Source organism: Podarcis erhardii, assembly GCF_964252035.2.
Source record: "Podarcis erhardii genome assembly, chromosome: 10".
Lineage (NCBI taxonomy): Eukaryota > Metazoa > Chordata > Lepidosauria > Squamata > Lacertidae > Podarcis > Podarcis erhardii.
In genome coordinates, this window is record NC_138500.1 from 58,577,410 (window position 1) to 58,686,355 (window position 108,946).

The 108,946-nt window shown below is 42.7% G+C and overlaps 4 protein-coding genes across 7 annotated transcripts; 2 read left to right on the plus strand and 2 right to left on the minus strand.

Annotated features, from left to right (window-relative positions):
- Positions 1–3,335: 3,335 nt before the first annotated feature.
- On the minus strand, positions 3,336–37,598 carry IQUB (IQ motif and ubiquitin domain containing). Its single transcript, XM_081877870.1, has 13 exons — positions 37,375–37,598; positions 35,578–36,386; positions 33,469–33,603; positions 32,882–33,049; positions 32,606–32,781; positions 32,231–32,386; positions 30,268–30,478; positions 23,021–23,196; positions 14,516–14,686; positions 12,248–12,424; positions 10,149–10,397; positions 4,956–5,141; positions 3,336–3,681 (listed from the first exon to the last, which is right to left on the minus strand). The coding sequence occupies exons 1-13, from the start codon at positions 37,581–37,583 to the stop codon at positions 3,514–3,516; spliced, it is 2,991 nt and encodes a 996-aa protein (XP_081733996.1). The 5' UTR covers positions 37,584–37,598; the 3' UTR covers positions 3,336–3,513.
- Positions 37,599–40,961: 3,363 nt separating this feature from the next.
- NDUFA5 (NADH:ubiquinone oxidoreductase subunit A5) lies at positions 40,962–45,349 on the minus strand. The gene is made up of 5 exons (XM_081878156.1): positions 45,233–45,349; positions 43,972–44,016; positions 43,429–43,545; positions 42,199–42,264; positions 40,962–41,138 (listed from the first exon to the last, which is right to left on the minus strand). Exons 1-5 carry the CDS (start codon positions 45,251–45,253, stop codon positions 41,037–41,039), a joined length of 351 nt encoding a protein of 116 aa, XP_081734282.1. The 5' UTR covers positions 45,254–45,349; the 3' UTR covers positions 40,962–41,036.
- A 5,529-nt stretch (positions 45,350–50,878) lies between these two features.
- On the plus strand, positions 50,879–76,056 carry ASB15 (ankyrin repeat and SOCS box containing 15). 4 transcript variants are annotated; one of them, XR_014160510.1, is made up of 11 exons: positions 51,223–51,363; positions 55,914–56,057; positions 56,608–56,660; positions 57,287–57,418; positions 58,581–58,739; positions 60,085–60,330; positions 63,102–63,273; positions 63,973–64,543; positions 66,260–66,413; positions 68,197–68,487; positions 74,860–76,056. XR_014160510.1 is itself a non-coding variant. In XM_081877977.1 (10 exons), the coding sequence occupies exons 2-10, from the start codon at positions 55,936–55,938 to the stop codon at positions 68,367–68,369; spliced, it is 1,782 nt and encodes a 593-aa protein (XP_081734103.1). In that variant the 5' UTR covers positions 50,879–51,232; positions 55,914–55,935; the 3' UTR covers positions 68,370–68,800. The 4 variants fall into 4 exon arrangements, 3 of the variants coding, with proteins under 3 accessions (XP_081734103.1, XP_081734102.1, XP_081734104.1); XM_081877977.1 differs by lacking the exon at positions 74,860–76,056 and having other exon boundaries at positions 50,879–51,232; positions 68,197–68,800; XM_081877976.1 differs by lacking the exon at positions 74,860–76,056 and having other exon boundaries at positions 68,197–68,800.
- A 3,185-nt stretch (positions 76,057–79,241) lies between these two features.
- LMOD2 (leiomodin 2) lies at positions 79,242–92,829 on the plus strand. Its single transcript, XM_081877987.1, has 3 exons — positions 79,242–79,738; positions 87,853–89,298; positions 92,397–92,829. Exons 1-3 carry the CDS (start codon positions 79,466–79,468, stop codon positions 92,421–92,423), a joined length of 1,746 nt encoding a protein of 581 aa, XP_081734113.1. The 5' UTR covers positions 79,242–79,465; the 3' UTR covers positions 92,424–92,829.
- The last annotated feature ends 16,117 nt before the right edge of the window (positions 92,830–108,946 follow it).

The following is a 108,946-nucleotide window of genomic DNA, read 5'->3' on the forward strand; positions in this document are numbered from 1 at the left end:
GATTAATCTCACTGGCTAAGATATATCCTAAACTGTATTTTATGATAAAAGGCTATTGTAAAACCATGTAACTAGAACTGTGGCCCATTCAGTGCTCCTCTTAGGGCCAAATGCTCAGTTCTATGTTGAACATTTGATCATCAAAGTGCAGCCACATTCTGTCCTATATATTTACTTCATAGCTGGTTTTATTTCCTTACTCAGCCTAAGATTTGATGAGACTGGAAGCTGGGAGTATTTCAGTCCGACTCCCAACTCCTTCAGTAAAGTGAAGCACCTCCATAGACCTTTGCTGTGAGCAATTGCTACGCCTTAGCAGGTGCTCATAGGAATTGTACATCCCCATTTACATCAAAAGACACATTCAGGCATTTCAAAAGGGCTCAAACATGCACACAAATCCACGCTAACGGTGCGCACACAAATCTTGCTTGCGGAAAATTGATGAAAGTGTGAAATCGTGTCCTTGTTCACTTTGCTGTTGAAAACAACTCTTTCGGCATTGCAAATACGCAGTACTTCCTTCCACGATAACTGGATATTACCCCTTTTCCTCTCTGAACAAGACTTAAGATTTGATTATGACAAATGATTGACTGGAAGTGGGTGACATTGCTGTACACCATGGGTAGGCAAACTAAGGACCGGGGGCCGGATCTGGCCCATTCGCCTTCTCAATCTGGCCTGTGGACAGTCCGGGAATCAGCGTGTTTTTACATAAGTAGAATGTGTGCTTTTATTTAAAATGCATCTCTGGGTTATTTGTGGGGCACAGGAATTCGTTCATTTCCCCCGAAAAAGTATAGTCTGGCCCCCCACAAGGTCTGTGGGACAGTGGACCGGCCCCCTGCTGAAAAAGTCTGCTGACCCCTGCTGTACGCCAAAGCAGGGGAACTGGTCTGGAACAAAAATGGAAGAATCTCAAGCAGAAACCAACAACTCTTGCAAAGTGTGTTTTGACAACAACATTCGTGTTTATGTTATGTGCATGTTGTTGTGCCTCAAAACCGTAGCTTGCTGACAGTCAACATAGATACTTCTACAGCAACGCACCGTGGCCCACTGCAGAATCTTGCAATAGGCACGGCCTTACTTTTTAAAACATTTAATTTAGCCAAATTTAACTAATGTTAACTACTATTTTGCAAAAATTTCTAACTCAAGATCTTTCAGGGGAAAAGATAGGTTCAATTGCACTTTCTTATTGAATGAATTGAATGAATGAATGAATAGTGTGAATAAATTTTGTATGTATATAACAAATAGTGTGTATAAATTTTGTATAAATAGTGTGTATAAATTTAAAAATTAAAATAGTGTGTATAAATAGTGTGTATAAACAAATAGTGTGTATAAAATTTGTATTGAATGAATAGTGTGAATAAATTTTGTCCAATCAATGAGATAGGAAAAGATACTATGCATATAACTTCATTGTTTTCTGTAGCAGTTATCTAGTATTTGCTATAGTAAATGTGCTGAACTGGCACTAACTTCACTCTTTTCAGGGATTATTTCATTTCAGTGAGCCAAATTTTAAAAAGCAATATATAAGTCACATTGAAACTTTGGTTCTTTGTATTCTCCTGTGCCTTCATTGGGTCTGAATGCCAACAGAAGACTGACTTTGGTTTGATTTTGCATAAACAAACACAGCTTTCCACTTGTGCATTGCCAAGCCAGATGTTTCTCTGAATACATCAGGCAGGAATCACCCCAATTAGCAGTTCAGTATAAATAGTATACAAAAGCTGACAGCCAGCATTTCTGAAGTCCTTGTTCAGTGACTGACCAAAAGGTTCATGGTGACTCCCAAGTAGATGTCAAAAAACTTTTAAGCTCAACAGAACTACTCTGATGTTCAAAAGAATTTGTGCACTCATCTGGGGGAGTGTTATTGGGTTGTTGTTTTTATTCTGATTATATATGTTGTGATGTTTTCTGTGAACTGCCCTGAGACCTCTGGGTATAAGGCGGTATGTAAACTCAATAAATAATAATAATACTCCCAGAATAAACTTCAAGTGCTGGGGGCTATTAAGGAGCTGATGCCAATTGTATGAATAGAATTGAAGGTGATGCTATTGACTTCCTTAGTGTGGATGCGAACTTGAAAAGGGCATTCCTCTTGGGTTGTCCCCAAACGCAGCTCACATAATAAATATTGAGGTTTAATGAGATCACAAAGTACTGCTTGACAGCTCTGCAAAAGGCAGCAGATACTAGTGATCAGGTTTCCTCTTTGCAAGTGGATTAGTTCAGTTAGCTGTAAAGGTAAAGGTAAAGGGACACATGACCATTAGGTCCAGCCGTGGCCGACTCTGGGGTTGCGGCGCTCATCTCGCTTTATTGGCCAAAGGAGCTGGCATATAGCATGACTAAGCCGCTTCTGACGAGCCAGAGCAGCGCACCGAAACGCCGTTTACCTTCCCGCCAGAGTGGTACCTATTTATCTACTTGCACTGTGACGTGCTTTCGGACTGCTAGGTTGGCAGGAGGAGGGACCGAGCAACGGGAGCTCACCCTGTCACGGGGATTCGAACTGCCAACCTTCTGATCGGCAAGTCCTAGGCTCTGTGGTTTAACCCACAGCGCCACGTCCCTTCATCAGTTACCTGTAGTTTGCTCCTTAATACCCTGTTAGTACCTGCATGCTGGTCACTTTGATTCAGCAGCTCAAAGTATGCCAAATAACTAGCATGTAACTAAGTACTTGTACTTGGTTATGTGTAAAGGTGATGCAACAATAGTTAGCTACTGCAATAGCTATTGTGCTATTGCCACAATAGCAAAGACACCTCTTCCTAACTCCAAATAAACTCTTTAGCCAGAAACACCTTTGGGCTTGGTGTTTCCTGAACAGCAGTTCAATGCTCCCTTCTGAAAATGTGGAGAGCTTTTAAGACTGTTTGTAATATGGAGCCATTGAAAACCAGTCAAAATTCCACTAGGTGCAAGGAGGCCTATGTGTGCAATTAAAGTAGTTCATTCACTCTAACCAAATGCGTAGAAATAGTTCTTTATAGGGAGGTTTTTGAAAAGTATTTCCCCAAAAGTAACCTGTTTCGTATCAGTATTTAATGCTGGGGAAGTGGTTTGGACAGAATTTGTGCCCTTGCTAATAATATTGATCACTGCGCCTTGTGCTGAAGGGCAGATTTAACATCCACTGCGGCTATCTCAATTCTGTTTTGATTTTAAAAGTGATGCTTCCTTCAGCTGAAAGACTGGTAGTAAAGTAAAGCAAAAGGGTTTGCTTGCTTTTTGTAAAGACCAATGGGGCTACATATGAAGCAGAGTTAAATTTCAAAGAGATAAACGCAGAACAACATTAATTATTTGGAATCAGTTTGTCAACATAGTTGCATGCTTGCCAAGGCACAATTAAGAAAAAGACAGAAAAAGTGTTTCTGCTTCTTGAGATTGCACTGGTTCTTCAAACAACAAATGAGTGCTGTGAATACTTGTATGTATATCCTTCAAGCAGAACCAAGCTTGTAGATCCTTGGAGTGTTACTTGGATGGGCCAGCCGTTAAAGACCTTGTTACTAAAAGATCATCAGTGTTGGTCTGCTTGTCATCCCTATGCAAAGCTGCTGCCAGCTCTGGAAACTGGGAGAAATAGTTTCTTGCAAGGATATGCTTGTGCCTTATCTTATGGATAAACATCATCTCATAAGCCTGAAAGAAAGAAAAATACCCAAGGTTATTAAATGAGCTGAAATAAAATAAGAATGTTAATTAAATCTATTTTAATTAACCTTATTATTTTGATCACATGTCTGTATTGCAGGCCCCAAAGCCCAGAATTTAATAAGTCATAATTTTTTTAAAAAAAATAGAAAGCACAATAATAATCTTGTTTCGTTTGTTTCTGAACAAGTGCTCAACAACTGCAAATCAACTTGTGCAGAGTGTTTACAAAATACTGAGAAATGATTAATTTAAGCTGCAATTTCAAAACACCACACGAGAAAGTACATCCGACTCAACATAACGGAACTTGTTTTTGAGTAGGGATTCAAAGGATTGAACTGTCAGTGAATACCTGTTAAAAAAATAAAATTTCCTGTAGCAACATGGGAATCCCATGCTTATTGAGAGCTGCATGTGAGTGCTGGACATTGCTGTGGGACTCTGAACTAGGGGAACCGGCTTTTAAGTACAGTGGAACCTTGGTTCTCGAACAGCTTAGTTGACAAACAAATTGGCTCCCGAACACCGAAAACCTAGAAGTAAGTGTTCTGCTTTTTGAACACTTTTCGGAAGCTGAACATCCAACGAGGCTTCCGCTTGAGTGCAGGAAGCTCCTGCAGCCAATCGGAAGCCGCGCCTTGGTTTTCGAACAGTTTCGGGAAGCGAATGGATTCCCAGAATGGATTAAGTTTGAGAACCAGGGTTCCACTGTAAATAAAGTAAAAACCACAAAACCTTTCAAAAACCGACTTCCCAGAACAAGAATATAGTCAAGAACACCTGGTGAAGAATGCATCAGAAATGACTAGGGCAAGAATGGCAGGATTTAAACAGAGATGAGTAAGGCATGGCCAGATGTGAAAATCTTACAAATTAGATTTAGAGGTGAACATTCTCTTTTAAAACTCCCTAATGCGACATGAAATGATTCAGTGTTTGCAATTAAAAGCAGCCCCAAAGACTTTAGAACGGAGGGGACCTTTTTCAGCTTGGGTGAAAGCAATGAATACAAATTTTACCACAGGGTGTGAGGCTTGGGGCGTCTCAAAAGCCAGACAGTGAGGCCTGGATTTGGCCCCCAGGCCTGACGTTCTCCATCTCTACATCAGAAGAATGGAAAAGCCAGCCAAAAACTAAGGAATACTGAACCCTCATGATGTATATGAAACAGAGCTTTCCATTTCACTAGTCTGCAGAGGTGCAATGCAATTTAGTCACTATAACACAGAGCACATTTTGAATTTTAACATTAACTATACCTTTTCAAGATCCTTCAATCTGAGGTGAGCCTCTGCCTCGCTCTTTTTGATCAGGAGAGTGTTCCAGGGAGACCATTCTTGGTATTTATTCCACCTGACCATGACAAGATCATGCAGATCACCCCAGGCACTGATAGCTGACTGAGAACCCCAGAAATTTTCAACCATATAGCGCAGGTCTTGCAGCTGCAATGGAAAAGCAAGTAAGGAGGGGGAAAAGAAGAAATAAAGCTCACTACAAAACTGCCACATTCAAATAGCGTTCAGACTCTTATTTGAATAAATAAGGCACAGTTTCTATTATTCTAAGACATGCATGCCTAAAATGCAAGTTTCTAAAAGCTTATTTTTGGATCCCTCTGCAGATGGAAATTCTGTACCCTCTCTTGACAGCTTGTTTAACTATTAACTTGCTGTTAGAACTTTTTCTTGCAGCTTGCCCCACACCAAGTCCGTGCTTTTTAAAAAGAATAAACAATCCACATTATCAAGCCTTCAACTATATGCACATAATTAAATTCAAAGCCATAGCAATATGTTGGTGAATGAAATAAATCAAGGTACTCTGTGCTTCAAACATGTGAAAGCCTGGATGTTCAACTTGGATTTGTCAAAGGCTGCTGACTTAATAAGTGAAATTGCATATTTGTGCAACAAAATAATAAAGGTCGTTTATATAATGGATGATTCTGGAAAGGCAGATGCTCTGCCATAAATGTTTGGAAATCCACCATGATCAATCAGGAAATGTCCGCCAAAATCATTTGCACACTTGTTTAAAATTACAGAGGGCAATTCATCTAAACATCAGAAAAAACTTTCTGACAGTAAGAGGTGTTCAACAGTGGAATGGTCTCCCTAGCGAGGTTGTGGACTCTCCTTCCTTGGAGGTTTTTAAGCAGAGGTTCTATGGCCATCTGTCATGGCCTTCCAACTCTACAATTCTCTGAATCTATGATTCTATTATCTAATAAGTTCTGTGGCTTGGGTAATGGGGTTTCCCCTGTCTCCTCAGCTCATGCCCTTCTGAAATGGGCTCAGGGAATTGGGTCAGAAGAACCCTCAGAACACCAACACAGGGCAAGGAGGGGTGATCAAAACGCTTGCCCAGAATGAACGATCATGGTTAGTGTGACGCTGAATTATTTAAGCTAAAATGAGCTAAAATGATGAAAGCAAAAACCTGATGTAAATGGTTAGAGAGTGATGTTAGAAAGATTGCAAAAAGTCCACTGCAGTAAGGTGCTTATAGAACAAATGTGTCCAAATGACTCAAGAAAGTGGGCTAGGCAGAGAACAAAAACCTCCAGGTTCACTGGGCAATCTGGGGGTTTTGGGGGGGTGGTGGGGGGGTATTTTTCCCATGAGAACCTAAATATGAACATGAATAGTTCTATATCTGTATGACAAGCATCACAGCAGTTCTAGCAGTGAATTTAATAACTGTCGTGGAAGATGGGAGGAAACATCCATGACTAAATAAAAGAATATCGCTAGAAAATCTAATAATCATAATAATAAATATTTTTTGCCACCAGCATTGTAAGGCAGTATATAACAGTCCATAGAATAAAATCCCTTCCGTTATACACACAGCACAGATCAGAGACTGAAGAATTTTTATAAACTTAGGATAGCAGTCTATTTTTAAATCTGTGCCAATTAAAAGAAATCACTCCCGAGTTCTAAGCAAAATGACAACTAGGTAAGAGCAAGATGAAATCTAATCCAAGCAAATCAAGGGACATATCCTTCTCACTGAAACAAAATCTAGAATGTGAGCTGTTGCTAATATTTTCATCTCTATAACATTCTTCTTGAGTTGCCTGACCTCTGCGCATCATGGCTTATGAATAACCTCACTAGAACTTTGCTGAACGATAATGATAGCTTGTTTATTGGCTGTCAGCAATAAGTGGGGTGGTCAGAGTAATGGGGAAGAGCCAATGAATGAAGCCCAGTCTACCCATGTGGCAGAAAAAGGTGGCAGAAACCTGAGCTGGCAGAGTGGACTGAACCAATTCAACGCTCCAGGTAGGAGATCGTATTTTTGAATGTTTCCCTAGGTGAAACTTCCTGCACGGAGAAAACTAGCACAAAGAGAGCAACCTAGGTTGTAATGTAACTCTCTGACATACCAGATTTCTTACTGGAAGGTGTTTCCCCCCTCCCCCATACAGTAAGGTAAAGGTAAAGGGACCCCTGACCATTAGGTCCAGTCGTGACCAACTCTGGGGTTGCAGAGCTCATCTCGCTTTACTGGCCGAGGGAGCCGGCGTACAGCTTCCGGGTCATGTGGCCAGTATGACTAAGCCACTTCTGGCGAACCAGAGCAGCGCACGGAAACGCCGTTTACCTTCCCAGCAGAGCGGTACCTATTTATCTACTTGCACTTTGACGTGCTTTCGAACTGCTAGGTTGGCAGGAGCTGGGACCGAGCAACGGGAGCTCACCCCGTCGCGGGGATTCGAACCGCCGACCTTCTGATCAGCAAGTCCTAGGCTCTGTGGTTTAACCCACAGCGCCACCCACGTCCCGTACAGTACCCCCGCACAGTAGAAGCATTAAAAAAAAAAAGTGCCATTGACACTCAGTCTTATAATGTTCCGTAAAGTCTGCTGCATTGTGTAAAGCTGGCCTCAGTGGTTTTGGGATCCAGAATTGCCAAGTAAAACTGAGATAATAGGGGAACAAGAAAGGGGAATGCAGAAAGGAAGGAAAAGCCTCATATTGGCCTGGTAATATGGTACTAATGCAAAGAGCCTAGAGATGTGAAGGCAAAGGGGGGGGGGGATATCAGAATCCCTTCCTTTTCCCTCATTTTTCTCCTGAGGCCTGAAGTGGAGAAACTGAAAGCTTGGGAGTAAATTAAAAATTCATTTTAAGAAACATGCTCTCTTGCAGATTATGCTGAAATGCTTTTTAATTTTTTATTTCATTTATGAATCTGTTTCCCGTGAAACGTCTGCAAGCAATTTAACCATAAAAACATACATCAAAACAAAAATCAAGTCCAGTACAGATGAGGACTGGGATAAAAATCTTCACTGAAAAGGCTTGTTGTAAAAGGAAACCTAAAAGACGAGCCTGATATGTACTGGGAGGCTGCTCCAAAATGTAGGTGCCACCACAATAAAGGTTTGGGGTGACAGGAAATTTAACTAGTTCTGTCAGTGACTGTGCAAACAAGTTTCACTCTGAGACAGCAGCTGAGTGTGGCGTGGCAGAGGAACTGAGCAACTTGTCAGAGATGAGAGGCAGGTTTTGGCAGTGGCAGAGTAAGAAGTAACACAGGCAAAATGAAGCATGTCTCATCCACTTCTATAAACCCCCTTTCCTTGCTTACTGTTCACTTTTCTTCGGAGTGGGTGATGCAGACAGAATACAGTGGTACCTCAGAAGTAGAGTGGAATCCGTTCCGGAAGTCCGTTCAACTTCCAAAACGTTCGGAAACCAAGGCGCAGCTTCCGATTGGCTGCAGAAAGCTCCTGCAGCCAATCGGAAGCTGTGGAAGCCACTTGAGACATTCAGGTTCCAAAGAACTTCCGGGTTTGCAGCGTTGTGGAGCCAAAATGTTCGACTTGCAAGGCGTTCAGGAGCCAAGGTACGACTGTATCATATTGGATTAGGTAGAACATCATAATTAGGTAAGGCAGGATGCAGCTCAGATTCCAACAGTGGCACTAGATTGCATCCGATTGTGTCCCTCTGCTCATGGAAGGCTCTTTGGTCCAGCTGTTGCTTCTGTGAAGTGGGGGAGGAGTTATCCATCCCCCTGCTGCCCCCACCCATCCAAAATCTGCTCCAGAGGGTCGAGGGACCCTTTGGATCAAAATGGGACATGGCATGGGGAGCTGCAAGAGAAAGGAGGAATTTGTAAAAAATAAAAATTGACCTCTCCCTTCCATGCATGGAAGCCTCCACTGGAAAAAAAGAACATTCTGTAAGGTAAGGGATACAACTGAACACAACCCTATATTTGTAGCTATTGTTTTAATAAAACAACAGCAGTTATGCTGTTTTATTTCAGAACTGTTGTTGCTGGCATCCGTCTGTCTCAAGAGACAAGGGAGTGTGACCCCAGGGTGAAGTCAAACTGCTGTGTCGGCACCATCAAAGTGACCTCCCTGGGACACATGCCCAGGCAGCATATATGGAGGTTCTGGGCTGCCTAGACGACAAGACCCCCCACCCCCACCCCTCAGCCAAAGGAAAGCAGAGCAATATGCTTGGCACAAGCCTGGCTGTAGGAGTTGCCAGAAGGAAGTGTACAAGGTGCCATCCAATCATCTACGGGACTCTTCTCCAGATTTCTCCCGAAGATATCCCACAAGGCAGCGGAGGTTTAGGGTCAGCGTTTTCCTTTTCCTAGATGGGCTACCTTCCCAAGTAGACAAGTCCCATCTGCCCCCCACTTCCCTCTAAAGCATGTGCAGAAACCGTCTTCTTGACCGTTGGACCCACTCTTGGTCTTGTCCACTCAATCCACCGGAATCTGTCTTTGCATGTAGAGGAAGTCCCTAACTCACAGTTTGAGACCCACTGGCTACCCTCACCTGGTTCAGCAGGCCAGTCAAAGCTGTTTCCTGGGGTGTGGCTGATGTTTCTAGGAGCCGCAGGTGAGAGCTGATTGCAGGGTGAGGACCAAAGGTGGGCAAACTGCCCCAGAAGGAGCATGACATGTCCTCACCCAAAAAATCCCTGTTCTAGGACTACATAGAACAATACAATTTTATGTGCTGCTAAGTTGTCTTTCACGTTCTTAAAGTAGCAAAGTAAGATCATATTTGATGAGTATTTTTCTCGAAAATGCCTCTGGAAACAAAACACACACACACACCATACAAAATCTCCATGACTCAAGATTTCCACAAATGTTCATCTCTGTCTACTCTGATTGGGTTTAGACTTGGATTTGGTAGCACACCCACGTGTGGAAGCAAAGGCAAGTCTATATGTGAAGCAGAAATAGCACGACTGGTGTCACAAAAGGGTTGGGAACTGCAAACGGGCCACTGGCAGGAATTGATTTATCATCAAGGCAAGAAACAAAACGAAAAGGAAAGTTTCGTGTAATGTAAAAGCCTCTGTGCTCTGCCACTACTTAAAGCCAGCACAATATAAAACTCTGTTCCATTTTGTGCTGTCTGAAAATATTATCTTTAACATCACTATTCTCTGTCCTCTGCATACCTGTAATATGAAGGCAATCTTAGCACCGTCCTTATAATTCAATTCTGATTCTCGGAGATTTCGGAGCATACGTTTGTATTTCAAGAAGGCTTCCCTCTGGCGAGCCTCATTATCCAGCTTGCAGCACAGACGACAACGGCCAACAGTGTGGGAACTAGCAGATATGGCAAAATCCGTAGAGGGCAGGTACCTTTTGCAACCAAGGCAAAAGTGGATATTGTGGTAAAGCCTCATTGGATCAGGTGGAACCTGCAATGAAAACAGATCAGCTAATGAACGATAACAGTATTTTCCACATTCAGTCATTAGCCTGGCCCACAGATCTCGTCCCAAAGTACAGTAGTTGCTGACAACTGTATGCATAGAAACCTTTGAAATTGAAGAAATATATATCTGCAAAACAATTATGTTGCAGCACAGCATGCGGCCTGTCAAATGCAATCTGTTTCCCCATTATATACAGTAAACCGAGTGATTATGAACATATTTTTGAAGTTTGATATGTGAGGATGGGTTTAAAGGGCTAAATATTCTGCTAAATTATATAAAAACACTTTGAGAAGAATGAAATTGTCCATATGGACTACTATGGTTGTGTTTTTGAGATGATGCCGAGCAAGAGATGAAGGCGGAAACACTAAAGGCTTCAGAAACCATTGTTTAGCCATTTATTTTATTTTTATCTCTTTATTCCTTTATTGTCAATGCAACCTACTACAAAAATTATATAGAATGATCTCCTTTTACTGTAATTGCCATAACAATTTTGAAGAAGCAGTAAGTGCACATTTTAGTTATGGTCCTTCTCTATATTTGCCAATAACAACAAGTGTTTGTTTTGAGGAAATATTTTTCATTTTTCAGTTTTATATGTGTGCCCTTTCACTTTCAGTGCCCTCAACCTTTTACAAAACAGAGAATATCAGCTGCAAAGTTGATAAAACCCACCCTCCAGCTAGCATTCAGTTGCTTTGACAGAAACACTTTAAAATACTTTATTTAAAACAGTTTTTAACACACACAAATTATCAGATGGTTAGAACGCTATTCTCATGTGTGTTTTGTGCAATAAAGTTAAATAAAGAGAAGCACCCATTTCTTTTCATTGTGGTTTCATGCACTCAAACCTGTCTGGCATTTTCAGTGCCAAATGAGCAGCTCTTCCAGCATACTAAGTAAGTAATTAGTTTGGTTTGTCTGGTTGCCACTAATGTTCTTAAAAAAACTGCTTTAAATGTTATTTCTGAGCCTGGCATTCCTGCCAAGGTGTATTAAATCCAAACATAGCTATCCTATAGCCTTGGTCTTCAGATGGAATGACTCAGAAGCCCAAATTTTGGGGGAGAAATAAAGCTGTAGCCAATAACCCTGTTCGACATTTCTCCATTCTAGTTTCATGATGCTGGCTGGGAAAAAATGCCTCTGGCCTAAAACCAATCTGCGTGTATCAGCAGAAAGTTACTTGTTCTTCTGATAGATGTCATAATCACCAGAGAATGGTGACATCTCCATCAAAATGACATATAAAAATGAGTGCCATCCGAATGATTTCAGCAAGGCACCTTAAATTTTGTAAACATGTTCATCTTACCTTTTTATGGAACCTGAGATCTCAAGCGAATTATTTTCAAGGTCAGTAACAATGGCAACACTAACATTTATCGCTCAACATGCTTGAGCCATACAGCCTTGGCAGTATTATTATCCTCATATGATAAAAGGAAGGCAGAGACTGAGAAAATGACTTGAATAAGGCAATTTAATGACTATGTGTCTAAAGTACAACTTGAGCCTGACTTCCCAGCTCATACTCTTAGCCACTGTTATCAGTTTGTTTTACCGCTTTCCATGTTGATCTCCAAGTTAGCATCCTTTGTCCTGCTGTTTAGAAGCGATACCTGGGTTTCATTCATTTACACAGCACAGCCTTCTCAAAACGTCTTCAGTTGAATAATTGAATAAGGAAAAACAAACCATTCCTCTCTCCATTATGCAGAAATTCAACTGCCTCTGGGTAGACTATGGACTCTTTAGCGAGTAGTTTCACTTAGTTGCATTCCAAGGAACAATTGTAACAGAGAAGAAAAGGAAAAAAATACCTTGAGATGTCGAGCAACCTCTGGATTAAAAAGTGGTGTTTTGATATACTGAAGAAATAATGTACATATTCTTTGTCTGAGCCCGTCTAAGTTACATTCCTTCACTCCCCTCATCATGAGGTCTGCCTCTCTGTCAATCAATTCCACTATCTCATGTGTGAGTTTAGAGTCATGTTCCTGCAAAGGCAAGCAAGATGTTTAGCAAATCACATGCACATCATTTCTTAATTCCTTACACCGATTGCCTGTCAATTATGAGAGAGCAAATGTTCCAAGGCTTCTTAAAGCTTAGCTTTTTGGGAAATGGGAATCGTGTATCCACACACCTATCTCACTGTCTTTAAATAATTGTCTGTCCAGATCAATTTTATGCTATGTTTATATACAGAAAGTGTTCACTGACTGGAGTGAATAAGAGCTCTTTCCCCCAATGCAGTATCAAGCACAGTCCTGCCCAGACCAGACTGGTACTACAGTGTGTGTGTGTGTTTGTGAGAGTGCATGTGTGTGCTTGCTAGCTCTGGGATGGCTCAGTTGGTAGAGCAGGAGACTCTTAATTTCAGGGTTATGGGTTCGAGCCCCACGTTGGGCGAAAGATTCCTGCATTGCAGAGGGTTGGACTAGATGGCACTTGTGGTCCCTGCCAACTCTACAATTACCATGTTTTTTGCTCTATAAGACTCACTTTTTCCCTCCTAAAAAGTAAGGGGAAATGTGTGTGCATCTTATGGAGCGAATGCAGGCTGCGCAGCTGTCCCAGAAACCAAAACAGCAAGAGGGATTGCTGCTTTCACTGCACAGCGATCCCTCTTGCTGTTCTGGCTTCTGAGATTCAGAATATTTTTTTTCTTGTTTTCCTCCTCCAAAAACTAGGTGCGTCTTGTGGTCTGGTGCGTCTTATAGAGTGAAAAATACAGCATATGAGTTATTTAACACACCTGTGTTCTATGACTCTATGAGAGTATGCATGAATAAGAGGGTTAAAGGTCCTTATACCACACCAGGCTCTTAAAGTAAATTGGACAGACATGTGATATTTACTTGTAAATAACTGAACAGTGTGTGGTACAGTTTGGCTCCGATGCTTCCTGAAATCAAAGAGATTTTCCTTCCTGGCTGTTTGGAATTGAGCTCAGGCATATTATGTTTTTGTTTTTTTTTTTTTTATAATAATTTTTATTGATTTTACAACATAAACAAAAAACAAACAAACATAATGCGACTTCCCCAAACCTCCCCTTCACTGCATCCAAATTTCAAAATTTTTAGCAATTCTTCATCCCATTTTTATATTTAATTCTCTTTAAAAAGAGTTTCTGCTTTATAAATTTCGATTTATAGCTGTAATTCTTTGTGTCCAATCCCCTGACATCTTAACATTCCGAAATTTTACAACAATTTTTAAGATAGATTTTAAATTTTTTCCAGTCCTCCTCCACTGTCTCTTTCCTCTGGTCACGGATTCTGCCGGTCATCTCTGCCAGTCCCATAAATTCAGTCACCTTGGTCTGCCATTCTTCCAGAGTAGGTAATTCTTTAGTCTTCCAATACTTCGCCAAAAGGATTCTTGCTGCTGTTGTTGCATACATAAAAAAGGTCCTATCTTTCTTTGGTACCAATTGGCCGACCATGCCCAGGAGAAAAGCCTCCGGTTTCTTTACAAATGTCCACTTAAGGATTTTCTTAATTTCATTATAGATCATTTCCCAGTAGGCCTTAATCTTTGGGCAGGTCCACCAAAGGTGATAAAAGGTTCCTTCACATTCATTACACTTCCAGCAATTGTTATTGGGCAAATGATATATCTTTGCAAGCTTGACTGGGGTCATGTACCACCTATAGATCATTTTCATTAAGTTCTCTTTCAGGGCACTACATGCCGTAAATTTAATACCTGTGGTCCATAACTGCTCCCAGTCAGCAAACATAATATCATGGCCGATATCTTGTGCCCACTTAATCATGGCTGATTTAACCGTTTCAGGCATATTATGAACTGTAAACTGCCTTGGCAAAAAGGGGATACATTAATGCAGCAAATAAATCCTCCCATACAGGTTGATTCAGAAGTCCCGCTACGTTCAAGTGTGCTTAGGACTTCGGTTTTACACTTCTTAGCTAATGTAAAAGTATCAGTATATAGTGGGCACCCTGGTGTCGAAAGATGAAAGCAGGGGCCCCTTAAGCCCTTGCAAACCGTCCGTAATTGACAGTGTACTGTGTGTGATCTCAGTAGGGCTTCTTTAAAAGCTTGAGAGAGAGAGATACCTTCACCGTGTGCTTCAGCGTTAGCAGCACATCCAGCCGTTCATCCTGCGGAAGGTCTTTCATACTAATGCTGCGGTAGATTTCGAGCAGCTCCCTGGCCCGCAGCGTGAACTGCGTATCCATCTCGGTAACTTTGCCATCAAATGCTTTCCACTTTTTGGGGGCTGCACACTTGAGAAACATTTTGAATCGCCGAGTTAGAATGGAGAAAGGAATCGAGGACAATGCTTTACAATGTGACCAAAGGAAGCTTATAGAGTCTACAAATCTGATGCCCTGCTAATAAGAACTGCCGCTGTCCCAAGAAATGTGCAAGTATCTGAAATGAGACATTTTCCTGTCCATTTTAGTAGATTTGTTGCCAAACTGCGGTTTCTTAACGAACACAAAACCAGACAAACAATAATTAGAAGCGGGGTGGCAGGGGGGAGAGAGAGACTGTTCATTCCATACACTATAGCTTCCTTGGTAATTTACTGGTTGCTGTCAGAGTACAACTAAAAACCAGTATTACGCCATAATAAACTCTGCTAATGCATGGAGATGAACGAACATCAGGACTGCCACCAATATTCTCAAAATATGGAAACAATTCGTTCATCTTTGAACAATGCAACAACAATAACAACAGCAATTTTGTTATTTATTACAGCAACTTTATTATTTACAACAACAACAACAACTTTATTATTTATGCCCCGCTCACCTGGCTGGGTTTCTCAAGCCACACTGGGAGTCTGGGAATTCTATGAGTGTGATGATAACTTTATATGGTACCTGCTGAATCTCTGTTTGCCTTACCGCTGTTGAAGCCACAGCCCTTCTTTTAGTAGAAGGGGTTGTGATACTAGATGAAAGATCCTTCATAAGATAACGGAAGTCAACGGAGAGCAAATAACCATAAGAACACCAGAGCGTCCCTGCAGGTTCAGGCCAAAAGCACATCTAAGTCCAGCATCCTGTTCTCCCAGTGACCAACCACATGCCTGAAAGCAGAACCTGAGGACAATAATGCTCCTGAGTGTGATTCCCAGGGACTGGTATACAGAAGGATGCTGCCTTCAACTAATAGCCTTATTGTCCATAATTCCCTTTTAAAGCCATTCAAGTTGGTGGCCATCGCCACCTCTTGTGGGAGCCAACTCCACAGTTTAGCCATGTGCTGTGTGAAGAAAGAATTTTCTATCTGTCCCAAATATACAGCTTCATTGGATGCCCCCAAGTTTATTGGGTGTCCTAGTACTATGAGCAAGGGAGATAAACTTTCCCCCCATCACAGGGGAGTGAATTGCTCCACCCACCTGAATATATTGCCATTTTTCTAAACCTTTCTAAACCTTTTTCAGCTCTGCAATATCCTTTTTGAGGATAGATTCCTTTTCAGCCAGAAGTTGGGTCCTTTTTCTGTCGCTGTGCAAGCTTGATGATGTCATGCACGGGAAAGGTTCGTTCTTGAGCCCTGCTGGCTTTGGATAAAAAGCCCTTTTCTCGCCCCTTGGAGTGACAGTCAGCTCCCTCCAGATTTCAGAATCTGGCTGTCTAGAGTTTGACAAAAATGCCACAAATATTAGCCTCAGACCTGTGGCCCAATTTTCATGCTCCTTTTCTAGTCAATGAGATGCATAGGAGCCCACCCACACTTACCTCTTGCCATGAGCTTTTTAGCTACAGGTCCATGCTTTCAAGCTCTATGCCAGGGTGCGTTCCCCCTGGCCCCACTTTCCCCAAGAAAACCTGCTCTTTAACACTGAATCGGAACAAACAGCAATTCTGTGGATTGCTGTTTGCTCAAATTCAGTGGCAAAGAGCAGGTTTTTGTGAGGAAAGCACTATGGCAAAAGAAAAAGAAGTGCTTGGACACAGAGCTTAAAAAGAGATATATTAAAACATATATTCACAAGTCACAATACAGCTTTGTCCACTGCCCTGATATCACAGAATGATCACTCCAATCCTGAATCCCACATCACTGTCGTGTTGGCTCATCAAATATCCTCAATAGGAACCCAATTACTGATCTGGTTGGCTAGACATTTTCAATCAATATATCCCCTCCACAGACACCTCTGCGATGATGATGGCATTGAAATATCCTGTTGTTCTTCAATAAAAGAGCTTTAAAGCATGGACCTATGCCTAGAAATGAGCCCCTTGTCTGTGTGACTAAATCCTCAGCCCAGGGCTAGCCTTTACCTCCCAGCAAAGACCAAGGCTGGCATGAATAACTGAGCAAGGATGGGTGGGTAGGGGAGATTTCCAATCCTAGCTTGTGGCAATATTCTCTCTCTCTTTCCCCTGCCCACTCAAAAAGCTTCAACTGATCCAGATTAGCTCAAGAGCTTGCTCCTTGTTCTCACATTCATAGCAACACAAAGAACTGTCAGATGGTTGGGTCTATCTAGCTGAGTATTATCCACACTGACTTGCATTGGGTCTTCGGGGTTTGGGGGCAAGGGTCTTACCTGGCTCTACCTGTACATGCCAGGGACTGGGCCAAAGACTTTCTGCATGAAAATCAGGTGCTCTACCAACGAACTACATGTACTCAGAAACAATCTCTCACCTGCCCTCAGCAGTCCACCCCTTCTTCCCTGACCATTCAGGTCCTTAAAAAAGGACCTTTAAAAAACCACTCCAAAGCTGATTATGCTATGTGCTATTCCGAACCCAAGAAGTAATATTCTCAGTTAAGCTCTTCTCTGTACAAAACTCAAATGCTCAGCCAGTTTCCTCTTGGAAGCACAAATCTGTAGAGTGTTAGCATTCATCCATTTTTTCAAGTTATGTAAGCACAAAAAGAGGGAAATAAAAGAAAATAAGAGTTCATAAATGAGAATTTGACAGATTCTTAGCAGGCTTAGTTCTATAATTAAATGAGGGGCTGATAATTGGAACTGACGGGTTGCAGCCAAAACTGATTAAAAAATCCAACAGGAAACAGGCTTGTCTAAATTATGAAGTTCTAAATCTTTCAATTAGAGCTAGCAAACTCCAGCAAAATCGGAAACAGAGGATTGTTGCTCTAGCATAACTAAAGGTTTATTAATTTGTTTTCCCATGCATGCATGATAAAACAAATCCTTCATATAGGACCATAAAGCTTAAGTTCTAAGCCTGTATTTTAGTAAGTCGGGTTTTGGTTTTTTGAAAGCCAATGCTAACAGATGAGTTTTTTGTTTGAATACACAACTAGTTTTAGCTTATTCAGCTAAGCAAGTGTCCTCTTGCTCTCCTAGCTTAAGATTTATTTATTTTTAAACAAATCATAGGCTTGTATCCAACTACATTCTACTCAGAGTAAAAGGTAAAAAGGTAAAGGACCCCTGGACGGTTAAGTCCAGTCAAAGGCGACTATGGGGTTGCAGCGCTCATCTCGCTTCAGGCCAAGGGAGCTGGCGTTTGTCCACAGACAGCTTTCCAGGTCATGTGGCCAGCATGACTAAACCACTTCTGGCGCAACAGAACACCGTGACGGAAGCTAGAGCACACAGAAACGCCATTCACCTTTCTGCCACAGCGGTACCTATTTATCTACTTGCACTGGCATGCTTTTGAACTGCTAGGTTGGCAGGAGCTGGGACAGACCAACAGGAGCTCACCCCATTTCAGGGATTCGAACCGCCGCCCTTCCGATCGGCAAGCCCAAGAAGTTCGGTGGTTTAGACCACAGTACCACCTGCGTCAGAGTAGACTCGCTTAAATTAATGGACTCAAAAGAGATCCTAGGGTAAGCAGTAGGTGCTTCTTCTCAGCTAAGTAAAGGTAAAGGTAAAGGGACCCCTGACCATTAGGTCCAGTCGTGGCCGACTCTGGGGTTGCGGCGCTCATCTCGCTTTATTGGCCTGGGGAGCTGGCGTACAGCTTCCGGGTCATGTGGCCAGCATGACTAAGCCGCTTCTGGCGAACCAAAGCAGCGCACAGAAACACCGCTTACCTTCCCGCCGGAGCGGTACCTATTTATCTACTTGCACTTTGATGTGCTTTCGAACTGCTAGGTTGGCAGGAGCTGGGACCGAGCAACGGGAGCTCACCCTGTCGCAGGGATTCGAACCACCGACCTTCTGATCGGCAAGTCCTAGGCTCTGTGGTTTAACCCACAGCGCCACCTGCGTCCCTTAAGCTAAGTAGAGACCTCCAATTTCTACCAGCTCCTCTGAGGTGAGGAGCCATATGGACTGAACAGCAGTGTGTGAAAAGGTTTTCTTGACCTTCAGAGACAGATTTTCAACAGAAGACAACAGAATGGGGATGCATAGATGGAAAACCCCAACATGCAGCTGAACTCTGCCCAGAGTTCTTTGGAGACAAGCTACTATTCATTTTAGCTTCTGTTAAATTTAGATAAAAACTGGAGGTGTAGCCATTTTAATTTATATAGTAAACTAAATGTATAATGTATAACAAAGGGTCTCACTCCACATTTTCATAAGTTATGATAAGAACATATAATTTTCTAAATAAAATGTGTTCATTCTTTGCCAAAGAATGTGTCCCCTCAAGGCCTTTTATCCATACTCAAATTCTGTTTTGGGGCTTTTTTAGATATATGCTCAAAACTGGTGCAAGAAATTCTGAATCTCCAGTTTTCTCTTGCCAGCTGTCTTCTGCTTTTTTTAGTTGGCTGGCTGCAACATGGAAATTACAATAATCCTGTTATCTAAATTGCTTCAGAGAGCAGGTCTATTGTAAACTGCATTCCAGTTGCCACCACATGAAAGCTGCACAGAGTGTTGCCAGAGGGGTGGGGTGGGGAATACAACTTGCGCAGGGAGAGACAGGAGGCGATGCAATGAAGAATTGCAGAGAATAAAGACGAACAGGGAAGAAAACAGCAAAACTTTTATGAACCAATATTTTGAGTAAATATCTGGTGCTATTAGCAAAGCTGACCATTTGTTCAGGCTAGTGAGGATGAAATTTAGGACAGGATCTCAATTGAATAGCTAGTGTAAGAAGGAAGATCAGCATTTCATTTCCAGAGTACATACATTTACTAGAGCAGCTGTCAGGATTCTCTCAACTGTCATGGAGATTGAATAGCTTGTGGAGGTAGGGGATTTCTGTATATTAAATTGGCAGAAAGTGGATAACCTACTACCCCCTTTTTCCTCTATCCAATGACAGCCAAGAACTCATTTTAAATCCCTTCACATGTAGCTACATTCCTACTATTTGGAGGTAAGGTGGATATAAAATAAATAAAATAAATTGTAATTTGTGATGTTGGCCTTAATGTCTACATCATGCATGCAGCATATCTATTCAACACATTCACATTTGATCCAAATTGGTGACTTCAGTTGGTCTTAAAGACCACAATGGAACAATTTGTCAATGAAGTCTCTTTGGTGCCTAAAGCCAAAGTCATGGTTAGAGGGGACATTTGATTCAAGGAGGTGGGGAGGTCCGAATTCTTTTCAGCAAATTTTATTTCTGCATTGAAACTGAAAATGGTTATCTAAAAGCATCATTCCAAATCAAGTGGCTTTTTTCAAGAAGGAGAATATCCACAAAAATTCGAAACCAGTTTCAGGGAAGTAATTCCCATGCTTAAACCAAGAATACTATAGTACCAAGCAGAAAGAGTAGAGCCACTTACCGCTTATTTGTCTAGGGCTTGCACAATTAGGGTCATTTTGCTCTTTCCTCCAAACCAAGTAGCTGCCAATCCCTCCCCCTTCTTACTAGTCTTCATTTCCAAAAGCTACTTCCTCTGTCTGCTTCTCTTATCTCTACGAAATATCTCGCTGAATTCACTTCTATATTAAATGTGTACCAAGGTCCAGTTGCCAGCTTTGAAGCCTTGTTAAGTAGTTGGTTCATCCCTAATCTCCTAGAAGCAGGCTGGGCCATCAGCTAGGAACATGTGGAAATGCCAGAATCATGAATAACCGCTAAAGCATAGGGACTGTATATATGCCCACCATGATTTGTGCGACTGTACATGCAGCCCTTTTTTGAACAGCAGAAACTGTACAAATTTCAGTACATGAAGGCACTAGTTCATTCAGAGCCTCCCTGTTAATCCGTCCAGATTGAAAATCTGCTTTTCACCATATGCACTTCCAGTGAAGTTTGGAACAACAACAAGAAGAAGAACACAACAGCTGAATGGTGGCTGAATTGTTATTATTCTTTACTCTAGTGCTCCACTCCTTCACATTGCTCTTTAATATCCATTTTCCTTCAAAAGGCATTTCCTAAGCCATCATACCTTCACCTATACCTGACATTAAAGGCGAGAAATGAAGTGTTGCTGTACATACTGAAATTTCAAAACCTCCACATTTATTTCTACTATAGTGGCCACTAGTGACATCTGGTGGTGGGTAAATAAACTTAACATATTTATTGGGGGGGGGGACACCATTCTGACATACAATAAATTGGCTAACTTTGCTTATCCACTACACTATTCTCATGGTTATCTTATTTTATTCAAAAGGAGAGATGAATTAGATATCGCCTACCTTTGAAGTCCTATTCTTATTATGTCTAAAATGTATGGTGAAGTATGGTGAAACCACCCTTCTGGTTTGCAAAACCAGAATTATAAGAACAGAGTAGAAATTAAACCCTTCTATTTTCAGGCCATATTTTGAGTGATGCAGCTGTTCTTTGAAGGATACAACTGCTGGATGAGGCTTGCATCAGTAGAGCACTATGGAGGATAACAACGTAAAACTTGAAATCCAGCTATAAAGTCAGTAGTTTGATTGAAAGAGGTTTATGGCCATCTAATTTTTACAGAAACTGACCAGTCTACTAAGCCACTGCTCTAAGGTTAAGCCACTACAAGGACCACTTGCACAACACTTTGAAAGGGGCAGGATGGGGGTTGTTCGCTTCTGATGATCAGGGTACCCATAGCGAAGCAGCCCTCCAACTGCTGTTCCATGCACTTATATCCCAGCTTATCATATCACTGCTCAAGCCACTTTAGACAGTCTGCAGTCAGATGGCGATCTTGGACGCACATCCAAACAATCAGATGGATTCTGGTTGAAGCTTTTGCATACCAAATACAGCAGAACAGATCAAGGGGGAAGACGGGTTGCTATTCTTCTCTATCAGTGTGCAGATAGCAAGATCCACTCAAGGAACTGCAACATAGCTTTTCTATTCCATGCACTGCTAATATCACTCTGGGCATGCCAATACCACTGCCAAGCTGTTCATGGCAAGCTAAAACCTTCCAATGCCTCACCCTGAAGTATCCAAAGTATTCTCCCCGAGACTTAGGCTTGCAGGCTTCTCTCGTCACCAAGGCATGCGAGCACGGAGAAAAGAGTGGACTACGGGATGCTTAAAAGGTGAGGCCTAGGAAGGCTATGCCATCAATTGCCTGGCATGTTGCTGTGCCCAGCACAGCCATACACCCTGCACAGGAGCATCATCAGAAGAGGGATGGGACCGCCTCTCCCATTATGCCCCACGGAGAGCCTCAAGGTCCATAAATAGCAACAACCTAGTGGTCCCAGGCCCTAAGGAAGTTAGATTAGCTTCAACCAGAGCCAGGGACTTTTCAACACTGGCTCCAGCCTGGTGGAACGCTCTGCCTCATGAGACCAGAGCCCTGCAGGATCTGATTTCTTTCCACAGGGCCCGTAAGACAGAGTTGTTCTGCCTGGCCTTTGGCTTGGAGTCAATTTGATTCCCTCCCCCTCTTTCTTTTTTCTTTTTCCTTTCTCCTCCTGTGATAAGGCTGCATTTTAATATTTTAATGTTTTTCAATATTTTAATGTTGTATTTTAATCTTGTTTTTAAGTTGTATTCATTCAACTTGTTTTTATTAATAGCTTGTTAGCTGCCCTGAGCCCGGCCTTGGCTGGGGAGGGCGGGGTATAAATAAATTATTATTATTATTATTATTATTATTATTAGGTGCCACTCTACTCTTCCATCCATATAAGAGAGCAGGATTGTGACCATAGTTAATGAGGGAGGACCTGGCAACAGATTTCAAGTCTTTCAAAAACCCCAAAACAACCACTCTTAATAGCTACTCTTCACAAAATCTAGAATACCACATATCTCCCTGTGATGGCATCGAACTGCTGGATCCTCCAAGACTCTGAGAATGGCCCATCCATGCAAATCTTCTTAGAATGTACATTCAGGGAAGTATGAATGAGACTACCGTAATACATTGAGTTCCTTGTGCCTCTAATGTAGCATTAATTGAGGGTTGCACAGGGCACGATACTCATCATCTCCAATGAGACGGCACAATTAAGTAAATTAAGATGTAAGTGGTGGTTTTTCTGTGCTTAGGTGAAAAGAAGCACTCATCAAGTTTTATAGGCGTATATAAAAAGGCTTTTAATAACTGTACCTAATGAGCCAATTTTACTGCCAGACATGCATGAAGCCCACAAATCATATCTTCAACTGGTCAAGTTAATTACTGTGCTTTTCTTCAGCCTGCTGCTACTTTGTAAATGTTAATTCAGGTTTTTGAACTCTGGGTGCGTTCAGTGTTCAGACAGAAATTATCTCACTGACCTTTTCCAAGAAGGACAGGATTGCTTGGTGCGCGTTCTCTTCATATGCATTTATTTTGTGTCTCCCGATGGTAGCAATCAGCTGGGCCTCTTTTTCTAACAGTCCACAGAGAGCTGCCTTCCGTTCGGCTCCAGTGAGAGTGCTGTTGATATTCTCAAGCTCCTCTTGCCTCCATACTACATCAACAAAAAGACAATATCATTGATTTTTTTTTCAACTCTTGTTTTCTTGATTTAGCCTTCACATGCTATGAATAGGAAATGTGCTAGCCAGGTGCTTAAATCAGCGGTGAAAGGGGATTGTGCTTTGTTATTTTGGTACTCTGTTTTTAGGAGCATAGGTAGCATGCCTTAGTGTGCTGTTTTCCTGCAACTCTCCAATACCAGCTGGTGTTTTGTACCTATGCATTTTTGCCCACTTTGCTTCTGTCTTTAACATACAGTGCAGTGGTACCTTGGAAGCCGAATGCCTTGCCCCCTGAACAAATTGGCTCCCGAACAATTGAAACCCGGAAGTGAGTGTTCCAGTTTTCGAACGATTTTCGGAAGCCAAACAGCCAGCGCGGCTTCCACAGCCGCACTTTGGTTTTTGAATGGTTCCGGGAGTCGAACGGACTCCTGGAAGACATTCTGTTCGAAAACCAAGTTACCACTGTACTAGAGATCAGCAGGGATGGAGAAACTATGCAAAAAGGGCATCTGCACAAAGCTTGCTACAGGGCTTGTGTGTGCTTATGAAGCACACTAATTCCTGCAGTTCTTTCACCTGTGGGTCTCATGCCCCAGTATAGGATATGGCAGTGGAAATACACCACAAGTGAAGTCCAATGTCTCAGTCACTGCCAGTACAAGTTGTGTGATATACCCATGCTAAGATCTAGAGAGCAGTTGTCCTTTGCCATTTCAGAATTTCTTTTGGGAGAGAATTCTCCAATTGTCACTTTGGCACTGAAATGCAAGAAGAGAAGGTCTGATGTACGTACGCACATTTATTCAACAAAAACAGACAAAACCCCTGACGTTTTTCAAGGTTCCTACTCAACATAAGAATTAAGCAGATTACATCTTGTATCATTGCATACTGGCATATTGACTGCCACTCACTGAATATATTACACAAACAGCTATTTAAAATACATCAAGTGAGTAAGATGAAATTTATAAATACTGTATTGTTAAAATAATATGGGCATTCAGTAACTAAAAACCTGCATCTGTTGAACGCCATCCTATACAACATTCCAATGCCTGCTATTACTATATAATAGTATTTTCAAGCAAAACCATAAATTATCCAATTAGGCTTCTGTGCCAAGGTTAATAATCTCCTTAGGAACCGAAGATGTTATTATTCTACATAAGAAACTGCAGCAGTGGGAGACAGAAACACGGGATGTGCATATTTTTAATAGCTCCTAAAGTAGGAACAAGAATGTAATAGTCTCAGTTCTGCAGTGCTGTGATCTGTATGATAAACTCTAGCTAAATTCAAGCTACTCAGGTGAAACAGAATTTTTTTTTGGATCAGAAAACTAGGTTGTATTTTACTCCTGGCAGTACAGTTCTGCTCTAGCAACAAGAACTAATTTTGGTACCTATATAGACAGCTATATGCATAGCTATCCAAATTGAAATCAGTGAGCCTCCTGGTGCTACAAGTGCTTGAGAGATTTATTGGAGCCCTTTTTCCCCCTCCCCAATCAGCATAACAAGATAAAAAGAAGAAAATATGGAAATTCACATAGGTGAATAACAAATATATATATATATATGCATGCACCTAAAAGAATATGGAATAAAGTATGGTGATCCCAATGTTTCTCGAGTATTGCTCTTCTTCAGATCAGCTATAGCTATTTTATTATAATACAAAATGAAGGAAATGAACTTTCCTCTCTCCCTTCATTTTGTATTTTCACAGGCTAATAGTTATAGTTGATCCCCGAAGAAGGAATTCTAACAATAAGGCAGGGCAAGTGGGAAGATCATATTTCTTCCATCTTGAGGCAATAAAGAAAGCTCTCCATCAGTCTTATAGGCATGTGGGTTATCCAAAAGTTCAGTATTCATTACCCCCAACTTACTCTTTCAGGATGTGACCAGAAATGTAAAGCTACTGCCATCTGATAGGAATACTAAGCATGCATCTTTTATTTCTCTCTTTGGGGAAAAGTCTTTAAATGGGGTGCTGAAGTGTACTGGGTTTACAGCGTTCCTCTGATTTTCACTTTGAGCAGAAGGCTCTTGATTTACCATGGACCATTCAGAACCATTTACAACCAAGTAGCCTTGATGCTAATTACGTTAAAAGGTAAAGGTAAAGGTACCCCTGCCCGTACGGGCCAGTCGTGTCCGACTCTAGGGTTGCGTGCTCATCTCGCTCAAGAGGCCGTGAGCCGGCGCCGTCCGAAGACACTTCCGGGTCACGTGGCCAGTGTGACGAAGCTGCAGCTGGTGAGCCAGCACCAGCGCAGCACATGGAAACGCCGTTTATCTTCCCGCTATAAAGCGGTACCTATTTATCTACTTGCACTTAAGGGTGCTTTCGAACTGCTAGGTGGGCAGGAGCTGGGACCGAAAGACGGGAGCTCACCCCGCCGCGGGGATTCGAACCGCCGACCATACGATCAGCAAGTCCTAGGCACTGAGGTTTTACCCACAGCGCCACCCGCATCCCTAATTACGTTACAACACACATAATCCATATAATGTGGTTATTGGTGTATAAAACTCACAAGCCTTTCTTTTTTAAATTACAGGATCTTTTACTTTGTTCTGTAAATGCTTGAGAAGCCTTATGGATCTAGTTCAGTGACTTCTTTATATCATAGCATTACAGAATTTGAAGGGATCTCAAAGGTCATGTAATCCAACTTCCTGATGATTCAGGAAATCTACTACGCTCTGCATAAAAAACCCTAATGAAGGAGAGTCCACCACCTTCTAAGGCCATGGTCTGTTCCACTCATATTGTCAGTAACCTCTTCCTTACATTAAGCCCCTGTGCTTTTTCTTGTAATTTGAAGCAACAGAGCCCTTCCCCACGTAGCAGAAGAAAACAAATCTGCTCCATTTTCTATATAACAGCCCTTTTCATATTTGAAGCTGGCTAGATTGCCTAATAGCTGTCTCTTCTCCAGGCTAGACATGCCCAACACATTTAATCCTTCATCATAGGACTTGGTCTTCAGGCCCATCACCATTTCTGGTTTTCTGTTGCCCATCTCTGGACGTGTTCTAGTTTGTTGATATCCTCTGCAAACTCTTGTTCCCAGAACTGCACACAGTACTTTGTGTGATATCTGACCAAAGCAGAACAGAGTGGTACAATTATTTTTCTCATTCTTAGCATTATACTTCTGTTCACACAGCCTAGAAATCCAGTGGCTTCTTTAGCTGCTGCACTGAACTACTGACTCTTGTTTAGCTTGTGAGCTGCTAAGGCCCTAAGGTCCTTTTCACATGTACCAATGGATGTCAAGCCGGGTGCTTCTGATCCTTCCCACCTAAATGCAGAACTTTATACTTATCTCTGTTGAAATTTATTTTGTCAGTTTTCGCCTAGTGCTGTCAATTTGCAGACAAAGTCATCTGCAAATTGGATAAACATCTCCATCAAGTCATTTATATTTTTATCTAGGGATCCTTACGGCTTACCTATGTGGGTTACAACATCTGCCCAGTTATTCACAACCGTTGTTGTGATTAGAATGACTGATGCCTTATTTACTGGAAGGAATGGAAGTGATTTAGATGGGGTCATGGAGCACTTATTCTCCCAGGCAAATCCCCTGCCCAGCTGAAGCTGCTATTAGCATGGAGGGGGGGAAATCAAACAGGCATCTACAAGTGTTTTCTCCTTAGGGGACAGTAACTGCTTCAGGGGGGTGATTTACACTGGGGGATCATTCCCTTCCCCCATCTCCATTGGCTAGACAAAAATCACACATCTCACCTGCGCTTGCTTTTTGAAAAAGATTTGAAGAGCTCCAATTATGGAACTCCCATGCAAGGTCTACTTTGACCTTAAGTCACTGCTATCACCATTAGTTATCTTTCCAATGATATAGGTCATGGGTAGGCAAACTAAGGCCGGATCCGGCCCAATCGCCTTCTAAATCCAGCCCGCGGACAGTCCGGGAATCAGAGTGTTTTTACATGAGTGGAAAGTGTCCTTTTATTTAACATGCATCTCTGGGTTATTTGTGGGGCATAGGAATTCGTTCTTCTTCTTTTTTCCAAAATATAGTCCAGCCCCTGACAAGGTCTGAGGGTCAGTGGACCGGCCCCCTGCAGAAAAAGTTTGCTGACCCCTGATATAGGTAGATTCTTGCTGTTATATAGTGTATTAGTGGCTCTGTTGTAATGGCCACTTGCTCCCAGTGGGCAGCAGACTTGCCATGTTCTTCTGCTTCAATGCACTGAATCCAGCTTTTGACACACTGCACGGTGGTTGAGGGATACTCGAAGGCAGAAGTCAGTGCGTGGTGGCAAAGCCCTATTACAAGAAAACCTATGAAGAAGCCTTTAGTTAGGCATTTTTTTCTTTAGATATTGCTTTACAAGGTACATGGCACGTAACCTGTGCAAAGTTCCCGATAAATCCTTTTCTTATTTGTCTTCACTGAGCCCTGTGAAGTAGGTTATTACTCCCATTTAACAGATGAGGAACCAAGAGGAATAAGCAATTTTTCCAAGACCGCCCAAGTGAATCCATGACAAAGCCAAAATGTGAACAAATGTACCAGTTGAACGCAACGTCCTCTGGATCACAGCACCAGATCATCAAGTTTGTGCTCTCTACATATTTCTGAAAAGCTCAGGGAAAATACTAATTCAAAAACTGTTATAGAATATTCCCTCAAACATTTTCATTCTAATAAGTAACAACCATTAGTGTATCTCAACCGAATGTGAGGAAGAAAACATCCAGGATATTAAAAAACAGCACAGAGGCGAGGACTATCAAGATCATGTTTTTATCACTGAATATTTCAGCTTTATTCTTTTTTATTTGGTTAGCTGCCGCTGCTGTTCAAATCAATGCAGCAAAGTCTACACAGCTTTCAAGGACCCATGAGGGGGCAGCCAATGCAAAGAAAAGAAACTGTTCCCTGCTTCCGGAAAATGATTTTTCAAAACAGATTTCTTGGAGCTGGTTTAATTTGCAGCTCTATATGCAAACCAGTTTTCACTTGTTTTGAGAACTGGCGTAGCATAGTGGCTGTGTAAGCCATAAATCATTTGTCTGAATTTTACCTCTGCCATGAAATTAGGTACTTTTAAACCAACATAGGAAGCTGCCTTTTTCAGAGTCAAGCAATTGGCCCATTCAGCTCAGTATTATTCATGAGGATTTGGTGAGTTTCCTGGTCCTGGAAATGATGGGGATGGAACTTGCGACCTCCACTGAGCTAATGCCCTTCTGCAACTTTCTGTCCTCAACCTCTGGTCCACAAGACAGGAATAATAATCAGACTGACACACATTCTAGGTAGCTCTGGTAGCCACTCAACATTTGTGTCCACCATTGCCTCAGCATTGGTCCAGTATGGCTACAGTATTGGTCCCTGTGCTCCAGCTCTTAGCTTGGAAAGCTAAAGTGTGAGCTGAGTAAGATTTCCTCCAACCTTCTCTCAAGCATAGAGATGGGAAGGAAATCTTTCAAACACAGCACCAGCTTCAGAAAGGTTGAGGAAGCCGCAGGACATCTTGGGTTGTATCCAACACTAGTCCTACTCAAGAGAAGACCTATTCAAATTAATAAATATTACTAACTTAGGTGCATTAACTTTAACGGGTCTACTCTGAGTAGGACAACCCCTTGTTAACCATGTACAGTGGTACCTCGGGTTACATAGGCTTCAGGTTACATACGCTTCAGATTACAGACTCCGCTAACCCAGAAATAGTGCTTCAGGTTAAGAACTTTGCTTCAAGATGAGAACAGAAATTGTGCTCCGGGCGTGTGGCAGCAGCAGGAGGCCCCATTAGCTAAAGTGGTGCTTCAGGTTAAGAACAGTTTCAGGTTAAGAACGGACCTCCGGAACGAATTAAGTACTTAACCCGAGGTGCCACTGTAGTATTATTTAATGCCTTTCTTGTTTTTAATAGAACAACTCAATTTTGGTATGAAATCAAACCTTACATTTCGCAAGCTGCACAATGTCACCTAAGTAAAAAGCTCCCATCACTGTAATCAATAGGCATGCCCTTCGCAAACCTCTGAAGGACAGTAAACTCAGTGGATCGCTGTCTCAGCAATTCAGTGCAACAGTGGAAGAATGTGGAAGCAGTTCTACTAGCAAGTTAAACAACGCTTCCGAGAATCACTAAGCTCCCTTATGAAAATGAAAAGCAGCCACTGCAGAGAAGCAACCAGTCAACAACAAACAGAAATAGAAGCAAACAACAGGGCAGGACTACACTATTGGCAGACAAGGCAGCGATATGAGGCAACACAATCTGAAGCTGTTCCATCTAAAGCCAGAAGCAGCATATGAGTCAATCAAGGCTTACGCTCAACTTCTTCAGGCAAGGTGTTCTCCTAGAACAAAGTGAGCATGCATTCCAAGAGCTTCTGCAACATGACAGCCTAGCTCAGTTCACACGGGAATTAAAGACACACCCCATCTTCAGCAGCAAACAAACTCTGACTCCTGGAAACCAGCCCACAATTTACATGAAACCTGATGTCTATGCAGCCAATGAGTGTCTTGAGTTCATTTCATTAGTTAACATTGGACTCAGCTACATTGGCAAAGAAAAAACACTTTACAGTCAAACCTCGGTTGTCGAATGTAATCCGTTCCGGAAGCCCATTCGGTGTCTGAAATGTTTGAAAACCGAAGCATTTCCTTCTGGGTTTTTGGTATTTGGGAGCCGAAACATTCCAAAACGGAGTTGTTTGGGAGCTGAGGTTTGATTGTACAGTCGTACCGTGGATCCTGAACCCAGCAGTGAGTGTTCTGGTTTTCGAACATTCTTTTGGAAGCCGAACATCCGACAGGGATACATTTTAGTTTCCAAACATTTTGGAAGTTGAACAGACTTTTGGAATGGTTTTATTGAAAAACTGCATGAGCTATCCCATTTCAACAGTGATTTCATGACAGCCAGTGTGGTTTGCTGTAAAACCTCCCAGAAAAAATTCCAATGGTTATATCCTGTTTTCGACCAAGCAAATTTCAGAATTTCCATAAATATGCATCTCTTAAATGCAAAAACAAAAAACACACCATCTCTTACATTCTAAAGCATGATAGAGTAATTCAAAATCATCCTTTGTTCTAGGATTCAGCCTTCGATTATACTCCCTTAGCAGTTTTTCTTCCCTCTCTCTCTGCCTCCTTAGTTCTTCTTGTTCTTCCCATTCCAGTCTCAAACGCAATTCTTCTTTTAGTTTATTTACTAAAGTCTTAGCTAGCCATCGCCGGAAATATGTTTGTATCACAATTACCTGTAGACAGGAATAGGAGATAGCAGGAAAGAAAAAAGCAATATTCTGCTGCATCTGTTATATGTTTTGGCAATTACGAGAAAAATACGTTTCAAATTCGCTAGCTTTCTTAGTAAGTAATTTACAAACCAGAATGTCACATCTTTAAATGAAGCAATAGATGAATTGACCCTTATTATAAAGAGTTATTTAAAATGTGTAATGCATACATGGTTGTTTAAATTGTGACTATGGGCAGAAATTAAGCTTTGAAATGCAACGGCAGACATACCCTTAGAAGCTAATGCTAAACATGTTTAAACACAAGCTCCACTGTGTCTATCAGCAGAGATCCCTTTCAGAACAGCTGAGCAGCTCTTACAGTTTGTTGCATTATTCTGATTTGTTTGTTCCACAATTCAAGGTGGAAGCAATTCAAGTATAGAGGCCACTTAGAATGCTTCTAGATTTAGAATAGATGGTTTCTGCAATCTAATGCAGCTCTAGCAGAGCTGAGGAACCTGTGGCATTCTAGAAGTTGTTGGACTCCAATTCCCATCAGGCCCAGCAAAAGTGGCCTAGTGGTCTGGGATGATGGAAACTGTAGTTCAGCAACATCTGGAGTGTCACAGATTCCTCATCCCTGAGCTATACAGTGAACGCTAACTAAAATAATTAATGTGCAAAGTGAGAGGGAGGGATGGGGGACTTGCTGGGAAGTCCATATATGCATTGTTGATTTGGGTTTGTTCCTTGTTACTGAGGCTAATGACTGCAATGTAAGAAGAGGCCCTGAGCGATAGCGACTTGACAGACAAATATCTCAGTGACACAGATCATGGACAAATCCCACATATTCAAAAAATGATAAATATGAAAAGAAAAAGGTGGGTTTTCATTTCATATGCATCATTATTTGCCCAGGAAAAGTCATAGATTGTTTTATTCTGATTGCTGTGGTCTTCTGGAAGGTCTACTGGTGATTTACAGACCACAATTTAAGAATCACTGAAGTGGGGAGAAATGAGCAAGCTTTCTTCATTTTTAAACTTTTGACAATTTACAGAATTAACATTTGCCTTAAACAAGCCTTTACCATATACTTGCATAGCTGTCAACGTTTCCCTTTTTTTAAGGGAAATTCCCTTATTCCGAATAGGATTCCTCACCAGAAAAGGAGAAAGTTGAGAGCTACGGACTTGTCTTTATAAGAATTCATTTCTGAGACACACACTATTCTGCTGTTTGACTATCAAATCCAAAGCTAGTGAAGAATGGCTTCAGATACTATTTATACTGAATATGCATTTCAAAAAAGAAAGAAACAGTTATGTGCCTTCTCCATACCAGGATATTGTGAAGAAAGATTATAAATTGGATCCAGTGCTGCTTTTCTGTTCACGGAGCAGACTTCCACTTGCATAACCAATTTCCCCTTCCACTCCTGACTGGTGCAAGCTCCTTACGCACCCTGAAAATCTGCTCCACAGGCCAGGGGGACCCTCCAAAGAAGATTTGTGCAAGGAAGGAGATGAAGAGAAAGTCCTGTTGTGTGAGTGGAACTCCACTTGAAGCACTGTGTGTGACTCATAATGTATTAAGATGAATGTGAGTCCCCTTTAAATGTAAATTTCACTTATCACATTTGTGATTTGCAGTTTAATGTTATAGGTGTCTATCAATAGGACTTCTCTCCAGATAAGTGGGTATAGGATTACAGGGTCTTTTAATCTGCTGGGTTAAAGGTGATAATTCAATGGACTAAGTACTTACTGCCTGAAGTCTTCGTGCATGGTATTCATCAGCTGTCACATACCCTTTTGGTTCTATCAATCTGTCAGTGACATTTGACACATAGACACCAATTTTGGTCATCTGAGTGGAAGTTGAATTTCTCGTATTTTGCAGCTTTTTCCTCTCAACAACTGTCTAGAAAAAAAATTATTCCTTTTAATGATCACATAATAAAGAGAGGCTGTCCTAGAAACATTGGACAATTAAAATGATTACAAAGCACATTCACAAATGGATGAAGAAATAACTCATATAATTATAGGATTCTAATTTGTTAGAAGCTACTTAGCTTTCCAATTACTTTATACGATTATTTTCATATTAGTGCTTTATTTTGTACTCTGGCAAACATACCTGTGTTGACCTACAGAACTCTTCATAGCCTTTGTCTGGACGTTTTTTGGGGTCCGTCTGTGATCCTGCATTATGATATTCTGTGCCTGTTTCTTTATGTCTATATCCACCCAAAAACGGTTTCTGAAAATTTGGCCTTTTAATTGACACGTTTATTTCCTTAAATGTTTCTGCATCTGTTCAGATTAAACAGTATTATTAAATTATACAGAGAATGTTACAGAATAATATCTGACCAGAATGAGCTAGAGTGCATGTTTCAACATTGCTGCCTACCAGTTTGCACTTTAAAAGTTATAACATCAGGCATGTAGTATTCCTCTAGGAGTTTAGATGCTTTAAGGGGAAAGTTTTCTTCATCAAGGGAAAACATATCAAGTTGTATGGTCCCATAAGGTTTAGCATCAAGATTCCATAGTGTTTCACTATTGTCAGTTATTCGCCCTAAAAGTAAACAGTGATTATTAATATTTCACATCAAATAAAAAGATCAACATTTTCTTTTTTTAGAAAAAAAATATTAAGGATGGTTTTGGAAATCCAACCAAACTCAGGGACAGCCTCTGGCAATGCTGTCCCAACTGATATCCCAATCAAAGCTCTTTTCTCCACATCCATCTTCTATCTATTCTTCTTCGTCTATTATGAAGCAAGAGTTTAACAAAGGAACTACTTATCTTTATGAGAATGACTCAAATTAACATCAAGACAAATTGACATAGACCAAACAAAAATTGAAAACTAAATAAGACAACAGCAAAATACGAACTCTCTCTAGCAAATCACAACTTTTCTGTTGCTGTTGTTCATAAGCAAACCTTGATCAATACTCACTCTAATTCTCACTAGTGGTTTATACATACCTAGCAACATAATTTGTAAAATATCCGGTGGTATTTTTAAGCGTCCTGCAAAGTACTTCTTCATTTGTTCCACGGTTTGGTTAATGTTAAAAGACTTAGTGAAAACCTGGATAGCAGGATGTAGCATGAATCGAACTGAAAAAACAAAAACAAAACATTTGTTATTGTATTTCATCAACAGCAGATTCTAAAAACTGTACTGTTTAGTTAGATGAATTAAGTCAAGTTACTGCTGAATTTACCTTTCCTTCTCTTCTGGCCTTGGTAGATTTTTTTTTTTTTTAATGTAACAGATTATGTGACATGTTATAATCTACTTCTTTTTGTGGGATGTAAACACAGGAGCAGTCAATGACAACATTCCTAGAGTGTACATGTTAGAACATGGGGAGGGATGTCTGTCCAGCAAGCAGGTAAACTTCCTGGGGACGGACTTCCTCCGCATGTGACCAGAGGTGGGTGTGGCCTCACCTGTGCAGGTAATGATAAAAGCACAGGGCAGGCAGCCACTCTCTCTCTTGCCTCTTGCCTCTTGTCTCTCTGCCATCTTCCTTCGATGAGGAAACATCTAAGGATGCCCTCTTGGCTCTCAGCCAAGAGAGGACAGTACTATCTTCCTATAAGTGCATGTTTCTAAGTGCATGTAACCTTTTTAAGCCTGCCTACCTTCTGGGATCATATTGTGAACAGAACGTGAGTAAACTCTTTTATACTTTTATAAAGACTGTGTCGTGTCTTGTATTTTAAGAGGGAACAAAGGGGAAATTACCAGAGTAATTATTATAGAGGTTCTAGCGAATCTGTGCAAGCGTTACCGTTGCGAACTTAAAGGGGAATGTCTATAAACTCTGCTGATATTTTGGGAACTTGTTAGCACAAGTTGGATAAGGATATAATTAGTCAATATATCCTCTCCTGCACCCCAGAACATTCCCACACTTTTAAATGTAATTATTTCAAGATCTGCTACTATAGAATAATAACTATGACACCATTTAAAAGAAAAACATACAGAAAAGAGACAATGATGTATAATCCTTTAACTGTTATAATGATCAGAAGCAGCAACAATTTACTCTATGCACACACCAGCAATATATACCTTCTACCCAGAGTGGTGTCTCTAGATATGAACAAAACTTAATTCCACTTGCATGGGGTGTGGGGGACCCAGCCCACTGAAATCAGTTGGGTAGCTTTTGCTCATATGGACAGCTTTTGTACAAATGCTGGAGTACATGTATACAGAAAATAATTATTTCTCCCACATACAAATCTGCCAGTGCAATTCTAAGCATGCTTACTGAATATCAAAAGCCACATTTAGGAATGAGCCTAACTGGGTTGAGGTCACCTTGTAAGTATTTGCTGCCAAACCCATGGAGGCTTGGCAAGCTCCTGAAATTGACCCTTTTGAGTTAAGGGACCCAAATGGTAGCATTCATTCTCCTACTCTATAGCTTCAGCAAACTGCATTGCAGTGATTTTGCAAGACATGACTCTTCCATGCAGCTTTCGGCATTTTTTTTCTTGTCACTTTTCTGTAAATTGGTGGTTGCTATACAATGTTTAGTTTTTGTTTTTAGATTTATTTGCTGATTTATTTTACTATCCTCCTTGTACACTGCATTGGGCTCAATTTGTGGGAAAGAAGCATATAAACTGAGGTCCAGTGCCAAGGGCCTTCTGGCAGTTCCCTCACTGCGAGAAGTGAGGTTACAGGGAACCAGGCTGTGGCGCCTGCCCTGTGGAATGCTCTCCCACCAGATGTCAAGGAAATAAACAACTATCTGACTTTTAGAAGACATCTGAAGGCATCCCTGTTTAGGTAAGTTTTTAATGTTTGATGTTTTACGGTGTTTTTAATATCCTGTTGGAAGCCGCCCAGAGTGGCTGGGGAGGCGTGGCCAGATGGGTGGGGTATAAGTAATAAATTATTATTAATAAAAATAATTTTTATTATTACTAAGGAGCCACCAGCTGGAAGTGATTTTAGTGGACCTAAGAAAGTGACGCATTTCAGTCATCAACATTATTAACATCATCTAATCAGTAACAGTTCTTAGTCGTAAAGGCAGCAGCAATATATGGTATCTGACAACTGCCCACCTGTTACAGTAGCTTCTTCGGTACTTGCTTCAGACTCTTCTCTTTCAGATGCTAACGCTTCTGTTAACAAAGCACTTGCAGCATGCATATGTGCTGCAAAATCAGCCGCCCTTTCAGAAAAACTTTCAGCAGCACCAACAGAAGCAGCATCAGCAGCAACAACTGTGATATTAGATGCATCTGTGTCAACTATAGGTGGTTCGATTTTGACACCAAGATCTTGGACCTCTAGAATAGCTTCCTGAAACCCTGGGACCACATCCTGGGATTTTGGATAAGCTTCCTCTTCTTTTCCTATCACATCCAAACCCTGTCTCAGTCCGTCTGCAGTAGCTGGCTCCTGAACCCCTTCTGCAGCAGCGCCAGGTTCCTCAGTTGCAGGAAGATTCTGGTCCTGTTCCCCAGCAATGCTTGGCCCTTCCACTAATTCCTCCGCAGTGGCTAGTTCCTCAGTGGCAGCTGGTTCCTCAGCAGCGGCTAGTTCCTCAGTGGCAGCTGGTTCCTCAGCAGTGGCTACTTCCACCATGGCAGCCGGTTCCTCGGTAGCGGCTGGTTCCTCAGTAGCTGTCAGCTCCTGTAGTGGTTCCTCAGCATCACCCAATTCACGTGTTGCTAATTCTGGGCCTTGTTCCTGCTCCATAGGCAGGTTTGTTTCATTCTGCTGTGTTGCACCTGTCTGCTCTTGTGTAGTTCCTATAGTCTTGGCACTTTCTTCTGCTTGGTTTGTTTCAGAAGTGTCCTCTAAAACTTGCGTTTCAGCCTCTGCTTCAGCCAGGCCACCTTCCTTTTCTTCTGGATCAGCCATTTTCCTGAAAGAAGAAGTACACCTTTTTAACCTTCACATGAGCTGAAAGCATAATTTACAGGGAAATGTGAACAAAAAAGTACATTTAGTCCTTTGTCTTGAATAACTGGTTGCCCTTTGTACAACACAACTGCTGGGTGGATGGACCTCATCCTACTAAGCATACACAAACTATAAAATTTCGCGGTGTTGTGGGGCCGACTACTTTTACATTCCAGAATGCAACTTTAGAGACTAGTTAAGGGCATATCCCATGGACACTAAATGAACAGCATGCTTTTCTTCTTTGTCCACTTTCAATTCCTACTTTTCTATGTTAAAAGACTTAAAAGTAAGAAATCTACATTTTAAAACTTGTCATTGAAATTAGATTTCTTAACTAGTGAATCTACTCATTAAAATTAATCTCCCATCTATCAACATCGGTACATTCTGAGGGGTCACATGCAAACTATTTGGACTACACAGAAATGATTGCATTTGGAAAGTTAAGCCTGAATAAAGGAGGAAAATGTTGTTTAAGGAGCAGCAGCAATCAGCAAGCAGCACCTTTATTTTTTAATTATAATTTTTAATATTTTTATTTTATCATCATCAATTAAATCAAGTGGTATCACATGTACTACGTCTTTAGTGCCCGACGCGCACAGGAACTACAGCTCCCAGAATGCAACACGAGCTATCCATCATTATTTATGTGAGGCGGAGGGAGGGGACAAGGAAAACCCGCTGCTCAATTAACCCGCTCAAAACCAACCGACTACTTGTCCCGAGGTGCTTTGCGCCGCCGCCATGACGCCTTTTAAACGTAGCCCTCGCGCACAGCATGTCGGGAACTGTAGTACAGCGCTCAGCCAGCCCTTCACGTCATGGCGGCTCCGCCTCAGCTCCCGCTCCCTTCCAGCTTCTCTGCGTTATTCTCACGCCGGGTGGTTAATAATGATAATAATAATGATATGAATGACGCCATTAATAAAGGCGGAGGAGCTTACCGTAGCGCTAGGTCCTCGCGTACGTTCCCCGAAGCGGCCGCTGGATCAGCCCGACCCGCTCCGCCTCCAAGCGGGAACGGAGAGTCGCTGTATCCATAGCAACCGCGGCGCCGCCAACTCTCGCGAGAGGAAGGACAAAGCGTGCCAATCAATGTGTAGCTGAAAGGGACGCATGCGCGACACACTCTCGCATGCCAGGAGTTTTCCATACAGCGGGGCTGGCGAGGTGGAGGGTGTAGGCGCTTGACTGCTGTGCGGTGCAAGCGGGGCTGTCAGTACCAGCGCCAGGCTGTTATTTTGCGCGCTAGGCAAGGCTCACTATTTGCACACAACCCCAAAAAGAATCGCAGACTTTGATTTTCAAAAACAGATGCCTTGCAGAAAAAAAGCACAAAACCTGAAACTGTTCCATTTATTCTAACGTGCAAGAATAATACTGATGAATTGGAAAAATAAAAATGCAGCTCCCTTCAACGATTGAAGACTTACACAAACTCACAACATATGAACAAGTTGCATATAAACGCAGACTTGCCATGGGCAAATTCAATGGTTTTGGTAATCCATTCTTACAAATACTGTTATGTAGTTTTGTAGTAGTTTTATGTAGTTTTTATGTAGTTTTGTGGTAGTTTTATGTAGTTTTTCAATTTCATTGTCCTACATGGGACAATGACAATAAAGATATATCGTATCGTATCGTAATAGGTTAAGATCTGGTGAAGTACAATCACGATTTTGTAAAGTATACAGTTTTGGGGGTTTCCCCCCCCCCTCCCTTTACTTTCCCTTCTACAGGTGCTGTTTCTCTTTTATTCTCTCACAATGTTTAGTGCACATATGGTTATGTACTTTTTTAACTTTCAACAAAGATGTTGGGGGGGGGGGAATAAGTTATACCACAACCTTTGATTATCTTCCTCAAATAAAAAAGAAAATGTTTTAGCATAAAAACATCTTCTGAATTGTGATGTAAAAATTTAAGTCTCTTCAGAGTGTCAAGTTTCAGGCGCACAAAAATCTTGCTTTGCTTGCTGCTGAGCTTTCCCTGCCTTTCAGAGGTTTGGACTAGATGACCCTCATTTTGTGAAAAACTATTCTAATGTATGAATTGCTTTTAAAATGATAAAATACTTCAACATATAAAAGTAAAATATCAGAATTTTTAAAGATATAACAAAAACTAATGGGTATAAAGCGGCCCTCTGAGATCTGCATCCCAGACAGTTGCCTAGCTGATCTAATGATAGCACTAGCCCAATAAGAGAGTTGTTTTTGCAGCTGCGCCTCTTGAAAATCCCTCTCCACACTAAAGGCATCACTGTCCTCTTTGACACCTGTGTATTTTGTACCTTGGACTAGGTGCATAAAGCTGCATTCTAAACTTTAAAGCACACTAAATTGGAAGTAAAAGCTTTACAGGTTTGAATGATTGGCTGCCTTTATAAACGCTCATTTTGTTTTAAAAGGGGCACAGAAGTGCAGTGTCACACTATGGCAGAGTATGAGTTCACCACAATACAACTTCCGGGAAAGCTACATGGCATTTATTCCCTCTATGTCAGGGCTTGCCAAATTGTGGCCCGTGGACCACCAACTGTCCAATAGCATCACTCAGGTGGTACCACGCCACGGTGAGCCTGTGAATTTGTGATTGACATGTGATGGAACATTAACGATCCAGATTTAACTGTATTTTCATTGTTTCTTTCTTATATTGCCTTTCTTTTCTTTTATTAGTTGGAATTCTATGGAATTCAGTTTAGATTGCTATGGAGAACATGGTAACTGTATAATATTTGATAAGTGAAACAATGTTCAAACATACCAGAAATTAACACAAGAAGTTAGCCACCTTCACAAAAAGTGAGGAAAGGAGCTTGAAGCCAATAAGAAAATTCAAGTTTTAGTCACAAGGATACATGCTTTTCATCTTGGTAAAACGTGCAAGAGCATTTGTGTTGCACTGATTTTATGTTTCTTTTTACCATAGTCATCTTCATCCAGTTGTGACCCTTCCTTCTGTATTTAAAGTTTACCACACTGTTACACTTGATGCCCTCTAGTGGCTTTCCTTCTAAAACACAGTATTTTTTACAAGATAGCAAATAACTGTGTTTACAGGTGCCATCTAACACCAAGCATTCTTCAGTCACAGTGATTTGAAGAATTACAATACTTTAAAATATATTTCCAAGCGAGCAGCAATCAGCTTTAAATGTCAGTAAAGCATAAAACCAGGGGTGGCTCCTCCATATGTTGTTGGGACTCCAGTTTCTTTCAATCTCAGGCAGCATGGCCAGTGGTCAGAACTGATGGGACTGATGGGACTTAAAGAACATTTAACGGGCACAGGCTCCCTACCAGTGTCATACAGAGTAAAAGTTTTATTGTTGCATGCACAGGTTTTTGCTATCCCCAGACTCATCTCTTGCCCTGGTGGCATCACTTTGGCTGGTAAGATAGGAAGGAGCAAATCTTTGCTGTTTGGGAAGCTGCCAGTTCCCATGCCACAAAATGAATTCACCAAGTCACTTCTGAAAGCTTCCCTTTCTCATCCTACCCAAGCTAGAAAAGAGAACAAAGTCAACTACAGTGGTACCACGGGTTAAGTACTTAATTCCTTCCAGAGGTCTGTACTTAAATTGAAACTGTTCTTAACCTGAGGTACCATTTAAGCTATTGGGGCCTCCTGCTGCCGCCGCAAGATTTCTGTTCTCATCCTGAAGCAAAGTTCTTAACCCGAGTTACTATTTCTGGGTTAGCGGAGTCTGTAACCTGAAGCATCTGTAACCTGAAGCGTCTGTAACCCGAGGTACCACTGTATTACTTGGGGGGAAAGGCTAATTAACCAGAGAAAGCAGGCAGCTCTGCTCTGCCAATGGAAACAGCATGGAAATTGAGAACTGTTCCTTCCTCCACAGGGATACAAAACTTAGATAGCTCTGGCACATAGGAAGCTGGCTCATAGAGTCAAGGCATTGGTAATCTAGATCAATGTTGTCTACTCCAACAGGCAGCAGATGCTTTGCCACTAAGCCCTTCTCCTCTTCCTCTGAGAGTGGATGACCTCCTCCTCCAATACAGCCTATGTTATTAGCAGCTTGTTCTAGAACCTAATAGACTCAGTCTTTCTCCTGTGCACATAAGAAATCCAGCAGGGAATAACAGAGTTCGGGGGGGGGGGTTGCGCTCCCTTCCCTTCCACAAGCATGGAGACTCAAACAGGTACTATACCAAAGCAGTCCAAGGAACAGGAAGCCTGTTCATTTCTTCCAAATGCTCATCTACCCATCTGCTTGTTCAAGAATGCACTGGGTTATTGGTGGCAGAGTGGGGGAAGAAGGTTCTTATATGCCCTATACAGATTCCCATACATGCAAGTGTCTATAGAATTTAAGATTATAACAGTTAAATTGTTGAGAACCATTCGCACCTGGTGGTAAGTTCACAGTGATCTTCCAACTAATGGGTTGTAATCAATGCTAGTCATATTCAGGAAAGATGCACTGAACTAACATGCCATTAATTTCTGCTTTGAGTACAGCTTACTTGGATATATAACCAATAATTATAGCAAACAAATCTTATGAGTAGAATTAAGATATTTTTCATTCATGTCCAGCATCTTTTTTACTTCTAGAAGCTACAAATAACATTAACTATATTGGCCATTTCCACTGATCAGACGGAGGTTCTTCAACCAAAGGCTCCCAGGGTCGCCACTGCACCATTTTCCTGGCTAAGCTGAGCTCACTTTCAGCCTGTTTAAAAAAACAAATATATATTTTTTTTTAAAAAAAAAAAAACAACCTTCCCAAAGTTGCTGCATCTAAGCTAGACCATGAACATCCATTAGATCCACTAATTACATACTAAAATACAGATTTTTTATGACACTGGTTTTTATTAAACAATTTAATTGGTACAGCACTGGAATACATAAACACTATATATCTTTTGACCAAGTCTTTTGACTGCCAATGCATCAAACAGCAGTGCACCCAGTAGATAGTCTGGTAAAGCCTGCTTAGAGCTCCATAATGGGGTAACAGAGAAAACAAAGGGGGGAAGTCAGCACTGTGCTCTTTCAGTAGTCCCATCCTCCCAAATATTTCAGTTTGCCCAATGGAATGGTCTCTCCTCCCCCCACATGATGTTCTGAGGGTTCTCCAGACACCCCTCCCCAAGCCCATTTGGGGGATATGCAGGGTGGGGAGATTATTCTCAGTTGTCCTTGCACTGACTCCTGATTACATGCCTAGTTAGTTGTATGCAGCCCTCAACATTTGTGTAATAAGGGTTTTTGCTACCAATATTTCAAAGAGTACCATAGTTTTGAGGGGCAGTATACACAAGGTTATGTTAGAAAAGATTCTATCAGTGTAGCAAAATGCTGTAACACTCGTCTTTATGTCTGCCTTATTAGGACATAAGAGGTTAAGCGACTGGCTACATTGCTAGGAAATTCTTTTTTCTATTCAGCAGCAAAATTTAGTTTGCCATGTATAATAACACCATATTTGGTGAGATTCAGTGAGACTTACTTCTAAGTAAACAAAGGATTGCATTGTGATTTTTTTTATAGCGACAGTTAACATTTCATATTTTGCTGCAGTAAAGGCTGGTCTCCATATTGACTAAATTTTCTCTACAGGGAACCCCCCCCCCCAAAAAAAAAATGTCTTACTTTCAGAATTCAGCATTTTAAACAGATAATTGGATTCCTTTCATTTTTTTTCAGAAGAGCCTATAAGAAACAGTTGCATATTTGGCAAGTACTATATTTGCTAAATAATTAGATATTTGTGAAGAAGATATTACCTGCAAAATCACTTCTTCTATCTGTCCACCATTGATTTTACTTTCCAGTTTTTGCACATCAGGTTCCTGCAAGTTCAAGAACAAGTGAAAGGCTCAGATGTGCTCTGATGTATGTTCAAACAGTATCTTTCTATATCTCACTCAGAGTAAAAAAATAAACCAATCAGTCTTTTCCAAAAGTGGCATATAGTATAGAATAGTAGTTCTTTCTCAGAATGTCAAAAGGAATATGAAGCCATAGGTTGCCAGCTGCATATGTCCACAACCTTTCAATTCAACAGGCAATAAGTAGTTCAGATTACTCTTGTGGAAAAGTTAAGGCTTTTCAAACATCAGATATGATGGGGAAACCCAGCCAGATGGGCGGGGTATAAATAATAAATAAATAAATAAAAATTGTTGTTGGTATTTTAACCATTCAAGAGGGGGCAGAAATTAAGTTATCATGGAGGACTAAAATGTATATCTTGATCTGATATTGACAAACTTATTAAAATACATTAGGTAAGTAGACTATTCCTATTCTGGTCTCCAGAGAACACACAGACAATACAAACCCATACAATACAAAACAGATGAGCTGTATAACCTATAATAGTTCTTCTGGGATGAGTGCAAGATGAAACTAAAACCAAGGCTGCAATCCTGTAAGCCCTGCTAAATTCATTGGAAACATTTGAAAGAACGATCCTCAAGACATCTTAGAACAGACTGTAAAAACATATACACTAAACCCACACATCCAGCAGCCCTTAGCTCCTGGGTCCAGTGTTTGTGGGAGGGAGGAAGGGTTAATGTTTTGTTGCTTCTGTTATAACTATTTATATGTGCTTTTCTCTTGCATTTTTATTTTGTGAATCACCCTAAGATATTTTGATGAAGGGTGGTATATAAATCTAATAATGACGATGATGCCAAAGTGTGTTTTCTTGAGAGAAGCAAACTTGCTACTGCTCCTTCTCAGGTCAATGGATGATCACCTTGCCTTAATACCCTAATTGGAAGGGGGGGTGTATGTGTGCAGCCTCCCAGCAGCCTAGATTTTACAGCTGATAGGAGAGGCCAGAGTGGCCTTTCTGTTCAGCTCTCCAGTCCCATGGCAACTAGTGCCAGTTTATGATGCATCGCTATTTGACAGCAATCAAAAAGCAAATCTGGTAAGTGAAGCAAGGGACAACAGGCCACTTGAACAATGTAATTTGAGATGCTTAAAATGTATGACATACTTACTGTTTTTACTATATCAAACCGCTCATTTACAATGTTCTCCGTATACTTCCTATATGCTGCATCTTTGGGCATACTATCCAGAGCAGCAAGGATTTTTGAGTAGAGTACCCGGAGGCGCTGAAAAGATCAGATAGCAAACTTTAATTTAAGGTGAACCATAAAAGTCTATACAGTGAACTAATAATTGCAATAAAAAGTTCACAGCTTTCTTCAGTAGCAAAGGGAACAATTATGCAAAACTCTAACCACCTCAAATTCAAGATACTGGAGAAATTGCATGTTAAGGTAGTTAGAACATTCAGATTAATTACTTTAATAAATCTAATGCAACATATAAAATGAGCCTACTTAACATTCAGAAGCATGGAAAACTCTAGTTATTGGAAGACTGCTGATTTACTTCTTGGCTCACACAAAAGGGGCTGTGTGGACAGTCGAAACAGTTCTTCATATCTCAACTTATTAAGATGAAATATGCTCCTGGTAAGCCATACTTTCCTCATGTTTTCTTCAATTTCAAATGAGCAAATGCTTTATACTTACTTCATGTGGTGCCTCACATACAGCTAGCCCAACTAGTCCAGTGGTCTGCAGAGATTTAAAAATAGATAAGTTTAATGTATCCTTAATTAAGGATCGTCTTAAGATATGAGTTTTACATTTGCGTGTGTATAAAAATATTGTTTCTGAAGCTCAAAAGACGCTTTTGTTGTTTGGATGCTGCACCAAGCAACACATTTACCACATCATAGAATCACAGAACTGTATATTCTATGGGTCATCTAATCCAACCCACTACAATGCAGGAATCTCAATCCATGATACCTGCTTAAAACTCTCTAACGAAGAAAAGTCCACAACCTCCCAGAGTCTGTTCCATCGTCAAAGAAGCTCTTACTGTCAGAAAGTTCTCCTCTTTCCCACGCTAAACACACCCACCTCCTTCAACCATTCCTCATGAGGCTGGGATCCCAAGCTGGAAGATCACAGAACTGTAGAGCTAGAAGGGACCATGAGGGTCATCTAATCCAAAACCTATTACAATGCACGGGTTTCCAGACCCTTGATCATCTTGATCCTCTACACCCAGGATACTACCTCCAAAGCTACTGGAAACTTGAGGCGAGCAACTTCACTTGCATGGACCAGAGTTTAAAAAAGGATAACTACAGTGCTTTTTTTCTGGGGACACAGGGGTGCACATACCCCCTAAACATTTTGTGAATCTAACGGGAGAAGAAATGTTAAAAAAAAAAATTTAAAAAGTTTCTTCTCTAGCACGGTGAATCATCAGTTCTGTGGCGGTGGATCGTCAGTTCCATTGCTACCCCCGATGGCAGCCTTTCGTCCATTTACTGTATTTATTTTTCCCATTTTGAACTATAAAATGGTGATTTTCTTGAGTCAAAATGAGAGTACCCCTAAAATTTTTTTTAGAAAAAAAAGCACTGGATAACTACAACAACCCAGCCCTTTTGGCTGGGAAGCTGCCACAAGACACCAAGTGATGAGTCTCTGGTGACATTTATGTCCCTCACATTGGGAAACCCAGCCAGACAGGCGGGGTATAAATAATAAATTATTATTAACGCGCTCAAGGCAGCACGTATAGGGTTCGCCTCATCCTTGGTATCTTCGCAGCCAAGGGGTCAGGCTGCGTCCCCACTGAGGGAGCCACAAGCAGCCTCCCCTCGTCCTATGAAGCGAGCTTTCACCCTTGGTTAAGCAACCCGTACGAAGGGACCCGCCAGCTGCCGCACGACGCCCGCCCGCCCGCCCCCGCGACCGACCTCAACCCTCTCACCTTCTTCAGGACTCCGGCCATAGCTACTATATGTCAGCTGCCGCGCGCAAGGGATTCTGGGGCAACAAAAAACAACAACAACAGACCAATGCTGAGAACCTACGGAAGCCGGCGAGCCAGCGAAGGCGACGCGCGTGCGCAAGCCGCCGGCTGTAGGGAAAGGCAATGCCTCCGAGGGCGGAGGAGCCCACGCCAGCGCTTCGATCACATGACAAAGGCGGGCAAAGCGTACAGGCAACCTCCGCGCGAGCATGCGCAAAAGGGCTCTGCGTCGGAGACGTCGCGCAAGGTCGCTCTGCGTCGGGGACTTAAGATGTACGGCTCTATATGCCCGTACGACCAAGCCAGGATGCGCATGCGCAGAGCGAGGTTTTCTTTTTTTAAAAAAAAAAAAAAAAAAGGGAAGCGCTTAGCCTGTGTCGCTCCGAGCGGCTATTGGTTGTTTTCCTCCCGCTGATCTCCATATTTCTCCAAGAAGGCGGGGCGTGTTGCGGGAGAGGTTGTTTTGCACCCGAGTGGCTCGTGCTCGGAACGGAGGGTCAATGGTCGCGCGTGCGCAGTTTAAACGATATATTCAGGGTAATTTTCAAGGCGGAACTCGGCGGAACTCAGTTCCGGCTCCCATCAAGTGGGCGCCATTGCCATTATAAAAGAACGAGGGAGGCGTTCATGTTGAGTTCTGGCACCTCTTTTTCTAGGAAAATAGCACTCTGTATATTTATACATATTTTATATTTATACAGATGCACATATATATTTATAAACATTTTATATTTGGTTGGGATTTCTAGGGTAAATTCTAGGTAGGTTTAAAACAAGAATTCCCACCTAAAATACGGAGCTGGCGCTACCGCCCTACCTTTTCATAGCGGTGGTAGACGGCTGAGGTAGTTTTGAGAAGAGCCTTTGAATATGTTGAAGCGCTGCACAAATTCCTAATTTCTGTTGCTCTTCCTCAGGTTGTTCACACATATTTGGTTCTTCGCTCTCTCTTTTTTGCCTCCAACATAGTCCCCTCGAAGGACCATTGCATTACTTAACTCGTTGCTTTTATAGGCTGCTTTTCTGCCAAGACGCCCAAGGTGGTTTGCGATTGCAAAATACTGAAGTAATCAAGTAAAATGAAATAAAAGTTGGTTGTGCAAGAGGTCCAGACTTAGAGGTTGCTTTTCCTGCCAACTCCACTCTCTTCTTCCTTCCCACAGGGATCGATGGTTGCAAAGGAAACGTTGCCCTTGACAGAAAGAAGACGGACCCCTCCATGCACAGACTACCATCACTACCCCGGTTTAAAGCCTGTTGTACCTGTTGTACTGTAGCACCCTGCTTGTGGTTAACGCTTAGCTGGAATGAAATATTCAACGCAGCAATAGAGAAATTAAAATAGTAATTTATTTGTCAGACAAATAAATAAGAGGCTCAGTGGTACGTGGTTACCAAGCTCTGGCCTGGCCTCCTGCCATTCTGGCCAGCACTTATATTCCCTTAATCCAGCCCCCTTTGCTCCTCCTGTGGCTGCCTCTGTCCAATCAGCCTGGTTGAAATTCCTATTGGCTGTTTGCTAGAACCAATCACAAAAAATACACCCACAAAAGATACACCCACTTCCTTGCCCTTATAAGGGAGACAAAGAGCTATATATATGACATATAAGTAATAATATATCTTACATGGAATCTTAATTACCAGCTCACCTCTTGCCCTTCTTGCCCTATTGCCTTCTAAAACAAATGTTTAATCTTACATTTTTATGTTCAACAGATGTCAAGGATCTTGAGTTTCACATCAACATTGAAAGATTTCCTTCATTTAATGTTTCTAAACAAATGCCTGACAACTATATATCAAGACTGCTTGGATGGCGTCTTCTGTCTGGCAGGGGGGGGGGGCTAGGCTCATTTGCCCCTCTGGTCTCCTATTGCAATATGACTCTATGAAATAAGAATCTAGCATTCCTTAAATCCTTTGCATAATTACATTTAAGCCAATATATTTAAGCTAATATATTTCATACATTTATCATAGGTAGCCTCTTAAAAGAATAAAGCTTTTCAAAGTAAAAAGGAAGAAACTCAGTAAAACAGCTTTTAAAAGAAGCCTCTTCAGTTTAAGAAAGAATGGCTTTAGAAAAAGACTTCCCCAAAAATGCTCTCTTTCTTCTAGCTAAATGTTTTTCTTTCCATTTGCTCCTGGCCTTTCAACCTTAGAAAGAAGATCTGGCTCATTTTACTGGGAGGCACATTAGTATTATCTTACCCAGTGTTTTTTCAGCCTTGGGGCAGCATATGTAATTCTCCCTTTTTATGACTTTGAGAATTGTTTTTCTACTATAAATCAATGGGGCCCTCTTGTCTTAGGAGAATGGCCAAGGTTTTCTCTGCCTGGCATGAAACATTTGAAAATCCTTTTTTTAAGCTCATTTTTAAATACAAGCCTTGATTGAAATATATAGAAGCTTTGATAAAAATGCAGGCTTATGGTTAGGTGCCTCAGTACCTCATGGCTTGCAACAAACTTAATTTTCTGCATGTGAAGGTGCCGCGTGGGTTGGCAATAAGGTGAACACGGATTATGGTCACCTAATAGCCAGTTGGCCCGCTGCATATTGATCCAGCATAATAAAGTGGCTAAAGAAAAGGGTTGAAATTATGAGATCTATACCTGTTAAAATCCAAAACAAAACAAATTCCTTCCAGTAGCACCTTAAAGACCAACTAAGTCAGTTCTTGGTATGAGCTTTCGTGTGCATGCACACTTCTTCAGATACTTCTTTCGTGCATGCACACGAAAGCTCATACCAAGAACTGACTTAGTTGGTCTTTAAGGTGCTACTGGAAGGAATTTGTTTTGTTTTGACTATGGCAGACCAACACGGCTACCTATCTGTTAAAATCCAAGTTTAGTACAGTGGTACCTCTGATTACGTACTTAATTCATTCCACAGGTCCGTTCCTAACCTGAAACTGTTCTTAACCTGAAGCACCACTTTAGCTAATGGGGCCTCCCACTGCTGCTGCACCGCCAGAGCACGATTTCTGTTCTCATCCTGAAGCAAAGTTCTTAACCCGAGGTACTATTTCTCGGTTAGTGGAGTCTGTAACCTGAAACGTATGTAACCTGAAGCGTATGTAACCCGAGGTATGTAACCCGAGTCTAAGGAGCTCACACTAAATTTCATTTCATGATTAGCGTTTCCACCTTACCCCATTCATGTTGTCGCCATCTCAATAATCAAGTGCTTTTACTGGAATGTGGCCTAAGATTGCAATCAAAGGTACATTTATTTGGGAATAAGCCCCACTGGACTCAGTAAGATGCTTCCAATAAAAACTTCAGATGATTGTGTTTAATTTCCTGTGTTCTATGTGCACACATGTACAAGTAACACACATCTTACGCTTATTTACTTAGAATGATAGAATTGTAGAGTTGGAAGGGACCACGAGAGTAATCTAGTCCAACCCCCTGCAACATGGGGCTCAAACCCACAGCTCTGAGATTGTGTCTCATGTTCTACCAACAGAGTTATCCCAGCTATCCTGTGATCCCAGCTTTACATGGGTAACATGCATAAATAAGTAGGAGAGTGAGAAATTCTGCCCTCCTAGGGCTGTCTGAAGTGTTCGAAACTCCCATTGTTCTAGGCGCATATTACGACGGAATTTCATTAGCGTGAGCAGTTTCTGAGCTCTGGGTGCAGTACAGCACCTGAAATTTCAGATTAAAACTGCAGAATGGAAGGAAAGGAGGACCTTTTTTCTGCCTCCCTACTTCCAGCTATTCTCTGAGGACTGGAGAAGAGACCTTAAGAATATTAGGGGGGTGGGCAGGGGAAGGACTAGACCATGAGAAAAATGAACACAATATTTTAGCTGCAGTTCATTCATTATCAGCTTTGTATTCCTGTCATAAAAACAAGGGTGCCTAGACATTCCATTGTTGCACCCATAACCTAGGTTCAAGGTGCCATTTAGCTCCTAGCTTTCATATCTCAGTTTCTAACACTGGCTGTCTGAGATCTTGTGGGAGCCCCCTTGCAACCTCAGAGCCTTGGGGATTTAGAAGCTTTCCACATTACATGGCAAGGACCGTTGGGCACTGGCTTCAGGCAGGTAGAGCTGTTGCAGGGGTTCTTCTGGCTTTGCAGGATTTTGCTTAAACGTGATAGCCAGGAGCATAACCCCTGTGTAAGAGGAGAACAACTTGTTTGTAGACACCTGCCTTCCTACCAAATGAATTAATAATTACCATCCTGTACTGAACTAAACAAGGACATCTTCCCAACTATTTTGTAGCCAGCAACCATAGAAGTATTTTCCTAGCTGCTTTCCACTCTATTTTTTAAAAAATTAGCCTAGCAGTTTAAAGGTAATGGTAAAGGACCCCTGACAGTTAAGTCCAGTCACGAATGTCTCTGGGGTTGCGGCGCTCATCTCGCTTTACTGGCCAAGGGAGCCGGCGTTTATCCACAGACAGTTTTTCCGGGTCATGTGGCCAGTATGACTAAGCCGCTTCTGGTGAACTAGAGCAGCGCACGGAAACGCCGTTTACCTTCCCGCCGGAGGGGTACCTATTTATCTACTTGCACTTTGGTGTGCTTTCGAACTGCCGACCTTCCGATCGGCAAGTCCAAGGCTCCGTGGTTTAGACCACAGCAGCACCACCCACATCCCTAGCCTAGCAGTTAGTGGATTGTATTTGCATTGCCGCACAATGTGCTTGCAAGCATATTTGGCATTACAGTGCACCCTCTGGATACAAATTTAATTCATTCCAGGGGTCTGTGCGCACCCCACAAAATCTGTATCCAGAGGCGCGGCTTCTGCACACACGTGCAGCACATTAGAGCGCTTCTGCGCATAGACAAGTGGCAAAACTCAGAAAAATACTTCCAGGTTTGCCGCTTTCACAACCCAAAGTTTACGTTACTTGAGAGTACAGTGGTACCTCGGGTTAAGTACTTAATTCATTCCAGAGGTCCGTTCTTAACCTGAAGCATCACTTTAGCACATGGGGTCTCCTGCTGCCACTGCGCTGCCGGAGCACAATTTCTGTTCTCATCCTGAAGCAAAGTTCTTAACCCGAGGTACTATTTCTGGGTTAGTGGAGTCTGTAACCTGAAGTGCATGTAACCTGAAGCGTATGTAACCCGAGGGTCTACTGTACTGAAAACAGTATAGCCCTCCTGCATTTTGAAAATCCCACTAATTAGAAGGGGAGGAAGCAATATGAATAGCTATAATATCACAGGAAAAACAGGCATAGAGGCCAAAGGAAATTTAGATTCATGTGCACAGAAAAGATATGTCAACGACTGTAAAGAAGCACTGAGCTATCTTTTAAACTTCATTGGCCTTTAATTTTGAAGCATGATGCATCACGTTCTATTAAATGGCACTCCCTAACTTACCAGAATCAACATCACCTTGACCCATGTTTTTGGCAGAAAGTCAAGATAGCTTAGAAACTGCCTTCCTGTTCAGAATGGAAGCAGTACTTCTAGTAACAAACAGATGCTGAGAGAGGAAATGAATAAACAGATAACAGTAGCTGTCACCATTATGAACTGGTGAGCTTCGTTTGGGCATCTTGCCAAGCAGTGCTGCCAGTAGAATTGATGCATTTTCTGTATGCCTCATAGGCATATGTTAAGATGCTTTCAGATCAAAAGTATACCAGCTCATGGTTGAGGCTATCATAGTTCAGTTCTCTCAAATTCACTGGACCCCTGTCCATAGCAGTGCTTTTAGAATCTGATATCTAGATACGATCCTTGACTACACTTAATGGGAATGTTAATGATCAGTTTCATTGGGATTACAATGCTAATGTAAGATGACAGCTCATTTGTTTTCTTAAAGTGGTCTGGCTGAGCCAATCAGGTTGCAGATAATCTTATTATACCAGTCAGCCCTCGGATTACTTTTGATGAGCTTTTGGAGCTATCATGTGTCATACTTTCCTGCAGGCTGGAGACCGCTTGTGTTTCAGCTGGATAAGGTCAGATCTTAATTTAACTACCAACTGTGTACTTAATTTTAGAAACGACACATGACCTAGCCATTTGCAAGGCCTATACTTGCATGTTTGAAATTCAGGGCCCAATGAAACAATGGCAAGATTTTGAAAAGGTGAGAAGCTCCCTTTGTCTATAGATTGTCAATTAACCTTATAGTGGTATCTTAAAACTAGGAATAAATCCAAATATAGATTGCGATTAATTATCTTGCTTTGAATAATCCGAGCCTGCATGCTTATTGTCCTTTTCTTCAGTTTTTGGGAGGAAAGCTAATGGCACTTAGATTGTTTATGTGTTAATCAACTCCAATTTACAGTTTTTATCCACATAATATTAAACACCTGTCCAGTGTGCTTAATATTAATAAAACTATGGTTGCTAGGGATGTTTGTGAGCATCAAAAATCATTATGGAAAAACACTACTCTTGGAGAACAAAAATATTTAAATATCTTAACAACTACTGACTCTGAAGTGCTTAGCTTTTAGCTGAATCATAACTTGAGAATGCGCAAGGGAATTATGCTGCTTATTTCTTTATTTAAAAAGCTTGAAACAAAACAGCAGGTTTTCTATCAGTTTTCTGTGAGTAGGGCTATCGGTGTGGATTGCCCTAAGGCACTTTGTACCACTTTGTAAACTGCTTTGCAAACTTTCTGATGGAAAGCAATATATAAATACTTCAAATAAATAAATAAAAATATGGACATGACATAGTGTTGATAGCCAATTATATTCTGGTGACGTGATTCAGTGGGAGCCAAAGAAGCTAGGGGATGGTCAGAAGAGATGATTCATCTGAATATTCTCCTTCCCCCATTCTTCTCTGTATGAAAATTCATATCTGTGTATGGAAAAATACACAGTTTGAGTGTGACAGGGAAGGAGACACAAGGCAGAGTCTGAGCTCTGCAAGCATCTTAGGGTGCTGGCTGTCTCCCTGAAGAGCTGGTGTGTAATCAGTGAGCTTTGTCTGTCTGTTTGAATGTTTCAGCTGTGCTTTCAACCTGTATATTTGTAAATAAATGCAAATGTTACAAAGCACCAATAAGCTTACAAAGGAAACTCCCAGTTCTATGCCACTGGAACTTTATTAATTTCTTAGAAGGCAGAACTTTAAAAATATGCTTTAATTTATGAACTGTTAACACAATCCATTATGATACCAATTCAGATCATTTTACCAGTATATCACCAAAAAGATAAAATTGAATATAACATTAACATAACACCGTCTTCCACCCTGCTGTGTTTCCTTGAATGTCTAGCACTTTGTCGCAGGTGAGCTTAACCTAATGTGTCTGATTCATGGGATTTTTGAATGTGATCTCTTTTCTCATTGCTTATTTTAACAGGTCATTCTATAATTGCCTGTGTGTGAAGGGAGGATATCTCAATTGTTTTCTCTCTCTTTTATATATTGAATAAAGCAATACAAGATTTCAGCAAAATCATCTGTGTGACTATTCTGTGCTTACATCTGTCTTGCTAGCCTTTTGTAGCCAAAAGTGTCAAGTTATTAGCAGTTTTCCAGTTTGGGGCCACCACCTAGCAAACAGCCATCAATAAGAAAGCCATCAAGTCCTTTTACAATAAATTGTGATGTTTTTCCACATATGGAGTTAGAAGAGCTAGGTTAGAATCTCACATATGTAATCTTTGTTGTTGTTTAGTCGTTTAGTCGTGTCTGACTCTTCGTGACCCCATGGACCAGAGCACACCAGGCACTCCTGTCTTCCACTGCCTCCCACAGTTTGGTAAAACTCATGCTGGTAGCTCCAAGAACACTGTCCAACCATCTCGTCCTCTGTCGTCCCCTTCTCCTTGCGCCCTCCATCTTTCCCAACATCAGGGTCTTTTCCAGGGAGTCTTCTCTTCTCATGAGGTGGCCAAAGTATTGGAGCCTCAGCTTCACGATCTGTCCTTCCAGTGAGCACTCAGGGCTGATTTCCTTAAGAATGGATAGGTTTGATCTTCTTCTTTTTATATATATAAAATATTTATTAGGGTTTTTTATAAAAGAAATACAAAGATAATAAACAGCATTGCTTTGTTTTAACAAAATTTCATAACTTCTTTGGACTTCCTCACGTCTCCCGCTCCCACTTACATCGTTAATAATTTTTTTCAAGCAAATTATCATCTTATTTGCAAATTTATAACCGCTCAATTCAATATAGTGTAACAATTCTCCAACAAATTTTTGTTTCTCTTAATCTCATTTATCGTCAATTTCCGATCCAATTTAGTGATGGCCAATTATTTATAACCAAGCATCCTTATTAACATTCCTCTAAATCACAATATTTTTGTAGATAAATCTTAAATTTCTTCCAATCTTCTTCAATCCTTTCTTCTCCCAGGTCTCGAATTCTGCCAGTCATCTCCGCCAGTTGCATATAGTCGGATAGGTTTGATCTTCTTGCAGTCCATGGGACTCTCACCTTAGAATAAAGAACCGAGAAAATTATCAATTCATACTTTGTGCAAATCTTGAACATGAATGCTGAACAGGGAACCTTTGTGTCTTGCTAGAGAGCCGCAGCTGATCAGTTTGGTTGCATAAAATCATTCATTTGGATGACCATATGAGTGTTAGTTAAATGTGGAGGTACATTCTAGGGATGAGTAGAAAGTGAAGCCTAAGGACTTCCGGGTTGATGCGATCGGGACTTCCGGGTTGATGCGATCGGTGTAATGGCGGATTCCCTCCGAGCTCCGGAGGGAATCGGCTCCTCTGAGGACGGGTCTTGCCGCGCCGGCGACGCGGGGACCCTTAGAAACCACAGGTGCGGATACCTGTGGACCTGGTGACTCGGTGGGCACCTTAAGCGCCCCCCTTGACAGTCGAAGAGCCTTTTTAAAGGCTGCGGAGAAGGTACGGGGGGTGGCGTGGTGCTGAGAGTAAACCGCTACCTCAGTGGAGTGAAGCCGCAAGCCATTCACCGGAGAGCGTCAACTTTCTACCTGAAAATTCGATTGGATACAAACACCCCGTGAGTAGAAGAAAATTTGGACTTTAAAAAAAATCGTTATTTTTAAATCGGGCAAACGGGGGGATGTGCTAAAGGGAAGTCCGCACCCCCCCTTCATACAGGCAATTGGAAGCAAGGAGCGAAAATCTAAGATCGGAAAAAAGATTTTATGTTTACGGAAACTGGTAAGAGACTTTAATAACTTTTAAGAACAAGTTTTATCTTGTCAAGTTGTGCTGGAGGGAAGAGACGAACTTTGGAAACTTTTGTGACCCCCCCCCCTTGGACCTGGGAGCGTCCTGCACCAATCTAGCCTTAAGGAATCGGAGTTTGACAGCTGTCAACTGAGCTGTCAAACAGCTGAACAAAGGACAAAACTGTATTACTATATATCTCTTTGGTTTAAAGGTGTTACATATAAACAGACGTGATTTGAAACAAAGTAAATAAACAATAGGGTAAAGGATTGCTGGCGTAGAACTTTGAACAATGGCAATCCCCCTAGGGGAAACCAGTGACACTACAATGGCTGCAGAAGGAAAATTACTAGCACAAATAGAGAGAGCCTCTTTTCTCGTGGGAATCTTACAAGAACAATACATGACCTTGATTTTCAAAACAAACAACCTTGCTGATGGAACTAGAGACTTGTTCTTGAGAGACTCTGTAGCTCAACCAAATATGACATCTTTGGAGGGGGTGAAGGAGGAAGTCGGAGAAGAGAAAGTGTGGAAACCTATGTTGCCAGAGAACAAAGAAACCTTTTGGATTACAAAGTATGAAGACATGAGACTGAGGAGAAAAGTGAAGGAGGAAGCCCTTGGAAACTGTGGAATTATGAAAATTAAAGGAGTAAAGAAATATAACTGGGACTTCCTCCTCTTTTCTGGCCTTTATTATCTGCAACCTGGAGGACTTTTGGTAGAACCCTGGCAACAAGTTTTCTCAATTAGGTTTGAACTGGGAGAAGAGGAAGTAACTGTAACAGACACCCTTCGAGACCTGGAAACCAGCAAAAAGGAATATCAACAGAAAAACCGGAGAGAGACTGAAATAGACTTGAGGGCTGGAGATGTGAGGAATCCTGGCTAGGAATTTTATGGGAGGATAACTACCTGGGAAGGGACAGATACCCGGGCAGGGAGGGAGGGGGGAAAACAGATTTTTGAAAAACTTTATGATTTTTGGTTATTGTAAATTTGATTTATACTTTAATATAAAAAAGGGGAGATTGGTATATAAATTTTGATTGATCTTAGAAAAAAGGATTTATTGCATATAAGAAGATAGGGTAATAATATGGGGTTTAATAAGATGAACTAAGTTGGAGAATAATGAGATTAAGTTTAGAGAGAGGAATAAGAACTTGCTGAATTAAATGGGGGAAGTGGGATGTATGTGGGGGGGGTGGGGGGAAGTCATATGTGCTGTTTGTTGTTAAAAAATTTGAAAACCCAATAAAAATTTATTAAAAAAAGAAAGAAAGTGAAGCCTAAGAGTTCTTTGGCATAGGAGCTAGTCATTCTTTAACTTTGTTTTTCCCCTACTACTGTGTAGAGTTATGACACTATATTTTCTTATATACCTCTGCTTAACCATTAACCCCACTGTACTTAAACAATTAGAGTGCTTTTCAGCACAAGTCATGCAAGATATGACCTCTCATTTATTTTGTGGCTTGAGAACAGCTCATAAACCCATGCCAAGAAGATGGAAGGAAATGAGGGCACTGATGAAGATCATCTCACTGGCTATGCTGTTCAGTTTAGCATCCAGGAGTCCCTTGAAAGTGCAAGGAGCCAGCAAACTTCTTCCCCTGATCATGAAGCAAGGTATGTCAGCAATCTTTCAGCCCAGGTCTGAATGTCTGGCGCCTGAATGTCAATATTTCACCCCCATATATCTCCTAATTGGTTTAAACCTCTGACCGTTGGGTTACAATCTCTAGTTACTCTGGAAGAGTAAGCTGTAGGATCCTATGGAGTTGTTTATAATTTAAATTTATGGCCTGTTTTCAATGGTTTGACATGGATACTAAAAGAATATGCAGTCTATTGAAGAGTGATAGCATTCAGTCAGTTCTTACAAAGGCAATCCTTATTTGGCCCAACCAAAACCAACTGCATCTGGCAGGTCTTACAACACGTTTGAAATATGGGAGGACTAGGAAACATGCTGAGCCCAAGAGCTGAGAAATTAGCAACTCCTTTGCATGCTTCTGTCATTTTGTGTTGCTCAACATACATGTACCTCTAACCAGAACCACTGGTACAATGATTTAGGCTGGGGAAGTAGCAGATATATGCAATGAGATAGCAGCAAACACTCCCAAAGCTTGAGATATTATTTATACCTTGTCTCTCCTATCATTTTTTCCACTAGGTTTCTACCAGTCAGCGATCAAAACAGGAAGCTTGTAGCTGCTATAAGAGAAGGTATGAGTACTAAACGACATCACTGTTAAGATGATTGTATTACCATCAGTTATTGTTGTGAATGGTGCTGCAGTTGGGTAATTATAGACTCAGAACTTAATAGTCTTATGAGAGGGAGCTCCTTCAATGGTTATATGTATTACTTCAAACTGTGGTAAAGCTATGCTGCATCTGGGCACTGTTATGTACTGAAGTTCTCACCCTGGGCCAGCAGGGGGATACTGTAGATAGTTCAGGTCCACATTTGCAAATAAGGGATTGAAAGTGACGTTCAGTGATTGGATAGTTACAGAAAGTGGTTACAGTTGCATTGTAGTGGAGCTCTATATAAGCAGGCTGGCTGAACCCTTCATTTCAGTTCTGTTCTGGCCTGTGAATAAACAAGAGCTGTTTGAAGAATTGCTGTGTCATCTGATATGTTCACCCACAACTTAACAGACACCCTCCTACTCTACTGAGTGGGGCTGTAGACTTCTACCCCAAAACAGCATCACTGTATTTTTTGCCAATTAACCCTGACCAAATTATTTAGCTTAAAGATGTTCTGGTTTTGAAAGATGACCGTTGCTCTTCATGGAGTTAGCCTTTGGGTTTATTTCACACTGGATTATTATTTTTCTTTTGAGGTCGAGTATCTGAGCTTCAAGACTATGTGAAATACAAATATGCTTTGGATGAGGCTGATGAGAGAGGTTGGTTTCCTTTACATGAAGCTGCTGCTCAGCCAATTCAGCAGATACTTGAAGTAATCTTGGATGGTAAGTTGGCACAGGTTAGCAGAGATGGAAAATATTGTTGTGGAGGTGAAATAGATGTGTGCGTAATTAACAAAAAGTATTGACTGTGTGCCTAGATTCAAAACATGGGGTTTTGCACACTCTCCAGCGGGAGAGAGCTCCCAGCAGGGTTTTAAACACTCTAAGAGTTAACCAGCAGCGTAGTGTGGAATTTAGGTTGTTAAACACTTTTGCATATCCCATTTCGTCTGCCTTAAAATGTTTGCCGCCTCTTTCTATGCCTCTAGCAATGAACAGACCACACACTTTTAAATAAGTTTAAGATGCTTTCCTTACTAAATTCAAAGGTCTGGTTCATGCATTATTCCATGCAGCATCAGGGAGAACACAGGTAGATGCTGTATTTATGATGTTCTATTATGTTCTATCATGTTGTTGTTATTGCTTGTAAGCCACTTTGGGATTCATTTGAATGAATAGAAATAAGTCAAATCAAATTTTCTATTACTCTATTTCGCAAAGTTACCTACGGGAAGCTCACAAACAGGATGTGAGAGCAAAAGCTGTCTCCCCATGTTTTAACCCAGCAACTGGCATTTGGAAGAATGTGGCCTTTAATTCTAGAGTCAGCATATATAGTCATCATGATTAGCAGCCATTGATAGCCAATGCGTATTCATTCACAGTTCTGGATTTATGCTCTCTAGCTCCCTTCCCTTCATGTAGCATTCTAAGATCAGGCATGATCTTATCCAGAAGCTGTACAGAAGAGCCTGCTTGGATTAAGATGAAAGCATGTATTAAATACATGCATGTTCTCATAAGACACAAATTAATAAGCAAGCTACAGTGGTACCTCGGGTTACATATGCTTCAGATTACATACGCTTCAGGTTACGGACTCCGCTAACCCAGAAATAGTACCTCGGGTTAAGAACTTTGCTTCAGGATGAGAACAGAAACGGTGCTCCGGCGGCGCGGCAGCAGCAGGAGGCCCCATTAGCTAAAGTGGTGCTTCAGGTTAAGAACAGTTTCAGGTTAAGAACGGACCTCCGGAACGAATTAAGTACTTAACCCGAGGTACCACTGTATTGTTTAATTTTAAAAATATATGTGCATTTTTACAAATGTGGCATTGATACAGGTGTTTGCTTGTTTTTTTAAAAAAAAAATTTAAATCTAGCGTCTTATAAAGCAATGTGGGAATATAAAACATGCGATGGAGAGACACCGTTGACGTTGGCAGCCAAATCTCGCCATGTAGGAAATGTCAGGACACTGTTGGAAAAGGGAGTCTGGCCCAATACTACTAACCGGAAAGGAGAGACTCCTCTTCTGATTGGTAATTGCTTCATTAATGGCTTGCAGTGTTTGGGCTTGCTGCTAGTTCATGTAGAATCAAAGGCTGGTCACCCTGGAAACTGGACATGCAGCTGGAGAATGCCCTCCCCCTCAGCTTAATGACATAGCTGTCAAGTGTCCCATATCTGAAGGGACAGTCCCTTATTCCAGCGCCATGTCCCGCTGCTGTCCCTTATTGATGGATGTCTCTTAAATGTCCCTTAAATGAAGTCCCTTAAATTTCAAAGAAGCAGCTCCTCTCCCTCCCTCCCTGCCGGCCAGGGAGGAGGGAGGCTGCAACTGTGTTGCTTGGCTGTGTTGCTCACCCAATAAGAAGTCTAAGAAAGACTGGGGGGTGGAGCTTGCATGCCTTGTGTGTGTGGCTAGTTAATGCAAGCTGAGGGGTTTTTTGAATGCTGGACGCCATTTTGTTGCACGTGCTGCTGCAAACTTTGCTAGGCCGGGGAGCCATCTTAAGTTGAGGCTGCATAGGCCTTGTGGTGCATGTGATTCAGATTCTATTCAGTTGAACCTCTGGTTACAAAGTTGGTTGGACAGTGTTCTCGAAGCTACCCAGCATGAGTTTGACCAGACTGCAGGAGGACAGGAAGACTGGAGTGCCTGAGACAGGTGAACTGCTGGTCCCTTATTTTCAAGGCTGCTGGTCCCTTATTTTCAAATCTATAAGTTGACTTCTATGTTAATGAACACATTTTATGCCACACAATATGAACACTAAAATCAATTACAATAAACACTACCAATAAAAACCTAAAAAACAAACAAACCATCTATACAGAAAAAAAGACAGGTCTTGCCCCTCTGGAAGAGGCCACAAGTACTTTAAACCCTTCAAATTAACATCAAAAAGCCCAGGTAAGAAGCAGCAGAAAGCTGCTGTTTCTAAGGATATACATTCCTGCCCCGTATCCCATATCCTGTCTCAGAAGTGGTACAGAAAGAAAGAGGAAGCCCTACTCTGCCAATATAAATTTTGAATATATTTTATGAAGGGATTGGGGGAAGGGTTAGAGGATCACGAGGGAACTTTTGTAAATATGGATGAATGGTGTGCATGCTTTTTGGAACTGTTGCATGTGCATATGTATCGTTGGCCATAAAGTTTATTTTTTTGTTGCTCTGCTGCAGCCATCATTGGAATACCGCTCCCAAGAGGTTGGTTGGGATCAGATTTTGCCCTCTGACCAAAAGTGATTTCCTGCCTCTGCTATACTCACCTACGTTAGAATAAGTCTCACTGAACTTAGTAGGGTTGCGAGGAGTGCAGAATAAGGACAATATCTAAATTGTTTCATCTCTTCTTTCCGTCTGTTTCAATTTGTAAGCAACAAAACAGGGCTCGTATGAAATGGCTTCCGTTCTGATTGAATTCAATTGCACCGTCAATCAGCCATGTGTAAAACGTTGGTCGGCAATGCACGAAGCAGCGAAGCAGGGTCGCAATGACATCATTGCTCTGCTGCTGAAGAACGGTGGTAACGTGCACCTAAGAGATGGATTTGGAGTAACTCCTTTAGGTGTAGCTGCTGAATACGGCCACTGTGATGTGCTGGAGCATCTCATTCATAAAGGTGGGTTTGTACTTCAAAAGGTAGCAGTTTATGCTGCAGCAAGGCCCTCGTGTTTCCGAGCGCAACTCAAATTGTAGGTGCTGACCTTTAAAAGCCTAAATGGCCTTGGCCCTGTATACCTGAAGGAGTGTCTCCACCCCCATTGTTCCCTGAGATCCAGCTCCGAGGGCCTTCTGGCGGTTCCCTCACTGCGAGAATTGAAGCTACGGGGAACCAGGCAGAGGGCCTTCTCGGCAGTGGCGCCTGCCCTGTGGAACGCCCTCCCATCAGATGTCAAGGTGATTAGTAACTTTATAACCTTTAGAAGACATGTGAAGGCAGCCCTTTATAGGGATGTAATGTTTTATGATGTTTTTATGATGTTTATATATTATGTTTATATATGTTGGAAGCTACCGAGAATGGCTGGGGCAACGGAGTCAGATGGGTGGGGTACTATTGTTATCATCATAGAATCATAGAATCATAGAGTTGGAAGAGACCACAAGGGCCATCGAGTCCAACCCCCTGCCAAGCAGGAAACACCATCAGAGCACTCCTGGCATATGGTTGTCAAGCCTCTGCTTAAAGACTTCCAAAGAAGGAGACTCCACCACACTCCTTGGCAGCAAATTCCACTGTCAAACAGCTCTTACTGTCAGGAAGTTCTTCCTAATGTCATCATCATCATCATCATCATCATCATCTCCTTCAAGGCCTTCAGGGGCTCCTTTCAGGCCACATCTGTCCAGGAAACAGAAACCTAGGGTGGTATCTATGTCATGATTAACTTGCATTCATTGATTTCAATGGGTCTGGCTTGGGCTGCCCCTAGGATCACTATACCTCAAATGAACCCTAATAGAAGAAGATTCCTGCTGGATCAGGCCAGCAGTCCATCTAGTTCAGCAACTTGTTCGCACAGTGGCCAACCACATGCCCATGGGATGTCCACAAGCAGAACCTAGCCAGGATCTCTGAGGGCATAGCCCGAATCTATTCAAGTCCACTTCTGTGCTCACCCAGCCTAAACTCCATTTAGGAACATAGGTAGCTGCCTTAGATGAGTCAAACTGTCATTCTATTTAGCCAGAAAAAAAGTAGTTTGGTGTCATGATATAGAGTGTTGGACAGACTGGGAAGACATGGGTTCAGTTATTGGCTCAGCCTTGAACATCTTTGTTGTTGGGCATGTCACTGAATTTCCCTCACAGGGTTGTGTCGGAGTTTGTAATGGTATAATCTATCTATAATGCATTGACTTTCTTCAAGTAAGAGCAGTATACAAAAAGAATTGGAAAAACCCAACTGTAGAAATCTCCTCTTTGTACCACGCTAACTGTTCATAAAATGTCGAGGAGAGAGAAAAGTAATAGTGCTTTGACAGTTTGCGACACTGAGATTAAGATGTGGCATTGCACAGGTGTTTAAATATTGTGCTGTATAAGGAAGTACAAGGTCACATAGGCACAAAACCTCATTTCTTTGGTTTTGCTCTCTATACCCGAATCCTCATTATACTCAGGAGCAGCGGACTCTTTCAAGTATTTTGTATTGAAGCACTGTCCCCAACCAACTGTTCCTTAAATAATTTCGATTTGTAGCCTTTCTCATCTGAAAAGACTCCTTGGGGTATTTTAAAAGCAAGCAAGATATAAAATATATATCGTCTTCCTCTGCTCTCGACCTTTAGCTCAGCCCCTAAAGTACACCTCAAATTAAAGCTGATTGCATTGCTTCTGGTAAAGTTTTAGGACTGGTCCCGCCAACCCCCAAGACTATAAAAAGCTCATCATGCCTGTCATGAACCAGTATGCTGTAGTGGTTAGAATGATGGACTAGGTAGACCTGGGAGACTAGGATTCAAATCTTCTCAAAGCCGTGAAGCTCACTGGGTGACCTTGACCATATGACTGTCTCAGCTTACTTCCTTCTCAACATTGTTGTAAGGATAATATGGGGAGGGTGAGAACCACTATGAACTCTCTGTAGGAAAGGTGGTATGTAAATAAAAATGTAATTTAAAAATGTAATTTTAATGCAGATCTTAGGCCAAAATGAAATAACCCAAACATCGTTGATGAACCATTTCCTATTCTCTAAAACCTAGTAGCATGACAGTTTCTCCCTTGATTAAATATGACATACTATTCTTTTTGCAACTGTCTGGTTTTAACCTGGGCTGGCTTGCATGTTTTCCTTTTTGATTCCCACTGTTGTTGAGTTTAAATTCAGTTTCAGTCCTAATAATTGCTGTAATTGTAAATCATCTAGACACATGTAGTGAAAGAGGAAACTAGAAGACACAAATGAGCAATTGCCAAGTTTGATGTGACAATTCTATCACAGAGCACCTTGATAACGAACGTTTATTTTTGTTTATGGTTGATTTTTGTGCCTGCAACAGAGAATTACAACAATACTTTTATCTCCCTGGCACACCACAGAGGCATTTAAGTTTTTAGCTTATATAAAATTGGAAGAGTTGTAGTCATTCCATTCCAAGTATACCGATAACAATTGCAAATAAATCAGTCTCTGAGATGTATGGGTCAGCATAGAAGTGGTGGTCAAATCCTGCAAAAAAAAAATGTGCTCACCCTTAAAACGCAAGTGATTGTCACTTAAAGAAGAACATATCTCTTTAAGCTCTTCAAATGTTCTGTTCTACTCTGAGGCCGTTTTGGAATTCAGAAAATAATAAACAGGAGAAGAAATTGCTGCCCTTTTTAATGCAAGTATTTACTTAATATTGTTTTGAATTAAATGGTTGGTTTGTCTTCCTCCGCTAGGTGGCGATGTTTATGCTACAGCTGATGATGGCTCATCGATATTGTTTGAAGCAGCTGGAGGTGGCAATCCAGACTGCATAACTTTGCTGTTGGAATATGGGGGAGACGGTAATTTGCCTAATAAGGCAGGGCAGCTCCCTATACACAGAGCAGCGTACGAGGGGCATTATTTGTGAGTATTCTTCCTTTCGCTCTCCTGGCTCACATATATTTGTTTCAAAAAGAATAGAAATGTTTTCGTTTTGGATTTTAGTTGTACAGTACTTCGGAATGTATGTGCCACTACCAATGTATGTAACACCATAGCAATATAATATAAGCCAAAGAAGGTGCCAGGGTCCTGCCCAAATGAGCTTAAAGTCTGTGGCTGCATCCCTATGCACATTTACCTGGGAAATAAGCCCCAGTGAACAGGGGGCTTCTATTCTAAGAAAACTATTCCACGTAAAGGGACGTGGGTGGCGCTGTGGGTTAAACCACATAGCCTAGGACTTGCTGATCAGAAGGTCAGCAGTTCGAATCCCCGCAACGGGGTGCGCTCCCGTTGTTTGGTCCCTGCTCCTGCTCCTGGAAATGCACCTTGAGACCTTTTCTTTCTTTTTTTTCAAGTAGAACTGAACTTTACGACCTCAGTGAGCTACAGGTCCTTTCATAAAGAATCAAGTGTTAAGCTGTACGTATAATTATACCTTTAACACAGATAGCGGACTTTACTTATCAGAACATATTATAAAGCCCACAACTGAAAAAGTAGGAAAATAATAGTGTACACAACAGCACTGAAACAAGAGTTGCTTTTCTGATGGCAGAAAAAGTGTGGCAGCCTGTTGTGTTTTTCAGATTCCCCGTTAAATTCATTTTCTGCCCTTAGGGCCCTGAAATTCCTAATTCCCGTGACATCCCAAACTGCAATCCGGAAAAGCGGGCAGAGTCCCATGCACTCGGCGGCAGATGGCCAAAATCCACAGTGCCTGGAACTCCTCCTTGAAAATGGTTTTGATGTCAACGCCACCCTGGCAGAGCACATTTCTAAAAGTTACGACGACGAAAGGAAAACGGCGCTTTACTTTGCCGTTTCCAACAACGACATTCTGTCCACCGAAGTATTACTGCAAGCTGGCGCAGACCCAAATAAAGACCCTCTCAACTGCCTCCTCGTGGCCGTGAGAGCTGGCAACCATGAAATCGTCAGGCTGCTTCTTTCTTACGGAGCAAATGTCAACTGCTACTTTAACCTTGTGAATGACACCCATTTCCCCAGCGCTATTCAGTACGCCTTGAATGATGAAGTAATGCTAAGGCTGCTGCTGAATCATGGATACCTTGCGGATCTGTGTTTTGACTGCATGCATGGGGACATCTTTGGAAATTCTTTCGTATGGTCAACTCCGGAGGAAGAGGTGTTACCAGGATGGACATCTTGTGTCATTAAAGATAATCCAGTAAGCACCTTCCAGGATTTTCCATTCTGCTCTGTACTACTCTTAATTGAAGGGACGCGGGTGGCGCTGTGGGTTAACCACAGAGCCTAGGACTTGCCGATCAGAAGGTCGGCGGTTCGAATCCCCGCGACGGGGTGAGCTCCCATTGCTCGGTCCCTGCTCCTGCCAACCTAGCAGTTCGAAAGCACATCAAAGAGCAAGTAGATAAATAGGTACTGCTCCGACGGGAAGGTAAACGGCATTTCCGTGGCCTGCTCTGGTTTGCCAGAAGCGGCTTAGTCATGCTGGCCACATGACCCGGAAGCTGTATGCCGGCTCCCTCAGCCATTAAAGCGAGATGAGCGCTGCAACCCCAGAGTCAGTCACGACTGGACCTAATGTTCAGGGGTCCCTTTACCTTTACCTTACTCTTAATTAACATTTTAAATCTAGGGTTTTATATTGGCTACTGTTATAGTTAAGGTTGTAAGCATTTCACTATTACTAGAGTGCCTGCTTCCAATGGAAAATGGAGCAAAGGGGACAGATTTTTATGAACAATCACCCCTTCCTCTATTTTTAGCCATGATAACAAAGTCCAAGTATAGAGTGAGGCTGATGCTGCTAGCTAAGGGCTATTGTAAGAAGAAAATGTTGGCACGTGTTTTCTGTTCTTTCCTCAGCTGATAAGGATGCTTAGGGATGCGTACATAACACTGGCCCATTGGTCTAGCTTTCTAAAATCACTTAGGCCAGAGTACGTAAATCCAAGCCAGCTGATTTAGTGCCACTGACTTCATAGGAACCTGATCTTATCACCCATTGGTAAAAGGAATACTCCATGAACAAATGATATACATTCAAATGGCGCATGGGGCTAGGAAGAACTTTTGCTGGAACATCACCAATATTATGTGCAATGCTATGTGGGCAACAAAGCTATCCCAGACACAAAATAGCTCAAATGAAAAATAATATTAAGGTGGTACCAGTGGAAGCCGGAAGAGACCACTGGTCATTCCAGTACTTGGCATCCTAGTTGCCTCTTGGGTGCTAGGTGCAAAGAGGTCTGTCCTATGTTTGGCTGACCTTATATTAGTTCCTAGATTAAGGGAAAGATATATGAACAAGTGATAGATCTGTTTACCTCTGCCATCTTTTCTTGTCATAAGAAACCAACATTACTACAACAGTGCTGTGCAGCTAAAGAAAATCTTATTAATCTTGTTAATCAGTATGAAAGGCAATACTAGTTTAACAGCTTTGTGGATTGGGTTGCTCACAGGGCAAACACAAACAGATGTCAAATAATGTATCTGTTTTCATTTCAGAATGTAGCATCCCAATATCTCTCAAAGACACGCAGAATAGTAGAAGTTAAAGATGGCATTTTTATCTATTAAGAATTCTGTGTGTATCTGAAGAAGTGTGCGTGCACACAGAAGCTCATACCCAGAACAAACTTAGTTGGCATCTAAGGTGCTACTGGATATTTTATTTATTTATTTATTTATTTATTTATTTATTTATTTATTTATTTATTTTGATTGCTTCAGACCAACACAGCTACCTACCTGACTCTAGAATTCTCTTCAGTCTCTTAAAGCAAAGTGCTGTAGTTCTTGGATTATTGCATTGTATTTTATCATGATATATTGGTGAATTCTGCACAGTTTTATTGCAAGGACATATACCTTGGGAGATTTAAAAAATAACACTGGATATATTTCGTTTCAGTTCTGTGACTTTATCACCGTTCCTTGGATGAAACATTTAGTAGGACCCATCGTTCGTATTTTGATAGATTACATGGATTATGTTCCCCTTTGCACAAAACTTAAGTTTGTCCTGGAGACCCAGAAAGAATGGGCAGAGATCCAGCAGATATTAGGTAAATGTGCAGTCCTGGCTTGGAAATATGCATGTTGTTGAATTCTGTAAATAATAGCTGGACCACATTTTTCGTAGATCCAAAAGTGTGCATCTCGGGCACTTGAATATGTTCTGTCAATAGCCCCATTTATTTCCGAGGGATTATATATCCCCTGATTTTAAGCATTTTTACTTAGAATAAAGAGGATTTACTTCCATATAAATGTGTTAAGAATCAGGAGAATAGCGGAGGGAAGTCTAGTAATACTCTGCCCAGCAAAAAAAGATAAGAATCCAGATGAAGGGATGAGTCTTGGGATGTGTGGGATTGTCAGAGTGGATGTAGCAAGGGAGAGAGCTTGCTTTGTAACCCCTGATGTGGAAAAGAAAAGAAATATTATGGGTTGCATTCAGCATAGTGCTAAGGTACGCATTCCATCAGTGCAGGGGTTTCTGCTTCCACAACGGAATGATCTCCACCTGCAATTTCCCTAAAACCTTGAGCAGATTTGGGACAGGGCGCATGAGGGGGATGAGTGGGGTGGGAATCCCAGTGCACTAGTGGTAATCCATATGTGAATGTGGTTTAATTTGAATATGGCCCTATAGAAACTCTATTGGTAAAGGCAGTGAGCCGTGAGAAAAGCTTGCTTTCTTCCTAGTGGTACAGCAGTAAAGCTGCTGGCATGTCTGCAAAGCTAAGCAGGGTCCAGTATGGTTTCAGATCGGATGGGAGACTGCGTGTTGATATATACCAGCATTGCAGGGGGTTGAACTAGGTGCCAACCCCCCCTTTCCGGCTCTATGCTTCACCTGACCTGCATAATCATGAGTTTTTATAGTATCATGCATGAATGGGCAAGGTATTAAACAGAGTCGCTAAGCCATATGCCCTAAGCCATTATGTCACAGCAGCACATAATGTATTCTAAGAAATGGGTATTAGTGGCAAAACAGCAGTATTTATTAATTTTATTTATTTAGAGAATTTGCACCCCACTCCTCAGCCAAAAAAGGGCTCCCACAGTGGCTTACATTACAGTCAGTTAAAACAAGACGGTCCCTGCCTGCATTGCTCATCATCTTAAAGAAAAACAACACACAAGGGGAAAGGGACAGGGAGGGCAGAGGAAAAACATGTTGTTGTTGTTGTTTAGTCGTTTAGTCATGTCCGACTCTTCGTGACCCCATGGACCAGAGTATGCCAGGCACTCCTGTCTTTCACTGCCTCCCGCAGTTTGGTCAAACTCATGCTGGTAGCTTCGAGAACACTGTCCAACCATCTCGTCCTCTGTCGTCCCCTTTTCCTTGTGCCCTCAATCTTTCCCAACATCAGGGTCTTTTCCAGGGAGTCTTCTCTTCTCATGAGGTGGCCAAAGTATTGGAGCCTCAGCTTCAGGATCTGTCCTTCCAGTGAGTACTCAGGGCTGATTTCCTTCAGAATGGACATGTTTGATCTTCTTGCAGTCCATGGGTCTCTCAAGAGTCTCCTCCACCACCATAATTCAAAAGCATCAATTCTTCAGCGATCAGCCTTCTTTATGGTCCAGCTCTCACTTCCATACATCACTACTGGGAAAAACATGGCTTTAACTATACGGACCTTTAAAGGAAAAACATACTGAACATATTGTTAAATAGACGTATTTTTTAGGTTGTGCTGGCATCGTATTTGCTATGTGCTATGCTAGTTGTTTGTAGTGTGAACTGATCACCCTCCCCATGCCTCTTAGATAGTCACTAAGTTAATGGGACATATTTTCCATTGCATTTCCCTCTTTTGTTTCATTTCCGTCTTCCAGAGAATCCTCGCCCGCTAAAGCATTTGTGCCGCCTGAAAATACGTAAATGTATGGGATTGGAGGGGACACAGAAGCCGCGGTCCATGAACAGGCTTCCCGTTCCGCCAGTTCTTAAAGCCTATATCCTCTACAAAGAGTATGATCTTTATGGGAGGGACCTACATTTGCCGTGATTTGCAGAATCCAGACATTAACACATTTACTTGGAAGTTAAATTTGGAGTAACCATATGGATGCCAGAACAGTGAACAGTGGCTTTGGATCCAGAAGCTTTCTTGCATGTTGTGTGAGGCAAGTGAAACTAAATTCAGATACGTTCTTCAAAAACATGAGAGCTGCTGTCACGTGTTAATCCCTTATAGCACTGTGTGAACTCTTGCACAAACTCCACAAACTTAGTTTCACTTGTGATTGCTTGGCACCAACATGCCTTCCCTCCCCCTCCCCCACGAAGCCATATAAATTTGTGCTCTTCCTGTGATACAAATAACTGCCTCTCTCAATACATATTGCAATTAAATTCTGTATATTTTCACATATCCATCCTACAATGCAGTTATATTTTATTTCCTTTTTTAAAAATAAAAATAAAAATTGAACCTGATCTTCGGACTCCACTCCAGCTCTAAGCATTAATACATCTAACACTTGGTACCCAAACCAGAAATAAAACACAAAAGAAAACACCAACATTCAGGCATGATCTGTACCCATTATTCTTGGGTCTAGCAGGATACTGGAAGTCTCCCTTCTTATTATCTTCACGTGGAATCCCTTTGGACCTAGCTTTGCCACTTCTGTGAACACCTCACTATAAAACGTTCAGTTCTTAAACAAGGCAATTACAGCATCCAAAGATAAAAGGGAGCAACACGGCATTTAATGTAGAAAACTAAATAGCGATCAAGCTATTTGACTAATAACAGTTCACTATTTTTATGCGAATGCACAATGATTCGCTATTGACGGGCGAGATGCAAATGATTTGCTGTTAAATGTCATTTGAGTCCTTTATCAAAAAAGATCCAAGGCAGCTTATAAAAAAAAAGGGTATACAAAATGCAGGATACGATGCAAGAAAAACAGCAAGTTATCCATATAATACAAAAGCTGATCACCCCATAAAAATTGACAGAACTGGCCCTGGTACAAAAACCAACAACTGGGAATTAATAAAGGAGCCCATTTCCATCTAGATGTTGGATATATCTGGAGTATCTGTGTTGGGGCATACAAAGCATGCCTGATGTGTTTTATTTTAGTCCCCTCCAATTTGAATGTGCTTAAATTATCCCTGTTGACAGCGCCAGTAGCAACCTAGCTGAATGATACGCCTATGAGGCATGTGGCCATAATCTCTTGCTGACTTGTGCCTATTTTGGAGGAAGAGAGACACGGTATGGCTATGGTACAAGACCACAGTACTAGGCCCCAAGGTTGTTGGAGGCAAACACTGAATTATTTGTGTGTTGCGGAGTGGGGGTAAACTTAAGGGAAACTGAGAGTGTCAAATGAGAAGTTAGAAGAGATGAAGGACAGGCATACAATACCACATAGATCCCTGGCTGGAATAAGTGAAAGCATACCCCCCAACATTTCTCCATTGAAAATAGGGACATCCGATTCAATATTATTACTATTATTATTATTATTATTTCTGCACTGCACATCTGACTGGATTGTCCCAGCCACTCTGGGTGGCTTTCAGCATACATAAAAACATAATAAAGTTATACAGGGCTGCCTTCAGATGTTTTCTAAAGGTTGTATAGTTACTTATATCCTTGGCTCAGGGTGTCGCATAACTCCATATCCTCCCAACATTTCTCCAATGAAAATAAGGACGTCCTCAGGAAAACAGGGGTGGGTAGCACTGTGGTCTAAACCACAGAGCCTAGGGCTTGCTGATCAGAAGGTCGGCAGTTCGAATCCCTGTGATGGGGTGAGCTCCCATTGTTTGGTCCCTGCTCCTGCCAACCTAGCAGTTCAAAAGCACGTCAAAGTGCAAGTAAATAAATAGGCACCGCTCTGGTGGGAAGATAAATGGCGTTTCCGTGCACTGCTCTGGTTCGCCAGAAGCGGCTTAGTCATGCTGGTCACATGACTCGGAAGCTGTCTGCGGACAAACGCCGGCTCCCTTGGCCAGTAAAGCGAGATGAGCGCCGCAACCCCAGAGTCATCCGCGACTGGACCTAACGGTCAGGGGTACCTTTACCCTTAAGGAAATCAGGGATATTCCAGGATCAAATCAGAAACCAGTGCATCTTCTGTAAATCTGGGACTGTCCTTGGAAAGTAACAGATAGGTAGCCGTGTTGGTCTGCCATAGTCAAAACAAAAAAATTCCTTCCAGTAGCACCTTAAAGACCAACTAAGTCAGTTCTTGGTATGAGCTTTCGTGTGCATGCACACTTCTTCAGATGCACACTTCTTCAGATACCAGGTATCTGAAGAAGTGTGCATGCACACGAAAGCTCATACCAAGAACTGACTTAGTTGGTCTTTAAGGTGCTACTGGAAGGAATTTTTTTGTCTTGGAAAGTAAGGTAAAGGTAAAGGGACCCCTGACCATTAGGTCCAGTCGTGACCGACACTGGGGTTGCGGCGCTCATCTCACTTTATAGGGACACTTGAAAGGTCTGATTGTTTTTACTTTATGCAAAACCTCCTTTCTAAGAAAGCATCTGCCATGCTGCTTTTGGCCATCTCCTTCAGTTGCCAAAACTGCAAAGGAAGGGAGTCCCCGCAGACTCTCAGAATCAGCCTCTCTTAGTGCACAACTGTGTTTCTGGGGTTGTGAGCGAAAGATTGCACCACTAAATGCCTTGGCATGAATTGTTATATAATTACAGCATCCTACTTCCACACCCAAAAGTTACATTACAGAAACGAGTAATTAGTGTTTGCCAGGAAAATAGGTCAGTAGGAGGGGGCTGTGTGAATGTGAACAATACACATTCAAGTCAAGTGAGAATTATTTGGGTATTTCTTCTTTAAATAACACCCTAGCATGTTCTTAGGGTGGGAATTTGGGTAGCACGCAGAAGTATTCAGCAGTAATACAGGGTACCACCCACTAGGTTTCTTCTGCTGTGCATTATCAGGCAAGAGCCTTTAAAATGAATTGTGATTTCACAGTAACAGAGTCATGATACAGAGATGGAGGATGTAGCCTATCAGATATTGTTGGGCTCCTGCCCCCATCACTGCGGTCCATTGGCCACGCTAGTTGGGGCTGATGGGTATGGGAATTCAACAACATAAGACCCATCTCTGCTTTAATAGATTACTCCCATTATGTCCATTTTAGAGCATTATATGTAAAACCATGTAAAATATCAGAAAGTGTTCTAGGGCAAAAATAAATGGATAAAATCTCAGTGGCCAGAAAGGCAATAGTTTAAAAATGTTAAATCAATCTGCAGATAGTACTATACACTTCTTTGCATAAAGTTTTCATATCATGTGCCTATTTAAATACTGTCTTTTAAAAATTAACATTTCAATTTGTTCTAATTACAAGGTGGATTGAGGGTGGCGCTGTGGGTTAAACCACAGAGCCTTGGACTTGCTGATCAGAAGATCGGCGGTTTGAATTCCCGCAACGGGGTGAGCTCCTGTTGCTCAGTCCCTGCTCCTGCCAACCTAGCAGTTCGAAAGCACGCCAGTGCAAGTAGATAAATAGGTACTGCTCCGGCGGGGAGGTAAACGGCGTTTCCATGCACTGCTCTGGTTTGCCAGAAGTGGCTTAGTCATGCTGGCCACATGACTGTACGCCAGCTCCCTTGGCCAGTAAAGCGAGCTGAGTGCCGCAACCCCAGAGTCGTCTGCGACTGGACCTAATGGTCAGGGGTCCCTTTACCTTTACAAGGTGGATTAAAAATTAAGCATGGTGACAAAATAGTGCCTGGCCAAAAAACCAGTAATAAAGTTATGCTGTTAAAGATAGGTTCACTGGCATAAAATATCACTGCACTCAACAAAGCCACACCTTTTTTTTTTAAAAAAAGAATACAGTAAAGTGTATTTTAAGGTGACCTACAGCTGTAGAGATAATTGCTATTGTTGTTATTTTCAAAACGTTGGATTTTATGCAATCCAAGATAAGTTGAAAGGAACAAAAAATAAAGGAGGGCAATGATTTGAAAGCAACATCATGTAGAGGCCTTATAGAAAGTGAGTGAGCAAAGCAAACTGAGTTTAGGGAGAAAGACAATATAGTGAGAGTGTTTGATTAAGGCATTTTGATACCTGAGGCAGGAAATCCAAATTGTGACCCTCTTCCGCAAGGGTAAATATATACAGTGGTACCTTGGTTCTCAACTTAATCTGCTCCGAGAGTCCGTTCGACTCCCGAAACTGTTCAAAAAACCAAGGCGCAGCTTCCAATTGCGTCACATGTTCGGCTTCTGAAAAACGTTCGCAATCCCGGAACACTAACTTCTGGGTTTGCGGCATTCAGGAGCTGATTTGTTCAGGAGCCAAGCCGTTCAAGTACCAAGGTACCACTGTACATGAAAATACAGTGGTACCTCGGGTTACAGACACTTCAGGTTACAGACTCTGCTAACCCAGAAATAGTACCTTGGGTTAAGAACGTTGCTTCAGGATGAGAACAGAAATCGTGCGGTGGCAGCAGGAGGCCCCATTAGCTAAAGTGGCACCTCAGGTTAAGAAGTTTCAGGTTAAGAACGGACCTCAGAATGAATTAAGTTCTTAACTCAAGGTACCACTGTATACATAACATTGATTAAACCAATTTGCTGCCCTGTCATGGTATTTTGTCATCTGCTGCTTGAGTTAGACCATGTCAAATGGTGGGCTTGCCCTAGCTTGAACTTTGCATCCAGTGCTAGACACTTTGAAGAGGCCAAGTCTGCACAGGAAATATTTCGCTCATGTCTTACTGTAGAATCACAGAATTGTAGAGTTGGGAGGGTCATTTAGGCCAAACCCCCCCCCCCATGCAGGAATCTCAACTATAGCATCCATGACAGATGGCCATCCAATCTCTGCCTTAAAAACCTCCAAGGAAGGAGAACCCACAACCTATTGAGGGAGATTGTTCCACTGTCAAACAGTTTCTGCCTTGCTCTATCACTCCCTGTTAGAATGAAAAAGAACACGATTTCCACCTTGACTTCATGTTTACAATACCATCAGGGCAGATAACCTGAACAACAGGGCCATTTGGCAAAAACACTCAGCTGAAAAATTATTCCTTCACATGCCTTCAGCAATATGTTTTGCCTGGCGTTGCTGCACTGATACCACTGTTAAATGTAGGGGATGACTCATCGTTCTCAAGGACAATACAGTATGCCCAGTTTTCAAATGGTCTCATCTGTCTCTCCGTCAGCCACACTTAGATGTCTGAAAGTCTCGACCTCTCTCACCCTTTTCAGCCTCCCCCCCCCCCATTAAAGAAACAGCTTTGTAACACAGATTTACATGCAGCGACGATATACATGCAGGAAGGCTTCGTTTCCCAAAAACAGATCGCCGTAGTACCTGTGTGATAACACACAAGGTGTTTACGTAGCTGCACAAGTCAAGCTGACACAAGTTGAATGTGAGAGGCACAAAGAACCTTTCACACCTTCCCTCGTGGCACTATTTGTCACTGCAGTGGCTTATCTGGGGGCTCAGGTGGCAGCACACAACTGTTAGGGCTTCAGGGATTGCGTGTCGAGACCCCGCAGCCACCCCCTCGTTGGAAATAACTCACACAAGGACACAGATATTAGGTTTATGTTATTGGGCAAATTTTGGCCACAACTTTATTGAATTACAGAATGTGAGCGGTATTGGCTTAGGCATTGATTGGACCTGACTATATCTGACTCCTGCCCATTGTGCAGGAAGTCCAGTAAGGGTAAGCCACCGGTAGGGGGAGCCCTGTCGATGCGAACCAACTCAAGCTCCCCCTGGTGTTCCCACTGGGGTCGTGTCAAGGCCTTAGCCCCACAGCCGGGCTTCAGACTAGATCAACACCCCCAGATTCCTTTAACGAAATACCCTTAAGCATGGAGGGGCAGGTGATGGCCACACCTCCCCTCCCCCACACAAGGTCAAACAATGCCTAACTGCAACCCTAACCAGGTTGTGACAATTGCTAAGGGGGTAGGTGAAAACCAAGTGGCCAGTGCCAATTTGCCAAGTGGAAAAATTCCTACCAGGCCCCTCAGACAACCAAGGCGACCAACCGAAGTCCATAGCAAGGCCATTGCCTAACCTGCAAAATAGGGAGGGAGGGTGGATGATTGAGGAAGCGAGCCAAGAGGAAGTCCCCTGGCTTCCTCCTCAGTTTAAACGGCCCCAGCCACGCCCCCCGGCCAGCGGATTGGCTGGCCAGGCTCTGACGTGGCCGGGATCCCCCGGGCAATGGGGGACAAAGTCCCCCACCCCGGTGGGGTGTGGGTGGCCACGCGGTCCACCACAACTCCTCCCCACTGGAAAGTGGAGCGGATTTGTGGGATGTGAGATACGGTTTTGGGGATTTGCAGGGAAAAAATTAAGGATGAGCAAGGTGTGCTGGGAGAGGCAGAAAGCTGTGTCCCTTTGCATACTTTCCAACATTCCTCAGATGAAAATAGGGACATTTCTCAGTCCCCCATAACTGACCTTACTTGACCCTCCCCGTTTTTGCCCCTCTCCTCCACAGAGCATTTCCTATCAGAAGAAGTGCAAGTGTCACTACCCTTCACCAATGAGACAGGACAGTTAAGTCCAGTCGAAGGCGACTCTGGGGTTGCGGCGCTCATCTCGCTTTTAGGCCGAGGGAGCCGGCGTTTGTCCACAGGCAGCTTTCCGGGTCATGTGACCAGCATGACTAAACCGCTTCTGGAGCAACGGGACACCGTGACAGAAACCAGAGCGCATGGAAATGCTGTTTACCTTCCCGTCATATTTGTCTACTTGCACTGGTGCACTTTTGAACTACTAGGTTGGCAGGAGCTAGGACAGAACGGGAGCTCACCCCATCGCAGGGATTTGAACCACCGACCTTCCGATCGGCAAGCCCAAGAGGCTCAGTGGTTTAGACCACAGCGCCACCCGTGTCCCTACCAATGAAACGCAGCACAGACACCCTGCACCGTCCTGAGAAAACCCCCTTAATCCCAATTTAATTTTATTCCTTGGTAGGTTTACAGAAAGTACACACGATGAATTTTAGAAAGGAGCAAAATTAGACGCAGATGCATGAATCATGCTTTTTTAATTAAAAAAAAATCAAGACTCCTTGCGCTCCACTCTGCTGCCCCTTCCTTCCCTCCTAGGGCAACCCTCAGCCTGCCTGTCCCTCAGACCTGGCAATTCACACAGGGCTGGGCCTCAGTGGCAGCAGCCTCTCCCCCTGTCACAGTCCAGTCTACAGGCGTTCAAAGTCCCGGCTGAGGATGTCGGGACCAGGGGCAAGGTGGCGGGGTGGGCGCAGGAACGAGAGTCCAGAAGCCAGGGGTCCGAGGGTTAGGAAGCAGGGAGTCATGAAGTCTAGGGTCGAGAAACAAGGAGTCAAGAAGCCGAGGTCCGGGGATCAGGAAGCAAGAAGCCAAACGCAGCAAGGCAGGAAACGAGTTGCTGTGGCAAAGAGTCGAAGGGAAATGCTGACCTTATATCCCTTCCGGCTCTAGCCACCAGGTGCAGTGAGTTACCAAGTGGCCTCACCTGTGCGGTCGCGCCTTGCCTCTTCAGAACAAACTTAGGAAGGCCGCAGTCCTGCAAAGCCCTACTGGTCACAAGGCCCGGCTCCTGCACGCAGCCCTGACAGCTCGCCCACTCTCCAGCAGCTGCTATGAGATGCCCAAGGGAGGAGGCCGGCAGCAGTGGCCATGGAGAGGCAACAGGGTGCTCCCTCGCAGCCCTCCTTAGGGTCCAGGGTCTGAGTTCAACATAGACAAGGGTGTGTAGCTGTCAGGGCTTCAGGAATTCTACTCCTTCCCGTTGGCAGTAAGAAGCAGAGAAACAAGATAAGTCCTTTTTAATGAGTTTATTCATTCATAACAGAGAGAGAGAGAAAAGAACACTGTCTACCCTAATCATGGCGTTGCTCCAAACTGGGCTCCTCCTCCTCCCTTCCTAGCAGCAGCATCTGGCCTTACGGTGACTACTCATGGTCAAATGTTTGATTCCGTTGACGTTCGTTAAGAGCGCAGGAACAAGTTCTGGGAGAAGGGGGATCAGAAAGACACTCCAGTGGCAACACATCAACTGGCTGGACCGCCATAGTTCCCCTCCTCTTCTAACACTTCCCAACTCTTCTGTTCGCCTATCTATGAGCTTTGACTTCCCTCAAACCCCTGCTGTAAAGCAACACTGCGTTCCTCTTCCCCTGCAGCGTCAGGAGATGGGGTGGTGATCTTCACCATTCCTCCTCCTCTTTCTCATGCTCTGGAGTCCAATCCTTGACAGTAGCGCTCTGATCAACTAAATCCAGGCATTCTGAAGGTGGAAAACACAAGCAGCTGCTCCAGAAATCTATCCCGCTGCATTGATATAATCGGTGAAATTAAATGGCAAGTGTGAGATCACCTACAAGAGTGGAATTTTGTGTTTGCGCGAAGCTAGGGCTGTGTTCTAGGACTTATACAGCATTCCTGGGGTAAGGAAATGCACAATTCCCTGATCCTTTCAGCATGCAGAGGCAGACCGTGACTCCTTATGTTTATATTAGGTCTGCCCAGTCCAGAAGCTTCAAGGCAGAATGCAATATATTTTAATATATTAAGAATATATGTGTGCTACCCTGGCAACTCACCTCTAGGATTGTAGTATCAGAATTCATTTGAAATGATACTGCGTGCAGTACAAAGTAATTTTCTTGATTTATAGTGCATAGCTTTTCTCAGGTACCATACCAAAGAGAAATGTTTTTACTTGAGGAACTGTATTGAGAATCCATGCTAACTAGCTTTTCCAGCCTAAAACCTGCCATTTCAAAAACACCATCTGTGAAAGACATAGTGTCAATGAGTGTCATTTCCTAAACCTTTGGCTTAGCCAACATGGTTATCTTCAGATGTTGAATCTCAACTCCCAGCAACCCCTGCTGGCAGGACTGATAGGAACTGTAGTCCAGCAACTTCTGGTTGGTCGGTCTCTGTCTATGACACACTCTCTCTCTCTCTCTCTCTCTCTCTCTCTCTCTCACACACACACACACACACACACAGTGAATTATTTTGATAATAGAACATGGTGTCAATACTTAACAGTTGCTAACACAAAGTAGCTGAAAGTTGCAAAATGGTAGATGACATGACAAATCTATTTACAGTGGTACCTCGGGTTACATACGCTTCAGGTTACATATGCTTCAGGTTACAGACTACGCTAACCCAGAAATAGTACCTCGGGTTAAGAACTTTGCTTCAGGATGAGAACAGAAATTGTGCTCTGGCGGCGCGGTGGCAGCAGGAGGCCCCATTAGCTAAAGTGGTGCTTCAGGGTAAGAATAGTTTCAGGTTAAGAACGGACCTCTGGAATGAATTAAGTACTTAACCCGAGGTACCACTGTACTTTCACATGCATCTATTCACAGTCCAGTTCCATTTCTGCATTAGGGAGTAACCAAACCCCAGCTTCCAATCAGCAGGGCTTTACAAAGCAGTGGTGCTACTGCCAATTTTTGCTGCCCGGCTATACATGGAGATGACACAGCAATTTGGTCTGGATTGGCCTTGATGCTGCTGTGGGGCTGGTTATGGATCAAATGGATCCTGGGTTGACTCAGCCCATGCCCACCATGAAACATGGTCTTTTGCTCTGGCAGCACTTCCACCTGACCACATGTTTAATAGGTGGACTAGGAAGTTCTGCACTTGCGGATTGAAGCCACAATTCATTAATGTGGGCCTGCAGGAGAATGGCTTAGCTGGTGGAGACACATTCACCCAACACACAGACATCTACCTCTACCAATCTGTGATTTATTTATTTGTTGGTCCTCTCAAAATACATATTTAAATACTCATTTAAATGTGTTCTTCCTCTCAAAATATGTATTTAATGATGCTTTGGTATGCATAAATGGCTGAAAACCACCTCAGAACATCAAGACAATGTGGACAGGGAGATATTAGTTCAAGAGGAACGGATTGGATTATCATAGAATCATAGAATCATAGAGTTGGAAGAGACCACAAGGGCCATCGAGTCCAACCCCCTGCCAAGCAGGAAACACCATCAGAGCACTCCTGACATATGGTTGTCAAGCCTCTGCTTAAAGACTTCCAAAGAAGGAGACTCCACCACACTCCTTGGCAGCAAATTCCACTGTCGAGCAGCTCTTACTGTCAGGAAGTTCTTCCTAATGTTTAGGTGGAATCTTCTTTCTTGTAGTTTGGATCCATTGCTCCGTGAGAAATTCGCAAAGACCAAGTTCCTCAAACATCCCCACAAAATGGCCTATGTAATTATGGCACTTTTTGCTCTCTGGGATATTGGGGGGGGGGGGGGCAACATCAAAATCTGAGACTAATAGGTTTTTGGTTTTGCCCTCATACCTTGAGAAATCCTTGGGATAATAAAGCTAATATTATAGCTAGGTTCGAGGTTTTGTGTGTTTTTTTAAATTGAAAGGGTTTCATTTTTGTCTTCCTTATCTAATTATTTAAAACATGAAGAACATAAGCTGAGCAGCAGTCCACAATCTTGGGAATGTGTATCCTGGCTTTGTTACATTCCTGGAGATAACAAATCTCCAGCCCGACAAAGTTACAGCTCCTTCTCCTGCCAACCTCCCTCCTAAAAACCATGAAAATAAGGGGTGCTTTTCTGAACAGCTGTGAAAATATTTTGTGCCCCTTTGGAAGGACACTAATCCTACAGAAGTCAAATGTTCTTTATTCATCCACTCTCTGTTGTGGAGTCAACACAAGGTCTATGCAAGTGTCCCTGTTTTTCCCCTACCATCCTCCTGGCCACAAAGTATGTCGATGAATATACATTTCCCTTGTATCATGCTACGCTAAATATGGTCATGGTCAGTATGTCAATAATCCCTGTGTTTAAGAGACGACCAGACAGTGGTGTTGGGACATTCCTTCTGTTCGACTCTCTTGCTGTCTGACGTCTGATGCTTAAAACAGAACATGCTTTCATCCTTCCGCACATTGTCGCAATCCCCTAGGAACACTTTTTAAAGGGTGCCGCAGCCACTCGGGGGAAACAGTTGCTGGCCAAATCAGATACAGACACCTCGATCCAAGCTTTTCGTGAATGCTGCACTGCGGTTTCAGATTTGCAGCAGCCTAACGACAGAAGGGACCATGTCTACCTTTGGCTACAGGCGAGAGCTTAGTAAATACGAGGAGCTAGATGAAGATGAGCTGCTGGCTTCTCTGACCGATGAGGAGCTGAAGGAGTTGGAGAGAGAGCTGGAGGACATTGAGCCTGACCGAAACCTTCCGGTGGGACACAGGCAGAAAAGTCTCACGGAGAAAACGCCAACGGGAACTTTCAGCCGGGAGGCACTAATGGCCTATTGGGAAAGGGAGACCAGGAAACTACTGGAAAAAGAGAGGATGGGGGCGTGTGAAAAGGTAGGCTCAAAAATGCTTTGAACTGTGTCCCAGAAATACTTCTTCTCATTTTCTATTCTTGTTCAAACTGTATTTCTCCCACTATGCTTGCTTAACTCATTGATGAATGGGGCCAGTATTTATTGGAGAAATGTAGAACTCCTATCTTCTCCAGCCAGCATCAGGGCAGGTAGCAGGAGACAGCCAGGTTGGGCACCGGCCAAAGGCCCCTCATTGATCCAACCTGCCTCACTGCTAGGCCCAGGTGGTGGTGCTGTGGGCAATGCTTGGGAACCAAGATGAGCTCCCATCCACAGTGGCTGGAAAGCCATCTACCATCACTCTCCACCTCCACGTTGTGCCTGAGCAAAGGCTAAGAGTGCCCTTCTTCTCAGAACCAGACATTCTGGGTGTGAATGCACTGCCACCATTTTTTTTGTATTTGCATTCAACAGGACCTAACTTACAATGAGCGACCATTTTAAAATGTGACCAGTCTATATATGAGGAAGGGATGGCAGAATCCCAGGAGGAATTGACTCTTTGATTGGGCTTAAATGTATAGCTCAAACTGCAGGTTTCAATAGCACATTTCATGTACGGATTTCTGTTCTCATCCTGAAGCAAAGTTCTTAACTTGAAGCGCTATTTCTGGGTTAGCGGAGTCTGTAACCTGAAGCGTATGTAACCTGAAGTGTATGTAACCTGAAGTGTATGTAACCTGAGGTACCACTGTATACGCATTACAATTTACTCTGGTTCCAGTGCACTCCCACTCCTGGCATTTGAAGGATGACATTGGCCACGATCCTTACATGTCCTGCAATTTCTTGAGAAATGCTGTGGTTTGATGCGTTTTGCTGCAAACCCTCTTCCATCCGATTCGAAAACGCGAGCCACGTTGACTTCACAGTTAAACTGAGGCATGTATATCTGAGACGGACATGACAGAGTGTCATGTAGCGTAGGACCTGGGAGACCAGGGTTCAAATCCCTCTTCAACCATGAAACTCGCTAGGTGACCTTGAGCCAGCTCTCAGCCTAGCCTAGATCATTTGCGGCAGCCATTGCGCACGTGCAAATTACGGCTTCAGGAATAGGAGTTGCTGGGAGGTAACTTGCCGTATTTTAAGCTGCTAACGTGTACATAACCCCAGAGCGGATAATTTGCATTGCTATCAATAGACAGGATCCCAAGATCAGTGTGAAGAAGAAGAAGAAGAAGAAGAAGAAGAAGAAGAAGAAGAAGAAGAAGAAGAAGAATTTATTTATTATTTATTCCCCGCCCACTCTGGGTTTCCCCAGCCACTCTGGGCGGCTTCCAGCCGAACATTAAAAACAATACAGCATCAGACATTAAAAATTTCCCTAAACAGGGCTGCCTTCAGTTGTCTTTTAAAAGTAAAATAGTTGTTTATTGCCTTGACATCTGCTGGGAGGGCGTTCCACAGGGCAGGAGCCACTACCGAGAAAGCCCTCTGCCTGGTTCCCTGTAACCTCACTTCTCACAGGGAGGGAACCGCCAGAAGGCCCTCGGCGCTGGACCTCAGTGTCCAGGCTGAACAATGGGGATGGAGATGCTCCTTCAGGTATACAGTGGTACCTCAGGTTACATGCGCTTCAGGTTACATATGCTTCAGGTTACACACTCCGCTAACCCAGATATAGTACTCAGAGTTAAGAACTTTGCTTCAGGATGAGAACAGAAATTGTGCTCTGGTGGCGTGGCAGCAGCAGGAGGCCCCATTAGCTAAAGTGGTGCTTCAGGTTAAGAACTGTTTCAGGTTAAGAACGGACCTCCGGAATGAATTAAGTACTTAACCCGAGGTACCACTATACAGGTATAGTGAGATTTCTGGGGCTCCCCTCTCTAAGCAGCCAGAACACTAATGTGCTTCCCAAATTCCAGAGAATTTCAGGACTGGCCTATGCACACTCAGAGCTCTTTGGCCTTTATCGTGTTGGTCTTTACAGCAATCAATCATTATTGAAGGGTGTAGATGCCTCATCCTCCGTGTGAAGTCGTCCTGTCCATCTCTCCATGTTCATCTTTACCATGGTTAATGCGAACCAGTTTCTGTCTTATCCAGGCTAGTTATCTTAACCTGATTCATGTTACATAACGGTTAAGGTTATTCAGGATGAGGTATGGTGGTGAATTCGATTCAGTTCACATTTCAAGCTATCTTTTATCAAATCTGCCCTTTCTAAAACACCATGAGAACTGAAACAGCCATCCTTCCAAATTCGTACTTCAAACTATGCAATGTAGTTCTCCAATCAACCATGGTTTACAAAAAAATGCATATATTAGATAAAAAATGTGCACAAGGGTTAATATATTTGTGAAAATGACATTCATTATATCAGGAGAAATCACTTGCGAGTGATGCGTTCATCAAAACTGCATTCAAAAATGTTTTTATTAGGAGAAGTTCGCATTAAAATGCTGAATAATTTTCAGGAGAATATTTTTAAAATAAAATTTGTTAACTTCTGCAAACAGGTGAAGGACTGAATTTAAGATTGGAAAACCGAGAAGCAGAAAGAACCAAAACTGTTCAGGATAAGAGTGTAATTTGTGCATGAAGCATTGGGAAAAGGACTACTTAACCCAATGGTTCATTTTTGCAAGTATACATGTATACTAAAATCTAAGTCCTACTGAGTTCGGTGGGGCTTGCTCCCAGGAAATAAATGTAGAACCACAGCCTTAATCCCTTAACTGTAGCTTATGATTCGAAGCATTATGTATTTGCTGGATCCCAGTCCCCATACATTAGCAGGCAATAATGGTCTTTAAAGGATTATTCTAGTCACAAAATGAAAATATATTTCCAAATTAAAAATATCCTGTGTTGCTTGAAAAACAAATTCAAGTTTGGGCTATCAGTCTCATTTAACACAATTAAAGCTAAGAATTGGTTTAATTGCCAGTCTGTTCAGGGCTGAGGATAGTTTTAAATCCACCGTCCTTATATTTTGTTGTTGTTTAGTCGTTTAGTCGTGTCCGACTCTTCATGACCCCATGGACCAGAGCACGCCAGGCACTCCTGTCTTTCATGGCCTTGAAGGCTTATTTATAAAAGAATAAATCATTGTCACAACATTTACAAAGAATTTGTGAATCACACACAAATGTATCACAAAACATCACAGAGCAAACAACAAGTAACTGTTTAATCTATATTTGCTTTTAATTTATTGAAAAGTGTCAGGGAACTGCCATCAGGGCCGGAGGGAGAGAGCGGGCTCCAGAGGGGTCCCAGAGAGCGTCCCGGGATGGGGAGAGGCAGCCCATCTTCTGGGGAAGAGACCAGGAACCAGCGGGGAGAGTAAGGGTCCTCCGCTGCCTACACCCTCCTTGCGCAGAAGGCTTCCGCGCAGGGAGAGTAGGAGGAGACTAGGCGTCAAATAGCTTCTTTGCTGGAAGAAGTTCAAGAAACACCCACTGACGGATTCTGCCAGCGATTGAGACAGCCACGGGTGAGTGGCTGTCCGCACAGAAAAGGTTCACTCAGGCAACCCAGCCAGGTGTTGCACCGGTTTACGCACGAGCAACCCTTAGAACCATTACAAAAAGGATGTGTATTGGGCCCATATTCTATCTACCAAATCATTCTGGCTGTTATGAATAGTCACATAGGGGAAAGTCCTTCTTGGGTAGACAAAGTAACTTATTATTTCTTTATCTGAGTTTTTGTTGAAAGTTTTCAATATAGAATACAATAAAAACCAAACTGATCTAAATAAAAATAGAGAAGAAAAGAAAACCAAGGACGGAAGGATGGACGGACGGACGGACGGACGGAAGGAAGGAAGGAGGGAGGGAGGGAGGGAAATAAAAAACAGAACCTTCTGTGAAGGATATATCTTAACCCTTATTTCACACAAAAAAGAGTGGACCTTCCCATCTCTCAGCTGGGAACTTCCATTTCTTCTCTCAGCAACCCACCTGAGAGTTCCTTCCTTCCTGGTAGGCAAAATAACTTACAAAGAGGTAAAGACCAGACCAAATGAAAGGTATTTCACAAAATTATATATGAGAGTGTTTCGGCAACTGCAGAGCTACACAGTTCCTTTGAGGTAGTCATTTTTCTCATACGTGCCTCTGCTTCTTTTGAAACATAATCACTTGTTTTTGTAGAGCAGCGCGGTGAAAAACAAACCAAGGAGGGGAATAAAATTCCTAGCAGTATACAGATTATAGGGCTATATTTACCCCTGAACTGATACAGCCACATTCTCCACCAGTGCAAAGCAGCATCATTCGGTTGGCTGCCATGGAATTATCTCACTCCTTGATTGGCACTTATCAGAACCCAGCTAGAGGAATGTATCCAAACTCTGCAGCCCAGGGTGCTGGTATGCAGTCAAGGGATTACTATAGTTTTGCCATGCAGCTTCTCCGAAGGTAACAAATAGCGAACGAATAATAATGTAACCTAAAGTAAAGATGGGGATGCAACAAGGATTCAGAGCTCTGTAGCGCAATATATTATACCCAAATAGCAACGATCATTATGTTTAGATCTGGGAAGGTACAAGCACAGTTAATGCTATACTTAATTTCAGCCCACACTTGAGGCTGATTGGCACTTCTCTCTGAAACCGCTCTCTGTTTCAAGCACAATTATATTATTGTAATTTTAGCCGCAAACGTTTATGGCACAATCCACTTGCACAGTAGGCAATGGCCCCACGTGCAGAAGATTCCAGAAGGACTGAGCAGAGCTCTGGTTTCTCCCCAACTCAGCCAAGTACCAAAAGAAGTACAGTGGTACCTCAGGTTACATATGCTTCAGGTTACAGACTCTGCTAACCCAGAAATAGTGCTTCAGGTTAAGAACTTTGCTTCAGGATGAGAACAGAAATCGTGCTCTGGCGGCATGGCGGCAGCAGGAGGCCCCATTAGCTAAAGTGGTGCTACAGGTTAAGAACAGTTTCAGGTTAAGAACAGACATCTGGAACGAATTAAGTACTTAACCTGAGGTACCACTGTAGTGGAATGGATGCTAGGAGGGATGAAGGGGGTCTGTATGATACTGCCATATCTCATCCAGTCCTTCCTCTCTCTGTTTCTGACTGTTGTCATGTTTGCAACAGGCATAACCTGCATCAAGCAAAGAGGGAGGGATGACGTAGGACTCCTGTTCCTCCAAAATGCACCGCCAACAGGTCAGAAATGATGATGATGATGATGATGATGATGATGATAACAATTTATTTATACCCCGCCCTCCCCGGCCAGAGCTGGGCTCAGGGCGGCTAACACCAGTAAAATTACAATAAAAAAATAAAATAAACCAATTTAAAATACAGGTTAAAATATAATTTAAAATGCAGCCTCATTTTAATAGTAGCCCATAGATCAAAAAATAAAATAAACCAATTTAAAATACAGGTTAAAATATAATTTAAAATGCAGCCTCATTTTAATAGTAGCCCATAGATCAAAACCATAAGGGGAGGGAAACATAAGGGTCAGACTGAGAGTCCAAACCAAAGGCCAGGCGGAACAGCTCTGTTTTGCAGGCCCTGCGGAAAGATGTCAAGTCCCGCAGGGCCCTAGTCTCTTGTGATAGAGCGTCCCACCAAGTAGGGGCCAGTACTGAAAAGGCCCTGGCCCTAGTAGTTGAGACCAATCCAACCACCTTGCAACTTGGGACCTCCAAGGTGTTGTTATTTGTGGACCTTAAGGTCCTCCGTGGGGCATACCAGGAGAGGTGGCAATGGAGTCCTCTGTGTGCAGTCCAAATGGGGCAAGGGTCCCACAATTCTTTCTAGCGTTTGCTAGGATTTTTACTTGTGATTTCAGTCCCAGTCACTGATTGCAATGCAGCTATTGCTGGCAACTGTAGTATGGGCCACAAAGTTTAGAAAATACGGAATGAGGCTAAGTAGCATAGCACTGGGCACTTCTTTGTGGTGGTTCAGAACAGGAGAGAAAAAAGGGCGTATTCGTAATTTTTCCTCCTTGTGATGTTTCCTAACCAAACAATCATCTCCCTGAGCTGGTGTTTCTCCCAGCGGTGCTGTTTACTGTAAATAGCAGCTCTGTGGGGCAAATAGCATGAAAATAGTGTGATGCTGAAGAGGTTAAAAACCTCTACTTGCATGCTACGGTCTCAAGAAAGATTGCAGACCCATGCAGCTGCCCAGTTTTAAGCACACGTTCAACAAATGTTTGCTTAGCCCAGTGTGACCCTGAGATGGTCATACTTTCATTTGGTTTTTTGCTGGGCGGGGTGAATATTTGAGGGGGTTTTTTAACAGGCCAAGAAATATTTGTTCTTAGCTTGTGGCCCGTCATACTGTAGGGTGACCAGAATTTAAAACAAAGCCCTGCAAGCCAATAGTTGTCTTTTGGTGAATCACCTTTCTTTGTGTTAACACGAGCACTTCTTGCCAAAGTTTAGGTTTTATTCATCTCATATTAATTGTAAGCTAAACATAATGTTGCATGGGTACAATACACAGATGAACATGCCTGCTCATGGGAACACAATCATGGCAAAGGGAAGGATCAGTGCCTCCCTTCATGGACCACCTCTATTTCCTTCTTTTGTTGTTGTTGTTTAGTCATTTAGTCATGTCCGACTCTTTGTGACCCCATGGACCAGAGCATGGCAGGCACTCCTGTCTTCCACTGCCTCCCGCAGTTTGGTCAAGCTCATGCTGCTAGCTTCGAGAACACTATGCAACCAACTCATCCTCTGTCATCCCCTTCTCCTTGTGCCCTCCATCTTTCCCAGCATCAGGGTCTTTTCCAGGGAGATTTCTCTTCTCATGAGATGGCCAAAGTATTGGAGCCTCAGCTTCAGAATCTGTCCTTCCAGTGAGCACTCAGGGCTTTCCTTAAGAATGGAGAAGTTTGATCTTCTTGCAGTCCATGGGACTCTCAAGAGTCTCCTCCAGCACCATAATTCAAAAGCATCAATCGGCAATCAGCCTTCTTTATGGTCCAGCTCTTTTGTGTTAGTCCTCTATACTCTCCTGAGTCTTGCATGCACTGCAATTTACCAGCCGATACACCCCACATTAGGCTGGTGTTGTCTGTGTATCTGTCCCTCCATCCCCAAGACTAGAACTTGCATGTTATTGTTGGCTTTTTGACTATTGTGCAATTCTGTGCAGCTTCACACAGAATCAATTAAGAGTTGGCCGACAGCCAAAGATGACTGAGCAGAAAGGAGTAATTTCTGCCTGGAGATACAGAGGCCTTGAAACAGCTCTACCATTGGTCAAGGTCTCACACAGGCATAATGATTTATGACCTACTGACTGGTATGTGTTTGGTCAGTGTGGAGTCGAAGAGTCGTTTGGTTTTGTGAGAGAGAGTTAGTTAAGATCCTCGTATCTGTTCTGTACATAGTAACTTGTAGAATCTGCTGTAAGTAATAAACACACCTATAAGTAACAAGTTACTGGTTCCTGCTTCATCCATCCTGCCTGCAACAGATTGCTTTTGAGAACTCTGCTAAGGTCTGGCTAAGGTCCTGCAACGGGTCAAAGTTGCAAAACGCCAACAGTTATTTCTACTCAGGAAAGTGCCCTGAGTTTTCTTTTGGCCAGCAAAACCAGTTTGGCCTTCCTGGTGTATGTCAGTTTTTCATGTATGCCCATTTCCCCCAACATTACTGTTCCCCTACTTCAGGCATGGCCAAACTTGGCCCTCCAGCTGTTTTGGGACTACAACTCCCATCATCCCTAGCTAACAGGACCAGTGGTCAGGGATGATGGGAACGGCAGTCCCAAAAGAGCTGGAGAGCCAAGTTTGGCCATGCCTGCCCTACTTGAACGCAGGGGAACAATAATATTAGATCATTAATTTCTTGCCCATTGTGATGCTGTGGACATTCTCAAATGGGTGTCCATAGCCATAACTTTCCAAATCGAGACAGTCCACAATGTACTGAGATATTACATGAGATGTTTTTTGATGAAAAAACCACTTTTATGAGGAATGATGCCTCGGTCGTATGAAATAAATGAAAAATAATGGTGCATTATGTTTACTTGACAAACTTAGCATCTGGGAAAGCCCCAGGGTTGTATCCCTAGAAAACTCTGAGAACCCTTATGATAAGGTATGTTTTTATTTTGACAGTCATTGAACCTATGTTCTTTTTTAGGATTCTAAACAGGAAGATGATGAAGATGGATCGGAAGAAATTAATGAAGAATATTTCACGGAAAGTAACAGTGAAGTTTCCGAAGAGGCATTCACTGAAGAAGATGAAGAAGAGGAGGAAAAGGAGGAAGAGGAGGAGGAGGAAGAAGAAGATGACGACGCTGGAGAAGAAAGTGGTGCAGAAGACGATGAAGAAAAGAAACCTGCTGAAGCGTGTAAAAATGCTGCAGACACTGAAAAAAGAAGAAGTTCGCTCAGCATTAAACTAAAAAAAAGTAGCAAGAATGCAAATGAAATTGTTACCAATGGCCACAGTGAAAAGAATACTGAAGATGTGGGCTGCAGGGTGGGTGCCATGCACCCATGTGGAAATCCGACGGTGATTGAAGATGCCCTGGAAAAAGTCAGGAACAATGATCCCGACACCACGGAAGTCAACTTAAACAACATTGAAAACATCACACCACAGATGCTGACACATTTTGCGCAGGCCCTCAAGAACAACACTGTGGTCAAGACCTTTAGCTTGGCCAACACTCATGCGGATGACAATGCAGCAATGGCTATTGCCGGCATGTTAAAAGTGAACCAGCACATCTCGAATCTGAATCTGGATTCCAATTTCATCACGGGCAAAGGAATCCTTGCTATCATGAGGGCTTTGCAGAACAACAAGGTTTTGACGGAATTGCGGTTCCACAACCAAAGGCATATCATGGGCAGCCAGGTTGAAATGGACATTGTCAAACTCCTGAAGGACAATATGACTATTGTGAAACTGGGGTATCACTTTGAGCTTGCAGGACCAAGAATAAGCATGACCAGCATCCTGACAAGAAACATGGATAAGCAAAGGCAGAAACGGATACAGGAGCAAAGACAGCTAGAGGCCAGCGGGGATGGAGCCATCAATCCAAAGACCAAAGCTTTGCAAAAAGTAACTCCTGGTTCTTCGCCTTATTCATCTCCCCGAAGTTCACCTTGGTCCTCTCCGAAGGTTGCTAGGAAAGTCTCATCTATTCAAATCCACCCTTCTTCTCCAAGAAATTCGCCATGTTCCTCTCCGAAGGTTCCTAAGAAGGTTCCCCCTGTTAAAAACCAGCCTCCATCTCCTCCACCCCCACCACCCCCTCCCCCTCCCCCACCTCCCCCACCTCAAATAACTCCCGAAAAGAAGGCACCAACCAGGAATATTGCAGAGGTTATCAAACAACAGGAAAGTGCCAAGAAGGCCCCACAAAATAAGCAGAAAAAGAAGAAAGGCAAGAAGAGCAAAAAATACGAGAATGAGATCTTGAAGGAAATCAAAAATTCATTAAAATCAGTCCCAGACAAGAAGGCAGAGGAAGGCTCACGTCCCTCCACACGACCTTCTACTCCAGTGAGATCCATTCATAGCGATCTAATGGATGCGATTCGTGCAAGTAGCATGAAACAGCTGAGGCGGGTAAGTGTCTTCATTCCAAAATAGAAACACATCTCACAGGTACAAGATAGGACTAATCTACACTGGTGAGTTACAACATTAAAAATGCATTATAAAAATGTGACCCCAGAGGGAGCTGTAGTGTAGGGCAACGATCTTCACCAATGAGAAATTGTGTTGAGAGCTATATTTTTATAGGGTTTTTAATAGTGTTTTTCAGATTAGTGTAGATCCAGCCATAGATTTTGTTTAGAAAGTAGCATGAGGTTTTCTTTATTCCCCCTGCCCCACCTTTATAGTTAAACTATAAAGTAAGGGGATCACTGCATAATATTCAAGAAAAATTTCTAACTGCATTAAAAGAAATAAAACACATTAATTTGTGTCAATTTGTATCATATAGATAGATAGATAGATAGATAGATAGATAGATAGATAGATAGATAGATAGATATAGATAGATAGATAGTGTCTCAGTTAAAACCATTCCCAGTTATCTATTCAAATAACATGCACATGAGAATTAAGATGTGAGGTATGGATATTTTTATTGAAGTAATGCCTGACCAAGCTTTGAAAAAAAACCCCATCCCTTTAAGTAATATCCTTTTTGCCTGAGGGTCCCCAGAAACTTGGAACTGGCCCTGTTGGGCATCACGTAACTCGAGTGCTGCTGCAAATAAATAACATTTTCTTCAGCACTTTTAAAAGTTTGCTTCTTTGCAGTGCTATTTTTCTAGAAAAAGAGGTGCTGGAACTCACCGTGAACACCTCCCTTGTTCTCTTATAATGGTAATGGCGCCCAGCTGAGAGGTCCCAGAACTGAGCTCTGGCGAGCTTTGGCTGGGGAAAAAAAATGCCCTGCTTCATTGTTTTAACCAATTTCAATTCCTAAGTGAGTCTGAGGGGTAGAAGGAACTTCATGACAGTTAATCTGGTTGAAAATGTGTAGTGTAGTATAGTGGTAGCGGTATAAGCAGACCCCTGAAAAGCAAACACAGGAAACAATTGTGCGAAGACCAGTCTTCTCATAAGAACAACACAGGAAGTTGCAAGTCAGGCCATCTAAATCTGTATTATTGACTCTGACCGACAGTGGGTACTCCAGCATTTCAGACAAGGTTCTCTACTTACCTACTATCTGGAAGAGTGGAAGAGTGGAAGCGAATCAGGTGTCTAGGGTCAGCAGTGGAAGCGAATCAGGTGTCTAGGGTCAGCAGTGAAGAAAAGAAAGCAGGCTGGTTTCTGTCCAGTAGAGAGAAGATGAAATCTTACAGTTGGGTTTTGGGTGGGGGTCTCCTTCCTTCACAAGATGACCACTTGTGCATCACAAAAGGGGAATGAAGAAGGATAGGGGTTTGTGTAAAAATACATGTACTGATGCACACACACTATTATTTGTATATTTTAAGAGGAATGTAAGCTGAGCAGCTAATGTGCATAACAGCTGGCCATTGTGCAGAATGTGTTCATAATCCTTCCACGAAGAGGGAATTGTGCACATTTCCTGGTCAATAGACATAATGCCTAACATGCTTTGGGGAATCTGCATATCTCTGCTGAATTTTGTACATTCTCCAGTCATTATGCGTAATCCCCAAGAGAGGAAATATGAGCCAACGGTGACTCAATTTACATTCCATTTAACACAGAGAGGTAAATTTAGAAATCATTTCTGCAAGACTGTGACCAGTTGATCTGCAGGTCCACCCAATCTGCTTTCCATGAGCTGTTTGTGGGCAATTTCAATGCCCCTCTTCTCCTTTCTTGGGGCTCTTTAAATCTTTGAACTGGGCAACCCTTCAAATAGAAGTCTCCTTCAAATAGAGAACCGCTTCTCGTAAAGTAGGAAACAAGGCCACCCAACTCAGAGCTTGAGAACTGTGCATTGGTAGTGTGAGCTGCTGTTGCAGTTTTAAAAATGCTAGTGGCCCTCAGTCCCAGAGGTCAAGCTGTATGGCAGGAAGAGTTTACTCAGCTCATGCCTATCTTGTGCTTTGTTTCCACAATAGGCTTTTAGACTAACGAGCAAGTTTTTAGGAGAATCCTGTAAGTGGACATGGGAATATGCCCGTTATGTCATCTGTGGCCACCTGCTGTATAAGTGGCACCCAGAGGCTCCACCCACTGGCCTGAGAGCAAGAGCAAACCCTTCCCATAGATGCTCAGGTTCCATAAAGTTGGTCATCACTTATTGGTAGGGCAAGGATGGGAAACTATTGTCCTCCAGATGTCAGAATCATAGAACCATAGTTGTTGGATTCCAACTCCCATCAGCTCCACCCAGCAAATGACCTAGGACAAGGTTTCCCAAACTTCGATCTCCAGATATATTTGGACTACACTTCCCATCATCCCTGACCCCTGCTCTTTCTGGCTAGGGATTATGGGAGTTGTAGTCCAAAAAACACCTGGAGACCCAAGTTTGGCAAACACTGGTCTAGGATGATGGGGGTTGGAGTCCAAGAACATCTGGAAGGCCACAGGCTCCCCAACCATGCCCTAATAGTGTACATGCACTCAGATAGGCCATTGTCAGCCTGCTTGAAATAATGAATGTGCTTCTAGAAAGTTGCCCTCAGTAGAAAGATGCATGGTAGGCTTTTATCTCATAAGAATGCATGTGGCAAAGAAATCCAACATGCATATGAAATTTACAAAATATTTTGAGATTTCCTTACAAATCTGTCTGGAATGATTTTTCAAAACCAAATCCTGGTTAATATCTGGTAGGTCTAGTAGGTACCAGATAACATAGCTTTGTAGGCCACCTGTTAGCCATTTTCTCCTTATGTGTTCCAATAATAATAATATTTTTTCTTTATACCCCACCCATCTGGCTGGATTGCCCCAGGCACTCTGAGTGGCTTTCAGCACATATAAAGACATAATAAAATGTCAAACATTAAAAATAATAACCAGTGCTCCAGTATCATGGATAATATTAAACATTAAAAACAAAAACAGTGCTCCAGTATCATGGATAATATTTTTACTACCTCATAACCATTCAATATATTAGATATTGACTCTTTTCCTAGTTAGACCACCTGATTCTTTTCCTTCCAGTTAATATTTCTAAATCAGAAAAACAAAATTTCCCCCCCTCTTTTTTTTAGGTGGAAATCCCAGAAGCACTGCGATGAAAAACAAAGAAACAGGAATGGAAATGACCGAGATGAGAGTTTAATGATGGTTAAGAGAAAGGTACCAAGTTGTTCCACAGCGGTTCTATAGACTAATGTAAAAGGCTTCAAGAGTGCACTCTTATATTTGAATATGAACAGAGACCGATTAAACCATCAAGCAACGCTTCGAAGGATGCACCAGCATTTTCATTTGTAAATACTGGAACGTACTTTTTTTTTTTATCTGATGAGATTTCTAAGAAGAAATAGTTTATTTAGATGTTCTTGTTGATACCAAGTACCACTTCACAGAACATGTTCTTTATACAGAGAAGGAATTGTTCAGTGACCTGTGCATTTTATTTTTGATGTCTGCCTCGTGAATTTACAATAAAGGTGGTTTGGGTTTTCAAGTGACAAAACAGTCTTTCTCCCAGAGTGCCATGAGTTTGTCACCTAAGTTATGTTGGGATATGGAGCATCTGGGAATAGCAGGAGATGGTTCTTGATATACCTGAGATTTTTGATGGACTCATTTGATATGATCACCCTGTGAAAAAAGCTAGAAATTCTCTTCTTGTGGGTGGCAGATATAGGCAGAAGGTATACAACTGAAGAGAGCTGCCTATCCCATGGAGCTAGATGTCCGGCCTGAATGATGGGGATGGAAACGTTCCTTCAGGTATACTGGGCTGAGGCCATTTAGGGCTTTAAAGGTCAGAATTGTGCTCAGAAATGTACTGGGAGCCAGTGAAGATTCTTATATGGACCCAGTGGCCACTCCTAGTCACCAGTCTAGCTGCATCATTCTGGATTAGTTGCAGTTTCCAAATCACCTTCAAAGGTAGCCCCCCGTAGACCGCATTGCAGTAGTCCAAGTGGGAGATAACTAGAGCATGCACCACTCTGGCGAGACAGTCCGCGGACAGATAGGGTCTCAGCCTGCGTACCAGATGGAGCTGATAGACAGCTGCCCTGGACACATTGACAGCTCCATTGCCTCCATTGACAGCTGTGAGTCCAAAATGACTCCCAGGCTGTGCACTTGGTCCTTCAGGGGCACTGTTAACCCATTCAGGACCAGGGAGTACCCCACACCCACCCACCTCCTGTCCCCCCAAAACAGTACTTCAGATTTGTCCCCTCGACAGTGCTATGTAAGCAGGAGAAACATAGGAAACTATGATGTACTGAGACTGTTGGGAGGGTGTAGACTATTCTCTACACCAGGGATGGAGTGTCAGGAGCTCAGCCTACACTAGAGTAGGACCCTGACAGAGACACATGCCCGACTGACATGTTCTCTCCCCTCTTGTCAATCGTTCGGGAGCTTTAATAGCTTTCTTCTGCCCGAACATCACAGCAACCTATGCCAACAGACACCGGCACAGTCTGTCGGGATCCGCAGAGTCGTTGCAACTTGCGTGACAGACCTCAGCAACTCAGCATTTTGGCTAATCTACTTTATTTACATATAAACACACATGGAGCACTGCAACATGGCTCCCTCTCTCTCTAGCATCAGACAGCAAAGAGGAAAAGAACAAAGGACAATAATCCCACTTCATGGAACACAGTAACACAAACATCCTGTCTCCGTCACTTCCCACTCTGTGGAGTCAAAACATATACCGTCAATTGAAATACAACAATCCCATGACTGCAATCATGGAGCAGGAATTCTAACATGGAGAACCTCCAGCTTGCAGGGCAAAAATGTCCTACCATGACTCCCCCATTTGGCCTGCCAGTCTACCACCCTGCAGCTGACACCATACAGATTTCACACAGGGGCCTATCCCAACCGGGCTGGAGATTCAAGAGATTGAACCAGGGACCCTTTGCTCTCAAAGCATGTACTTTGCCACAAAGCTATGGATCAACATGATGCGAAGTTCCTGCACATTAGGACTACCTAGGAGTTGACCATACATGGGAGTACCTGCATGAGACTGCTGTATACAGTCACACTGTTCTGCACAACATAAATGTCTGCACAGGCCTACACCAAAAAAAGTACCCTTAAAGCTTTTCGCTTACATTTAATTTCTTTATTCATTGTTTATCTGAGGCTTCCGCATGCTGAATTCACTATCATCCCAGCGGGGTTTCTGAGTGAGGAAGGGCTGTAGTTCAGTGATAGAGTACCTGGTCTCCAGGTTTAATCCCTTGCATTTCTGCACAACACTGGGAATGTCCCCTGATAGAAAGCCTGGAGTCAATACAGACAGTGTTGAGCTGGATGAACCAATGTTTTGACTCTGCATAAGGCAACTTCCTAGGGATGCGGGTGGCGCTGTGGGTTAAACCACAGAGCCTAGGGCTTGCCGGTCAGAAGGTTGGCAGTTCAAATCCCTGCAACGGGGTGAGCTCCCATTGCTCAGTCCCTGCTCCTGCCAACCTAGCAGTTTGAAAGCACACCAGTGCAAGTAGATAAATAGGTACCGCTCTGGCAGGAAGGTAAACGGCATTTCCGTGCACTCCTCTGGTTCGCCAGAAGCAGCTTAGTCATGCTGGCCACATGACCCGGAAGCTGTATGCCAGCTCCCTCGGCCAGTAAAGCGAGATGAGCGCCGCAACCCCAGAGTCCTCCGCGACTGGACCTAACGGTCGGGGTCCCTTTACCTTTACCTTTAAGGCAGCTTCCTATGTTGTATGAAGAAAGAGCTCAATGTGGGCAGAAGATACTAATGCAGTACATTATTCCTTTTGAAATGAAGTACACTCTTCCCTGGTTTTTTAGCATCTGTCATGGATGCTTTAGTTGGGATTTCTGCATTGTAAAGGGTTGAGCTAGATGACCCTCTGGATCCCTTCCAACTCTACAATTCTATGATTTGCTCAAAGTGTAGCCCTCATCTCAGATATCCTTGGAGCAAATCTGCCAGATTCATATATTTCTGTGGGTCACAGAAGCTCAGAGAAGACAGAAATGGTGCCGAGCCCCATCATCATCATCATCATCATCATCATCATCATCATCATCATTTTTCATTTGTATGCCGCCTTTCCACAGTTAAAAAAACAATGCTCAAGGCAGCTTACAGCATAACAAGATTTACATAATTACAAAAGCCATAAACAATAAATAATCCACATCAAAAAATACACAACCAAATGGTAAACAATTTCCACATAAATCAAAATCTAAAACTAAGAATACAGCATTAATATCACAGTTTAAAATGACATAGGTAAAAAATAACAGCAATTTAAACAAAAAAAAAACAGAGCCCTCTCTGCCCAATAGCAGCAGCGGCAGCAGTCCTTTATAGAGCCCATCAGGCCCCGCCCTGGGCCAGGTGGTGAGTGGCAGGACTGGGGCCCTCAGGCACTGAGCAGGGGAGTCATCCTGGGTGGTAGCCGCGGCAGCAGTTCTTATGGGCCTGGAGTCTTTGCTGAAACAAATAAATAAATAAATAAATGGTGTTGTGGCAGTAACATGACACAAGAGAAAATAACCAGAGAAAAAAAGAAACCCTCAGGGAAACTGGCATGATTGAGTTACTATTGTCCAGATTTCCACTTTTTCACTGGCTGCCATAATAGAGTGTGCATCAAATAGTTTCATGTTGCCAGGAAGGTACCAAGTCTTTCTTCTTCAGACATGAAGGACCCCATAAGCTTCTAGGTGTTGCTGGATGACAACTCTCACCTTTGCTTATCATTGGCCACTGGTTGGGGAGCTGCTGGTGGGAACTGGAGTCCAGATGGAGGGCAACAGGTTAATCGGTGATGCTCTTTGGATGTTGACACATTCCGTGCTGCTTGGGATGATCCAGATTCCGAAGGAAAAAGAATCAGATCCTGCCCATTCAGGCTAATCAAAGCTGCTACATGCCATGCCAACGACAAGCACCACACCATCATATTCATTCTGTACCTGATAAAAAAACCATCCCAGAGAAAACAGATTGAGCTCACAGCAGCAATAAGGATTGTTTCAAATTGGTTACTCAGGTGAACAAAGCTCAGGGAAGTGGGTGGTCACCCCTACAACATAGAATGCTGTCATTCCAGTAAAAGCACAAAGATCAGGGTTCAATGTACTCTACAGTGGTACCTCGGGTTAAAGACACTTCAGGTTACAGACACTGCTAACCCAGAAAGAGTACCTCAGGTTAAGAACTTTGCTTCAGGATGAGAACAGAAATCGTGCAGCGGCGGCGGGAGGCCCCATTAGCCAAAGCGGTACCTCAGGTTAAGAACAGTTTCAGGTTAAGAACGGACCTCCAGAGCGAATTAAGTTCTGAACCCGAGGTACCACTGTATGCTCTTTTTCTAGAAAAAGCGGTGTTGGAACTCACCACGAACCTTGTTCTCTTAAAAATAGCAATGGCACCCACCTGAGAGGTGCCGGAACTGAGTTTCACCAAGTTCTGACTGAAAAACATGTACACTGTTGGAGGGCTCCCTAAAACATTTTGCTACCTGAGGCAAAGGCTAAGACTGACCAGGCAGGCAGTTCGACCTCACTTCAAAAGTGGCAACCAAACAGCATCCACCACTACATCACACAACACACACAACTCTGAGAAGAAAACATAAGAGTGTGACCCAGAAACTGTTATCCTTCCATGTTTCTCTGCCAATGGAATTGCATGAGATGGGGAAGGGAAAACACTTCATTTTCTGTCAGGAAAAGCATGGTTAGGTATCGTTTCCCAGCAGTCATTACGATACTTTCCAAAAGGGGGGAGAAGCTGTGTGAACAGGAGAGAAAGGGTGAGGGTTGTGTCAACAAGATCTCTCTCGGAACTGCACAGGAAACTGAGAATGCAAGCTACGCAAACTTTCCCTGGGGCCTGCATGCCAGCTTGGCTTCATGTTCTATTCTATTCCCTTGAGTCATCATGAGGACAGGGGAAATAGTTTCCTAGGACTTGCCGTTTGACTTACAGAGAATGTGATCCAGCCATCATCCCAGCTGTACTGGGATGGCTCTGCCACTTGCAGTGAGAGCCCTCGAGGAAATGAAGCAACGACGTCCCTCAGTAAATATATAGTAAAGGTAAAGGACCGCTGACAGTTAAGTCCAGTCGCTGACGACCCTGGGGTTGCAGTGCTCATCTCGCTTTACTGGCCGAGGGAGCTTACAGCTTCTGGGTCATGTGGCCAGCATGGCTAAGCCGCTTCTGGCAAACCAGAGCAGCGCACGGAAACGCTGTTTACCTTCCCGCCAGAGTGGTACCTATTTATCTACTTGAACTTTGACGTGCTTTCAAACTGCTAGGTTGGCAGGAGCTGGGACAGAGCAACGGGAGCTCACCCTGTCATGGGGATTCAAACCACCAACCTTCCGATCGACAAGCCCTAGGCTCAGTGGTTTAGACTAATGTCAAAAGCACTTCCCACTACAGAGGTAATTCTTGCAAGCATTTGAGAAGTGCATACCCTCCAACGTTTCTCCAACGAAAATAGAGGCATCCTAGTCCATAATAATAATTTTATTATTTATACCCTGCCCATCTGACTGGGTTGTCCCAGCCACTCTGGGCAGCTTCCAATATATAAAAAACATAATAAAACACAAAACATTAAAAAATATTTTTATACTGGGCTGTCTTCAGATGTCTTCTGAAAGTTCTATAGTCTCCTTAGCTTGGGGGTCACATAACTCCATACCCCCCCCCAAAAAAAAAAATCCAATGAAAGGAAGGACAGCTTCTGTAAATCCAGGACAGTCCCTGGAAAATAGGGACACTTGGAGGGTCTGGAAGTGAGGATGATATCATTTATTTGCTTTGTAGCATCTTGTGGATTAGAGGAACAGTGTCCACATTTTAATATTGCTGTGTGAGGAAATCTTGAAAAGGGTCTGCTCTAAAACCAGTATGGTGTGGTGATTAGTGCTGTGCTAGGACCTGAGTCTTGGGTTCAAATCTCCACCTGGCCATGAAGCTTACTAGAGGACCTTGGGCCAGTCACTGCCTCTCAGCCTTATCTATGTCACAGGGTTGTTCTGGGGATTACCTGAAGAGGGGGAAGAACCACGTATGCCACCTTCTTGGAGAAAAAAGTGAAATATAAATGCAATGAATACGTAATAAATAATGAGTCAGAAAAGCTTCAGGAGTAGTCATTCTTGGTAAATGACAGATTAACAACTCAGCACAGCAGCTAGTACAGTGGAACCTCGGGTTGTGGACGTAATCCATGACAAGGGCACGTCCTCAACCCGCAGCGTTCGCATCCTGAAGCGCCATGTCTGTGCAAGCGCGTGAAGTGATTTAGCTCTTCTGCGCATGTGTGAGCGGCGAAACCTGGAAATAACCCGTTCCGGTACTTCCGGGTTTGCTGCGGTGTGCAACCTGAAAACACGTAACCAGAAGAAGAAGAAAAAGAGTTTGGATTTGATATCCCGCTTTATCACTACCCCAGGGAGTCTCAAAGTGGCTAACATTCTCCTTTCCCTTCCTCCCCCACAGCAAACACTCTGTGAGGTGAGTGGGGCTGAGAGACTTCAGAGAAGTGTGACTGGCCCAAGGTCACCCAGCAGCTGCATGTGGAGGAGCGGGGATGCGAACCCGGTTCCCCAGATTACGAGACTACCACTCTTAACCACTACACCACACTGGCTCTCGTATCAGAAGCAATCGTATCATAAGGTATGACTGTATTTGCTCCATAGGCCAGACTAAATCTCCAATGAGTTCCCATTTAAGTATGGAGGGAGCTACACCCCAGGAGAGGAGTTTTGATTTTACACGCCAGGCATGTTTCCAAATGAGACAGACCATAAACATGGCACACATATTGTGAATGTTTGGCGCCAAAGCAAACCCTCCAACATGTTGAGGCTGAAAACCAGGATGCATATATTCCTGCCCATGCTTCTGCATAAATCACATGCCCCACACATGCCATTTTGGGTTCCACACTCTCACACATTTTGGGGCACTGCGCTGAGAGCACAGCACCCCAAAATGGGATGTCCCAATTTATCGGGGCAGTCGAAGGGTATGCCAGAGCTGAAAGACAGTAGCTCTGGTGAGATTCAAGCCAGTCTTGCCAGCTCTCATTTTGCTTCCTACTCTGGTACACCATAAACCCTTAGGAAAGGGCTGCCCAGAACATTTTGCTGCCTGAAGCAAAGGACCAAACATGGCCTTCCCCTTTCTATGGGCAGAAGCTGACCAGACAGGCAGTTGAATCTCACTTACACCCAGTGTTTTTTTTGGGGGGGACGGGGACACAGGGATACGCATACCCCTAAGCATTTTGTGAATCTGATGGGAGAAAAAACTTAAAAACTTAAAAATTTTAGTTTCTTCTCTAGCACGGTGAATCGTCAGTTCCGTTGCTACCCCCGATAGCGACCTCTTTTCCTGTCATGGTGTTTCCTGAGTCTCAGACAGAATGAGAGTTCCCCCAAACATTTTTTAAGGAAAAAAACACTGCTTACACCTGAGGAAAGTAGACATGCTTAGGGAAGGGTAGAAAGGCTGTACTGGCTCACTCTGTGTAATGGTTGGGCTGGCCGCATCTGAGGAGATGCTACTTATTGCAAAAGAGCTCAAGGACAATAATTTAGATAAAATTGCAACACACAAAATTCATTTGCTGTGAATTTCACAAAGCCTTCTCCCACCCCCACTCCCTGACCTGAACTTTTTCTTCATCATCTGAGCACTACCAAGGAAAAGGCCAAAAAAATTTCAGGGTACACTGCAAAGCCTGAACTGTAGGGGAAGAAAAAATATTCTCTAAACTCCAAAGCGTGAAGGAAAACAACATCCACCGAATTTCCTCAAGTCTGACATTTGTGGAATGTCACGCTGGGACGTAGGTGGAGGACATATTGAAAGCCTTCTGCACTTTGAACAATCTGTGCAGTTTCTGGAAGTGTGGGTTGGTGTTTTTTAAGAGAGTGGAGAAATATTCCTCAGAGTGCGGAGGGACTAGAGAGGGCCAAAGATTACCAACGATACATGACATTTTATTCTAGCTATGTGGTCTTTACACCAGGGGTGAGGAGGATAACAGGGTCTACTTTGGCACTATTGATTTCTCTCTCTTTCTTTCTAGATCCCTGAGGTCCACCAAGCAAACTTAGGTGCTAAACAGTTGGCTTGGCTGGGTGCCATAGATGTCAACTTTCCCTTTTTCTTGTGAGGAATCCTATTCGGAATAAGGGAATTTCCCTTAAAAAAAGGGAAATGTTGACAGCTATGCTGGGTGGACATATTCTAAGGATTAAGGAACTGGATGCTTTTGAGCTCAAGAATTTGTGAGCAGTAGCAGAATCAAGTTCATAAATCATTTCAAACAAAATACAGAACTGCCCCCCCCCCCGTATTCTTTTTCGGCTACCTAATTTAAATGAGAAGAAAGCTTTTTCGTCTTTGCTGCAGTTAAATAATAGAGATTTTGATTATTTACTGCAGGCATAGGCAAACTCCAGCCCTCCAGATGTTTTGAGACTACAAATCCCATCATCCCTGACCACTGGTCCTGTTAGCTGCGGTTGATGGGAATTGTAGTTCCAAACATCTGGAGGGCCAGAGTTTGCCTATGCCTGATTTACTGCAATACACTCACAGATCAACTAGAAGACTCAAAGCAACTTTCTGACTACCTTTCTTTTATGCTATACTTTTAAATGGAGAAGGCCAGGATTAGTCATGCCCACAGAATGGAAGATGGCTGGCTCCCTAAGGTTGTGTTCAACAGGAAGCTGGCATCAGGCAGTGGGCTCATTGGCAGACCAACTCGGCGTCTGCAAATGTGACCTGAAGGATGGCAATAGTAACCCCACCATGTGGGAAACCCTTTCAGACAACCACAGTGAGGCACCAGTGGCGAGGGCAATTGAGGGAACCCACATTGTGCGCGTGATGTCAGGACTTTGGGAGGTAGCGGGGTCAGAACCGAACATGGCAGCCGTGTGGCTCCAATGGCTGGCAGCTCCTCCTCCTCCTCCTCCTCATAAATAAATACATAAATTTATACCCCACCCATCTGGTTGGGTTTCCCCAGCCACTCTGGGCGGCTCCCAACAGAATATGAGAAACACAATCAAACATCAAACATTAAAAACTTCCCGAAACAGGGCTGCCTTCAGATATGTCTTCTAAAAGTCAGATAGTTGTTTATTTCCTTGACATCTCATGGGAGGGCATGCCACAGGGCGGGCGCCACTACCGAGAAGGCCCTCTGCCTGGTTGCCTGTAACCTCACTTCTCACAGGGAGGGAACCACCAGAAGGCCCACGGAGCTGGACCTCAGTGTCCGGGCAGAACAATGGGTGTGGAGACGCTCTTTCAGGTGCCACCACTGGTGGCAGGAGGTGGAGGAGAAGGAGCCGGCCACTGGAGTTATGCCGTGGTGGGCCCCACACTTCACCTCTGCATTTTGCGGACATTGAGGGGGGCACGGTCTCTACACCAAAAATATAGGGCGGGGCAAAAGGGCTTGGCACCCCGACCTGGAGACAGATAGTCAGGTTGTGTATCCACAGCAGTGATTGGAGGGAGAATGACAGCTGGGAGGAGCACTGAGAAAAGAAATTGTGTATCTGCAGGAGCACAACTGGACGCCTTCATCTGCCCCGGCTGCAACGAAACATGTCTTTCCTGTAGCGATCTCTACAGCCGCAGCAGGTGCTGTAACTCTCCAATGGTATGACTTCATCCCCGAAGGCACACTCTTCCATTGTCTCCCAGGAAAGACGGATGCTAACAACTAATAGAGAACAGCAAGTCTGGGAAATGATATATAATGAACAGAAAAAAAATGCTGAAAGTGACTTTTCCTAAGAAACCAAAAGCTTTTCTTTTAGGCACTATAGGGTCAGAGATCCCGAAGGACCAGACGAAACCATTCATGTACGCTGCCATGGCTGCGCAGAGTCCCTTAGCCCAGAAATTGAAAGATGGTACAACTCCAACCGAAAAAGAGTGGCAGACAAAATTGATGAACAACGCCGAAATGGCAAAACTTACAGGAGGAATTAGAAACCAGGAAGAGGAGAATGGGGAAAGTTTATAATTTGTTTGAAAGCTATTGTGAACAATTACATACATTGGTAGGATTGGCAGAAAACTTGTAGCAAAAATTTGAACTATGGATTGACAAAGGATTTATAAAAATAGAGTTATGATAGAGATGCAGAGGGGGAAATCATTACATTAAGATCCACAATGGGGGGGGGGGAGTCAGAAGGGATTATATGTTCATGTATTCATTTGTTTATGTAAAATTGAAAATGCAAAAATAAAATTTATTTTTTAAAAAGAGAACAACATCTTTTGGACTATCAGTATTAGTACTCCAGCATTAACTCTAAAAGCAGGTAGTCTTTGTTGAGGAAATTGCCCATGTCTAGTAGGAACACAACACAAGTTGTTTGCTACGGTCTCAATTCATATTTTATGGCTTTGTTATTGATGTTTTGATATTGTGACCGGTATGACACACAACCAAGAACCTGCCCAGGGTCCAGGCATTGCAACAGCCCCTCCAAATTAGTTTTTCATTTGTACAGACTGTTCACCATTGAACATGTTAAGCCTCAGAGGTGACTGAAAATGCCCAGGTCCCCGCACTTCCGGGTTGGCGCCTCCGGAAATGGCTGAGCTCCTCCGATTGGGAGGAACTTACTCCGTGGAAAACAGGGTCTGACCGCCACGGCGAAGGCGGAGACCCATTGAAATCACAAGCGGGAAAAGCTTGTGAACCTGGGATTCGGCTGGCACCTTTTGCACCTCCCCTACTCGCGGGGAAACCCTGTTTTGGGGATCCGGAGCGACGTGGGGTGAGCGGCGCGGTGCTTTGAATCGACTGCTTTTTTCATGGAGTGAAGCCGCATTGCTGTTGCTGGAGAGCACTGACTTTTTCCTGTGGACAATTGGATTTTAAACAACTACCCGTGAGTAGAATGGAAAATTGGATCTTTAAATATCTTAATTTGGCCCTGAAGCGGGAAGGTCATAAACAGGAAGTCTGCCTTCCGCTTTTGTAAATAGACTGAAGCAAAGACGTTACAAGCTAAAGTCTTTGAAAGCCTTTGATAAAAGATTAAATTTCCATCGGTTAAAAATACAGAACCCCCCTTGGAGGCAGGTGAAGAGGGGGGAAGCTTTGAATTTTGAACTTAGTAAGCCTGCAGGAGTGAGGGGAAAATCAAATCACCTCAGCTCTGAAACTGGGAACGGGCTGCCAGATGACGTTTGGGAAAAGTTCGTTGACAGAACGGATTTGACAGCTAGCTGAAATAAGAGCAAGATACTGTTTCCATTGTCCTCTTCTGCATTCAAAATGGAGGAAAAGTAACTGAAAATCAAAACTTTGTTTATTGCTTGAGCTGTGCTTGAAAGAACTCATACAAGTGGAGACTGTTTCCCTCTAGAGGGAGCTTTTGAACCTGTTATAGGAGTGTAACTGGGGGATCTCCAGCTGCAAGATAAGGATTCTGAGAACCAGTGATTAACCTTGGACTATTCAAAATGTTGATAGGAGAAGATATTGTGACTCTATTATGTAAAATAAATCATTCGCTAGAAGAGCTTAATAAAAAGACGGATGCCACGACTTTTAAAGTTGATAACTTGGAACAGAAAGTGACTAATTTGATACAAGAAGAGAGCATCAACACAGGAATAATTCAGGACTTGGCACAGGAACCTACTTTGGCAGAACAAATGGTGGAGGAAAAGGAGAAAGTTGTTGTTTTTGAACCTAAAATAACACAAGTGGGACTCTTAGTTTTACAGAAGCAAATTGAGGACTATAAATTGAGGCCTTTTATGATTGAATATAGAAAAAGTCAGATTTCGAGGATTGGTTCCCGGTTTGGACTGAAGAAGGAAAGTTGGAATGATCCCTCTATCCAGGGATTAATTGATTTTTGGGACATGGACTTGGACTTGGAGGAGATTGAAGTTTTGGGGGCCTTTGGATTTGGAAGAATCTTGAAATACGACCTGAAACACTTTATAGACCCTAGCTTCAACTATGGAAATCTGGCTGAACTGTCCAGAAGGAATAAAAATATTGTTAAGATGGAGTTTTCTCGAGATTTGCTCTCTAGCATTAAAGAATATGAACAAGATCGGCAGAAGGGACCTGGAAAAGAGTTAAGAGCCTCGGACATAAGATCTCCAGGTTGATGGACTATATGGAATTGACGGAAAGGACTGGCAGAATCTGAAACCAGGGAGAGGAGTTGATGGAAGAAGATTGAAAAATTTAAAGTTTATATATAGAAATATTGCAAAATTAATGAGTGATAGAAAATTGGTGGATTGATATTTTATGGATTTAGCAGAAATGTTATAAGGAGTTAAGTATTTTAGTTTTAACGTTAAAATAAGGTTAAAAAAAATGTTATGTATAATATGATAGAGAATAGAGAAAGATGGAAAGGATTTGCTGAAACAACTAGTAGAAGTGGAAAACAAAAAGGGAGGTGAGAGGAGGTCAAGGAAACAAGGGAATGAAAGAAAGAGTTTCGAAAAGGAGGGATGTAATTTTTAAAAAAATTGTTTTTGATTTGTTTTATTTAGGGTTAGGGTTAGGGAGTGGGTTTTTTTAGTTTAGTTTATAGTGATTAGGTTGTGTTTTGTACTGTTTTTATGTTGTATTCTATTGTATATTTTTTTCTGTTCTTTCTTCTTTTGTGTTTTTTTTCTTTGCTTCTGTTTTCTCTTCTTTTAAAAGTAATAAATATTATTTAAAAAAAAGAAAGAAAATGCCCAGGTCCCCTACCCTTTCCACTTTTCCATTCAGACGTTAGACACAAGAATAAGGATCCAGGTCGCCAGAGATCACAATGGCGAGCAAAATTTGTTTTCCTCTTCCCCTTCCAGCAGCATGAAATCGATACTACAAAATTAGAACTCCCCAACCTCTGTAGAAATAATAAAAGCAGAAGGTCGCATTTGAAGAGCTGTTTGCCCTTGTGTCTCTTGGAAGAACTCCTAGTCTCTTAAAATGACAGCACAGCTGCTCACAGAGAATTATGCAGAAAGATTACTAAATTCTGGATCCAGTTCTTAGACTATGCTGCAAGTATGACAACGAGTGGCGCTGCATCGATCAAATAGCAGCTGCTAAGACAAGCTGGCTGTATTTCAAGAGCACGCCGGCAAAATTTTCAATTTGTTCAATAATGTAATAGAAATTACATTGTGGGGGGAGGGCAGAGGGGATCTTATTTCATCCCCCCCCCATATCATCTCAAGAACCACCAAAGTGCTGACTATTGGGGATATATATATATATATATATATATATATATATATATATATTAGTTTGCAAAAATACAGTGGTACGTCGGGTTACATACGCTTCAGGTTACATATGCTTCAGGTTACAGACTCCGCTAACCCAGAAAGAGTACCTCGGGTTAAGAACTTTGCTTCAGGATGAGAATAGAAATCGTGCAGTGGCGGCACAGTGGCAGCGGGAGGCCCCATTAACTAAAGTGGTGCTTCAGGTTAAGAACAGTTTCAGGTTAAGAACAGACCTCCGGAACGAATTAAGTTCTTAACCCGAGGTACCACTGTACTTGGATTGTCTCTTTTTTTCAAGTTGCGTTTTCTACAGATCAGTTTCATCAGTTTTGAGACATGGTCGCCCAATGGTTGCCATCAATTTGATTTGAACTGATTTTATAATGAATTGTTTTTAGAATGCTGTATTATTTTACTTTTGTTAGCTGTTCTGAGCCCAGCTTCAGCTGGGGAGGGCGGGATATAAATAAATTATTATTATTAGTGTTACATACAGTGTTAGGCTAGGAAGAAAACAGGGGGGAAGGTGGGGTGGGAAATGGTGAGTGGGTTGGGGTCGGCTGGCAATGCTTCTATTCTTCTACTTAGTGTATGTGTGGGGTTTTGTGTCAGTGTCCCTTGTGTGGGTTCTCTTACTATACGCTTGCATCTTCCAAGATCATAATGCCCACTCACATCATAAAGTGCTCATAACCCACCTACTCTCTGCAGCCAGATGCATCATAGCTAGACACTGGAGAGACTGTCAGGAGTAAGCATGGACCAATGGGAAACAGCCTTATTAGAGAAGCTAACTGTTATGTACTGAGTTGAGTAGGATCCAAAAGGCAGCAGTCTGATTGGTCCTAGAACTCCTAGAACAATAGGATTCAGAATGCAGCAGTCTGATTGGTCCTAGAACAATAGGGTCCAGAATGCAGCAGTCTGATTGGTCCACAGGAGCCACCCAATCCAGCTCCAAATGGAAGTGAATCCGCAACCTGATTGGTCTACAGGTGAATCCCGGAATTAGCCAATCACGTGGGGCCCATTGTGTAAATAATGTATATAAAGCAGACATTCTGGTTTATATACTTCCATTCCTCCTCACCACTATGAGCTGAATAAAGAGCATGAAATCCACTCTCGACTCCGAGTATATTTCACTAACCAATAAACTGAAACGGGGACAAATAGAAGATGCTTTCACCCCTGTATGGTCCCCCTTTATCACATACACAGCCCAACAAGAAAACAAAAAAAAAAAAATCCACTGACAAGCATACGGGTACTTTGGGGCACAAAAAGTCCTTTGAGATCTGGGGTTCTTTGGAAATCTGTAACCATGAAAACACAGATGTTTGTATGGCTCTGAATGCTGCTCACAGGGGGCAGACAGTGAGTGAGAACCAAGAACCAAGAACTCACATTATGGTCCTTTTGGTTTTAAAATTCTTTTAAAGATTAGGGGCGTTTTTTCCTTGCTGTTTTTGTATGGATCGCTGCTGATGGTTTTGCAGCTTTCTTCTCGGCAGCTTCTCATTTCTCATTTCTATTGTGATTGTTTTGACTTTTGCTTGTTTCTAATTTCTTTTTAAAGGCGTTTAAACTATGTTGCTCACCGCTCAGATAAAGTTATTGGGCGGTATACAAATGCTGTTCATAAGTAATAAAAATTAAAAATAAACTTCCTACTTTTATATGTTCTCTGCAAGCAACTAGCTGGCCGCCTTTGAAATGCTGGAAGAGATAAAGCTCTTGGTCGGATCCTGCAGGGTTTCTGTGCCTTTTCCCACATAAAACAGTGATTGCAATTACCATTACCAAGAAACATGACATGGAAGGTCAGAATACACATGATATGGATTCCCTTGAGTAGGACCTCCTGGTTTAAAAAAGCAGTCACTGCGATATGTGTTTGTGAGGGGGAGCAGGCAGGGATCAGTCCTGGATCAGTCCTTTCATGGTGGGGAGGGTTTTTAACAATGCCGTTTTCCCACGTGTTTGTCCACAGACAGCTTTCCGGGTCATGTGGCCAGCATGGCTAAGCAGCTTCTGGCAAAAAGGAACACTGTGATGTAAACCAGAGTGCATGAAAGCGCTGTTTACCTTCCTGCCACAGCAGTACCTATTTATCTATTTGCACTGGTGTGCTTTCAAACTGCTAGGTTGGCACTGAGGTCTAAACCACTGAGCCTCTTGGGCTTGCCAATCAGAAGTTTGGTGGTTCGAATCCAAGTGATGGGGTGAGCTCCCATTGCTCTGTCCCTGCTCCTGCCAACACCACAAATAACACACTGGTACCTGTATGTTTTATATTGCAGGGAACTGAACAGCTTTGTACAAGATGGTGGCAGCAGGGGAATGGCTAAAATGTCTCCTTCTACAACCCTGCCATTCCCATCAAAATCCCTCCCTCCCCACCAATGCTTGCTATTAAAATCCTATGCCCTGAATTGCTGCATCCTGTTTAGTTTGGCCACTTCTATCTTTCTAGAAAAAGAGATGCCTGAACTCAACATGAATGCCTCCCTTGTTCTCTTATAATGGCAATGGCACTGCCCAACTAAGAGGTGCTGGAACTGAGTTCCGGTGAGTTCCAGCTGATAAAAAAAGCCCTGAGTTTGGCCCGGTGTGTGTATAAAGGTAAAGGGAGCCCTGACCATTAGGTCCAGTCGTGACCGACTCTGGGGTTGCGGCACTCATCTCACTTTATTGGCCGAGGGAGCCGGCGTACAGCTTCCGGGTCATGTGGCCAGCATGACTAAGCCGCTTCTGGCGAACCAGAGCAGCGCACAGAAACGCCGTTTATCTTCCCGCCGGAGCGGTACCTATTTATCTACTTGCACTTTGATGTGCTTTCGAACTGCTAGGTTGGCAGGAGCAGGGACTGAACAAGAGCTCACCCTGTCGCGGGGATTCGAACCGCCGACCTTCTGAATGACAAGTCCTAGGCTCTGTGGTTTAACCCACAGCGCCACCCACATCCCTGTGTGTGTATGCTCAGTACCAAGTCTAGAAGGGGTCATCACCTAGCCATGATTCTCTCTTTTTTTCTTCACTCTGAACCATTGCACAGAAATGTATAAATTTGCATGAAGGGAAGTTCACAGCCTTCCGAATGATTGCAACGTCGTAGCCCACAATGCTTCCATTTCAAGAATTGCTGATGCAGGTTTCAGCCCCCTCACTTGGTACGTGTCTGGTTCTATCGGGAAATATACGAGTTGGGCTGCGATTAAAACCTCACATACAGGCCCCAGAGAGAAGTGCAGCTTTGTGTGATACAGAGCAAGGGCCAATGGGTCAAAAAGGACGAACCTGTTG

Excerpts from the sequence above, each read along its gene's own strand:
- IQUB (XM_081877870.1), bottom strand. The coding sequence starts at position 37,583 with ATGGAAAACTCCTGGCATGCGAGAGTGTGTCGCGCATGCGTCCCTTTC. Across the intron at positions 32,387-32,605 it reads AGTTCTGTAGGTCAACACAG|ACAGTTGTTGAGAGGAAAAA; the intron begins GTATGTTTGCCA and ends TTTTTTTTCTAG. Across the intron at positions 10,398-12,247 it reads AGGTTGCTCGACATCTCAAG|GTTCCACCTGATCCAATGAG; the intron begins GTATTTTTTTCC and ends TTTTCATTGCAG.
- NDUFA5 (XM_081878156.1), bottom strand. The coding sequence starts at position 45,253 with ATGGCCGGAGTCCTGAAGAAG. Across the intron at positions 43,546-43,971 it reads TATGTGAGGCACCACATGAA|CGCCTCCGGGTACTCTACTC; the intron begins GTAAGTATAAAG and ends TGATCTTTTCAG. Across the intron at positions 41,139-42,198 it reads TAGAAGAAGTGATTTTGCAG|GCTGAAAGTGAGCTCAGCTT; the intron begins GTAATATCTTCT and ends TTTTTTAAACAG.
- LMOD2 (XM_081877987.1), top strand. The coding sequence starts at position 79,466 with ATGTCTACCTTTGGCTACAGGCGAGAGCTTAGTAAATACGAGGAGCTA. Across the intron at positions 79,739-87,852 it reads GGATGGGGGCGTGTGAAAAG|GATTCTAAACAGGAAGATGA; the intron begins GTAGGCTCAAAA and ends GTTCTTTTTTAG. Across the intron at positions 89,299-92,396 it reads GCATGAAACAGCTGAGGCGG|GTGGAAATCCCAGAAGCACT; the intron begins GTAAGTGTCTTC and ends TCTTTTTTTTAG.
- ASB15 (XM_081877977.1), top strand. The coding sequence starts at position 55,936 with ATGGAAGGAAATGAGGGCACTGATGAAGATCATCTCACTGGCTATGCT. Across the intron at positions 56,058-56,607 it reads TCCCCTGATCATGAAGCAAG|GTTTCTACCAGTCAGCGATC; the intron begins GTATGTCAGCAA and ends TTTTTCCACTAG. Across the intron at positions 63,274-63,972 it reads GCGTACGAGGGGCATTATTT|GGCCCTGAAATTCCTAATTC; the intron begins GTGAGTATTCTT and ends TTCTGCCCTTAG.